Consider the following 144,179-nt stretch of genomic DNA (forward strand, 5'->3'; position numbering starts at 1 on the left):
AAGAAATCCCCACTGATCTATATATATATATATATATATATATATATATATATATATATATGTGTGTGTGTGTGTGTGTGTGTGTGTGTGATTATGATTTTTAGAGGAAAAGACAGCATTCTTTGTGTGATTTTGATTCTAAATGATTTTGATTGATTTCATTCTAAATGCATTTCAACAGACTGAATCACACAGTGAAAGAACACTCTAAATGCGCGCGTACATCATTAAAACAACAATTATGATATTATCGCAGACAATATATATCGCACACTCCGCACCAGTCTTTTTGGCTAATTTGTGCAAAACCTCTTGCTAAAATGTCAAAGCATCATTTTAACCACCAATGCAATGACGCAATTATTTAGCTCACCTCTATATGCTTACGTGGGGTTGATGTCTTGTCGAGATTTTATAAACTGCTAGTTTGGTCTCCCTAGGCAAGCACAGCATACACAGCATAATAGAGCATACATATGGCCAGGGGTTCACTTCATTTCCTTGAGTTCAACTTCAGAATATGACGGGGTTTCGTTTTCAGCGGTGTCTGCACCACTAACGCCTGTTTTGTCCGTCTGCATCTGTCTTGTGATTTTAGCGCCAGTTTGCCCTCCTGCCCATTATTTACTGACTTTTTTTTTTACTCAGTAATTAATGTGTTTTAAAATGTAGCGAAGTACAATACTTCAAACAAAATATACTTAAGTAAAAGTAAAATTACAGATTAAAAAAAATACTTAAAAAAGTAGAAGTACACAAAAAAGCTACTCAATTACAGTAACGCGAGTAAATGTAATTCGTTACTTTCCACCTCTGGATTTGAAAAATAATAATAATTGGTTGTAATAAAGTTGAACTTGTGGTCTTCATGGTCAAAAATTACCACCAAAAGAATCTAATGGGAAATAGAAAAAAATTTAAGTTAAGTATATATATAAATGGAGTGGTTGTTGGTGCCAGACGGACTGGTCTGAATATTTCAGAAACTGCTGATCTACTGGGATTTTCACACACGACCTTCTCTAGGGTTTACAGAGAATGGTCAGAAAAAGAGAAAATATCCAGTGAGTGGCAGTTGTGTGGATGAAAATGCCTTGTTGATGTCAGAGGTCAGAGGAGAATGGACAGACTGGTTAGAGATGATAGAAAGGCAACAGTAACTCAAATAACCCTCAAATAAGAGTACCATCTCTGATCACACAACACATCAAAATCTGAAACAGACGAGCTACAGCAGCTGAAGGCCACAGCGGGATATTAATTTTTGCATGAATACGGATTGGTCATATAAAATTATCTCAAAATGCAAAAAAAAAAAGGGCCTCAGAGCATTGCAATCCCAATAAGTCATGCTATTCTAAAATTCTAAACCATCTTTCTTCTTAAGAAGTTCTAAATTAGTCTTCCTATATCGTGTCTGAGTGTTTCAATGAGACATGAATCACAGCTGAGAACATTAAGTGTCATGAGGTAGAAAAGAGTAACCTCTGAGCAATAAAACATTCCTGTGGTTGTGCTGAGATGTTGTTAGAGAAGTGTTGTAGTTTTCTGTAGCCTTTAGCGGAGTGCCGTGTTCCACTGGGAAGAATTGTTTCATCGATAACATGCCCATTACTGTGGTAAGGTCAGTAATCAGCTTTCTGATATGAGCCCTGTGTTCTGGGCCAGGGTCAGACAGATGCTGACATACTGTTCACGACGGAGTTATGAAATATTAAATACGTGTCAGCTACACATCATTCATACGTTAATGTCCTTCTGTACAGAGCAGCGCTCTATTATACCATCCATCAATCCAGCGACGCTAGCGAATGTACAGATATCTGTGCGTATACCTCATACTGTCAAACACGGCCGAGATCCAACAACAGCTACAACACATGATAGATCATTTCCAGTTAATATAATCATAACATATTTACTCCTGTTACATTGTTTGTGTTTTAAAATATGATGAAAAACCCTGTTTCTTATGTATTTTACTCTTCTAGTGTGATGTGGCAAATTGCTAAGTGATGCCAAATTAGAAGTAAAATGCATTTTATTAAACTGATCAAAACGCTGATTGGATGAGTTTGAATTTGTGGTAAAAATGCTGATTAACACATTCAATATCAGTGCACCAATTTGCATTGCAAACATTATCATTGCAAACAGCTTACATATGGCAAACGCTTTTATCCAAAGATACTTATAATGCAAGAACATTCATTCATTCATTAATTCATTCATTCATTTTCTGGAAATTTACCATGCAACCTGATTATGCACTATATTGCTTATATTACTGGATTAACTGATCTATTTTAATACAATGTCAATATGTGCATAATCTTTGTACTTTTCTCATGTTGCTGTTGCTGACATTTTATAAAACCAATAAGCCTTAGGAGGTCACGCATCACATTGATTTGACCACTTTCTGTAAAAACAACCAGTGGTAAAATCACAGTAATGCATGACCTCAGTTGGCTTTTTTTCCGTCATTAGGGGATTCTCAAATAATGAATAGCAAGTGTTGTTTATTGCATGCACTGTATGCACTGCATTAGCACCTGATTCACTTAAGAAATTATGCAAATCTGGTAATTCTCGAACACTTGAAAATAAAAACCCTGTGTCAAATGCAATTTGCATTGTGCATTTCCCTATCCAGACCTGAATCAGTTCTTTAAAATGTAGCGTGTGCACCATTTGATTATCATTTGCAGCCACGATCAGTAGAAAATGTTCAAAATTCTGTTTACTGCATTTTTACCAAGTTAAACTACATTCAACCCAGGTTTAGTGCTGAAATATAGCAGAACTTCCTTCCAAGTGTTTATTCCAGATGGTTTTTCTGCTGTGCAACCACAGACGTTTGATAAAAAGTTCTAGGACAAAAAAAAAAGAAAAGACTATGAAGTAACAGAACTGAAAAAAGGGAGAGGAGAGAAAAGCAAGCAAAGTCTTGCTTCTACACTATGACTAATTTACAAGTTTTCTTCCTGGGATAAAAAAGAACAAGGGTGAAAGGAGAAGAGATGAGATGAGAGGGGCGTTTGATATGTGTCTCTCAGGACTGCAGCGATGACAATTACACCAGGTTGAGGCTCGTGTCTGCGGTCAGTTCCAGTGCTCATGCTAACAAGCCCTGTTCCTCTGCTGGCTGCGCTGAGGAAGACTCCACACACAAACAAAAAGGAAGAAACACAGCTGAGGCCCTAAAACAAGACCGGTGGAGTTTGCTAAAGAAAATGCATCAATGATAGCCAATGATCAAGGTGAAATATTCCTTCTCTCTCTCATTCCCTGTGCTTTTGTTCGGTAGTAATGACCTGTTTTGATTCATCTTTCGTTTTGCTCCACACCTTTTCTCTTTGGCCTTCAGTCATAAAGTCGCCACGGCCCAGTCGCCCCATTTTCTTCACATTATCCCCCCCCCCCTTCTTTTCTTTCCCACCATCCCCCTTTTTCTGCCAGATCCGTCTTCCAGAAGCTTCATCCCACAATGGGCATCTAAACTCATTAAGTAAATTCTCAGAGAGTCATTAACGAGGCTTTTCTCTGGGCCTGAGATCTCATCCTTAATTAGGTGAGTGTTTTTGACAGGACACAAAAACAAAAGGCGAGCAGCGTTTTTGAAAAGGAGCAGGTCCCGCCAAGGGCCTCACGTTCTCTACCGCTAATGAATGGCTTCTTTAAAAGAAAGAGTGAACGGGGAGGGGAGGAGAGACTCAGAGAGAAGCTGTGCTCCAGACAATGGTCACGCTGCTCTGCTCTCCCTCACCAGGTGACTATATGTGCCCTCATTAGAAGACAATGGCTACTCGGTCAGGCCGGGGTAAACAGAGTGGGCAGAGGGGATGTACCTGTGGGTAATCAGGGTCTGTTAAGATGATTCTCTAGGCTTGTGTCTCTGATTAGCTTGTAGAGTAGAGGGTTTTGGTTTGGTGTTGAATTGACAATTAAGTTTTAGAGGTCTAATTGGTAGAAAGTCTTTGGTTACTTAAATTGTTAATACTTCATTGGTAATGGGTTAGGTTCAGGGCCATAACCACCATAGACAGTGAAGGGGAAAAGTGCCCCCAATAATTAGGAATGGCCAAATGATCGCCAGCAATGACTGAAAGTCTTGCACTGATCTGCTGCACTTCCTTATGCAGCGCTCTCTTTGATGTTAGGATGGTTCAAAAGTTACAGTTTTAGCCTGGTCTGCTTTTGTGCTCTTACAGTGCTTGTCAATTTAAAAATTACCGAGCTTGCCAGTCAAATGAAAGGAGGTGGGGTTTACTGGTCACATAAGCATAAAAGGAATTCCAGCACAAATTGTTGAAAGATAGCAAGGTAAGATGGAAGAAGAAAAACATGTAATATGTTAAATTACTGACAGTAATATCCAGGGATACAAAATGATTATTATTTTATTTTATTTTTTTCAAATATGGTCAAATAAAATAATCACTTATGCAATTCAAGTAATTCCTGAATTAAAAATGCATTTAGATTTTTTGACATTAGGCATAGAACTAAATGACTTTTATGTATTTATTTTTTTTTTTTTAATATAACTTGCAATCTAGAATCAGTATATATATATATATATATGTATATATATATATATATATATATATATATATGTATATATATATATATATATATATATATATAATCAGGTTGGAGTAACCTATCAGGGGGTCGGTTGGAAGTCTTACCAGTGGCACAAACCAAACAAGCCAAAACAAAACTGCGGATGTCAGGAGCCATTAAGGGCCACCAGTATCTTTGCTTAACCAAAAAACTGGTGCGATTTACTCCTGGATGACACGCTATACTGGAGCAATGACCCCACTGAATGACTTCAGACCGATACTCCTCAGGCATGAATAACCGGTTCAGTGGGCAATCGGGCGGAGGCGTTACCCCTTCTAAGGCCTTCATGACCTTCGATTCGACCTCCCATCTGAGAGTGGAGACCACTAATGTCTCGGGTAAAATACACTCGGGAGTGGACGGGTGTTCAGAATGGTCAAAAATACGAGATAAAGAATCGGGTTTGATGTTCTTGGAACCCGGGCGGTACGAAAGAGAAAAGTCAAAATGTCCGAAAAAAAGTGCCCACCGAGCCTGCCTAGAGTTGAGTCTTTTAGCGGTTCTAATATATTCTAGGTTCTTGTGATCGGTCCAAATGATAAAAGGTACCCCTGACCCTTCTAACCAGTGTCGCCATTCCTCCAGTGCTAACTTGACTGCAAACAACTGTTACCAATGTCATAATTACGTTCGGCAGGTGATAAAAGATGAGAAAAAAACGAGCAAGGGTGAACCTTATCATTCGTGGCAGAACGTTGGGAAAGAACTGCTCCTACCCCCACCTCTGATGCGTCGACCTCCACCACGAACTGACGTGATGGATCAGGGGCAACGAGGATGGGAGCCGAAACGAAGCGGCTCTTAAGTTTGGCAAATACAGCTTCCGACGTCGTTCGACGTCCAACGTCGTTCTGGGGGAGGTCAAGGCAGTCAGAGGAGCGACTAGTTGGCTGAAGTTACGAATAAAAGGTCGATAAAAATTGGCGAATCCCAGAAACCTCTGTAGGGCCTTACGGGAATCTGGACTTGGCCAATCTATCACAGTCTTAACCTTGTCAGGATCCATACGCACTCCCTCAGACGAGACGATGTACCCTAAAAAGGGGACGGACTGTGCATGAAAAACGCATTTCTCCGCCTTGACAAAAAGCCCATTCTCTAGCAACCTCTGAAGCACTCGTCTGACGTGCTGAACTTGTTCCTGGAGAGAGGAGGAAAAGATCAAAATGTCATCCAGGTAAACATATATGAATTGATCAACCATATCTCTCAGCAAGTCATTGACGAGTGCTTGGAAGACCGTGGGCGAGTTGGATAGCCCGAAGGGCATAACCAAGTATTCAAAGTGCCCCCTGGGGGTATTAAATGCGGTCTTCCATTCATCTCCCTTCCTTATACGAACCAAATGATAAGCGTTATGTAATTCCAATTTTGTGAAGATGGATGCTCCCTGTAATCGTTCGAAAGCTAAAGACATCAATGGCAAAGGATAAGTATTCTTTACCGTGATGTTGTTCAACCCTCGATAATCAATGCACGGTCGCAGAGACCCATCCTTCTTCCCCACAAAAAAGAACCCCGCACCGCTGGAGATGAGGAAGGTCTAATGAATTTGGATGCTAGAGAATCAGAAATATATTTCTCCATAGCCTCCCTCTCTGGAACAGAATGTGAATATAACTTGCACTTAGGCGGAGACTCACCTGGTACTAAGTCTATGGCACAGTCATAGGGACGATGTGGAGGAAGAGAAGCAGCCCGAGACTTACTGAACACTTCTCTCAGGTCCTGGTACTCATTGGGCATGTTAGATAAATTCACTGCCTCCTCCTGAAAAACAGACACAGATACAGACGAACACGCAGACACTAGACATGACTCATGACACGTATTACTACACATGGATACAGAATTGTGCCCCCAATCGATTCTAGGATTGTGCTGAGTGAACCAAGGATGACCAAGTACGATAGGAGCCGATAGTACGATAGGGGTGAGTTCATGAGGACGAATGTTATAGTCTCGGTGTGGATGCCAGACGTGATGAGAGTAATGGGTTCTGTGGCGTGTGAAATGCTGGGAAGCTGTTGTCCATTAAGAGCATTGACAGATATCTTGTACGTGAGGGGGGTGGTAGGAATGTGAAGATGGTGAGCCAGTTCTAAATCCAATTGCGATTCCATTTGAGTTTTGGCAGTTTACATGTGCAGGGCAGAGAGAGTCAAAAAGCAAATGTGGTAATTAATATTGCTATTTAAATATGAAAGGCTCATAGCTTGGAAGATATGGGAAACACAATTGCAAACGGACTTTGCATTTCCATTTTAAATTTGGCAGACACTGTGCATTCGCTTAAACGAAAATGCAAACGGTAATGCGCGATTTGCATTTGCGTTTGGATTATGTCACATTTTATGCGTCCACAAATTGAAAACGCAATTGCAAATACAATTTGCAATTCCTTTTGAATAATATCCGGAATATCATTCCATAGTGATGGGTTGTAGCGTGGTATAAGGTTAGGTGCGCAGGAGCTAAACCATTTAGGGCCTTATAGGTTAGTAATGATAATTTGTAACTGATACGGAACTTTATAGGTAGCCAATGCACAGACTGTAAAATTGGGGTAATGTGATCATATTTTCTTGACCCGGTAAGGACTCTAGCTGCTGCATTTTGGACTACCTGTAGCTTGTTTATTGAAGATGCAGGACAACCACCTAGAAGTGCATTACAATAATCCAGTCTAGAGGTCATGAATGCATGAACTAGCTTTTCTGCATCAGAAACAGGTAACATATTTCGTAGCTGGCAAAGTTTCTAAGATGAAAGAATGCTGTTTTTGTAACTTGGGAAATGTGGTTTTAAAAAGACAAGTTGCTGTCTAATAAGCACCCAGATTTTTGACTGTAGAGGAAGCAACAGTACATCAGTCTAGTTGCAAACTGTAGTCTACTAGATTCTGTGTACTGTTTTTTCGTCCAATAAGTAATATCTCTGTCTTATCTGAATTTAATAGGAGAAAACTATTGGTCAACCAATCTTTTACATTTTTAACACACTCTGTTAGCTTAGATAATTAAGAAGTTTCATCTGGTCTTGTTGATATATATATATAGCTGAGTATCATCAGCACAACAGTGGAAACTAATCCCATATTTTCTAATAATATTACCAAGGGGCAACATGTGTATTGAAAATAGAAGAGGACCTGGGAAAGATCCTTGTGGCACTCCATTTTTTACTGGTGATAAATGAGATGACTCACCATTTAAATAAACAAAATGGTAGCGATCGGACAGGTAGGATCTAAACCATCTTAGAGCCTTCCCTTGAATACCTGTATAATTTTGTAATCGATCTATGAGTATGTCATGATCTATGGTGTTGAACGCTGCACTAAGATCAAGCAAAACTAACAATGAGATGCAGCCTTGATCTGACGCAAGAAGCAAGTCATTTGTAATTTTAACAAGTGCAGTTTCTGTGCTATGGTGGGGCCTAAAACCTGACTGAAATTCTTCATACAGATCATTTTCTTTGCAGGTGTTTGATTACTTAAAGGGTTTCAATTTCTTTGGTACTGTATATGGGTTTAGTTTGGTGTTGGACCTCTTACAGTGTTTTAGTTAGGAGTTTAGGGGCAGGGAGTATTTTAGACATCCCACCCTGCAAAAACTCATTTTAGGGAGGTGGCGTTACCTGGTATTATACTTTGTCCGAGTGTTTGACTACTTAAAGGGTTTCAGTTTAATTTAGTGAAAGTGACATTTGCCAAGTATGGTAGCCCATACTCGGAGTTGGTGCTCTGCATTTAGCCCCATCCAAGTGCACACACACAGCAGTGAGAAGTGAACACACCGTGAACACACACCCAAAGCAGTGGACAGCTATAGATCCTGCGCCCGGGGAGCAACTTGGGGTTCAGTGCCTTGCTCAAGGGCACTTCAGCCATGAGTATTGAAGGTGTAAGAGAGCACTGTTCATTCACTCCCCCCCCCACCTACCTACAACTCCTGCCAGCACTGAGACTCAAACCGGCGACCTTCTGGTAACTAGTCCAGCTCTCTAACCATTAGGCCACAGCTGCACAGCATTTATATTATATTATTTAGTTTGGTTTTAGACCATTTATGGGGTTTGTGCTGGATGTTTTGGTGGTTTTATTTGAAATATTGTGTGTAGAGGGGTTTGGTGTTTTATTGACAGATTAATTTTTGGGGTAGGTTATGTGTAGTATAAGGGTTTGATAGGGTGATTAGTTGATTAAGGGCTTTGGTTTGGAGTCTGACTGGTAGAGAGGTTTGGCAGATGGGTTTAACTTTGTGCTTTATTGGTTTAGCTGACTGTTGGACCACTTAAAATAGGTTAACTGGGTGTTTAGGGCTTTATTTGGGAGTTGTGTGTGCAGATGGGTTTGGTTTTTGATTGACAGATAAATTTAGATATGTCGTGTAGAGGGGTTTGATCAGCAGATTGGTTTTGTTGTGTGTTTGACTATTTAAAGTGTTTCAGTTTCAAAGGTGTAAGGGTCTGGTTGGATGGCTAACTGATAGAGGGTTTTGGTTTGGTCTTTGACTGGTAGAGATTTTTGGCATTTTAATTAAGTATATCCAATCTGATTTCATGAGAATTTGTGCATTTTCATGGAACTGTATTGGTGTTTCATTGGTACAAAACATGGGTTTGGATATGTGTTTGGAGCACTTATGGGATGGTAGTTGGGTGTATTGTGTGTAGAGGTTTGGTTGATTGACTGGTAATTGTCTTTGGTTGGGATGGAAAGCATGGCATCTCTCTCTTTCTCACCCACATGAACGTCTACAAGGCTCAAACAGATGGCAGGTGTATTGTGTGCTTCAGCTCTCTGTTCTTCTCTCTGTCTGTCTGTTTCTCAGGTGTACGGGGGTTTGTTAGGAGGGCTGATGTGACATTCAGTTATTTCTAACTGCTTCAGTGTGTGTGTGTGTTCCTCTTTGTACCTCAGAGAATTAGTACTTGGTAATTACCAACAGGTGAATTGTTTGAGCTGTGCTGCGTTTCATTCTGTCATCAGGAACAAACCTGTTCCACACACACAGGCCTCCCATAAGCCTCATTATGACTCTGACTTACAGTGTTTGCTTAATTTAGGTAATTAAAGTTGCTGATGCTGAATCTGGCTTTGACTTTATGCATTTTATTTGCTTGCAGACCTCCTCTCTTGTGGAAACATTACAGTACATTGGCAAATGGGAACGTTTAGAATTGTGTGTGAGTTGGTTTTGCTGTTACTGTGGGGGATAATTTTCTGTCCTCAAAAGGAGAAGTAAATCCTGATGAACACAGCTTGTGGGGAAACAAATATATAAAAGTGTCAAAATGTATAATTTTATGTCAAAGGCTACCATTAGTTGTTGTTGTTGTTTTTTTTTGTGGGGGGGGGGCAGGCGGAAGGTGAAGAATAGAATATGTAAGACAAACAAAATAATTTTAGTTAGGTAATAGTGAGTCACACTGACAGGCTGGTGATTCAAAAGTTCTCTTCCAACATGTAGTTGATCTGCTTATGTAGAAGCATTTTAATGCATTATATGAGTGACAGGAAGTCTGTTACAAAAGATAGGAAGCACAGTTATGCAGTCTTCTAAGACTTTCATACAGCATTGCAAATGTCCTTTATGGAGAGAGTAATCCCAGAATGAATTGCAATAAGCACTGTAAGCAGATGGCAGATAATTTCTTTTTTTATATAATATTAATACTTTCAATCTGCAAGGATGCATTAAATTAATTGAAAGTGTCAGACATTTATAATCTTACAAAATATTTCTATTTCAAAAAAAAAAAAAATTATTCATCAAATAATCCTAAAATATATATATATATATATATATTTTAACATATTAAACATCTTACAGTTTCCACAAAGATATGAAGCAGCACAACTGTTTTCAACATTGCTAATAATCAGAAATGCTTCTTGAGCAGCAAATCAGCATATTTCTGAAGGATCATGTGATACTGAAGACTGGAGTAATGAAATCACATAAATCAATTACAGTTTAACAGATATTCACATAGAGAACAGCTATTTAAAATTTTAATACTATTTCACAATTTTACTGCTTTTGCTGTATCTCTTGATGAAATAAATGCAGCTTTTGCGAGTAGAAGGAACTTTCGTTTCCTGTCATTCTGTGTCTCTTCAGTAAAGAGGCTCAAGCTCAAGCAGAGTAGTTATAAGAGTCTTATAAGACGTAAATGAGCAGTGTAGCTGAGTTTGCCAGAGACTGAAGCGTCTCTCCTGGAGATTGTTGAAGTCACACTGTGCGCCGAGGCCTGTTAGTGCTGCCAGCTCCAGTGACAGATCCATCACAACTCCTGGAATTAAACCGGAATTACAGAATGCTTGGAGAACCTGACAACAGCAGAAAATACTCCTCGGTCCTGCGTGTGTGTTTGCAGACTTTGCTTTAGTAATACCCCTCAGAGTGAGATTTAGGTGAGCTGTCAGCGAGCAGAGAGAGAAAGAGGCGAGTCTCATCCCCAGACGCTCCACAGGAGACTGTGCCTCGGCTGTATTTTATCCCAGGCATTAGACGGCACGGCTGCCAGTGAAAACCACGAATAAATAACATATTATTTGCCATGAGAATAGAACACATTTCACTTCATTCTTGCATTTGAGTAACAATGTACAGCCTATCCCCTGGTTACGCTGTGAATATCACCATCAGCAGCTGCTAACAATGCATGAATTATGACAGCATTGAAAGCAATCAAGCATGTTACCTTAAGTGCCGAATTGCTTTTTATTGTAAAACTGCAGAATGGGTGAGTTAAATGACTGGTTAAGTTGGTGAACTCTGGGCTTGGTGTTCTGGGTGTTTGTTATGATAGTAAATGAGTGCTATTTTGTGGTCTGTAAAAGCTGTCACAGCTCTTTTTCTCCATGTTGTTTGGTTTGTTATAGGTCTGTGGTCCCACTTCTGATTTATCTGAAAGATACACAATTGGACACAAAACACGACTTTCTGACTTTCTGTCTCTACGTGAATTGGGTTAACCATATCTAACTTAATATAAGTCACTTTTTTAATATATATATATATATATATATATATATATATATATTACCTGAAATGTTCTGTGACTTTTATTCCGAAGTGTCTTATATAAGCAGTTAACATTCCACAATATTGTTTCCCAAAAGCATCTAAAGTAGAAAGTTCCATCATTACCAACATAGTTCAATGATTTGATGTTTCGTGAAACATAGTTCAAATGAACAGTTGCAAACAACAAGACAAACTTACGTGGTTGGAACCACCACTCTCAGAGTTTATTGTTAGTTTGACACATGGACTCGAACAGATCACGCTCTTGGGCACAATAAGCTAGCTAACATGAAGTATATCCTACATCTTTCATTCCAGTCCAGTTAAATATATGTACAGTACGTTTCAATCCATATCTTTTAGCATGTCAACAATCAGCACCATTTTTGAAAATGTATAAAATGTATAAATGCATCGGGAAGCTGCAAAGAATCAAACATCTAGTAAAGCAAAATGACATAATAATACATTTGCAGAATTTCTGAAATTTCAAATTAGTGAATTAGCAGAAGTTATTACTCCACCACTTCATGTGACGTCAGTAACAATGGCCCTTTAATGTTGAACCAATGTGGTTCAAATGGCGAAGATGTGACACGTGTTCAGGGACTAGTTAGTTTCCATGATACACCGATGCAACTTCTCTCAGCAATGCAATTTTAACCAGGTGTGATTTGTTTTCTGGAAAATATAGTACTATCATCCTCAGCACATTCACTCATGGTCTGATGTATATTGCATGCAAAGCATGAAAGCTTGTGAAAATCAGATGCTCCAGTGACCTCAAATCTCAACTTGAGGTTTTTATTAATTCACTGGGAAACAAAATTGTGTTTAAATGATAGCTGCTTGATATTAGATATTATATATGATATTAAATACATATGTTTTGTTTTTCCTTTCGGAAATAATGCATTTTAAACATACAGAAATTTGCATGAATATCCAAAATTTATTTCATGTTTTCTGCACTGTTTGCGACACAAGTTTGCAACAGTCTAATCATCAGTTTCAGATGTACCCGACTCTAAAGGACCAGAGGGTTTCTTCTTGTCTAAGAATAATACATTTACTTTTACTTTTACATTTATGCATTTAGCAAATGCTTTTATCCAAAGCGACTTACAAAAGAGGACCCAAAAAAAAAGGAAAGCCAAAGGTTTTTATAATTCAGTTTAGTTCCAACCAGGTGTGGAACTAAATGCCAAAAGTTTGATTTTGTGAAACTCGGACCAAACATTTCCGCCCAGTACCTTCAGCATATTCATTTTGGAAAGATTTCGACATGTTACACTTGATGGCAAGTGCTGTCAGTAATGGATCTGTGTGTTTGGTCTGATCTGTGAATGAGAGCAGAGGGAGTATCGTGTTGTGTTATATCACAGTATCCGAGCAGAGTCTTGAATAACACTGTAAGACATGCTCAGCTGACACTGACTCATAAAGCTGAGAGCACACGAATCAGGAGAGAAATACAACATCTACAGGATGTTTAAATAGAACATAATAATATTTCATAATATAAGCCTCTTGTGTGCATTAGCACCTGCACTGGAGTCCAAGAAATCACCTCGTTACCATAGTAATGCCAGTATTAGAATAACGTGGCAATAAAACGAAAGAGGCACACGCGTGTGTGCGTGTGTGTGTGTGTGTGTGTGTGTGTGTGTGTGTGCGTGTGTGTGTGTGTGTGTGTGTGTGTGTGTGTGTGTTTGTTTGCGTGCTGATATTGCACATTTACACACATCCTCACACAACATAAACATTTAGCTGTGTTGGCAAGCATCATTTTCTGTTTTTGTAAAGTATGAACAAACACTAAAAATCTTTTGAATGGATAGAACACATAACCTATGACTTATATAGAACATATAGACTACTCGTATCATGATAACCAATGTTTAAACCAATATTGCTACCACAGTAAAACTGGTCAAGTCACCTTTATTTATATAGCACTTATATATATAGCACACAAAACAGATTGCAACTGAAAACACAAAGCAACTGAACAACATTAATTAGGAAAACAGTGTGTCAATAATGCAAAATGACAGTTAAATGCAGTTCATCATTGAATTCAGTGATGTCCTTGGTAACTTAGTGTTTGCCACAACTGTCATGGAAAAGCAAAGTAAAAGAAAATTACAGAGTCTATGCGATTGTATATTAATTTATTGTGATGTACTTTAGTAATTATAGTATTTTGGCAGAAACTATATGGTACAGTTTTGCATGGGCCATGTGTGTTTGATATGAAATGTTGATTTAAATGCCTTAAACTACACATAAAACAAGTGAACTAAAATTGCCAATGGGATAAGTCTTAATTCAAAGACTTTTTATCTTATTTTATTTTTCTTGTTTAAAGCGTAAAATCAAACACCATAGTTTCAGTTATTTTTACTACAGTAAAACTGGTGTGATTTGTCATGTGAACTGTCATGGAAAAGTTATTGATACAAGTTTTGCATTAGTACATACCATTAAACATGGCCAGTCTTGTCACAAATATTGCAAACAATAGTGCTTTGATTGTTGAATAATAGTGTCTTGATGTGCATGCTGACATTGGTTTGCAGTGACAAAGTTGCCTAATTTATTTTCATTTATTCAGTTAATTTATTTTGAACAACTGATGACTATTTTCAGCAAAGAGTGCTACTGGTATTTGGTGATGTGATGTGGGTGTCAGGATATGAACAGGAGACAAAGGTAGGTGAATTCAGTACAGTGTATTTATTTAATATATTCAAGTGCTCTGTGAATACTTTATGTCTTCAAGTGCTCAGTGAATACTTCGTGTCTTCAAGTGCAGGTAGTACGAAAAACACAGGGGACTGGATCGTAGACAGGTGAGCACGTTTGATTCAGGAGTGTCAAAGCCACAGTCACAGATTGCTCATGTATGTTCTCTTCCTTCACAGAGGGCGAAGACAATACCAGCTCGGGATTTACATAGGAGACTACAGAGACCGTTGAATCACAAGTAATGATAAGGTGATCCGTGGTCCTGAGGGCAGCAGAGCAAAAGGGTAAGTATATGTTACGTCTGGTCGGCAGTGAAGTGTCAGGAGCTCAGGAGACAAGTGCAGGGGTCTGTTCCTGTTGGAGGCTTGATGGAGAACTGAAGTTGTGTTGAGTTTTGTATAGTGCTCTGATTGGATCATTGATGCGGGGCAGGTGTGGCTGGTTAGTACTCAGGGGAACGTGAGCGTTGTGGATTGGTTGAAATCGGGCTTGCCAGATCCCTGACACTACCCCCCCCCCCTCCAGGGTCCGTGCCAGCTATGTACCTAGCTCTCCGACGTCGTGGGGGCCTGCCTCAGGGTCTTTGCGGATGTTGGGCATGGAACTCTGTGAGCAGATTAGGATCGAGGATATCTTGATGAGGTACCCAACATCTTTCTTCTGGTCCATAATCCTCCCAGTCTCCTAAATATTCTAGTCGCCCACCACTACATCGGGAGTCTAGAATCTCTCTTACTGTGTAGATGGGTTCAGCGTCAATGGGTGGTAACGGGGGGTTCTCGTCAGGGACCGGGTCTGCAGAGGGAACAGAAACAGGTAAGTGATGGGGTTTTAACAAGGAAACGTGAAATGTGGGGTGTATCCGGTATTGAGCGGGTAATCGGAGGCGGTAAGTAACTGGGTTTATTTGACGCTCCACTGGAAAAGGTCCTATATACTTAGGGCTTAGTTTTTTGCAGGGTTGTCATAATCGGATGTCCCGAGTTGAGAGCCAAACCAGTTGTCCAGGTTGGTATGTGGGATTTTGCCTTCAGTGAGTATCGGCAAAGCGTTGGTGACGATTTACGGCCTGCTGGAGGTGGTGGTTTGCCTGGTTCCATACCCTCTCACTGTTCTGGAACCAGGTGTTAACTGCAAGGACCTCAGATGGCTCACCGGACCAGGGGAACAGAGGAGGTTGATAGCCTAAAACTCACTGGAAAGGGGTCAGGTTGGTGGATGACTGTCGGCGTTAATTTTGTGCATATTCTGGCCAGATAAAGTAAAGGTTCCAGAGGTTTTGGTTTTGATGGCAAAAGGTTAGAAGGAAATGACAGACATCTTGAATTTTGCGTTCTGTCTGCCCATTGATCTGGGGGTGATAGCCGGAAGTGAGACTTACAATGACATTTAGGTGTGCAAAGAACGACCGCTATACCCTTGAGATAAACTGGGGTACTCGATCCGACACGATGTCCTCCGGAATTCCAAATTTCCGAAACACATGCTCGAATAGGAGCTCTGCGGTCTCGAAAGCTGTGGGTAAATCTCTCAAAGGAATTAATTTGCAGGCTTTAGAAAATCTGTCTATAGCTACTAGGATACAAGTTTTACCATCAGAAACGGGAAGGTCCGTGACGAAATCTACCCCGATGTGGGACCAAGGGCGATGTGGAACCGGCAAGGGGATTAATTTCCCAGTGGGTAGTTGTCACGGGATTTTGTCATGGCACAAAGGGCACAGCCCCGGATGAATTCCTGGACGTCCTCTTGGTGTTTGCCACAACTGTCATGGAAAAGCAAAGTAAAAGAAAATTACAGAGTCTATGCGATTGTATATTAATTTATTGTGATGTACTTTAGTAATTATAGTATTTTGGCAGAAACTATATGGTACAGTTTTGCATGGGTCATGTGTGTTTGATATGAAATGTTGATTTAAATGCCTTAAACTACACATAAAACAAGTGAACTAAAATTGCCAATGGGATAAGTCTTAATTCAAAGACTTTTTATCTTATTTTATTTTTCTTGTTTAAAGCGTAAAATCAAACACCATAGTTTCAGTTATTTTTACTACAGTAAAACTGGTGTGATTTGTCATGTGAACTGTCATGGAAAAGTTATTGATACAAGTTTTGCATTAGTACATACCATTAAACATGGCCAGTCTTGTCACAAATATTGCAAACAATAGTGCATTGATTGTTGAATAATAGTGTCTTGATGTGCATGCTGATATTGGTTTGCAGTGACAAAGTTGCCTAATTTATTTTCATTTATTCAGTTAATTTATTTTCAACAACTGATGACTATTTTCAGCAAAGAGTGCTACTGGTATTTGGTGATGTGATGTGGGTGTCAGGATATGCACATGGGACAAAGGTAGGTGAATTCAGTACATTGTATTTATTAAATATATTTAAGTGCTCTGTGAATACTTTGTGTCTTCAAGTGCTCAGTGAATACTTCGTGTCTTCAAGTGCAGGTAGTACGACAAACACAGGGGACTGGATCGTAGACAGGTGAGCACGTTTGATTCAGGAGTGTCAAAGCCACAGTCACAGATTGCTCATATATGTTCTCTTCCTTCACAGAGAGCGAAGACAATACCAGCTCGGGATTTATACAGGAGACTACAGAGACCGTTGAATCACTGGTAATGATAAGGTGATCCGTGGTCCTGAGGGCAGCAGAGCAAAAGGGTAAGTATATGTTACGTCTGGTCGGCAGTGAAGTGTCAGGAGCTCAGGAGACAATTGCAGGGGTCTGTTCCTGTTGGAGGCTTGATGGAGAACTGAAGTTGTGGTGAGTTTTTTATAGTGCTCTGAGTGGATCATTGATGCGGGGCAGGTGTGGCTGGTTAGTACCCAGGGGAACGTGAGCGTTGTGGATTGGTTGAAATCGGGCTTGCCAGATCCCTGACACTAACCCACCCCCCAGGGTCTGCGCCAGCTATGTACCTAGCTCTCCGACGTCGTGGGGGCCTGCCTCAGGGTCGCGGAGTGGGTCTTTCCGGATGTTGGGCATTACATTACATTTACATTTAATCATTTAGCAGACGCTTTTATCCAAAGCGACTTACAAATGAGAACAATAGAAGCAGTCAGGTCAACAAGAGAACAACAACAGTATACAAGTGCCATGACAAGTCTCAGTTAGTCTAGTATAGAACGCAAAGGTAGGTTTTTTTTTTTTTTTTTTTTTTTTTTAAATTAAAAGACAAGAAAAGGAAAAGTGCTAGTGTTAGTTGGTTAAGTGCAGGCGAAAAAGATGAGTCTTTAGCTGTTTCTTGAAAATGAGAAAAGACTCAGCTGTACGAATTGAGATAGGGAGGTCATTCCACCAGCTGGGCACAGTCAAGGAAAAGGTCCATGAAAGTGATTTTGAACTTCTTTGGGATGGTACCACAAGGCGTCGATCACTTGCAGATCGCAAACTTCTGGAGGGCACATAAGATTTAACCATTAAGTTTAGGTAAGTTGGTGCCGTGCCAGTGGTCGTCTTGTAGGCTAGCATCAGTACCTTGAATTTGATGCGAGCAGCTACTGGGAGCCAGTGTAACCTGATGAGGAGAGGAGTAACGTGAGCTTTTTTTGGCTCATTGAAGACAACCCTCGCTGCTGCATTCTGGATCAATTGCAGAGGCTTGACAATACGTGCAGGAAGGCCCGCCAGGAGAGCATTACAATAGTCCAGTCTGGAGAGAACAAGAGCTTGGACAAGAAGTTGGGTTGCTTGCTCTGACAGGAAGGGTCTAATCTTCCTAATGTTGTATAAGGCAAACCTGCAGGACCGGGTAGTTGTAGCAATGTGGTCTGTGAAGCTTAACTGATGATCCATCACAACTCCTAGGTTTCTAGCTGTCCTCGAAGGAGTAATGGTTGATGAGCCCAGCTGTATAGAGAAGTTGTGATGAAGCAATGGGTTAGCTGGAATCACCAGGAGTTCTGTCTTCGTTAGGTTTAGCTGAAGGTGATGGTCATTCATCCAGCTAGAGATGTCACTCAGACAGGATGAAATGCGAGCAGCTACCGTCGGGTCATCTGGTTGGAATGAGAGGTAGAGTTGGGTGTCATCAGCGTAGCAGTGATAAGAAAAGCCATGCTTCTGAATGACAGATCCTAATGATGTCATGTAGATTGAGAAGAGAAGTGGTCCAAGTACTGAGCCTTGAGGAACCCCAGTAGCAAGGTGGTGTGACTTTGAATCATCACCCCTCCAAGACACACTGAAGTATCTGTCAGAGAGGTAGGACTTAACCCACAGGAGTGCTGTTCCAGAGATGCCCATCTTTCTGAGGGTGGACAGGAGAATCTGGTGATTAACAGTGTCAAAAGCAGCAGAAAGGTCCAGTAAGATGAGTACCGAGGATTTTGAAGCTGCTCTTGCTAGTCGCAGGGCTTCAGTAACCGAGAGCAGAGCAGTCTCAGTTGAGTGGCCACTTTTGAAGCCAGATTGGTTGCTGTCCAGGAGGTTGTTCTGTAGAAGGAACATAGAAAACTGGTTGAACACAGCTCGCTCAAGTGTCTTTGCAATGAATGGAAGAAGGGATACCGGTCTGTAGTTTTCAAGAAGAGCTGGATTTAGAGATGGTTTCTTGAGCAGTGGGCTTACCCGAGCCTGCTTGAATGCTGAGGGAAATGTTCCAGAGTGAAGAGAGGAGTTGATAACGTGAGTAAGCGAAGGTATGACTGAAGAAGAGATTGCTTGAAGGAGGTGAGTGGGGATCGGATCAAGTGGACAAGTAGTAGGATGATTGGACAGGAGAAGTTTAGAGACGTCCATCTCTGAGAATGGGGAGAAGGAGGAGAAAGAGTGTGCGTCGGTCATTGTGAAGTTGTCCTCAGTCTGCGGTGTGGAGAATTGTTCGCTGATGGATCTTGTCTTATTTGTGAAGAAAACTGCAAAGTCGTCCGCTGTAAGAGTCGATGGAGGAGGTGGTGGTGGCGGATTAAGAAGAGAAGACAAAAAGTCTTGAAGAGTGTCCGAGCATCACAACAGCTGTTAATTTTGTTGTGGTAGTAGGATGTTTTAGCCGTGAAGACATTTGCAGAGAAGGAAGAGAGGAGAGACTGATACACACTGAGGTCTGTAGAGTTTCTTGATTTCTGCCATTTCCTCTCTGCAGCCCTGAGTTTAGAGCGATGTTCACGGAGAACCTCAGACAGCCAGGGGGCAGATGGGGCAGTGCGTGCTGGTCTAGACAACAGTGGGCAAAAGTTGTCCAAGCATGATGTTAAAGTGGAGCAAAGAGTGTCCGTAGCGCTGTTCGTGTCCAGAGCAGAGAACTGAGAGAGTGCAGGAAGCGAGGATGAAACCACAGAAGATAGGCAAGATGGAGAGAGTGAGCGTAGGTTCCGTCGAAAGGTGACCTGCGTTGGAGTGAGAGGCACTTCAGGAGTAAGTGCTAGGTTAGCAGTAATGAGGAAATGGTCTGAGGTGTGCAGTGGAGCAACTGAAGAATTGTCCACAGAGCAACAGCGCGTGTAGATGAGGTCCAGTTGGTTGCCTGATTTGTGAGTCGCTGTAGTAGACACTAGCTTGAGATCAAATGAGGAGAGCAGAGTTTTGAAGTCAGCAGCCTGGGGTTTATCTAGGTGGATGTTGCAGTCACCAAGCAGTACCAGAGGAGTACCATCTTCAGGAAAGTTTGATAGCAGCACATCCAACTCCTCCAAGAAGTTTCCCAATTGACCTGGGGGACGATAAATGACCACAAAGTGGATTTTAACAGGGTGGGTTACAGTAATGGCATGTGATTCAAATGAACCAGTACCTGTAGGTGATGGCTGAAGATCAAATTTCCATTCTTTTGATATAAGGAGACCTGTCCCTCCACCCCTCCCAGTGGTACGAGGAGTGTGGGAACAAGTGAAATTAGTGGAGAGGGCTGCATGGGTGGCAGTATCTTCAGGTTTGATCCAAGTCTCTGTCAGTGCCATGAGGTTGAGACCGTAATGAGTAGCAAGAGAAGAAATTAAGTCTGCTTTGTTAACTGCAGACTGGCAATTCCAGAGACCAACTGGAATAGAGAGTGTAGTAGTAGAGGTCAGAGGGACAGGCCGTAGGTTTGTCAGACAGGCCTTCCTGCGACGTCCATAGTGCGCTCTCCGAGTGTTAGTAGTGATAGTAGAGATCTGAAAGCACATAGTGACTACAAGTGTAAGATATTTGAGAACAAGGTATGTAAAAAGTAAAGAAAGGAGAAAAGCAATACTCAAGTGCCCTGTCAGTGTCCTTGCTCGGTGGAGTCGCGCAGGTAGAGTCGATTGTCTTTACACTCGTCCGTCTTCACACGAGGAGGGATCACACGAGGGCTGCCGCGACCGCTGCCGCGGTGAAACTTAGCGCTTTTGTATTAGCCTGATTACCTGTGATTGAAGTCTGCTGGCCACGCCTCATTATTTAGCAGATCGAAACCAGGCAGTCCCGCGATAGGCAAACGCAAAACCAAGCGCCACTTTCAGCACGTATTAACCAGGGTAAGACACACAATTTAAACCAAAAACTTTCCTAGCAATGACGATCACACACTAGTCTGATGAGAAAACAAGGCAAAACACTCACAAGCTGCTGTCCTTCTCTGTAGCTCGACTGTTTCTTCTGACAAGTGCTTTCTAAACAGCTAATTAAGTACTTTCACTGGCTTTGGCCACGCCTCACTATTTAGCAGATCGAAACCAGGCAGTCCCGCGATAGGCAAACGCAAAACCAAGCGCCACTTTCAGCACGTATTAACCAGGGTAAGACACACAATTTAAACCAAAAACTTTCCTAGCAATGACGATCACACACTAGTCTGATGAGAAAAAATGGGCATGGAACTCTGTGAGCAGATTGGGATCGAGGATATCTTGATGAGGTACCCAACATCTTTCTTCTGGTCCATAATCCTCCCAGTCTCCTAAATATTCTAGTCGCCCACCACTACATCGGGAGTCTAGAATCTCTCTTACTGTGTAGATGGGTTCAGCGTCAATGGGTGGTAACTGGGGGTTCTTGTCAGGGACCGGGTCTGCAGAGGGAACAGAAACAGGTAAGTGATGGGGTTTTAACAGGGAAACGTGAAAGGTGGGGTGTATCCGGTATTGAGCGGGTAATCGGAGGCGGTAAGTAACTGGGTTTAATTGTTGCTCCACTGGAAAAGGTCCTATATACTTAGGGCTTAGTTTTTTGCAGGGTTGTCATAATCGGATGTCCCGAGTTGAGAGCCAAACCAGTTGTCCAGGTTGGTATGTGGGATTTTGCCTTCGGTGAGTATCGGCAAAGCGTTGGTGACGATTTACGGCCTGCTGGAGGTGGTGGTTTGCCTGGTTCCATACCCTCTCACTGTTCTGGAACCAGGTGTTAACTGCAAGGACCTCAGATGGCTCACCAGACCAGGGGAACAGAGGAGGTTGATAGCCTAAAACTCACTGGAAAGGGGTCAGGTTGGTGGATGACTGTCGGAGTTAATTTTGTGCATATTCTGGCCAGATAAAGTAAAGGTTCCAGAGGTTTTGGTTTTGATGGCAAAAGGTTAGAAGGAAATGACTGACATCTTGAATTTGGCGTTCTGTCTGCCCATTGATCTGGGGGTGATAGCCGGAAGTGAGACTTACAATGACATTTAGGGGTGCGAAGAACGACCGCTATACCCTTGAGATAAACTGGGGTCCTCGATCCGACACGATGTCCTCCGGAATTCCAAAGTTCCGAAACACATGCTCGAATAGGAGCTCTGCGGTCTCGAAAGCTGTGGGCAAATCTCTCAAAGGAATTAATTTGCAGGCTTTAGAAAATCTGTCTATGGCTACTAGGATACAAGTTTTACCATCAGAAACGGGAAGGTCCGTGACGAAATCTGCCCCGATGTGGGACCAAGGGCGATGTGGAACCGGCAAGGGGATTAATTTCCCAGTGGGTAGTTGTCACGGGACTTTTGTCATGGCACAGAGGGCACAGCCCCGGATGAACTCCTGGACGTCCTCTTGCATTCCTGGCCACCAGTATTTGCGCTGTAATGAAGCAAGAGTTTTATTTACCCCAGGATGACCAGTTCCTATGGAGGAGTATGCATGGAAGATGAGGGGTCTACGATGGTCTTCTTATACGTACACCTTCTAAGGTGGGCATGCCGGTGGGATGGGCTGGTGTTGTGCTTTTTCGTGGATCATTTCATCTAGGTCCCACTAGATGGGATTAACAAATAACCTGTTGGGTAAGATGGGTTCTGGTTCCTCAGGGATCTCCTCAAAGGCGTGGAGATGGGACAGAGTATCAACTCTTGTGTTCTTGGATCCTGGACGGTAAGCTATCTGGAAATGGAATCGGGTAAAAAATAAGGCCCACCTGGCCTGGCGAGGATTGAGTCTTTTGGCCTCCTTCAGATATTGGAGATTCTTGTGATCAGTTAGCACAAGAAATGGTTGTCTGGCCCCCTGCAGCCAGTGTCTCCACTCTTCAAGTGCAAGCTTTACTGTTATATAGTTTATCTTTGCTGGAGAAATGGGGAGTTGGCCGTGAAGTGATCGCTTGGATTTTCTGGTCATCCATCTTCACCCCTTTGTCGTTGATGTTATATCATAGGAATTCAATGGATGGTTGGTGAAAGATACATTTTCCGCCTTTACAAATAAAGAAAACTCTCTGAGACGTTGAAGCACTTTGGAGACGTGACACTGGTGATCCTTTCCATTGGGAGAGTAAATGAGGATGTCATCTATGTAAACGGGAGCAAAACGGTTCAGATACTCACAAAGGACTTCATCCATGAAGCTTTGGAAGACTGAGAGGGCATTTACTAAACCGTACAGCATCACCAAGTATTCGTAGTGCCCAGCGGGGGTGATGAACGCCGTTTCCCACTCATCTCCTTCCTAAATTCTGACCAGGTTGTATGCACTCCATAAATCTAGTTTAGTGAAGATACGGGCATCCCGGAGCTGTTCAAGAAAGGATAGGATTAGAGGGAGAGGATAACTGAACTTTACCGTTATCTTATTTAGAGCTCTGTAGTCAATACACGGTCGTAACCCTCCATCTTTCTTCTGGATGAAGAAGAAACTTGCAGCTGCTGGGGAAGTGGACGGTCGGATGTACCCTTGTTTCAAGGCTTCTTCTACGTATTCCTTCATGGCGTTTTTTGTTCAGGGATGGACAAGGAGTAAATTCAACACTTAGGAATGGTCTCTCCAGGGACCAGGTCGATAGCACAATCCCAGGGGCGATGTGGCGGCAGTTTGGAGGCTGCTAGGGGGTTGAAGACATCTGCAAAAGAGGCATAACAAGATGGGACATTGACAGAGGGGAACAAGAGCATTGTGGATTGGTTGAAACCGAGCTTGCCATATCCCTGAAAGTGGGTGTGTCCATCAAATGCACTATATAGTAGAAAAGAGTGATTTTTTGAGAAAAGTTGAACTTCATGTAAATTAAGTAATGGTGTGATTCACCTTCTGTGAGATTCTGGAGCTGCAAATGTTCCAGAATCAGAGCATTTTAAAGAATCTTTGAATTTAAGGGGAAACTGATTCCTTGTCAAGTTTTTACTAGTTTTTATTTTTACTAGCAATACAGCTAATTTGTGATGATACTGTTATCCATTATCCAGCAGTAGAAACTCCTGCCATGACTAACAGTACAAATAGTGGAGGTCTCCAGCTATAAGAGCAGTGTTACTTTGCTGTGATCTGTAGAGCTCTTACAAGAGCCTGAACTACAGAGATGTTATTATGAACTGGATCTTATTAGAGCAGATTCCACAAGCTGATCCAATCATCCACCTCAGCTTCCAAAGACCCGGAGGGAGAGCGGACGTACGTGTGTGTGTGGTAGCAGCTTGTTCCTCCTTGTAACAATAGCAGAGGTGACTGGGCCTACAAGAGCACTGACAGCTTTACGACCCTTGTGCCAAAGCAAGGAAAATAATTCTGGGAAAAGAGTTCTGGACTCAGTCCCAGACAAGCAGGTAGCGGAGTGTGTGTGTGTGTGTGGTCAGGTAGTGTTTCACACAGGCTTGTTTGAATTTACAGGAAGACACTGAAAAGCTGCTATCCAACCTCAGTTTGTTGTTTAGTATGATACCTGTGGGCATTTCATTTGGAAATTGGACAAAACTTTGAGAGCAAAATGCAAGCAATGATAGCAAAGGTCTTTAAAGTAAACATAAGTACATTCAACCAAACCATTGAATATCTTTCAAAGATTTCATGTCATAAACCTCACAAACTCAATAATATAGTTACTTCTTCATTGGAAGCACTCCTAGGTTTTTCTGGCTTCCATTGTGCAGTGAATTTCATTTTGTCCACACTTGAAACATAACAGTGGCTTTGAGTAAATTGTAAGGCTAAACTAGTCTTGTTTGATGCAAATTGCACCCAAATCAGGAAGCTGACTACAGCTGCCATGCGAGGCTTCCAGGAGTCAAGGTTTACTGGTTTTTATGAATATTCTGGGAAATAAACTTGTGTTTAAACAGTATGTTTATTAATATGAGTGCTTTGATGAAGACCTAGCCACAGAATTTGTGAGGGTCCCAAGATTTAATCTTTTGAAAAAAATATTTATAATTCATTTTCTCATTTGGACAGACACTTTTTTGTGTGCATAAATTACTGTTATCAAAAAAAGGGGAAAAATATATACTTCTTGTAATATTAGATGCATCTATTTCAGATTTGAAATTGGACAAACTTGCAAAGTTTGGGTTTAATACAAAATGTCAAACTATTCTGCAAAAAAAAAAAATATATATATATATACATATATATATATATATATATATATATATATATATATATATATATATATATATATTTTTTTTTTTTACTCAGTAGTGATGTCTTGCTTTCCAGTCTATATAAATGTTTCATTTACAAGAATAAATGCTTAATAAATTTTTTTTTTAGATTAAAGCAAAATTCACTTTCTTTCTTTTTTTTTTGAAAACTGTCAAAGACGTTTTATTATTTTCATTTCACTTCTCAAGTAAATATATCAAGAACTGTCAAGAACAGTAAAATCACTTTCTCACTGAAAGCACTCCTAGCAGTAGTCTGCACTGTAAAATTATTGTGATTTTAACAGTAAAAGATTGTAAAATTCTACAGTAAAAACCTGTTAATTGGTTATCAGTAAGTTTCCATACTATATACGGTGAATAACTGTGATTACATATAATGTAATTTTTACAGTAAAAAAAGTTTTTGGAAGTGAAAAAGAAAAAGCATTTGTAAAATTTACTGTGAAAAAAACGTAAATTGACACTCCCAGAATTCCCTGCATGACACTTCATATTTAATGTTTTTTGTTGTTGTTGAAATAACATGTTACTTATTAGTTTTATTTATTTTTTCTTATCAGTTGTGTACATTAGGGTTTCATCTTACATCTAAAGTTGTTAAATTAATGTTTATTGCATTATTTCAGTATCATGCATGTTACCATGATGGTGTTTAGTGTTTCTGCAAATAACACTGTGCACCTATACCTAAAAGTTAAGTCTGTAAAACCTAAAATGTTGCTACCATATTTTCAATGGTGAACTTCTGGCAACCACAGCTGCCGGTATTTTACCGTAAATGTCACAGTTTTTTTTTTTTTTTTTTTTTTTTTTACAGTGTGGTAAGTTATAAGCACACTGTTTCAGAAGTTGTGTAACAGTCATTCAATGCATTTCAAACAGATGATTTTTACAGCTTGTGTTATTTTACAGGCTTTATTCAGGCATGCTCCACAGGTGAGCCACATGAGGCTGAGACTACACAAAAACTGCTTTATTAATGACAGCAGATCGGTTTGGCCCTTCACCCTTGTCTGGAGGAGGAATACTAATAATGAAGACAGCTGTGCATTGTTCCCAAAGAGCATTACAGGGATGAAAAAAGCCCTGTTAACATGAAGGTTTAACATGCCTTTAAAATGCATTGCCAGTGATGACCTTTGATGGGATTTTGTTACTGTTTTGTTATGTTACTGTAGTTCTAGACTAAATATGAGCATGCATTTAACTCATCTCACTTGCATGAAAACACATTCACTATTTCTCATAATTAATAAAAAAAAAGCAAACTCAGAATGTTGCGGACCTGCAACAATTAGATGTTAAATTACACAAATATCCTTCAAACATATCATCCCATTTTATTAACCAGTGTCTGCTGAACTGCGACAATCCAATTCTAATGACTTTAGATAATACATTACGTTCCATACTTTTTTTAGGGAGTAATGCAATATTGTAATGCATTACTTCTAAAAGTTACTTTCCCAGCACTGATCTGCATGAGCTCTGCCTACTGTGACTTTTAATGTTTTTTCACCACTCAACCTTTACTAACCGGGTAATATTTAAGAGCAGATCTCCTCGAACGCACATGAAACGATGCATTGAATAATATAGGAGATGCTAACAGTGTTAATCTTAGAGAACAGAGAGAATAACTGCGTCTCCTCGAGCTGGCTCTTATGTAATCGTATTTGGGTAAAAACTGAGAGAGTGTGTCAGATTGATGCTTTCTCCTGGAAATTGATTCTTTTCTGAGGTGAAGCTGAACGTTCTTACCTCAAACGTCTGATTCAGAGTGGGGATAAAGAGATCAAACCAGTGTTACAGAACAATACAGACATCAGGAGTAATTGCCAGAGCGAGGATAGCGATCTAACCTGTCTCTCTCCGCTCCACACAGGTGACAGCTGATAGACTCGTAATCTGCATTTCAAAGACGCTCGGAGCGCAGGAACACGAGAGCCGCTTAACTCTGGCACACTTTCACAGCGCTCCACACTGATGCGCCGCAGATATTTATAAAACCCCTCCTCTGACATTATGCAATCGCTTAAAAGACACATTTCTAGGTGGAGAAGAAGGTGAGCGTTTTATTCTGACTGAACTTGCCACACACACAGATTTGCTGTGATCCTTCTGTGTGTGACGAGGGTTTATTCTGGATGAACACGGATCCGTCTGCACCTGTAGTGCTGGAAAGAGCTAGTTTAAACCTGATATGAATCTTAGTGGATGTTCACATTGTAGAAAACTTGACCAATCTCCAGTTATATGTCCAGAAACACTTAAAGGTCAGAAGGTCACCTCAGAAGATTTGAGCTTCTCAGCTTCCTGTAGTGGACGTATATTGTTTTCTGGATAACTAGATGTGTTTTAAAATTGTTATGCTGGCATTCAAAAAAATGTGGTTGTTAAATAACTAAAGTCATTACATCAGACTTATGTGCCTCTAGAAGCTTGTGTTCTGCAAGTGAATAGTGCATTATTGTTAATTCCAAAGAGGCACATAATCACTTTCACAGACGTTTGCATTAAATGTTCCCTCCTGGTGGAATGACCTGCCCAACTCAATCAGAGCAACTGAGTCCTTAGCCATCTACAAGAATCGGCTAAAAACAATCTTTATTTGACCCTCTAACTCTAGCAGTCTCTATTCTAATTCTATACTTTTAGACTTGCACTCTATTCATTTACTAACTGCTTGTTTTCTTAAAAAAACACTAGCTTCTCTATTCTTTTCTTTGAGATAACTGAGACTTGTTATAGCACATGCTTGTTATTACTCTTTTGTTGATTTTGATGGCTTCCATTGTCCTCAAGTCAATCTGGATAAACTGTATTTATGACCAAATAAATGGTGCCTTGTGAGCAGAAAAGACTTCTGAAAAAATAAAAGAATACAAATTGTTGATGTTCATCTGTTTGCATATCAGAAAAGTTTAATTTTGAAGTTAGAAAAGTCATCTAGAAAGTTGTTTCCGCGGTTTAGAGTCAATAATGCTCTTCATGGACTGTTGAGGAAGATTTGAGTTCTGAAAGTTACAGTCTATTTACATTGTCCAAAGAACTCTGATCTCAAAAGATTTGATTCCTCCCCATTTGACTCCTTTGAATCAGCTCAGCTTGCAGAGTTGTTTAACCGCTGGAGGGCAGGTGATGCATGCGTTCAGGGGTGATTCTGCTCCAGGGATTTCTCTTCACTGGTGACTGTAAATGTTCTGGACTGATGTTTCTAATTAGAGACGAGTCCAAACAGGGTTCTCTGCCCTCAAGCCTGAAATAAGCACAGGCCTTTCTGAACACCGCCGTCTGCTCCTGCCGAGGTTTCAGCAGGCAGTAATTCAGAGGTGATGTGAGAAATTATAGTTTATGAGGCAGGAGGTCACAGCAGCCAAACACACGGCTAACTGGGACCACCGACAAACACACACTTTTCTACTCTTCTATCACACACTCTTAAGGGCTCCGCTGGGGAGATGTTTAGAGTGAGTGGCTCCCGTCCAGAAAACCATCCCGCTGTGAACAAATCCAGGCGTTTTTTAGTGGTATAGTTCACACAGTAATTCTTTATGGAAGGATGTGCAGATGAATGCTGATTTTTTTTATTTTTTACAATCAATAAATGGACAAATCAGTTCAGAAATGCTTCGGTGTTGCTGTTAAGCTCTATGAGATGTTAAGTTTCAGTGAATGGTCTGTATGGACTTAGAAAGGGTTTTACATTGTAAAAGTTGCAATTAAGTTTATTATGATTTGATCACTTTAATGTTAATGCAGGTGATTGTCCATATGCTGTAAACCACAACACATTTATAAACACCATTAAATTAAACCATAATTCTGTTCAGAGTTATAACCTGAAAATACACCCTGAAAATAATAATAAAAAATGCAATTAACACATTTAATTAAACATGATAGACTGAAATTGTATTTTCTAGTAAAACATACTCCAATAATCATTGTATTATTTACAACTTAGATTTGTATTATTATTATTATTACTAAATTATTATTAATACTTATTGCATACATACATATACATTAACTACTGTAGTGTCAATGCATAATTTTTCATTTTCATTAAGTTTAGTTTAATTCAATTGATGTTCTAAAATAACGAAAACAAAAACTGAAATAAAAAATATTATATTATAAGGAAAGCTGAGATGGATGTGTGTTTAAATGCCTTTGGAGACAATGAATGGAAAAATAATTTACAAAAGTAAAAAAAAAAAAAAAAAAAAAATGCTGTTATGGCCTGTACGTTTCGATAAATGGTTGTATGTGTGCATCTGTAACAGTGTAGATACAAAAGACAGCAGAGAGGCAAGTGTGTGTGTGTGTTATAGAAAGTCCAAGTTTGAGTCTGAAGAGTGTGTTCCCCTCATCCTCAGTGGTCTGAGTTGTGTTTTGGGAGTGAAGTTCATTTCTTTGCTGGAGTTTGAAGGTACTGAGTTTATCTGTGACCTACAGCTGGCGTCCTCGACGGCCAAACACTAACTCGCACAAAGCTGAGCGCTCCGATCCCCTCGTGGAGATGAAGAAGCACTGGGCCGCCTGCAGCGCTGGTGACAAATGTCCTTCTTCCCCCACAGGCCTGTCAGAGGCTCGCCGGACAGACACAATCTCATTAAACATACAGACTACTTAACCTTCACTAAATCACTAAATCAGGGATTGACTTGCAGTGTCACTTTAATACTGCCATCTGTAATTTCCGCAGGAAACAGAGTTAAATCACCTTTTTTGATATTATTGTCTATTTATAATATTAAAAATACTATAATTGTTTACTTATCAGTAAGCTTGTTTTTACTTCAGTATATATACTAAATATTGTAGAAACGTTATATTCTGTAAAGTTACTCGTAAAAAGCACTAGAAAAATAAACTTGAATTAAGTTTATTACAGTATAATACACTTTACTATGGTATGGTTAAAAAAAAACACTATAGTATTTAGTATAAATTAATATAGTAGTTTGTGTGTGTGTGGGTGTGTGTGTGTGTGTGTGTGTGTGTGTGTGTGTGTGTGTGCTTATTACCAATAACACAACATCGGTGAGTTCACACAGTGTGAATACACTCTGACACACATCAAATCAAACACACGAGTTAAAGACACCATGTGACATCGGTTTAATGGCCAATCACAGTCTCTGCTGGATCGGGGTTTTATGTCCGTTAAATGTGATCTTTCCACAGTCGCGGCTCTAATGCGCGTTACTTAAGGTGTGTTTCTCACGAGCGCACGGATCTTTAATAATGTCGACTTTAGTTGAATCTGACAGCCGAGAGCGAGAGTACTGTTCGTTAAACCGCGCTGCTCTAATCGTAAGGGTAGGCTAATCGTAAGGGTCAGAGGTCGTGGTGAAACAGTATAAGGGTCGGTTCTGATGAATCACTTACAGGTTTGTTTTAACCAGTGAACTGAGACTCTGATCTCTTTAGCATGGAGAGCTGGAGTCAGTGTGTGTGTGTGTGTGTTTGGAGGAGCATGAGGAGATAATGAGATGTCCTCCTCTCGCATCACCTGAAATATAAACCAGCTCTCTGTGACAGATATAAAGACCGTCTCAGTGTGTGTGTGTGTGTGTGTGTGTGTTACAGGATGTAAACCATTAAACCTCCTGCCTTGCTTGGCAAAATATTGCATGACAGAAAGGAACATGTTCACAGGTTTGAACAATCTCTCACACACACTGAGTTCAACAGGTGCTGAAGTTCACATTTCAACATTACATAAATTTCCCCTGCTCTCTTCACACTCAACATTCGGATTCTCTCTGTATTCAGTAGTTGTAAACATACAAAAGTTACTGTAAATGAGGAACTGCTGATGACTAACTGACTAGTCAACCAACAACTGACTAGATTATTCAGATGTTAGTTTGCATTGTTATTTTTATTTTACATGATCATGCTGACAGAGTGTTGAGCATAAGACACAGTTTTTGTTCGGGAAATTCGTTTCCTGAACATCATCCCAGAAAATGCAGAATGTTTCCTGTGATAGGAACCTAACAAACCTATAATGGTTAGTTGGAATTAAAGCCAGAAGCATCCAGACAGTTGTTTTGAATGTCCCACCATAAATGTTGTATTTTTTAAATCAAAATGTTTTTTTGTTTGTTTTGTGGTTGTTGGTGTTTTTTTTTCATATTTCATATAGTAAAATTGATTATTGAAAAAGTAACAAATTCTATTGCAGGACTTCTGATTCTGTTCATAGGTTGTTTAATAGTTGTTGACCTTTCCAATCGGTACCATTTAGTTTTTTTAAATGGGGAGTCATCTCAATTATCACCAGTGAAGTATGGAGTGCCACAAGGATCCGTCCTAGGTCCTTCTATTTTCAATATACATGTTGTCCCTTGGTAATATTATTAGAAAATACGGAATTAGCTTCCACTGTTATGCTGATGATACTCAACCATATATCTCAACGAGACCAGATGAAACTTCTAAATTATCTAAGCTAACAGTGTGTTAAAAATGTTAAAAATCAGATGACAAACAATTTTCTCCTATTACATAAGGCTTATATTAGTTATATTAGACAGTCTACTAGATTCTGTGCACTGTTTTATTTATTTTTTTAGTCCAAGTTTACAGTTTGCTACTAGACAGATGTACTGTTACTTCCTCTACAGTCAAAAATATAGGTGTTATATTAGAAAGCAACTTTTCTTTTGAAAATAATATTTCTTATGTTACAAAAACAGCATTCTTCCATCTTAGAAACATTGCCAAGATACGAAACATGTTACCTGTTTCTGATGCAGAAAAGCTAGTTCATGCTTTCATGACCTCTAGACTGGACTATTGTAAGGCACTTCTAGGTGGTTGTCCTGCTTCGTCAATAAACAAGCTACAGGTAGTCCAAAATGCAGCAGCTAGAGTCCTTACGAGATCAAGAAAATATGATCATATTACCCCTATTTTACAGTCTCTGCACTGGCTACCTATTAAGTTCCGTATCAGTTACAAATTATCATTACTTACCTATAAGGCCCTAAATGGTTTAGCTCCTGCGTACCTAACTAGCCTTCTACCACGTTACAACCCATCACGCACCCTAAGGTCACAAAACGCTGGACTTTTGGTAGTTCCTAGGATAGCAAAGTCTCATCTCTTAATTTATCTCATAATCTTGGACTGCAGTTATATATGATAAAATACATATTATTATTATTTAGCTTGGGTTGAACACACAATTTTTGATTGGTTGGAAGAGCAGCTACGCTAATTATATCTCTAATTTTTTTTTTCCAATTTTATGATGGCATATTAAAACAAAACAGCCTAATTATTCAGTGTGTCCTTAAATCTGATTAGTCACTTTTCATACAGCCCACAAACTAGTCGGTTTTTTCAAATGAATAGTTGCAAATTCCCACTGTAAAAAAAAAAAAGAAGTCCTTTGTTTAAAAGTTTGATTTGATCTTCCTCTCAGATATACAGTAGCAGGAAATCAGCCAATCACGTCTCAGCTCTGTAGAGTAATGAATAAATCATCACTCCGAGCCTGGAGGGGGCGAGTCATGTGAGGTTCAGCTCTAACCAATGGAAACTGTGACACGGTTTTAGGGATTCGGGCTGATCATCCTGCATCTGTTCCCACTCACTCCTGTCTGTCTGTCTGTCTGTTTCTCTCTGACTGTATCTGTCCCTCATACACTGCCAAATCTCACACAACCCTCTGTCTGTCTGTCTCTCACATCTGACGGTGTTTATCTGCTTATATGGCCACATTTCATAAACTTGTATTGTTTTTGTATAAAGTTAATTTTGTACATTACAGCCTAACTAAATCAAACACCTTAAGAACACTTGTCAAAATTACATAAATATAAAAAAAATCATGCTGTTTTGTACATCCAGAAACTAATAAAAAAGAAATAAATTAAAAAAATTGTTTTGAAAAATTTCATTTATTTTACTGTACATGCTAAACAAAAACAGCAAGGATCTTTCAAATGTGGTTTAGATGGATCAAATCCAAACACACTGTGGCATTCTGGCCAATTACAGAGAGAGACAGAGAGAGACAGAGAGAGAGAGAGAGAGAGAGAGAGAGAGAGAGAGAGGTTAAACTAGCTCAAGGGTTTAGTTGAACTCCGCTGAGCAGTAAACACACACACACACATGCTGCTCTGTATGACAGCCAGTAACTGATGGTTCCTTTTTCTGTGTGTTTCCTCTTTAATAGTCATGTGTGAATACACACAGATATTCCCACAATGCAGGTGTGAAATGAAAGAGTATTAACTTCTGTCGATCTCCAAAGACATGTCAGCAAACGCTAGAGGATAAACTGATCAAATAAAAGACACATCCCAATTATTAGAACTAAGACATTATTACGGTTTGGTTGCCTGATGCCTTAAGGTAACTGATTATTTTATGTTTTAGTTTGTTAAAAAAAATAATAATAATAATACTAATAATTGAAGAAAATGGGCTTTAAAAATCCATTTCAAAGCACCAGTGTTATTTTAATATTATTTATATACCGTTGTAGTTTTTATTATTATTATTTCAGTAGTTTTTGTAAATTTATTATGTGCTTTTGTCATAATGATGATGATTCAATTATATTTCAGTTTTATTTTTATTTTAATCCAGTTAATGATTTTAGTATTTCAATTTCAAATATTTCATAATTATAATTGCATTATTATTAAACATTATTAAACATATATATATATATAAATAAACTGTTTAGCTGCAGCTCAAGAATGCTAATGTGCTGAATGTGCTTTCATAGAGACAGGTGTGATTTTCTCAGGTAACAGCAACATGCAATGATGAAAAAAAAAAAGTTTGCTGGAGTATGTAACAGTCCTCCAAAGAGGAAACGTGTCTCTCTCTCTCTCTCTCTCTCTCTCTCCCTCTCGCTCTCTCTCTCTCCCTCTCTCTCTGGTTGAGTGTGGACAATAGTCTCAGCAGTGGCCTCTGATTGCCTCTTTTCACATGTTAATGAGCATCTCTGCGTTCCTCCTCTGACTCAAATCTGCACACATTATACAGCAAACACAGAAAAGGAAAATCCTACGGCTTTTTGCTCCTTTTTTTATTCAACAAACTGACATGTAAATGCGAGTGTAAGTGTTGTCCTCCGCTGCTCTGATCGGCAGCTAATTGTAGCCGTCAATTGTATAAGATGCTCTTTTACTTCAACACAAGCCCAGATCAAACACAATCAACTCTCCCGCCTGGTTAAGAGATGGGGGGGGGGGGTGTTCGCATCACACGCTTGAATATAAATATTTGTTGATTTGCTCATCATTGACAGAGATCTGAACACTATCTGTCTGAATGTGACCGGAGAGAAAGACAGACAGACACCTCACAAATATTCACAGTTCATCACTTTATTGCATTTACAGTACTTAATAGATTATTAAGGACACAAATATTTACTCGGATTCAAATTTATTCAGTATTTATGCAAATATAGGACGAGACATCCAATTGGGTTCATGCTGTTATATTGTGTATTTTTGAATGACTGATGAGTAATTGACCAATCAGCATCCAGGAGTGGGAGGATCTGTTTTATAATGCACTTTTATATTGTTTACTCATCACATATCATGACATTTGACATTGCATTTGATAGTGAATCATTCGTCTTATCTAATGTAAAGCCATATGCTCTTCCTCACAGCGGATTTTAGAATAGAAACAGAAAAATGTGAAGAATCACTCACACACGCACACGCACACACACACACACACACACATACACACACACACACATACACACACACACACATACACACACACACACATACACACACACACACACACACACACACACATACACACACACACACATACACACACACACACATACACACACACACACACACATACACACACACACACACACACACACACGTCTCTGATCCGGCGTACACTTCCTCAAGAGGGCCGAAACCTGCAGGAGAAACTCTCGTTTTATTGCATAGGATAAATTAAATTTCACACCCCCTCGAAGTTTATAGAGTACATAGAGGCAGTTTTTTACAAGATTCTTATGCAAATTTGCGTCGAGATTAGAGATACAACAATTATTCCAGTTTGTGATAAATTATTCATTTAACAACCGTCAATTATTAATTCCACAGAAACAATAAGCTGTGTTTCTGTAGGCAGAGTTTCCTATTTTAACGGACCTTTAGCTTTCTCTCTCTGTCTCTCTGTCTCTCTCTCTCTCTTTTTCTCTCGCTCTGTGAACTCTGTTAATGTCAGAATTAATCATGAATGTTTTCCGTTTCCTTCTCTGTCTCAAAAAGGCAGAGCATCAAAATAGTTAAAAATATGTCGTCGCACTGCTACTTCAACCTCACTGGAGACCTGACCTCTTTACCGAGAGATGCTCAGAATCATCTCTCTTCACCGAGCGTCTCTCGTTCGATGTGTGCAAATGAAGAGAGTCTGCTAATAATCAGATCACTAGTGTTCAGAGTCCTTCCTCTGCACAGAACAAGTGCTACGTGTGAAAATCAATAGCTATTTGATGCATACGGCATCTGTATCTGCGCAGTCAGTAGCCCAGCGTGCTGTTATATACAGTAGACTGAAGCCGTATGAGGCTGCGGCTACAGCACAACAGCTCAGTTCATATGTTTGAGAGACTTTGAGATCACTCTCTCTGCTAACTCTGCACTATAACTGTCCATCAATCTGCCGTGCTTCTCCTTTTCTTTTCTTTTGTCTGTGCATGTGAGATACGCTCGGCCTGTACAGCTGTCACTCACATTAAAATGCATCTGTGAATGAAACAGGTTTGTTGGGTAAATGCATAATTAATAAGTACAGATGAGAATCACCACCGCATGTAATGCATGTGCATGCTGTATTTGCACAGAGGTGGATCTTTGAAGAGTCGGACAGGCTTTTTGGCTGGCGATGTACACGCACACATGAAGATGTGATAATTATGATAATGAAATACACGGCTGTATCTCTGGTACTGTTGTGTGTGGCGCAGTGTGCTTTATAATGACTACCAAAATTAACTAGCAACACAGGGCAGGGACCCCAGCAGTTCATACAGGAAAATGACATGTATACTGATGAAGAAAAAAAAAATATGTAGAAATTCCTTTCACTTAGAATTTGCTAGTAAATTTCACAGATTATTTCAAAGAAATAGCAAATAATGCATTGGGTTACATGTGAAATATTCAAGTAGAAAGACTCAAATACTATTTTTTATTATTATTATTAATTTATTTTATTATTATTTTAATTTTTTTCCAGTGCACTGTATTTTTTTCCAAAATAAAACAAAAAAATAAATGAACAAATTTTTAAATCCAAACTGTTGCAGTTCATTTTAATTATTTGTATGAATTATTTTTAAATGCATAATGTCATATTCAGTTTTCTCGTATCCTTATCGTTACTCATTTTACAGGGATTTGCTTGAATGATACATTTACAATTATAAGTACATTATAATCACAAGTTATAATGCACCACTGGCAATGATCATTCAGAGAAAACCCCCAAAATCCTTTAGATGCACAATGTTTCCGAGCTGAACGTGTGACAGGGCAGAACTGAAGGAGAGGGTGTAACAGGAGCGAGCGCAGAGAGGGGGCGTCTGTCTCCTCCATTAAATGAACACATTCATGAACCCAGAGGGTCACTGTCTGTCTCACACAATACTTAACAACATGTCAAATACTGCATATAAACAGATGCAAAAGACAACATACATGTGGAAATGATAGATAGATAGATAGATCCTACAGGGATACAGCAGAGTCACGGACAAACCAAGAGCACACCCTCACAATTTAATAAAATACGACATATGACAATATAATAACAATAATAATCATCATTATAATAATTTTTTTTATTATTAAATCATTTGTATTTTTATTTTATTTTTAAATGCACAAATACATACCTGACTGATTGTAGATCGCAGGAGTCTGATGCTGAACAAAAGCATCAATCAGTGCAGATGGCAGTAGATTGATGTCTTCATTATCCTCACAAATACTGAAAGAACAGAAAAGCTCTTCACATAAAGCGCCGTCGTCCTCTGAAGACTTCAGCACTAACGCGTAAAACACAGTAGAAGACAAATAACAATAACAGTGAAAGAATGCGGACAGAGAGAGAGAGAGAGAGAGAGAGAGAGAGAGGAAGCTCGTTCACGCCCTTAAATGCGTCGGAATCCCTCAGAAATCTCATCGAAAAATCATTTAATTCTTTCATTTTGGACTGAGAATTATGAAAAAAGATCATGACATGCACTAAAACCCCATTGCGCTGCATTGCCTGCCTTAAGTGTATTTTTGTTTTTTTAAGTCTGAAATCAGCGTTCTCACCTGTGCACCTGCAGACTCACCTGTCACAGGAGCGCGCGCGCGCTCCCCGCGTCTCCTCCGACAGAACACTCCAGCGCTTCTCCTCCTCAGATTCGTCTTTATGATTGCACCCTCCTTTATTTCTCTTACAGTCGTGTTTGTCGCCGGCGCTGAAGACAGGGAGGGTAACCGTTCCTGAACTTTCTTCAAACGTTATTCATGTCTTCGCTATAAAGGTGCCTGATGCTCTCTCTCTCTGCATGTGTGTGTGTGTGTGTGTGCGCGCGCTCATAACACACACACACGTTTGGCTCTATTATCCCTCCCTGTGCTGATAGGTGGCGTGTGTTTCTCTCTCTCTCTCTCGAAAAGAAAGGAGGAAAACAGTGTCATTCGAGGCGTGTGAGCGCGTCAGTCCGAGCGCAGGTTTGAGTCCTGGAGTGTGTGAGAGGATCAGTCAGGAATAACGCGCCTCTGTTTCTCAGGCTTTATTCTGGACCCAGACACTATAACACACACAACACACACTCCTGCAGCCGAGACCACAAGGTAAGACACACTCTTTTACCGAGCGGCATCTTTAAAATAGTCCTAATGCGAAATAAAGCCGCTTTCTCGCTGCTGGAATCAGGATGCTCTTAGTTAAAGTCAAACACAAAGGTGTATGGTTTTTTTCCTCTCACCTTTACGTTCACCTGTGCAGGTGCGCTGAGCGACAGGACCAACTTATTCGAAACCGACGTTTTATTTTAGAAAAGAAACCAACGCTTGGCGTTGCTTCCAATAACCATTTTTTAAATGCAAACATTTTTTTTACATAATGTTGCAATGCGTGAGGTCAGTGATAGAGACAATCATGCCACATCGCTACAAATTCAGCTATAAATACATCGATTTTATTGAGCTTTTTTTTTTTTACAAATACAATTTTAACAGCAGTCACTATATATATATATATATATATATATATATATATATATATATATATATATATATATATATATATATATATATAAGTTTGCTCAGAAAATAAAAATGCAAAGTAAAGGTATTTATTCATTTTTGATCATGAATGATTATATCTTTATGCGTTTTATTTCATTATCAAACACTATGTATTTATTTATTCAAGCATGCAGATAAATATTACATAGATCAAATATTTTCAAAGTGTTCAAATACTGCGTCTTCGCTAATACTTGCAGAGCTCAAACACTCAGAAAGTCAAAGGAAAAAAGCAATATATCTCTGATGCACGTGTGGTTTATTCCAGATAATACGCTAATGCTCATTATACTTAATGCGTTAAACAATGTGTTCTCATTTTATTATTTCACGATTATGTCTTAAAACAAACTACAGAAAAATTCGGTGATCTATATATAGCTAGTTGGAAGCTCCCCAAAAAATGCATTAGACAAATAAAAAGCAACCAGCTATTAAAGTGTCTTTATAGGCACGAAACATGTCAAATGTAAATCCAGCCTCTGTCCTTTGAGACTAGCTGTTATTTCGCTTTTCGGGACACACATGCACTGTGAAACTGCTTATGTAGATGTCTAAAAGTCATAATGCATGCGTCTCCCATGCAGTCTCCCCTGATCAGATGCATGGACAGCGGATGATCTGAGAGGCTCTCAGCAGTCTCGTTCACTCATGCCGGTGTGTTTCTGTGTTTTTCTGTTGTGTGCTCGGGCTGATGGGATGCCAGAGGGAGCGGTTCACCCTGCTGCTGTGTTTGCTCGGGTCTGAGTCCATGCAAACTGCCATCTGATCCACGTTTATCAATGCGGGAGCTGATCATGGCGGATGGCCCCCGGTGTAAGAGGCGAAAACAAGCCAACCCGCGGAGGAAAAACGGTAAGAGCGGCTTGGGAAAGTGTCCTGGCGCGGTGCGTAAACGGACGCGTGACGCGGGACGCAGAGAGAGGAGACCGGACAGATCAGAGTCCAGATGGGAGCACGTTTAGAAGAGCACAAGTAGAAATCGGACTGAACAGGCGTGATGTAAATAAAGGCCATGTAGCGGAGCTTTTCCTTTCTGTATTTTCGCGCAAGTTTGGAAATGAAAGTTGTGCGTAATTCTCAAGAGCGTCAAACGCGCTGTGAACACGTTAGTTTCCCGTGGATTCTTTACACTTGCGTTTCGTTTGTTTAAGAAGCTGCTGGCCGCTCAGAGACACCGACTGGACAGTCCCAGTGCACTAGTGTATATAGTAGCTATTTCAATAGCTATTTCATTCATTCTCAGATGCATGAATAAGAGGTGCTCGTGCTTGTTGTGTTTTTGTGTGGAGCTCCGCTAGTCGCAATGTCACACAAGTGTCTGGGAAACACAGTTTTGCATTAATGCAGCACGCATGCTGATTGCGAAGAACAGAAGATTTGATTTTATAAACTTGTGCTGCTTTGAAGGATGTTTTAGAACAGTGTTTTGCATTTTAAAGGGAGCTGTTCTGGCGTTTTACACGCACATAAACACTATAGTGTTTTATATAAACTAAACACACCAGCCGATGGGTCAGGTTTCATCTGAAATTGTGCGAGTGCTGGGTTTGTTGGTTCGGATGCCGCGCTGCACGTTTGAGTTTTTAATTCTTCTGCTTCACGAGGATTAAACGCTGCGAGCAGATCAGTTCCATCTTCCTCTTTCCTTTATGAAATGTTTCATATTGATCCGCTAAAAAATCAATACGAGTACGAGAGTCTTTTCACCCTCACGAGTGTCTTCTAGCACTAAAGTTTTAAAAGGCGTAATTCTGTCCTCCCACTTTTTGAATATATACTTTTGGGTTTGACTATTAATGCATTTCATAAAATCTAATGAAATGCTGTCTTACAGTCCATGCATGTGCGTGTTTAATACAACGTGTGAATGATTTGCATAAAAATAACGGTACTGAAATATTCATATGCAATGTCAGTTTTGTGTGTATTATTTGTGGAGCTCGAGAACGCGTTTATGTGTGCATGAAAATGCTAAATTAATTGTTTGGGTAGAAATAAAAATGCACCAGTGAAGAAAAAAAAAGCATCTTGATATGAAGTGACAGTCGTTTTAAAATGAGGACACAGATGAAATATTCAGTGCTTCTGGAAGACTGTAGATTTGAGCTCAGAGAAATATGAAGGGTGAAATGTGTTATGTTCTCACACACCTGATGGATTCAGTGTGTCCAGGTGAACTCAGGTGTGCTAAGACATTTAGCATAGGTACATGCTTCAAAATAAATATATATATATATATATATATATATATATATATATATATATATATATATATATATATATATATATATATATATATATATTAGATAACCATACTTTTTTTTTTTTTTTTTTTTTTTTACATGCACCCATATATTTTTTTGCATATTATATGAAGATAATCAAAAGCAGCCAGTGTGGTGTTTTATCTCTCTAATTCGTGTTCAGTTTTGCACGGTTTGAAAGTGCTGTATTTTCTGTAGGAAAGGAAACTTTTAGTTGAGTCAGATTAATTGCAAACATCTTGCTTCGGCTCTCCGATGAGCTCAAACCCAAAGCGTGGAGGGACTCTGATGTGTGAAGAGAAGAGTTTGTCTGTGGAATCGCAGAAGAGAACGCTGCTGTCTTTCTCCTTGTGTTAAACGCTTCTGCAGTCTGTGAGTGTTCAGTGCAGTCAATCAGAGTGGCTTGTGAGCGTTTATTTTTCATGCACTATTTTTACAAAATATCTGTAGTGTGCGAGGAGCAAATCTGATGTCAGGGGTCACGCGGAAAGTCTTTTCTGTTTGTCATGCATGCATGCACAGGAAGTCTTTCACAAATTCAGTGCTCTGAAATTTCAGGAAGAGCCCTTTTCCTCCCGAGCAGTTGACGGCCGTGGGGTGCCCCAAGATGCAGATTTTCACAGGTTTCCTGCAGCACAAAGACGTGCTCCTCGTGGTGCATTCAGCCAGATTGATTACATCATTTCAGGTTTGGAAACGCTCCTGCGTGGCGAGGAGAAGCCTCTGTGTTTGATTATGGCAGCTGAGCCGTCGTTGCTGAATTAGGAGGGGGACGATTCTTTCGCTCAGGCTCTTTCATCCCCAACAATGGCAGATTCCGCCCCGTCTAAACTGTTTCTGCGCCCCCATTATGCCGCACGGCCCCTCCTCTGCCTCCTGTGTTTGGGAGGAGCGGGGCCGCTCACAGCTGATTGTCAGCTCTAATACGTGTCATTTACATGTGCTTCAGGTAAACCGAGCGTGAGCGTGGACCTTCACTTCCCCTGTGAGTTTCTCAGAGTTTAGGCTGCACCGCGACAAGCTCAGAGAGTTTTAGAGGAAGAGGAGGATGGCGTTGATCTCCTGAGACATTTCTGAGCTCGTTTTTGCGCTCTCGTGTGTGTGATTTGTACTTGATTATATTATCTATGCTCTTTATATGTTGTGTAAGAGGGACTCTGTGTTGTGGGTCAGTAGCCTAATTGAAGACCTTTGAGGGTAAAAACCACCAGTTTTTGCTTTTAATCATTTTCAGGACAGAGTTGGTTGTGGTGCATTAGTCTGTCTCTGTCATTTCAGTATTTTGTATTTTTTTGCAAGATTATTTTAGCACTGACTTGAAACGTCTTCAGTGCACGGATGCGTGGAAGTATCTCTCGGGTTGCGTACAACACATCAAGGAATAATTGTTACATTTACAGGTGACGTTTTTAAAGGAGATGGCAATATTTAATCAGTTCGGAATGAACAACCTTTAATATCGAAATAATATCCTTTAATCATTTTATAAAGAAATCCTTAATTAAGAATAATCTTAAATATGCATTTATAGCCAGTTTTCTTGTCTCAGCCATTTTTTTTCCTTGAATATGCAACCCTAAAATATACCCACTGATGCGCCTGCAGCTCTCCACATAACTGAAGCGCCTGTCAATCACAAACATGCTCCACCCCTTGTGTTTGTTTATGGAATATTTTATCTAATTTGATAATGTCGTCTTCCACCAATACGATCTCTCTGCTCCGCTGAACACATTATAAATCATTTAAACAGAAATCCACATATTTCTCCATGCACAAGAAACTGTGGATATTACATGGATTCTAAATGCATGGGTTTTATTCATGTCAGAGTAATTAATTCATGCGGCTACATTAAGATTTGTCGTTGAATGTCATTTTTAAGGTCCTTTCAGTTCCTTGAGGTGACGAATTCATGATTTCACTTTGCCCTGCTCCCAGTTGTATTTTATGGTCGTGTTTCTTCTGCGATCGCGTCTCTGAAGATATTTTGGCCTGTCGGAGGGAGGGGGAGTCAGACCCAGAGCTCTGTGGAAATGCCTTAGGTGTGACTTCACTTTCACTCACATCAGCGCTGACCCGACTGCCTTTCATATCACATCCACCGCGTCTCCACCGGTAAACATCCCCCGAGGGCCGAACAAAGAACACGGCCCTTTCTCCTTAATCACAACCCAGCCCCCTCTCTCTCTCTCTCTCTCTCTCTGCCAGCATGCAGCATTTGCATTCAGCTTCAGAAAGGCGCGCATAAAAAGGGGGAAGAGCGACAGAAGAGAGAAAAAAAACAGAATAAAGGCAGAAGAGGGTGGGTGTCGAGAGCAAAATAACTGAGGTGTTTGTGAATGTTTGTTGGGCCTCCCCTGGTTACGGCCCTTATATAGACCCCCCCCCCCCCCCCCCCCCCCACACACACACACAGATAGTGTTACGCAGCGGCATGTTCGCTCTATTCATGGCTGCACACTTTCACACTTAAGAGAAAATCATCTGTTTGAGGCCCGGCTGCTTTAAGACACAAGAATAGTTTGGAACAGGTGTGTGTGTGTGTGTGTGTGTATGTTGAGATAATTAAATTTTTGGCATGATCTTTAGTTTAGCAAGCCTGCAGAAATCAGACTGTAAGTGCATTTGTCAAGGTATTTTTTGTTTGTTTCTACAGCTGGATCTCACACGTGCAGTCCATAGAGCTTGGGATATTTCTTTAATAGATAGCTGATAATAAATAAATAACAAAATAACAAAAAAGTGTGTTTAAGCAAAATAATAATAATATTTTTTTTGTTTAGTTTATATAAAATGATATTACATATAAATATCAGTATTTTTGTTTATTTTTATAGTTGGTTATTTTTTTATGTTGCTGGGCAGCTGTTTTTTCTAAACATTTTTTTTTTTTAAATATTCAGACATGAAGAGGATGCACATGCACATCTTGTGCACACACTGAAGGGTGTTTATCTGGATTGGAGCAGATTATTAAGTAAATGGGGATAAATCCAGCCGGCTGATAATCTCTCGGCTCAAGTTCTGAAGGAGAAAAGAGTTTGTGGGATTCCCGTCACATGATGCCTTCAGAAGCGTATCAATAATCTGCTCCAATCCAGATAAACACCCTTCAGTGTGTGCACAAGATGTGCATGTGCATCCTCTTCATGTCTGAATATTTAAAAAAAAAAAATGTTTAGAAAAAACAGCTTTGGACTCCGTGAGAGAGAGTTAGCTCACTAAAGAAGTTTGCTAAACCTTTACCGTCTGCTGTCAGAGCATCGTGTTCGCAACGCCAGTGTCACTGGTTCGATTCTGCACATAGTGATAAAAAGAATGACTTACATGCAGGACAACGTTGTTGTAATTGTTGTTGAAAACACTTGAGATATTAATGAATATTAATCTCATCTTTTATTTTTCTTTTCTGTGCTGGTGAACATATGTAAGACTTTTCAGGTGTGTATGAATTTTATCTCCTATCAGTACAGTAAAAATATACAGCTATAAAATGCAGCTCAGATCATTTGATATTTGGAGAATCTGATGAGAAATGTTTGAGTTTATATCAAGAGCAATGCCTTGGAAAATCTTAACACAGTTTGAGACGTAGCTGAGTGCTTTCTTCTGTTTAGATAACAATATTTCATCTCTTTGTTGTCTAAAAGGATATTAAATAGATCTCACTGGTAATTGTTCTTTCATTGAAGTCCGATGTAGATGCTTAAACTGTGCTCATTTTGGAGGAAGTGATGTTGACTGGTCAGTCTACCCCTCACATTTAGCTTCTATAGCACACAGTTTCTCTGAGAGCTCAGGTTTTGTTGCTGGATGAAGTTTCTTTCGTCTGTGCTGATCGTGAAGTGTTTGTTTAATGTCCAGTGTGTGTGGGAGTGACATGACTTCATAGTTCACGTGCTTATTTTTTTTTAGTTTTGCTGGATTAATGTGAGGATGATTGCATACCGCTCCACAAAGTTTGGAGAAAGCATGCATCCAAGCTGAAGCTGTAGATCTGAAACGCTCAAGTATTGCATCTGCATTTTCACAGTTTCTAATAAACCTACAAGCTAACAGACAAGTGATCGATGTTTTATTTGGGCACCAAAGCCAGTTTTAACTTTCAGTTTGGAGCCTGGACAACACATCATATGAAGCTCTCTGTCCGTCCATCGGTCCGGTCGGCCGTGGGATTGCGTGTGCTTCTCGTTTCCACGTATCAGACTCGAAGCTCCTGGAGAATTATCACGGCTCATTTCAGATCTCAGACACACGATTCATTTCCCATTGTCTCTGTTTGTGCATCATAATAATGTGTGTAAGATTTTGCATGAAAAAGAAAAAAACAACATCTCAGGTGTCAACATGTTCATTTGCAAGAAAAGGGCTGGTGTGACTGGCACTCGTGTGCTGCTCAGGCGTGAAACACGCGTGTCGTCATCTGGACACGCTGCCGTGTCGTGCAGGCTTGAGCTGTATAAATTAGCGTTCTGGAGAAGAAAGAACGAGATAAAGAAACATATAACATTTGCATCATTTATTCTCCAAAGATGATTTCAAAAGTCTGATATTTGTGATATTTAAAAATTAATCCCACAAATTGTCCTCAGAGGTTTTAAATATGTATATGCATATATTTAGCATGTTACATTTCTATAAAAATAATAATTAAATAACGAATTAATTCATGTGTTACATGATAGATAGATAGATAGATAGATAGATAGATAGATAGATAGATAGATAGATAGATAGATAGATTTCCCCCATTTATATCCACAAATATAATATATATTCCTTACATAAACTCTCTCCTTCAAGAATTGACTGTATAAAGACATCACACACACACACACACACACACACACACACACACACACACACACACATACACACACACACACACACACACACACACACACACACACACACACACACACAAACACACACACACACAGAGGCTGTTCTCTCTTTGATGATTGTCGGTTTTCTTCTGGCAAGGTCAGGCAATCAATAAGAGATGTGAAGATATCTGATCATGACATCAGGAACCCAACACACACACACACACACACACACACACACACACACACACACACACACACACCTCCATATTTCAGTTCATTTATTTTCATAGCAGAGTTGAAGATTATTAAACCATCATATCAGCCCTCATCTGTTTATGAGTCTTCAGAAAAGGAGAAGTCCGTGTGTTTGAGATGTTTGATGTGTGAGATTTTGACGTCGGTTCTGTATTTAGTGTTTTAATCATCTCACCATCAGCACGGCTCAGGAAATTGTTGAAATTGCCGTGCTGGCTTGTTGCTTTAACCTTAGGTAAAAGTGTGCCAAGGAGACACACACACACACACACACACACTGGTTTTCCTCGTCCAGAAGGCTGGCGTGTGTGTTGTGGTTAATGGACTCTGACTGCAGATAAAGCCTCACGTCAAACACACACACACACACACACACACGTCAAACAAACACCTCCTCAGGTAGAGCTGGGCTAATCATACAGACAGCGTGTCCTCAGCCTTTCCACAGGACGAGCCCCTGCCCCTGCGTGCGTGCGTGTGTGTGCATCACAGAAGTTAACTGGCACTGTTAATGCTTTACAACTCACACCTGGTGTAATGAACTCAGACGAGCGGCTGTGTGTTTCACTCCAGTCCCAGAAGAACATTCATTTCATCGCTTTAGATTCAGCTTTAGTTTCTCAGGAGATCGTCCTCTAGTCAAGAGAGTGTAGAGCTATAAAATGAACACAGGTTGCAGGTCATTTGGTATTTGATGAGAAATATTTGAGTTTAGATCTCTTGCTTTTGTGGAAATGTGAGAACGCTGTGAAGCTTCTCTCTTTCTGACAGGAGGACTGACCGTCAGATGATTGGCTTGATCTCTAGAAACAGTTGAGCCTTAGTTGTGCCTTTTCTTTCCTGTGTGAATGAAACGCTCGCTGACACTGAGATTTGATGGTTTATGTAAGTTATTGGTGTTTCTGAGTGTCTTTAGCTCTGCTTGGAGCAGTCACACTTCACAAACGTTATCAGTGCTCATGATTAGTGAAGGGACGGCCGGTGAAAGCGTTTCTCTCAGTAATTAAAGTAATGAAATATTCATTTCTGCCTTTTCTGAGAGGAGTGGGCAGTTCTATTACAATAGCAGACAGTCTCGTTTGCAATTAGCACACACACACATACACACAGTCTTTTTAACCCTGTGTGTGTGTGTGTGTGTTCCCTGTCCGACGCAGAGGTTACCTTTTCCCGACGGTGCCAAATCGACTTGACGTAAGTGTTCATCAGTCACAGGACTCGGCCCTGGAGGTATTTGCATCAAATCAACTCAGTCAAGCTACGAGAAGCTGACAGCAGAGAGACAGACAGCCAGAGTGTGTGTGTGTGTGGTGGGTGTTTGGGGTCAGCGTGTGTGTTCAGAGGTGTGAGAGCTGCACACACGTCAGGTCGCTGGGTGTAAACTGAAGAACACGCACACTTCGTTCTGTGTCTCTATAAAGAGGTTTACTTTCATTTCACACAGGGTCGTGAGAGAGTGTATGACTGCGGTTTGATTCATGTATCGTGTGTGTTTCAGGGGCTACTGAGTTTAGAATTTGGAGCCAAAATTACATTTTCATCAAGGACGCATTCAATCTTGCAAAAGATTTCTATTTCAAATAAATGCTGTTCTTTTCAACTTTCTATTACCCTGTGAAACCTGAAAAATATAATGCATCACAGTTTCCACAGAAATATTGAGCAGCACAACTGTGTTCAACATTGATAATAATCAGAAATGTTTCTTGAGCAGTAAATCATCATATTTTCATGATTTCTGAAGATCATGTGACACTGAAGACTGGAGGAATGATGCTGAAAATAATTTATATGTACAGTACAATCATCTTAATTTAAATAATATAGCTATGAAGATGAAACAGTGGGAAATGTTTAGTGGTAAATTATTATTTATGGAATCTTTAGGTTGAAATTTTGCAGCTCTGTACAATCAATATTATAACAAAACAGTTTATTGGATTTAGATATTGGCTCCAATGGTGAACAATAGTTTTTAGTGTATGTGTGTGTGTGTGTGTGTGACTATTTACTGTCAGTCTTGACAAAACATATTTCTCTACACACACACACACACACACACACAGAGCGTGGAACTGTAATAGCGCTTACCTTTGTGAAAGGCATTACAGCGGAGAGCTTCTGTTAGGTCGCTTTGGCCAAATGATAGATGAAAAGGTTTGTGTTTGACATGGAAATATTGCACAATTATTTTCTGGAATATTGTTCAGTGCAGCTTTAGAGAGCACAGATAAGTCCTGAAGTGTTGAAAGTTTTAGTGAATATCTGCTCCAGTTCTGTCTCTGCCACACTACAAAGCCCAAATACTCGGCAAGTTCATCGTGAAAATGCTTCAAATCCTCCAAGAGGAGTAGAGAGGAGAGAGAGAAACGCCTTTGTGTGTGGCTTTATTACACTTTTATTAATCCTTCACATGTGCACAGACTGAGAGGAGTGTGTTTCGTCTCAGGTGCAGCTCACCTGAACATTAACCACTTCAAGAGTCACGTTACTCCGGCTTTGACGAGTCTAAAGCTCAGATGCAGAGCGTGTGTCCGTGTTGATCACAGTCACATTAATAAAAGCTGCCCTCTCCAACAGAGAGACCCATTAAATCCTGAAGAACACAGTCAGTGGTGTTTTCAGACAGCAGATCCACTGCGGCACACACAGAGTTAACCCAATTAAACAATTTGCAAACAGATAAAGTCAGTCAGTCAGTCTAAGGCTTGTTTTTTATTTGTGCAGTGCAAAACAATTACTAAATTACAGTACATAAAAACTGTGCTCTGACGGTATTTATGCAATCAACATAACCAAGAAACAAAACAATTTAATGTGGAAAAATCATCATTCATCTGCAATATAATTGCCGCTTTTCCTCGTGTACACGGCGGTTAATTAAAATTGTGATTAAATCCATCTCTGCCGACTAAGATGTCTTTCCCCAAACAGGTGGTACGGAATTTAAAAGTAAAGAGAAAAGCATAATTAGCATTGGAAATTGAGAAATTGCCTGCAAGAATCGGTGTTAATTTCATTCTCTGATGAGGTGATTTATAACGGCGGCTCAGCCGAGACTCATCCGCGCCTTTCCCAGCATGCACTTGTGAATGTGTTTGCTAAATATTTGAAGTGTTTTAAGGCAGAGAGCTGCACAGTTACCGCGGCTGATGCTTCAAACCCACAGCTCGTCTCTTCTGACACACGTTTTCAGCCAATCAAGAGAGTGTTTATCTGCTGTCTTCAGCGAGGAGACTGTAATAAAGCCACCGCGCTTTCTAAGACGAGGAGATCCAGCGTGTGTGTCTGGGAACAGGACGACACACACAGATAGACTTTCATCTGAACTCTCTCGGCTCTAATTCCTCAAGATCTCGTCAGATGGAAATGCTGATTTCAGAGAGATTCATATCTCTGCTCCGAGAGCTTCGTCCAGTTCTTACTTGAGCTACTGAGTCTGATCTTGTCGAGCAGAAAGCATTTGGAAACGTAAAATGCTGAAATGTCATTGTAATAGATATCAAATGTCAATATACTGTACATACTTGCGTAGTTAATCAACTGACGTATTCATGCATTTCTTTACAATAAATAGCCTAGTTACTTTAACAAACTAAAAATAAAACTATTTTTTAAACTATTTTCACTCAGAAATCTCTTGTAAACTGCACAAATAATTATGAAGAAATGGCAAGTAATGCATTGAATTAAATGTGAAATTTAAAAGTAAAAAGACTGAAGTAGTATTTTCTTTTAAAACCTACTCAAAATATGTATTAGCAACTTGTTTGTTTGTTTTTTACATTGTGCACGTATAAAATGATGTGAAAATAAATTTTTATTTAGAAATTGCTAGTGATTTTCACTATATATATATATATATACAGAGTACATTGAAATAAAATTCACTCAAAATCAATAGTAAATTTGACAATTAATTGTATCATTGAATTAAATGTGATTTTTTTTAAAGTATGAAGACTGAAATAGTATTTTCTTGTAAAACAAACTTTAGCAATCTTTATTTGATTTTTACTTATTTTATTCTCGTTTTTTTTGTATCGAGTACAGTGACTCTAGTGACTGAATACTTTTTGGAGTCACTGTAAATCATTTTATATACTGTCTGTATGTTTAGGAATGGTTGTATACTCATAAGTACACTTATTTAGTGAGTCAAATTTGTGTTTTTTTATTGGTAATACAAAATGTCAGAGTAGAAAGAAAACAACAGTTACACACGTTAGCATTTTCATTCTTTAATTTCTCGCCCAGATAGTTTCCACACACACACACACACACACACACACGCGCGCGCGCTCGGTTTACGCCGTGCAGTGTGACACATTGTTGCAGTTCTTCTTTGGGTGTCAGGGTGTGTGTGTAGTGCTGTGTGTTTGCTGTGTTCTGAGATTCAAGGTGCTTCTTCTGTTCAGCATGTCAAACGTAGCCCACACACACCTCCTTATCTCCAAAGACCCCAAACACAGCAGACACACACACACACACTTCCCAGGATTTCCCTTTATTATGATTTCATCCTATTCCTCTCGGAGTCACTCGACTGCTTGGGTTGTGTGTGATCTGACAGGTATTCCAGAGCGTAGTGACCCTTTACGAGCCCAACATACTGCAGCTGTCACACACACACACACACACACACACACACACACACACACACACACTGCACGTTCTGCATCGGTTTTGTTTAACTGGATGTTGGTGTGAATGTCTTTCTCTTTAGTGTTGAGTTGATTTGTTGTAGCATATAATAGGAGCCCTGAAGATGAATAGTTTTAATTCTGTGATTATTTAAACACTATTTGCAGATCACTGTCTATCACTGAGATTGCAGAATGGTTTTTAATTTTTTTATTGCTAAGTTATCCAGATCCAGACCATGAATTGGTTTCATCTGTGAATCACTTCTTATTAATTGATATAATTACGAACATTTCTCCGTGTGAAATAATTGACTTGTCTTTACAGTGCCGAGGCTTTGCATGACAAGCTGAGGTGAATATATTTACACAATCAATCGCGAGAAAGCTATTTAACTCAATGTGTGGATTCCCATGCATAGAAAATAAGACACTGATTGTCGAGACAGTAGTAAAGTGTTTCATATGCACAGAATGTGAATCTGTGTTCTGCTTAAATCTAACGCTGCATTGATTAAAATAATAATAATAATACAAATAAATAAAATGCACAGATTCTAAAGCAGTAATCCTCAATATATATATATATATATATATATATATATATATATTTTTTTTTTTTTTTTTTTACAAGGCACTGTTTAATATTTGTTGTTAATATTATTGCTGCAAATTAAAACATTTTGATAGTAATTTCCTAAAACACACATTGCTTCTTTAATTTCATAGAACATCAGATCTGCATGGTTCTGATTTCATTTTGTGAAATATAATATTAAGCAATTGGTGACATACTGACAGACACTACTGTCTAAACATATTTTTGTTCATGCATATATTTATTTAATCAGAATGTTAATAATCAGAATGTTTCTTGATCAGTAAATCTGCATATTAGAATGATTTCTGAAGATCATGTGACACTGAAATCAATTACATTTTAACAGATATTCAAATAGAAAACAGGTATTTTAAATTGTAATATTCCATAATAGTAGTTTTTTTTTGTTTTTTGTTTTTTAGCAGCCTTGGTAAGCAGAAAGAGACTCCAAAAAACTTTTTGCCGATTTTTGATTTGATTGAGCTTTTTCATGTTTCTTTAAGGGTATCTTGGTACACTTTTTTAAATGTAATTTTAATCAGAAATATCCCAAATGTTTAGTGCAACAGCGTGCGTTGAATTTTCTGAATTGTATGAATTCTGCAGGCCCAGATTCTGTGTGGGTCTGTATATCACAAACATACACCATAGAGCCCAAACAAAGAGTAGACATGCTATAAAACAACTATAGCCTAGTGTTGAGTTCATTCTCTGGCCATTTTTCAAACGCAGTAAATGTAGGTGAGCATAATTCATCCTAATCCTGCATGAGCTCCTGCTCAGTGTGTGACAGACAGACAGCAGCCCAGAACACACACACACACACACACACACACACACCTTGAAGTGTGTGTCTGTGGTGGAGAGAGACAGAGAGAGAGAGAGATTTCACAGGTAACTGGATTACGTGGGCACATAATTGATCCATTTGGGGGGAAAATGACGGAGCTCTAAGCTTTGGAAATGGAGTTTATGAAACAGCCATTCGTAAATTCAAAGGAATCAATATGTCAATTTTATTACATCTTCAGGGCAGATGAGTTTTAACAGAGCCCTGTCTTATTTTCCATGTGTGTGTTTCACACTACAGGTCCTGGGTGGCTGTTTCTCTTGACATGGGTGTTTTATTGCACACGTGAGCGGCTCGTTCTGTCCAGTGTGACCGTCTGCAGAAGAGCGGCCAGAAAAAGATGTTTGATGCATCGGCCGTGAGAACGGTCTCTATATGCCGGAGCCTTTTAGTGCGTCGAGAAAAGACAATAAAGCATTCCTCGCTCGTCAAGCCATCCATTCATAATGCAGGAAAGTGGAGTAAGAGCATTTCTGCATTTTCATCAGTAAAATATTCACATTTCATTTACACCGTCGCGCAGCCCAACTCCGTTGTATTACTCAGCCAAGCTTCTGCTCTAATTTAAATGAATTATGCAAGCGAAAACTGATGCAAACAGACAGAAATGCAACGTTCGCTGCGGTGTTGCTTTTGTGCTGTCGAATTAAAACAGAGCACGAGAAAGCAGGATCCTAAAACCTGAAGAAGAAGAGCAGGTGGTAAAGAGGGAGGCATGCAATTACTCGGCCTGGTTTGCTGGCATTTGTCGAGCACTATTCTACTAGTTCATTTTCCAGCAAGTAAACAAGCAGAAGTTGGTGATGCTTGCATTTTTAATTCTGCGTTCTCTTGCTCGCTCACTGACTGACATCTGCTATCAATGTTTGGCAGATGTGTGCGAGGAACGCCCGATTATCCACCCCTCGCCCGCAGAACGGATGACTGCTCGGCCAGATCACGTTTATACGCACATGTATATGTATGCGTCTGCTGAATTAATTACATATGTTAGCATCATCTTCTCATTCTCAGATGAACGTGTCGCTCTTTCACAGCGGTCACTCCACTGTGATAACGAGAGCAGATACTCCAGGCCTGAAACATCACGACACACAAAGAGTCGGATCTGGATCGTATCGCCGAAGATCAGATCTGCCGGCGTTTGGTGTTTCACGTCGGATTGTTTGCTGTCTGTTCTCAGATAGACATCAGTCGCTGCTTTCCCTCTCTTTCAGACGGCACAAAGACCTTATCGTGGATTATTCTCTGGAAACGAACACATCACACGCTGAGAGACGAGACTCTTCCAGACTCTTGGAAGTTTGACAAGAGTCCGAGGCCCGTAGAAAGCGAGCATCCCACTTGAAATCGCTGTAATGTCTCAGTTGTCGAGTTGCTTTCTTGACAAAAACAAAAAGGCTCCTGGAATGACAGATGATCCTGTGATGATACAAGTTAGAAATAACAACATGAACTGAGCTTTGACACTAAAAACAATTGTTGTATATTGCACAGAGATTCAAAATACTCTATTAAAACAGTGCTCAGATTTGCTCAATTTTTGCAGATTTCACAATCCAAGTCTCCATATGAAAATCAATATCTCAATATGAAATCTTTCATATAAAAAGATCTAAGCTGCACAGAGGGAAAAAAAACATATATATATATATATTATATTATAATTTATTGTTATATTAAATATAGCATTGAATCAGAATTTGCGAATACACAGCAAGTAAAGGACTGAATTATACAGTACAAATTGAAGTAGAAAGACTAAAATAGTATTTTGTTGTACTCTTTGTTAATTTTTGTTTGATTTACAATTACATTTTTTTTCAGTGTATCCATGTTCATTTTAAAACTCTGTTAAATCTCTGTTACTGTCTGACAACTATTGACTCAATTGTCTCTATTTTTGTCTCCTAAAATCCTTGATGCTTATATGAAGCATCACGTACACCATCAAAGGGAAACTCTGAGTGATAGCATGCACCTCTGGGGGCGGATGGTAAAGTGTGTGTGTGTAGACGCTGTTGGTCTAGTGTGTGTAGGCTGGTCTGTGTTCTACTGTACTCTTGTGAGTCGTCAGTAACACGTTGTACAGATGAAACACTTTTTTTTTCTCACATGGAGCAGAATGAAGTGTGTTCCCCTCCCTCCGTCTGTTGACTGGTTTCAGTAGCTGCATCTCTCACAGATTGGCGTGTCTCCTCTCTGCGTCACTATGAGCCGATCCATGACTGACTTCACACTGATAGTACAGGCCTGTCATTATAGTACCACTGTATTACGATGCCCAGGGCTGGATTTTGCAGTATATTTCTGTTCTAGTCCGATTAAGCCAACAAAAAGAAGAAAAAATGCATTTTAAGGAACTGAATTCAAAAGAAAGTTTATTGTGTTTAAGTGGCAATTCTGATTTCTTTTCTTTTTTTTAGCTTTTATTATTTTTTTTTACATTTAACATAAAAGCTTCCAGCAAATGCATGAATGTAAATGCATGACAGTGTTCACACACACACACACACACACACAGGTTGTGTTTTTATTCATGTGTGTCTGTATTCGTCCGTGTCGAATACCTCACACTTAATTACTATTTATTGAAAGTCCCGCTCATCCTCTTTTATCGCTCCTCTAAATAATTTCCACAAATAAGAGGGATTCGGGAAAGAAAAATTATTGTGTTTAAGTGGCAATTCTGATTTATTTTATTTTTTTACATTGAATAATAATTATTATTATAATTAATATAATTGAATTTACTCTTAATTTAATTTAATTTGCTTTTCTTAAAGTTCAAATAAATGAAAAATAGAAATAATGGCCTGGCAATTAGCAGGATTTTATTTTATTTTATTTTGTTAAAATGTTTTGTTATGATTTTAGTTTTAATTTTAATTATCAGTAATAAACCTGGTGAAAAATAAAATCATCATCACATCATATGCGGGGTGCACTGCGTAGACTAAGCCAGTTGAGATTATAGTGTGTGTGTGTGTGTGTGTGTTGTAATTGTGTCTCAGGGTGGAGATGCTGTAGACCTCAGATGTGGGTTAAATGCAGATTGAATGAGAATCAGACAGTGATAATTATGGTGTAGTGTCCAGGGGTCAGTCGAGACGCTCTCCTCCTGCTGTCTGTCTCTCTGTCTGACCCACTACACACCTAAACACTGCTTTAGCCTTCATTTGCATTTCTGTCATCTGCTCATGCGTGTCATTCAGGAGATTGTTCTCTATTTTCACCTGCAGGATCATAAAACATGAACAAATCCCACAGATGCATCTAGCTTTGAGACTTTCTCTCTGTGGCTCAGAGTTGTATTGTCCGTCAGTGTTAAATGTCATCTGGCTGTGAGATCTCTCTGTGAGTTTTTACAACAGATATAGACACCAGATTAATCAATACCCTCTCTCTCTCTCTCTCTCTCTCTCTCTTTCTCTCTCTGGCTGCTGATTGGCTGTGGATCCGTTCTCTTCAAATCAACAGCAGGTAAACTGATTTTAATATTCATCCGCTTCCTTTATATGCACACAAACACAATGCAGGTGTTGCAGAGCTTTTTTCATTTTATTTTATTTTTAGTTAAAGTCTTTGTCATTTTATTCTTTAGTCTATAGGTTTTAAGTTTTGTTTGTTTGTTTGCTTGTTTATTTTGTTTTAGTACTCCAAATTAAACTGAACTAAAATGAGAAATGTTGCCATAGCTGAAATAAGTTTTATTTTATTTGTATATTTTTAATGTTCTGAATATTTTTATATCCATCCGCTTCCTTTATATATATATATATATATATATATATATATATGCACATAAACACAGTGCAGGTGCTGCGGAGCTCGTGAGTTTGTCCTGTAACTTTGAATGCATGTGGATAAAAGCTTCCAGCAAATGCATGAATGTAAATGCATGACAGTGTTCACACACACACACACACACACAGGTTGTGTTTTTATTCATGTGTGTCTGTATTCGTCCGTGTCGATTACCTCACACTTAATTACTATTTATTGGAAGTCCCGATGAAAGACTCCTCTTTTATCGCTCCTCTCAATAATTTCCGCACATAAGAGGGATTCGGGATCCTGCGTCTCAGCTTCCACCCATCAAAGTTTAATCGAAGCCGCATTTTAGTTTTTGAATAAAGAACACTTAAAAAATTTAGATGCAAATTATTCTGCATTATTCATGCTCTCCTCGTCCTTGTAGATTTAAACATTTGCGAGGCCACCTTGATTTGAGTCATTACCTCGACTCGGCTGTTCCGTCATGAATAAGGTATTTCCTACAAGTACAGCACAGCCTGATGAGCTTTTAAAGTGCCTTTACACTCCTTCTGCGCAGCGCGCATGAGCGAACCGAGCGAAATCCGTCTCAGGTGGTGAATCCTGACAGGAGAGAGAGACTCTTTTCTCGGCGAAGTCTCGGATTGCTCTCCTCTTTTCGGGAACGCATGCAACTTTACCTGAAAGCCAGAAGAGATCCTCAGAAATAAGCCAGCTTTGTGTGAGCAAACTGCTCAATTTGTGCTCCCTTTGTAGTGACGAGGGGTGAAGAGCCCTCGAGAGGCACATCTGAACGCCTGGGAGAGAGACAGACAGTTCTTTTTAATTACTCGACACAGATTGTCGCTGCGCTCGCGATCCCAGATTATTGACTGTTACCTGTACGGACTGACACGTGGGATCAATTGTAATTTGCTTTAGCGTCTCTTCAGATGTGGCTCGAGGATTCTTGAACACATACACACACACACAAACACAGAAGATGAAGCGGTGATGATATGATTTGAAACATCCTGGCTCTTAGCATCACTTAAATCTACCTCGCAAGAACAAACCGGAGTCTTTAAATTATTCCTTTTCATCTGCACGCAAACAGCCATAACATGATGAAATCTGCGGATCCCAGAAGCTTTTGCTATTAAAGTCTAAAGCGCAAATCTGCTGTAATGAAACCGTTGTTTGTTTGTTTGCCGAGAGAGAAAACCTGAGAGAAAGAGAGAGAAAGAGAGCGTTCCTGTGGCCCCTGCAAGAAAAATAAAGTAGTTGACACAGTGTCTCGATCATCTTTACTACCCGCTGGAAGAATTAATATTTAAACATTCTAATAATGCGGCTTGCCTTGCATGCACTTTTAAGCAAAGCAACAATATTTTTCACCTGGGGTAACACAATGATTTTTCATCCTGCTGAGTGCAATTTCCCTTTCTAATGCGTCTGTGGAGCTCCCACCATTGGGCAGGCCGACTTTACTCTTTATTATTTCCCACTGAAAGACAAAAAAATATTCATAGAGGTAAATATATTGAAATGAATTTTCGTGTCCATGAGCAAAGAAGAGCTCAGACTGCCGTCTCCAAAGCGGTGTAATGATTGAAAAAAAATAAAAGACCTTCTGCATTATGGGAGAAAGGGTGTGGAAAAATCTAAATATACATGCGCTGAAATCGTCTGCTATTTGCATATCCATAAAGCCGAATATCTAGCACTTTCCTTTTCTTTATTTATTTTCCCCACAATCTCTCCAGACAACAGGGTGTCAAAAAAAAAATAAGATTTTGTTTAAAAAAATGCGCATCACCTGGTGCACGGTTTTCTCTTCCTCTCTTTTGCCTTAAAACCGAGCTCTTTGAAAAGCCACTAAACAGGTGATGCACCTGCAACACGATCACACATCCCAACAAACAAACCGAAAAGAAACGACGTATAAATATGAGTGTAGATATTCCCGGTGGAGTCCAGCAGAGCGGATGCGTGCGGAGATCTGCTGTGTGTCACAGAAAATGGATTCCTGAAGCCTGAAGCCTTTGTAATTGATCACGAAAATTAATTGTTGAGTTGTGTGGGCAAATTGAACGACATAAATAAGAGTTATGATCTCCTCTTCGGTTTATGTGTAGCTGTATAGTTGAAATAGAAAGATGCTGTGTGTATCTCTGACCTGCACTAGTGCTGGAAGACAGTGAATATGTACAACATACTTGTGGTTTGATAAGCTGGTGATATACATTAAAGGTGCCATGTGTCATGTCTGGCAAAAAAAAACAAAACACGAACACTGTTGAAAGATACAGTAGGCTACAAATGACCAAAATGTATTCCTCATACATAATATCGATCAATCAGTGTTTTTTTATCAACGTTAAGAGGTCAATAGGGCTGATAGGACTCTCTGTATGTTTACAGCATTAGCTTCTTAACATCAGCTTGGTAGAGACGGGCTTTGGTAGATAACAGGATCGGATCTGTGGGTAAGTTATAGCTAGCTAATTATCAAACACATCTACGGTTAGCCATCGCTAACATTAGCACGTTTATCGAACAGCCTTCGATACATTTCTATGTTATAACTTCCCGAAAAACATACACAAACATATAAAACAAACTACTAGCGAAATACTAACAGCATCTAACTTACCAATCCAAAAGAAATGTTGCAAGTTCGGAGTCGAACCTCATTTCTTTCAGGTCCATCAGTTGTCTCCAGCGATTGAAAGCAGTGCCGATGTTTACTCTGGTTCGGCTCTTTTTCTTATCGGATTTGATTTGTGTTTCCGAGCGCGGTTGTTTCCCTGTAGCGGGTGGTGGTCTTTTGCCAAGGGCTTAAGTTATCCTTCCGCTCTCTTCCCTGAACTGAAATGAAGTAGTGGGCTGTACTTTCCACACGATTGACATCAGGTTCAAGTACGCCCACAAGCCGTGCGAGTTATTCGTGTATTGCAGGTTGGCTGGTGGTTATGTTGCCCGCATACCGCCTCCCATGGCCGAAACTGGTATTACGACACCTGTCGGGCCGTGGCTAGAAATGCTAATGCTAATTAAGGTTGATATCTCTGCAGCACTATAACTTGACATTTTTTTAATGACATCATCGCCCTTATTTCTTCTCATTCTTTTGATGAGTGTAGGTCATTTTTTGGATATTTTTACCTCACTTTTTACACATGGCACCTTTAAGCAACACTGTGAGAAAGAGAGCGGGAATACAGATTAAAAGTGAATGCATGAATTAATTAATTTTGTATTTAAACTTCAGCTGAAAAAAATGCATTAGATTTGTTTGAATTCATTTTAAATCAGTTTAAGTGAACTGATTCAAAAACACGATTCAGTGATTAATTTGCGTCATGCATAACTGTACATACTTTACATGCGGCATTTTCATGTATTCTTTTTGATATATGTGCATAAATAATGATTTTTGTTTTTATGTATCATATTGGTGCATGCAATGATTAAATATAATGAAGTAGGTTCACTTATGTATCAAGATTTACACTAGTCAACATCTGGATCAAAACCTTTCATCAAAGTCGTTCTAAAACCAAATTGCATTCTTGTCTTAGGACAACTTTGATGAACTTTTTTGATCCACTTCAAATGTTGACTAGTGTAAATAAAATATCTCCAAAAGTATTAAATGTCAAGTCCTTCTCTGCGATGTGAACGTTTCAGTGCAAATGCAGGTGGAAATGTACCCCGTCAGCCTCTCATGTCAAACCTCCGGTGAGCTTTACTAAAGCACACACATATAAGCTTTTATGCACTTATTGCTCTCTAGAGCTCTTCAAAGAGATGCATTTTTTCCTGCGACGTCTCACCTGATTGAAATCTAGCAGCTGCTGCGCTTCGTCTCTCATCTGTCGAGGTGGGAAAGAAACAGACGATTAGTTTCCACTTCACTCTGTTTAATACTAAAGGGGCTCTGACAGGGCAAGGGCAACAGCCTCGGGTTCATCTCTACCCCACGGCAAAATAGAGCAGCGCTGCTGGCTACACACACACACACACACACACACACACACACAGGTGAAACCAGAGATGGGATGTAACACTAGAAGACAGATTAAAGCAACAGATCACTGAAAAACAAACCTCCTCATGTTGTATGAGACATTAGACTCATCTGTGGAAGATGAAAAGAGATGTTTAGCAGAATGTTCGTGCTGCTATTTTACATATACAAATGATACAATGAAAACCTGTTAATTGATTAGTGGTTAAAGTTCTCAAAAAACGACACCTATAAATACAATTATAATGATTATAACTGTATTAGTTTCCCCAACAGCGTAGGATCATTCTGTTGTTTTGAAATGTGTGCTTTTGGCTTAAATACTTGAGCTCTTTAAAGCAGGACAGTTTCTGATTGCTTGGTTTTTATTGTTCATCACTTCATCAAAAAAAATCTACCTGAAAGTGATTCAAATGAAATTGTAAAAATGTCTTTTTTTTACTCTAAAAAAAATTGCAAAAAAAATAAATAATAATAATAAATCCCAGAAAGGTTCTGTTTAACATTCTGCTAAACATTTCCTTTTGTCTTATGGGTTTGCAACATGGTCTCATTTTTGGATGAGCTGGCCCTTTAAGGCTTCGGTGTACTCACAGTCTGTCATCTCTGGAGAAGCTCTGTGTCTCACTCTCTGTTATAGTAATATGGAGAGGCTCTGGAACACCTTTTTAAAACTTAATTGATTCTTTTAAAGCAGCGGCCCGCGGTGACACACTGCATTATGATCAGGAGAGTAGCAGTCGGATGGAGCGGCCTGTCCCTGTGTGTCGCAGGGAATTACTCTGGACTGCTGGGAATGTGGGTTAGATGGATGGGGATTTGCTGTGGGTTGGTCCAGATGACATTCAAACAATTAGATAAACTCGTATCTAATTTAAGTCCGACTGACAACAGCGCTGCACTGGAATGCATCACACATGTGTGCGGAATGTTTGTCTACCTTTCTTACATTGTGTGTGTGTGTGTGTGTGTGTGTGTGTGTGTTCATGTCCATCTGGTGTAAATCAGTCAGACTCATCATTGCACACATACATCATTAATTGAAACTCAAAGCTTGAGTTAGACACCTCAGGAAGGCACTTAAATCTTTTTGTGTAACTGTGTTTTGTTGTGATAATTACAAAAATAAATAAATAAATAAATAAATTTCATAATTTGAAAGTACAATTATCTAAATCTTTAAATTTCAAGAATGTTGTTTTTGCTTAAAACAAGAAAATCACTTTTTTTTCACAGAACACTATTTTCTTTATTTGTAATTTTTCTTTTTAAATAAATATGGCAGAGCAGCTAAGGTCAGAAACATTTGAGTTCACATTGAGATATCTCTGAATTTCGATGGCAGACTGAGCACAGATTTGCAAGAAACATCTTTTTTGTTTGTTGTGTTGTTTTGTTTTTTTCACTCCAGTAAATGTTCCCCATGCATCAGGAGATGTCAGTCTAATGTCAAGTGAGTGAGAGGCTGTATTTTTTTAGATAGTTGAGCTCAGATTGAAGGACTCAAGAAGAGGTATACGTGTGCTAATAAAGACACGCTCTCTGAAGCATGCACTCTTTCTGAGCGTGAGTTTGAGACCGCAGCGGACGGCGGGTTACAAGACGCTCTGAATGAGTGACAGAGAGCCGCACGCTTCAGAAAACACAGAAATAAAACCAGAGAAGAGGATGAGTCGAGACTGCAAACGCAAAGCCGTCTCTGTCTCTACGTACAGTGACCTTGATAATTGTGATGGTCATTAAAATAAGTGCTCATTATTCTTCAAGGTGCGTCTCAGCATTACACTGATCAATGTGTGTCACACACACACACACACGCTAATGAAACCTGTTATTGTGATTGCATCCTGCACCGTCTTACCCACCAATCAATATTAACAGCTCGTAAAAAACTGTGCTGAAGAGATTAGCCGCAGAAATGAGCAGAGATACTTAAACAAAGTGCATTGCGCACAGGGAGAGTTTAAACCTCACGTGATGGAAAGATGCAGTGTGTGTGTGATTGAGTCTGACTCGCTCCAGAACAGAGAAACTCACAGATGAGTGTGAGAATATCACATTAATAAGAGCAAAACAGCTGTTTTCTGTGTGAATCTGTGTTAAAGTGTCATTTATTTCTGTGATGCTCCGCTGTATTTTCAGCATCATTCCTCCAGTCTTCAGTGTCACATGATCTTCAGAAATCAGAATAATATGATGATTTACTGCTCAAGAAACATTTCTGATTATTATCAATGTTGAACACAGTTGTGCTGCTCGATATTTCTGTGGAAACTGTGAGAAATTATATTTTTAAAGATTCACAGATGAATGGAAAGTTCAAAAGAACAGCTTTTATTTTAAATAATTATATTTTTGAAACATTATGAATGTCTTTCATTTTTGATCTTCTTGATGTATAAAAATATAAACCTTGCTGACCCCAAACTTTTTAGACGGCAGGGTTTATGTTAGTGTTAATACAATTTCAGTAAGTAAACAGAATTAATGTAGAAATTACTTTAACATTAATTTTGGAGTTAATGCAGACTTTATAGACTGGCTTTTATGAACGTATTTATCTCTCATCAGTAACAAAACCTCAAGTGTTGTTTGGATCATTTTACAGATGAGAATGTAAGTAAATACACTTGTTGACACACAAATATGTGACTTATCATGAGCAAACGTTTCAGTAGTGATTTCAGGATCCTGTAACACAATTTCAGCAGTCTGTATGGTACAGTTTATCGCAGTTGAAGCGAAGTTTCCTTGCAGAAATCAGCGCAGAGCGTCTCTGTTCTAAAACAAGGCCTGTAATTGTGCCAGTGACCTGATCTGTGTCTGCGCGCCGGAGAATCTGTAATTATCGCTTGTTAACCAGGACAGAGCACCTGCTACACTGAGAAAGGTTTGAAGAAACAGCGCTGGCAACCTCTAGAGCTGCCAATCAAGAGAGAGAGAGAGAGAGAGAGAGAGAGAGAGAGAGAGAGAGAGAGAGAGAGAGAGAGAGAGAGAGAGAGAGAGAGAGAGAGAGCACGTCTGAGCAGTTAAATGCGCGCTGTGTTTGCTCTGCTACAGTAGAGAGTAGTAGGCTCACATTGTTGGGTTGTAATGGCGCTCCTGCATTTCTGAGATTTGCTCATTATGCGGCGTATTAAAGGCGTGAGTCAGTAATCAACCCGCGCTTCAAGCCAAAGAGCGCCGCCGCTTCACGTCTCCCAGCAACAATGCGCGCTCCCACGAACCGCAGCGACCGGAGAGAGGGTTTAGTGAATACAGGACGGTCGTGTTTTATTAAGCGGGTCTGACACCGTTCACACGCAGCGCCGGAGAGCGCGTGCACCTGCCTGATAATCGCGAGCGTTCAGATGTGTGTCGACACAATGAGAAACACACCGGTATTCATCTTTCTGAAAGAAGAAGGAGACAGAATAGAGAGGTGTAAAATCACTGAACGGAAACAAGATACTACCGAGAACATGACACATCACTCACATTTTATCTTTGTTCTTTTCTTCTTTTTTTCTGGCCTGCTTGCTGAAGTTGAAGTCTCTTCTGCTCACCAAGGCTGTGTGTATTTGTTTAAAAATAAACAGTACAAACAGTAAAACTGTGAAATAATCAGTGCTATCAAACGATTAACCTCGATTAATCGCATCCAAAATAAAAGTTTTTGTTTACAATAACATTTGTTTTTTTATGTTATGTTAATACATTTATATATGGAATATCAATTATATTAATATAAATATATACATGGAAATATTTTCAATATATATATATATATATATACTGTGCTTGTGTATTTATACATTATGCATAATAAATATACACAGTACATGCAATTTTAAATATCTGTTTTCTATGTGAATATAATTTTTTTTTTAAATTTGTAATTTATTCCTATAATCAAAACTGTATTTCCAGCATCATTCCTCCAGTCTTCAGTGTCACTTAATCCTTCAGAAATAATTCTAATATGCTGATTTGCTGATCAGAAAAAAAACATTTATTATTATCATCAATGTTGAAAACACTGTGCTAACTGAAAGAACTGAATGGAAACAAGATAGAACCGATAACACAGCTCAGATTTTCTCTCTCCACTCGTCTTTGTTCTGTTTTCTCTGGCCTGCTTGCTGAAGTTGAACTGAAGCGTGTCAGACGTGGAGCCGAGAGATGGAGGTTTTAGAGGTTTTGGAGGAGATCGGAGGGCCGTGGGTTCACCTGTCAGAGCGCAGTGTGTTTGATGGCTTTACTGGAGGATGATGGGAGCGTTTAACACGCTACACACTCGTAACTGACAGATAGCGAAGCGTGATCCGTGACACAGCCGTGTTTGTTTCTTTAAATGACTGAGCACACTTAACATGGCCTGGACATGATCACCAGCAGGGTCATTACAGTTCACTAAAACTAAAATCAAAAAGCCTAAACCACAAGGCTTTAACCTTAACCCAACCCATGATAAAAAAAATAAAATAAAAAAAAATAAAAATTAATACAGAATATCTTAAGTGTATTTTATTTCAGCAACTTGCCAATGCAGCATTTCTATTTTTTTATTTAGTTTAACTCAATATACTAAAATAACTTAAACTGAAACACAATTTAATAACTATATGGAAACATATTTTATATATATATATATATATATATATTTTTTTTTTTTTTTTTTTAACAAAAAAAACTAATACAAATGACAAAAACAATGTAATTACTAAAACTTTCAAATAAAAATGCACACAAGTACAACAGGAAATCTTAAAGTAATTTTATTTCAGCTACATGTTAAAAACCGTTCTCATTTTCATTTACTTTGATGCTGATATACTAAAATAACTAATCTAAAACAACAAAGGTAACAACATTAGTTAACATGAGCTAGGAATGAACTGGGTTATGTGGTTATGTCACTACTGTAGTTACTGCATTAGCTCATATTACGGTTTGTGATTTTCTTTAGTATTAATTACAAATGCGATTCGAAGAAGTCCAAGTGAATGCTCCGAGATCAGGACTCGATCCGATCCCCTCGGGAACGCCGCCGCTGTTTAACCGTGTGACATGTTGTCATATTGGAGAGCGGCAAAAGAAAGAAAGAAATCAATTGGCAATTAAATGCTGCTCCTTGTGACGATGACAAAAGACATTTGGTGAGGAGAGAGAGAGAGAGAGAGAGAGAGGGAGGAGAAGGTAATGAAACTCTAATGACTATTCATAAGCGATTTGCAGGCCTCTGATCCAGCTGAGTGGAAGTTGTGCCCTCTGGTCTTAGAGTCTGTCAGCTCGGCTCTCCTCAACCCTTCCCTGACATCACCGAATTACCCAGCAGGCCCTGGGGCACGACTCGGGATGCCACTCTCTCACACATCTGCCGCTCTAAAGGTGCCACCTAAGGACAAAACAGCCAGAATCACCAAAGTGTAAATACCTGAAATTGACAAGAGCTGATACCTTTTCCCTCGCGCTCCACATCGCCTGCTTCTCTCGTCTTTTCATTCTGAGAGCGTCTTTTTTTTTCTTCTTTTCTTCCAGCCATTGTAACGCTGGGCTTTCTGCTTGCATGTGTGTGTGTGTGTGTGCGTTGAATTTTTGACCCAATACGTTACTTACTTTACTTACTCTGAGTTGAAATGTGCCAGGCTGTTAAAATAGACAAAGTTACACAAATTAGCTAGCTACAAACTTTTTATTGTGTCTTCACAAAGTTTCTGTGTGTACAGTAGACGTGTTTCAAACCCTAGCGAGTGCCCTTAATAGTCTTATTTTGAGTGTATAGCTAGCAAATTCATGTGCCACACATATAGTCCATAAAGCATGAATAAATAAATGTGTTGTTACTGAAAATAAAATGTGAACTGAAAATAACTGATATATATATAAAAATATATTATTATATATTAAATTATATTTACATTCTATTTTAAGTAACAATGGTTTAATGACATTTCTAATTTCCACGTAGTTTGATTAGAGGTACTGAAATATCTAAAACTGCAATTAAAATGTATAAAAACTATATAGAGATATATAAAAACTGACACAAAAATGAAAAAAAAGACAACAACAAAACGACTTAAACTTGGATATAAATTATTGCTTTGCTGAATATATTAGCAGTAGTAGTAGTATACAGGAGATTTCTTGTTAATTACAGCATAATAAAAGTAGTCACTTAAGTAGTGCACTATAAATACTGTATCTTTAAACAACTCTGCTGGCTCTGCCACCATTTATTTTTTTCTTCTTTTTTCATTGAGCTGGTAGCAATGTATTTTGGGTTTGTGTACTCCACGGACTCAGATTTTGGCCAAAAAGAGCATGCAAGGCAGCAGGCGGTGTAATACGCTCACTAGTGTTTGTACGAGAGCTGTAGACTGATCTCATATTCATACAGTATGAATTAATCTAGATAAAAGCTACATCAAAACTAGAGCGGTCTCATTATAGTTCCCGTTTCCACCCCTGCGTATCGACTGCGGTGTGGGATATTCTGGACTCGTGTGGTCAGAACCGGACCTGGACAGATGTGCCGTGACACTTTTTCAATCGTACCAGTATAAGTGACTATATGTCATGTAAAAGCTGGAGTTAGCTGGAGCGGTTGCTGTTTTTCTTTTTTCTTTCTGGCAGCTGGGGCCGGTTTGTTCTGACCTCCAGAATCAGGGGAAGCTCTGAAGAATAAAACCGTTTCGGCCCAGTTTTCCTTTTCTCCCCAGAGTCCGAATTCATTTCGGCTTTCTGTTTGTCTGCTGGACCGTAAATCTCTTCAAGATCCTGTTTTAAAAAAAAAAGCTCCTCGGTTCCTTCTTTTATTTTGGAATAATCGGCTCTTTAAGGAGCTGTCAGTCTGGTCAGTCAAGAGCAGAGATCTGAAACATCAGGACCATATGACGCCCACTGGGCCGCTGACCTCTGACCCATTTCATAGAGGAAAAAAAGGTGTGGATGTGCTCTAACTCAAGAGCTTTACAGCCACCATCACTGCAGTGTGTGTGTGTGTGTGTGTGTGTGTGAGTGTTGTTTATCAGAGCTCCAATATCATCAGCACTGAACTGCCAAAATCCAGACAACAAACATGAAAGATCAGCAACGTGTGTAATACAGTTTCATAATATAATACTAGTTTTATAATATAAAATAGCATATTATAATACTATCTATGTATTGATCAATTGTATTTATTACATGTAAAGATGGCTTTATATGCACATTTGTTGAGCATATCCTATTAAAACAGAATGTTACGAAATTACACACACACACACACACACACACACACACACACACACATATATATATATATATATATATATATATATATATGACAAAATACTGAACGATATTAATCCCCCCATTTGAATTCATAAAATCTTTTATATTTATTTAATTTGAATATTTTTTTTCAAAGATGTTTAGTAATTATTTAGATTTGTATGTATATTGTTTGTGGTGATGTTTGATAATAATAATAAATGATGTAAGGCATAGTTGTTGCAGTAGTGGTGGGACTAGTGCTGATAATTCGTCATTAGTGCTAATGAAATATTTGCGGCTGTAGCTGATGAAGGTAATGATGGGACAATGGCATCTATCAGCCACAAGTTTAATTAGAGAACTGAAGCATTACGCTCAAATATTAATGATGCCGACTGTATTTATGAGCCCTGCACTCATATCTGCCACACAGTTTGACCAAATCTCTCTCTCGATGTATCCCACAAGCCCTCGGGGCCAAAAACAGACCCTCACCCCACATCTCACACACACACTCAAAGATTTTGTGTGTGTGTGTTTCTTGTCTGTCCTTGTAAGAGAATCTAAAGTCTGTCCGGTGTTCATTAGTCCTATGTTTAATTCACAAACTCATTTTCTGGCAGAGAAGTTGTGTTATATCGTGCATATAGTCACTCTGCTGTGTGTCGTATCTAAAAACACTCTTTATCGGTGACTATATCCACAATATCATGTCACTGTGAGCGTCTAGTTGCCTGAAAGCAGTACTGAATAGGATACAGCACTCCTGGGCCAAATAAACACAAACAAACTGTACTCTATAAACCATAAAACAGACATTTATATACATGCATCTCATAATAATGAGTTCTTATAACCTTATTTCATGAAGAGCCGTTTCTGAAGGCAACAGGCCTCATGTAAACACGTGTGTTTGTGTGTGTGTGTGTGTGTGTGTGTGGGCTGGTCCTCTGCAGAATCCCAAAAGGTTTTGCTCTCTTGTTCTGATCATGGCGTAGGCAGAAGCCTTAGAAACGTGATCTATGCTCACACACACACACACACACACACACAGCGAGAGGGCCGATGCAGGTGGGGGTTTACTGATGTATTGATTTTTATGATGGTCTCTCAGCATATCAGTCTTTGTTTAGCCAACGTGGCCTGTAAATATCCAGCACTAACCTTCACGATGAAAGTTAACACACATTCGACTTAATCTTCTATGTCTCTTCCTCCCCCTCACTCTGTTCATCTCTGCTCGACTTCTTTTCACTGGTGTTTCAACCCTGCTAGTATTTTCTCTACGAGTATTTTGCAGTTGGTCTATGATTTCAGAATGAGCGCGTTTAGATGTTCCTGCCAAATACAGTGCAACAGCACGCATAGATCCGTTCGCTGACTGTTCGACCTTCTTGAGCTCAGAATGCCCAGTGAATCCTACAGGAATTCATGATTGGAGAGGTCATACAAGGTCAAGTGCAACACCTGTTACATTCCTTCTGTGTTTGCATGCTTTGCGTTTGGCAGATATACAGTACATTCAAGATATACGTTTGTATTGGAATAAACTTTTTTTTTTCAGTTATGCAGTAGGAGAACTATTTAGAAGAACCACCTTTCAGTGAACAGCGCTTAATACACTAATTTATTGACTTATAAATAAAGCTTCTTTGGCAGGTGGTTTCACGAAGAAGGTCTAACATCCATGGAATCACTAAAGGTTTTATTATAGTGCAAACAGGTTCTTTAGATTATTAAAATGCTTTTCACACTAAACACATATTGTTGTTTTTAGAACTGTTAGCTGAAAGGTTCTTTGAGGAGCCAAAAATGGCATTGCTGCATTTTTAAAGCCTTAAAGCCTTTATCAGTGTAGAACCATTTTTTTCCATGGATGTTAAAAGTTCTTAAAAATAAAGGTCCTTTATTGGCACATGTGGTTTCCACTGCATAAAAGGTTCTTTATAGTGGGGAAATGTTCTTTAGATTATTCAAATCTTCTAAAAAATGGAACTGTTTCACTGAAAGCTCCTTTAGGGAATCTGGTGTCCATGTGAAAAGAAAAAAAAACCTCTAAATTTGTAATCTTTATTTTTGAAAGTGTCTTTCAATGCAAATGATGAATATTTATTTTTTAACAGTGTATGCATGTTCCCAGGAAATCGAACCCACAACCTTGACATTACGAGCATCAAAACTGTGGGACATCATTGTCTTCACTTCCTTTTGCATTTCAGTGCACTTTGATAAAAGCAGGTTTATGTTTTGTTCTCCTGCGATCTGAGGGCCGGCGGTCCCTCGTGGTTTGGTTCAGAGCGCTGACAGGAAGCCTGAGGGGCTGTTGACTCACAAATCCCTGCCGAACGGAGCTCGGAGGAAAATAATCTGACCTTCTAATGTTACAACACCTCCAATTTCCTCACTTCTGTCTGCCGCACATCTCTTGTTCTCTTAAACGGGCCACATGGGTTCATTCAGCTAATCAGATCTGTTCCTCAATGAGTCTGATCACATCTCTGGGCCAGTCTTAGTGACATGTGATTGTGTGGATGCTCATGTTTCAGATGGTAGTGACCCAATTTGCATGGTTCTACAGTATGGATAATATCACTCAAAAAGCATGCATGGATGCACAAAAAATATATACATATTGCTTCTTCTGCAGTTTGCAGAATTATTTTATCAGTTCCTTTAGTTTTTGTTGTTGTTGTTGACTACTTATTTGCAGGGTAATTATAGTTAAAGTAAAATTCGAACAAAAATTTATTCATAACATTTTTGTTATTTGAAATAAAATAAGCTGAAATAAAATTCCTTAAAACTTTTCATTTCAGTTAGTGTTATCATTTATCTTTTTTTTTAATTTTAACTTTATGTGCTAAAATAACTAAAACTAAAATAAAATTCAAAGCCAAAAAAGACAATTTATTTAATATTAAAATAAAATAAATATGAATTAAAACTATAATAGTATATCAGTGATATTAAAATTACTGCTTAATTGATCAGACTACAATGTTTAATAATGCATTTTTAGACGATGGACTTTATGCATTATCATTTATGCATTTATTCTTAGTGGCCACTTCAACTTCTGATAAGTGTATGGACATTGTGAGAAAAAATAAAGCTCTAAATTAAATCCTGAGTAAGTGAAGTAACACGACATGCAGTATACATGGGTTATGGACATTTAGCAAGCTAGTATTGTATTCTGAACGCAGTCATTGTGAGTGTTAATGAACCGGACAGTGCTGTCTAACAGTCTGAGAATTTCCTTCATGAGGAAAAGTAACATTTCTCTGTTCATCTTGTCTAGAAGTTTGAATTATTCAGATATTCAGGAAGTCTTGCTCCTGTTCTCTATCTTTCACCCTCTTTAGTGAGTGTGTGTGTGTGTGTGTAGCTGTACAAACTAAAATTGCTTCATCATGCTAAAGTGAGGTGAGCGTAAATTATTTAGTTAAACCTGAGGAAATCACTCCTCTCTCTGGGAATTTGTGTCAGTGTAGGCTGCTTAAATTTCAGACAGATGGACACTTTCTCTCCCGCTTCAGGAGCGTGTGTGTTTTCAGTGCAAAATAATGAAATAAGGACAAAAACCGACAGTGAAGATCCAATGTGAGGAAGCGCTGTCAGAATTCACTGTAGTGAGTCTGTAAAACACTTTAAAGTTGAGGGTATTTATTTGCATATGATTCGACACAGATAAACTGCACAGAGCTTGTAAGCGTGCAAACACACGCCGCGGTGGTTGTGAAGTGTCGTGTTCAGATGCTCGTTCATGACGGCTGAATGCATGATTCCACTTGATTTTCCCAGGAACAAAACAGCATGATAAGACGCTCGTACCTCGAACCTCTCTGCCCTTACTCACACTGAATCTGTCGTTCTCTTATCTCTCACCTACAGCTCAATGCCTAATACAATATACCCTGCAGACCCACCTCCCTCTCTCTCTCTCTCTTTGTTTTTAATTTTTACTCAGGTTAACCACTAATACTGTAACTCACACTCTTAACACGTCTAGTTTCTCATGTAAATGATTGCATTTATTTGTTTTTAAAAGCACTTTTGTTCAGATAGTGCTAGTTCAGAGTAGTCCAAATATTTGTATATGTGTGTTTCAGATATATATATATATATATAAATATATATATATATATATATATATATATATATATATATATATATATATATATATATATATATTGGTATAGTTGCAGTGACCCAATATGGATAGTACTACAGTGCCATAAAATTAAATTTTAATACCACTGAGCCTTTTTTGTTGATAATATAAGTCCAGAAATCATGCATGGGTGCATTCTTAAAAATCCCTAACAAAGTAAGCTTTAAGAAGCCAGACAGTATGTTTACTTTTATTGGGTGGCAGTAAATCTAATCTCATACAATAATTATGATGTATTGTTCAACACTATTCCGAATAGTTTGTTTGTATAATCATCTCCAAGCTTTTCAGTAATCAGTTCCTCTTACGGATCTCTTTTCACAAGACAGTGAGGACGCATTTAACGCATTCATCAGCCTCATGAATCCTAATTTTATTTATTTATTTATTTTTAATGTACATTTATAATGCTATAATTTGTATTATATCACCTTTGCATCCAAGGTCAGTTTTTTCAACCACCATTCAATCAATTCATCTGAGATAAATTCAAGTCTCTGCCTACATCCCCATCTCTCTTTATTGCATATTTTGTTTTGGAAATTATAAATTAATATTATTTCACTTTTGACTTTCAATTGTAAGTGTGAATATTTACTATACATTTTATATACTGCATTCGGAAGTCATATTTATAATAATACATATTGAAATAGTTTTTTTTGCTCAACCCACCCATTCTATTCAGACCAAAGTCACTTGAATACATTTTCAACTTCTTAAAACTCATACACAGGAGGACTTGAAGGCAGCATAAGCCTTGTAAACTAGTTAACATGTCACATGAAATAACAGAGTGGAACCCGTGTTTTCTGTGTTGGCGTTGGTGAGAGTTTAGGTCACATTTTCATGTGTGTTTTCAGAAGGAATGAAGCGCCGGGTGCTTGGCCCAGTGGAGGGAAACAGTTTCTCAGGGCGAGAGATGATTAACTGTTATCTCAGCACGGATTTGACATGCGCAGCTCCGCTGACTCAGGTAGAGTCTGCGAAAGCTGCACAGGAAATGAAATTTCTCTCCCGTCCCATGACAGAGTATAATCCTCTCGACACAACCAGATTAGCACTGCCGCTAATTGGTGACAGCTTCCTCTTTGTCAACCTGTTTACTGTGTGTGCAGGTGTGTGCGTACATGTCTGATTTATTTTCAAGCCATTAGAGAATAAAGCCACGTTTGTGTAGTGCTAAAAGAAGCTGCTTTCTTATTTACTCTAATATCCAGGTTTTCACTGCAAAAAAAAAAAAAAAATAATAATAATAAAATAAATAAAAATTAAAACCCAAAACCATATATTGTGTTTTGGGACATATTCCATTAGGATTTATTAGTTTTAACAAGCCACCAATAGAATGAGACCAATTACCAGTAGAGACCCACAGGCATCATTACAGTTTCCATTAAAACCAATACAATTCCCATTATAACCAGTAAAACCATTAGAAATTCTGTGATGCTTTCTATAGGTTTTTTTTTTTTTCAACAGGGTTGTAAAGACGTGTAAATAGTTGTTGTTGATTCTATTGACTCTGGTAGAACAGAGGTTTTCCAGATCCCCAAACATCCCTGATCAGGAGCAGACAGTGTGTGTTTTACTTGGCGGGGAGGAGCTGTTTTCTTTTTTTCACATGAGACGCAAGGGAAACTCTTGCTTTTGTGCGTCTAATGGTCCATTGGCACCTTGAGTTCTGTAAGAAGCCAATTTGTAGCGGTGACAGAGCTAGCACGTGTGCGGTTAGTGCAAGGCTACCTAACCGCCTCGGTTCAAGCTGTAAAAGGCTGATTAGTTTCTTTCTGCCGTGCCGCAGCTGAGTTCCTGTCACCCACACGGCTTTCATCCTCTCACACCTTACACATACACCAGTACAGATAAGAGCCGCGGTAACAAACAGTTTCACACACACATAAACCAAAAAAGAAAGAAACCAGTCACAAATAAAAGCTTTCAGTATCAGCGGCCTTTCTGTGTGTCCTCTCACCTCACGGCTTTATCCTGCTTTTCTCCAGGTCCCCAGGTGGATGTCCGTCTCCGTCCTTTAGCCGAATGATGGAGCTCTGGGTTATTATGGGTGTCAGTAGATGCTCTTTAATAAAGATAAGCTGGTGGGAGGCCTGTGATACTGAAAGAACACTGTCCTTCTGAAAATAACAAAACAGCCAGTGGAGTCTGACAAATGGTGTACACTTTCTGTTTCAGGGTACATGTTCTCTTTATTTAATCAAATTGATAGATTTGTCTTTGGCCTGAGAAAGTATTTAATGTGGCAGTTACTCTTGAATAATAACAACCACATTCCAGTCATGAAAAAAAAAACCTTACCTAGTACTGATATATATTTCTGCTGCAGGTTTAGCAGTGGAGTAACTTAACTCCTGAATTACCGTGTTGGAAACACCATTATGTGTTTCCTCTGCTCTAATTAACTGTTTTGCATTTGTTAATGGTGATAGCGGGAGTGTATAGTTTGGATGAAAAAGTCTCATATGTACTGCTGAAAGAGAAGAGGTTTAATTATCAGCTCTGTGCTTAAAAGTCTCCGGCACATGGAAGTTGAGGAAAGCAGGAGAAGATGAAAGGCTTTTGTTAAAAATCTGAATAGTCCAGGTTTCCTGTGACCCAGTGAAGCCCCCGGCACAGACCAAATCATTCCCGTCTTCCTCTCTGATTCTCTCTATCTTTCTTTGAGACAGAAAAGTAAACCCTACCATCATTTGATTCTATGCCGAGATGGTGACAGGAAGCAGGAGGGGAAAACAAAAGACCTCCAGGGAGAGGGATGGAGTGAGAATTATCAGGTTGGTGATGGAAAGTGCCAGTTTGCCCGACTGCCTTTTTTCCCCATTTCAGCTAGAAGTCCAAATACAGTTTTTCTTAGCTCCGGCACAATCTGCACCCAATCCACCCCCCCCCCCTCTCCGTGATGACACAGTCTCGCGTCCTTCAGCGGGCAGAGGGGTGGGGTAATTAAAGCTTTCATTATTGTGTTGCTTATCCCTCTGGAAGGAGAAACGCGAAAATCCCCAAATAAAGAAAAGCGTGTATAAGATGATTATGGTGTGGTCTAAGCGCAGAAATATTGAGAGAAAAAATGGTTCCTTGCACTTTCTTAAAGCAGGAGGAGTGTGTTTATGGAGTTTGTTGGAGGATTAGATCCCTGTTGGCTTAGTTTGGAGAAAGCAAAAACTTAACAGTTTGGATTTTAGCTTGACTTCCATCTCAAAACTCTGTGGGGTGAATTTACTAAATATTTTGCAGCCCTTTTGATCATTTTTCAGTATGGCACAATCAACTTGAAAATGTATATTTTTCAATGCAAGTCACTTTAGATAATAATAATAATAATAATAATAATAATAATAATAATAATAATAATAATAATAATAATAATAATAAAAACACACTTAGAATGTGACCCTGGAGCACAAAAGCAGTAATAGCACATGTATATTTGTAGCAATAGCCAACAATACATTGTATGGGTCAAAATCATAGATTTTTTTGATTTATGCCAGAAATCATTAGGATATTGAGTAAAGATCATGTTCCCTGAAGATATTTTGTAAATGTCCTGCAATAAATTGTCATTATTATTATTATTATTATGATTATGATTATTCTTATTATCATTATTATTATTATTTACTTTTATTATTTTGCTCCCTCAGATTCCATATTGTCAAACAGTTTTTTCTCGGATTAATATTGTCCTATTTTAATAAACCATACATCAACTGAAACCTTATTTATTCAGCATGTCTCAATCTCAATAATAAATAAAAATAAAATAAAAAACCTTTTGACTAGTTTTGTGGTCCAAGGTCACAAATGCATAAATAGTCACTATCTAAGAACTGTCTTCAGCACAAACCATTCTATATGAATACGGATTTTGTATTAAAAAGTAAACAACATCGTCAATAGACACGTATCAATGTTAGTAAACCCCCACCCCCCATGTGCATTTTCAGGGTTAACAGACCAGAGTGGAAATTATTTCTGTTAGCACATTTCTGCAGGTTTATACAGACCGAATAATGAAGGCAGTGCTTAACAAAGACTTCCGGTCTGAATAAAGATCTGAAAGCAGCTGCAGGGAATTCAGTTCAGACAGGAAGTGCATCGAACGGCCAAGGAGAGGGAAACCTCTGACCCAGACACCCGTCAACTGTCTGGGAGAACACACGGATGGCTCGCAGGCGTAGACACAGCCCCGGTGTGTGCGCTTCTGTTTGTGTAGAAGCACTGAGAAAGTGGGAGTCCATAATCACAATAACGTGTTTAACACATAAACTAGCAAGAGACGAATTATAGCTGTCCGTGGCAACTGCGAAGAGGCGACAATTCAACTGTTCACCTTTTTCTCTCCACATCTGTCCTCATAATGACCTGTCTATTCTTCTGCTGTCTTGCCTTACCTCCATTTCTTCATTGCATTTCCCAATTAGGCTTGTACTCATTGTTAGTTTATTAGCAATGGCAGGGGCTCCACAAATGTGTTTGCTGATATTCACTTGTTAATGACCAAAATCAAACCCTATTGAACGGATACGCAGCTGTGAGAGGCCGCTAATAATAGCCTCTCTGAGACAAAAGATGAAGGAAATGGCATTACTGGGTGTAACAATAGAACGCCATTGGTACTCTTATGGCATGGCCTTTCATTTAGAAATTGTTTCCTTTTTAAATTCTTTGAGATGCCTGCATAAATCCCTGCACTCATCGGAAGCATTTCTGCAGGTCAAGAGCGTACATGTGGGAGAGCATCTGTGCACGCTCCCTCTGAAAGGTATTTCCACCTGAGGAAAGCCTTCCCCCCCACTTCTCCCTCTGCATTAGCGTGGTTTTAACGAAGTAGGTACTGTTCATTAGGGCAGAGGTAAGGGGGGAGTAAAAGTGAGAAGAACAAACAAGTCGAGGCATTTGTTCACAGTGTAATCTACACATCAATTATCCTGCTGAGCTAATTAGCACCTAGCTGTACCCCAGGTACCTGCACTCTCGCAAGAAACGGCTTTCATGCCTGTGATCAAAAGAGAACTGCTCAGAGGGAAACGCTCAGAGAACTGAGCCAGAGAGGTGGACAGGACATCAAAACTTCCACTTTTACCAACTGAACTGTGCTGCACAACTCTCTGTGGCCCCTCTGTACATCTAAAGAGAACAGGGAATGCTCAGTTATGTAAGGAACACACGTGCATTGTGATGCATCACTGGCAGAAAAACTGGAGCTTCGATGTTACCTTTACACTTAAAAAAACAAGAGTACTGTGGCAGAACTTTACACTTATGCATTAGACAGACTTGTTTTCCTTTCGTGATAGATCTTTTATTGCATATTGTGATGTGCATCTGAGTGTAGCAAATTACTGAAAATGAACAAATGTAGGACAGTGACTTGGTTGCATCAGTTGTGCATTGATATGTGAGAATAAGGGATGTGCATCTTATAGCTGAGGCGGATACGATACGCATCTCGATGCATAGCCAACGATACAATACATTAAATTTACATATAAAGCAGTTACCGATGCGATGTGATACAATTTACCCCTATTATGATGCAGTGTGATCCGATTTCGATTTGATTTAACACTATGCAAATCGATGCAATGGGGAAAAATATAATGTTATGCAATTCAATAAGGTACAGATAGTTCACTTTTATTTATTTGGTTCATTGTAATTATCTGGTAAACGATGCAGCTCTACCTCTTCCATGTTAATCTATTTTCTATTTGACTCTCAGGACATGCCTCGGTCTCAGTAGTATTATGATACGTCATATTCAAATAGAAGCAGTAGTGATGATCGACACAGTTTAGAGAGGAGAAATAAATCTTCATATACAATACTGGTAACAAAATTATTGGTCACTTTCTGAATAAAATATATATATATATATTTAGTGCATCTACTAATAATTAGGTAGAAATATTATTATTTTTTTTTTTTTATCAATGCAAATATGTTAGAAACGATGCATCGCGATACAATGCCAACTTATTTCAGATGCACACTTTTTTAAACTGATGTATCGCATCATTAACTTTTATGCCTATGCACCGATGTGAATCGGTGAATCTTACCATGCTTAGTGAGCATTATATGAGCCTTTCATTTAGTGGAGGCAGATGAGCATGAGCTTGCAGAAAAATGATTGGAGAAGTCCTGCATACATCACCAGAGAGAAGAACAAAGTTATTACACTTTAATTACAGGGTCTTTTTGAAACATATGCATAGATGAAATGTTTGCAATAACATGCATTTTGAAAATAGGTGAAATTTAATTTCATGACGACTTTTTTTTTTATAAATGGTGCTGTAATATAGCCGGTCAGCATGCATGTTGGGTTTTGTAAACTGATGTTGTATGCCAGGAAGTGTTGCTCTGGAAATTTTACTGTTTTTGTTACCATAGCATGACTTTATATAGTATATTTAAAACAAAGTCACTCGCCTCTTTTGAGTTCAGTATTTACTTGATTTGATTGCAATTTCTATATTAAATATTTGCAATATTTTTTTTTCAGATATAATCTATTATGCAGGGTAGGTCATTGTCTCAACGTTCAGCATATGAATATAAGCGTCTTTGTTATGCTAACGGCCTCCTTTCTGCAGTAAAGGTGCAGTGTGCTGTTGTGTTTAAGCGGCCCAGCTGAAGATTAGGCTTAAGAGAGGCGCATTTAGCATAAGAAAGCTTGGCAGGGGGTCCGCCAGCGTGCCGCGGGGCTGTCTGTCTCAGATCGTTATTTGGGTTGAGCTGCACGTGAGTCTTGTGTGACAGAGCGCGGGGCGATCGCAGCATCCATCTCTAATTAAACACATCGGTGTGTTTCTTAGGATGGCAGTGAAAAGGCAGGTGAGAGAACTCGAATGTCTTTCCGTGTGTTTATGCCTTGCATTAGTAATGCTTAGGGACGTTTACCAAGTCGAACTCGTTTCCAGAGCTAATCGATGATGGAATATTGTGTTGGTAAATGTGTGTAAAACGACCGGTTGAGTTAAACAGCTTGCTGCTGGTGATCATCAGCGAGCAAGGGTTAATTGGGCTGTGTAACTGTGTCAGGTGTGTGTGGGGCATCGGTGGCCCCGTTGGGCTCTTGGGGGCCCCTGTTGTCACCAGTGCCTCATTTGCTGATTGGAGAACGGAGGTAACAGGATGAAAAGGGGCTGTTTCCTGCAGCTTGTTTGATACCTGGTGGGGAGCTTTTCAGGTGACAAAGACCCCGAGTGGTAGGGGGGAACAGATGTGTTCTACCCTCTCATTAGCATATGAATGAGCAGCTCAGATTGGGCTGGCCGGGGGGTTTTACCTCTCACCTGGATAGTCCTGCTCTGATCTTTATACCATCTGAGGACCTCTGCCCCCCCCGCTCTCTCTCTTCATCTGACCCCCAGCTGGGTGCTGGCAGAGTTTTATGACAGTAATCGACCTGAGCACAGATGCGTTTCCCAAAACCTTCCCTCACACGGATTTCACTCTCTCATTGTGTTCGAAACGCATCAGGAAAATTCGGCCCCACAATGAATTTGACCCCCCCCTCCCCGTGACCCCCCTAGCCGAGGCCTGGAAGACGTCCAAGAGGCTGTTTTCACCCCCGCCCTGTGCGCTTTATTATTTTATTAATTTTCCATTCATGCGGACAGAAAGGCCTCCGTATTTTACAGCATCAGGTTGATAAATGGCGTTTCCTTTTCTTCACTTCTGACAGACCCAGAGAAAACAAAAAAGCCTCTGTTGTTCTTTCTTTGCTCGTGAGATATGTTTCAATATACATTTTGTTACCCAAATATACCCAAATGAATGAGGATTGCAGCTCATGGGAGAATTTGTCATGAGATCTCTGACTTTGGATTGCAGACTCTGAGCACAGTTTGAGACTATTGACATTACTGGGACTTTTCTCAGGAGATTGCTCTCCATTTGTTCTCATTGTCATCTAGGAGAAACTCTTGAGATCTCATTTGTGACTTTTTTCCTGTAAGGAACAATGTTTAGGAATGACTTGGTGTGTGTTCGTTTTTTTTACGTGTAAACACAACAGTTTTATTTCAATGTGTTTGATTTGTAGAAAGTCATGCTGATCTTCAGGTGGGACTCTGTCGGACAGAGATAAAGTTTTTCTTTCTAAAGTTTGGACTGCGAGCCAGGAATGCAGTACAACCTTGAGTGGTTCAAAACGCTGCTCTCAGCTTGAACTTATCTCAGTGTCCGGCTGAACAGTTTGACACTGCAGAATGAGAAGGAAAACATATATGTACGGAACACAGGACAGAGTACTGCTCTATTGTTTCTGCTGTCTGTAAAGAGACTCACTCTATTTTCTTTGCCTAACAGACGTTTCTTCTCTTATTTTGAATGATTCATCAGCGCAAATTATTCCAAAGAAAAGAAAACACACCTTACCTTTGTCTGCCATATGCTCATTCTTTATTTATATCAAAGCAAATCACAGTCAAATGATCCCGTTACAGAGTATAATTACATCTCAGATTGTGTTTAGCCATTATTAGTCCAAACACACCGTAATCTGCTCTGACAGAGCTATATGTTATTGAAGCGCTCCTATTAATCTTGCACGAGGCGAAATACATTTGGAAAAGCAGATTGGTGAAGTACTCTATATAGATGTATTGATGTTTTAATCAGCTGTGGCAAAATTAATTTAGCCATGATTGCTTACATTTGAATTTGCATGTACTTAGTGCATGCTATTTATTTGTATAGATTCCTGCTTTATTAAAATAGGCCTTACAGTCCTTTATCTGCAAAACATGCCATGTTTCTGTTGTGAATATCTCTGTGTGTACTTGTAAGAGCTGCGACATTGTGAATGCGATCGGTTCTCCAGTGTGTCATGAATCTGTGATTCTTAGTCAGGGTCATAGATTATAATTTTCACAACACAACTGAAATGAAGGTGCACATATAGAAGGCTCAGTGAAAGAGTGTGAGCGATGCAGAGCAGATCAAATGCCTCACCCTTATTAAATAGTTTGTCTGGTGGATAACACTGCTCTGTGACAGCCGCACCCATACAACCCCACAACACAACATACTGCACCCATCAGCGCATTCCACTACCTGCCTATGTGTGTGGAAGAGAGAAAGAGACAGACAGAGAGACAGAGAGAGAGAGAGAGAGAGAGAGCAGGGGGCAGGGAAGGAGGCGTCCACCGCTTGAGTGTCTTTGTGTCTGTCTGTTGTAGAAGAGTGTTTGGGGAGGGCAGAGAGGCGTTTACCCCTGGAAGAGACCTTGAGTATTCCACTGAGAGAAGATCAACTGCATTAACACACCTTATTACACGGCTCTCTGGGATGCTCAGTTGTGATTGGTCAAAGGCGGCATTCTGCGGTCAAATATTTGAACTGTATTTTGATTCCGCCAAATTGTATCAAGCAATTTCCTTCATAACTAGTTTGAACAGTTTATGTTAATGAATCAGTTCATAAATGATCACAAATTCATTTTCATCACTCTAATTTTGAAAAATGTTGTCAAATGTTGATTTTTTTAATCGCTATGCTTTTGATGCAGTTTTCTAAACTAGAATGTTTCTAGTTTTATTAGTTGTATTCAATGTGTTTTTCTGTTAAAACGTTATCCCAGATAACAAAACTATGTTCTTACAACATTTTGTTGACATTCATGTTATGAAAACATCATCTCTGAATATTCTCTCAAAAATCTAAAGTTGTGTGTGTGTGTGTGTGTGTGTAATTGCTATATCAACATTAAGAGACCATTTCATATCATTTTGGAAACATTATGGGAATGTTACATTTGCTTGTAACAAGTAGTAACATCAACAAATGTATGAGAAATAAAGCATTCCATGAATTCGGTATACGTAATGTTTAATGTGCTAATGTGCTAATGTTTTGAGAACATTATTTAGGACAAAAAAACTCTATTGCTCTATTAATGTTACTGGAAGAATGTTTGTTCATAACATTGGCAGACACATTTCTGAAAACGTTCCTTTTTAGCTGTTGTCCCTGCTGTGATTTTAAAGTATATGATTAAATAAATAGATATGTATCATTTAAATAGCATCATGTTAATTACCCCTGTATAGTTAATAATCTACTTTTCAAAGGACATTTGACTGCAGTTTAAGATGACTAGCCCCAGAAACCGCAGGTTCGTGTAGCTCTACGGATAATTCTTACCGCATCAGACGTCTGGAAGTGTGTTTTTCAGGTAAACACCAGTGAAAGGCTCCTGTGTCTGTGTGTGTACTTGAATGAATGTTTTAACAGCGCTCAGAGATCAGCTGCAGTCAAATACACACTAAAGCGATCACAGCTGAGGACTTTTTGGAGTTGCATCAATATTTGATGAGCAACCTGGTTGAAAAGAGTCGAGGAGCATTTCCACGTTCCCTCATCCTGTTCATTCACCGCGGCGGCACGTAAACGGCCCCATCTGAACATATTTAGGTGGGAAGACAGCAACAACCCCGAGAGCAGGTGTCGTTCTGTTCCTCTTTTATATTTATACACGTTTATGGAAAATATAAAGCGGCGAGAGAAAAGTGAAGCGTGCTGAACGTTCGCCTCATTCACCACTGAAACGACCGCCGCATAAAAGGCCCTTTCAGATGAGGGAAAATAAGAAATTGTATGTCTTTGTGTGAGAGAAGTGGCGGTGTGCCGGGACTGGGGCAGAAAGTGTTTTATCCCGCTAAAGGTTTTGTGTGTATTTGGTTAGTTACGGCAATTACGGTCACTAACTGACAGCCAAACGCATGCGGGAGAGAGAACGGGCTGCCTCTGTGCACAACACTCACTGTCGAACATCTGCTGAGAGATTTGCATATTAATTAACCCATATTAACTCTAATTATTCTGGGAAATTATCAAATAAATTAAATTTTCTAATTTTAACCTTTCCTTTGCTTGACGGATGTGAGAGCCGGAGATACCCCTGTTACCCCGCGCTCACCTGCACAGATGCCCCCCTTCTGATGTCACTCCTCTCAATTCCCCTTTCACGCCTTGACATGAAGGATTTGGTTTTTTTTTTTTTTTTTTTGGCCAGAATTTCAGATTTGGCCTTGCCCAGACACTATTTCGATCCATTGCCCCCACCACAAACATGATAAACAGATACTTTTAGAAATGCATTTGTATGCATCAACATTTGTAAATATATTTTTGATTTAATGCAGTTATTTTTGTTTTTTATTATTATTTGTACGCTTTTAATGTATATTTGTAGAGTTCATTAGCAAAAGCAGATAACTCATGTTCATGATCATGTTTTCAATCGTCACAATTTTAAGTTCATTAATTATTTTATTTAGAAAATTATTCATAATTCAAGTTATTTATATGCTGCTTTTCACAATGCACATTGTTTACAGAAAATGCATTTAATACATTTACAAACAATTATATACAAATATTTTATGACTTATTCTGAATATTTTTTTTTACTTTATTTTGAAAATGTTTTTTATTTAAATTTATTTATATAACAATTTTCGCATAATTTTTATAGTTACATTTTGCAAATAAATAAGTAATCAAGCAGTTGAGATTTGCTATATAGTGTATATATATATATATATATATATATATATATATATATATATATCAATCACCCTATGCAAGTATTCTGTATGATAATACACGTTTCCAACTATAAAAACTATATAAATTTTGCAGCTAAATAAAAAAATTGTGCAATGAAAAAAAAAGAAAAAGTAATTTATATCATTAAGTGTGAATTAAATTGTTTTGGTACAATTCACCACAAAAGTGTTCGATATATATATATATATATATATATATATATATATATATATATATTTAAAAAACGTGTTATTTTTCAGCTGCAGTGATGCGTCTTCGGTCAGTTTGGCCGAATCTCTCTCATGTTGGCTCTGGGTTTTCTGTATTGTTGCCCTGTGCACACAGATTTTCTTGCACCATTTACTCAGGGTGGGCGAGAGATCTTTTGTGTGCATGTGTTTTTTTGGTTGGCTCATGGATCGAGATGGGGCGACCCGGAGCAGCACAGATGGTGGAAGCGAGCGGGCCGGGCCGGATTCGGGACGAGCAGCTAAACCTCCAGGCTTTCCAGCCTGTTGCTCCAGCCCCGCAAAATAAATGGGACTTTAATTCAATTAGAGTCCGGCTACTGTGGCCGCCTCATGGCAGAAATGATCGAACATATCCACCCCCTTCCTGAAACACACCCACTCGGGCCGTCCTGGATCCGCACACAGACACAGGAGTTGTTTTACACATCGCTGAGTTTCTCCATTCACTGGCCTCTCAAAGCTGCTTCACTCTTTCACTCGTCTTTTGTTCGCTCTCGGCTGCTGCCCTTCTGTCCCTTTCTCTTCACCACACCACCCCCTTTCGTCTTTTACTCCCTTTCCCTTTCTTTCACTCTTTCTTTTTTTTTCTTGCACGGCTTCCCCCAAAACCCCATATCAGCCTGGAAGAGTTTCATGAAAAAACAGATTATGAACGTAAAAGCGAACAACTTGCAAGCTTGCAAAATAAATAAACATTGTTGTTACAAATCATGCTTCTCGTAAAAAAAAGATCTCTGTAATCTCACGTGTCTCCTAACTAATCTACTTGACTAATGTTAACAAATTGAACCTTGTTGTAAAAGTGTTACCAAAAAAATAAAATAAAATTCACATATAGATTCTCGTTGGATTTTGCAATCTCTAAAACCTGAAGTGAAAATCTGAGTGTTTAAATGTATTGTTGGAGCTCAAAGCCTCTCGCCGGAGGTGTTCAGGTGATCTGCAGAGGGCCGGTTATCTTCAGCACGGTTCACGTCTCCTCCCATTAGCTCTGACGACTCGAGCGCAGTGTGTAGGTTTACCTGCAGGGAGTCTGTCACCTCCACACACACACACACACACGGCCACAGGCTCGTCTCTGGGCTCATCTAGCAGACTGCTGTGAGTCCCTCAGGTTGAGCTTGTGTTGCAGCCAGAGAGAAACCAACCCTGAAGCACTCTGGGAATTTCAGAGACACTAAACTCCTCATACTCGTGTGGATTATTGGACTCGATGGGGAAAAGAGAGCAGGATACTTTGTTTCATTTGTCTGCCTGTATTTCTGGCTTCATTCTGAGGCCCTTCTGAAGTTGACATGAGAAGCCATTGGCTTTTAAACAGATTCTCCTGCTGATGATGAACTGGAGAAGACTGGAGCTCTTTCTTTAGGGACTAAAGGACAGTATTTGTGGTTTGATGAGCACAGATTTCATAACACATTTCCTTTTGAAACAGGAAGTTGAGGTGAGGGATATAAAAATGCTTGCCATTTTTTATTTACATAACTGATAGTTTAGTGCATGCCAGATGTTATTGTGTGGATAGCTGTGTTATTTCAGTATATATACACTATATTAGTTTTTGTTAATATTTTGAATTAGATTGAACATGTATATGTTCAGTTTTCACTTCAATTTTAAAGTTTTAGTATATTTGTAAGCTTTTTTCATCCGTCTTAGTTTATTTCCATTTCAATTAACACTTTGTTTTATTTAATTATTTATTTATTTATTTATTTGACAGATTTTAGTGTTAGCTAACTATAAAACCCCTGAATTCATTTTACGGGGAGTTTCTCTGAGCAAAAATGTGGGTGATGTGGCTATTTTGCCAGAAGACAAAGACTCTTTTAAATGTGCTCTTTTTTTTAAAGTTAAGAGTGCAGATGGTTTGTCACACTTTTAAGTCTTTGAGTAAGTTCCTCTGGTTTGTAGTCATCTAAGTGTGTGTTTGCGTTGAGAAAGCAGCGATCGAATACCGTCTTGCATGGCCCTGCGATTATCAGCCGTAGAAATGACAGGCCTGTCTGCGAGCGGCGCGTAGGTTAAGCCCAACATTAACGGTGACTTGGGCAATTAGGAATGTCATTTTAATTATCTGTGGCATCGGAGTGAGAGATGTTCAAAAGAGAGATGAAATCAAAAGCAGAGGAGCAGGTAGCATCGGTGCGAGAATGGCAGCTGTAATCGCCTTTGTTCCCTTTGACACTCGCAGAAGACGCCGACGAATAGAGAGTGTCATCAGAGGAGAACTTAGCCGGCAAGTAAACATTATCGTTTCTTTGTGTCTGCGCTCTGGAAACACAAAAGACTGATTAGAGATGAGGTGAGGAATCACTGTAATGGCTGCTGTGACATTAGCAGGTTGGAATTATTGTGTTGAAGAGCACAATACCGGCGTGTGATAGGCTGTCTGTCAGCCAAACAATGCTCTCGCTCCAGAGTTTTTACTCCATCTGAAGTTCCACCCAACCCATCATTATGTATCGGCCTTTTCATATCTTCCAGCAGCGAGTACAAAGTTGATGGATTTTGTTTTTAACTTCTCAAGATGTCATTTCTACTTTGTAGAAGCGCCGTCTCTCTCATTCTGTCTCTCTCTTTCTCTCCTTCTGTCTGTCGGTACCTGTTCATGAGCACACAGTTATTCATTTTGAGAACATCTTTTAACATCCACATGTCTTTGTGCCATCACAATCTGATGATAGTCAGAAGGTATTTAAATGTCCACTACCATTCAGAAACGTGCTGTTGGTAAAGATCTTTTTGAAAGAAGTCTCTTCTGTCTGCCTTTACTTGATGAAAAAAAGTTTAAATGTTATTTAAATTTCAAATAGCTGTTTTTTATGTGAATATATTTTAAAAATTAATTCATGTATGTGATCAAAGCTGAATTTAAATAATTAATTTAATGCGTTCTAATAATCAGATTTTCTGATCAAAAAAAAAAAATCTGATTATTATCGGATTATTATGTTGAAAACAGCTGCCTGTTATTTTAATGGAAACCGTGATACATTTTATTTTTCAGGATACACAGACGAATAGAAACATTTCATAACATCAAATGTACTGTAATATACTGTTACTTTTGATCATTTTAAAGTGTCCTTGATGAATAAGGATTTCTGGTTTGTGAGCATGCAGTTAAAGCAGTCAATGCGAAATCCAAACTTTCACTCCAGAACCACCTTTTCTGCGATCAGACTCGTGGAAGTGTTGCAGCCATTCCAGAAATATTGCGTCCGGTCACTGGGCGTATGAAGGGTGTTTTGAATGTAAATGTGTTGAAGGTATATCTGGACCACACATCAAGTCTGAACGTCTCACTTATTCTTTTGGCTTTTCTATTCTTATTTCCTCCCTCCCTCTTTCTCTGTCTCTTCTCTTGGGTTCTTTCTCTCACAGAGAGCATTACTCAGTCTGAACTTGCCTAAACCCTTGTGGTCACACCTCTTGAAAAGGTTTTGTTTCCCCTGTCAATTGGTATTCAGCCCAGGTCACATACGCACACACATGCACCGTTTTCATTTTAATTTGCACCTGTTGTGCAGTTGTTCGGGAGGCAAGTGCAGACCAGTGGCTTAGCCAAAGATCATGTTAGGAACAGATATGCCTAGTGTAATCTTTTTTGTCTACAGGGGTAATGTTAAGATAGACTGTGCTTTGTGAGTGTGTTTGTGTGCTGGCATACTCTCGCTCACCAAACTAAACAATGCACAGATAAAAAAAAAATATATGGCAGCAGGCATTCCTTTATTAACTCATCCCAGAGGAGTTTAATACTCATTCACAGTTAATGTTTCACATAAATGCACAAGCTAAGTGATAACTTAATAATCTGTAGTATTGATCATCTGTTTGTATATGTGTTTTTTTACAGTGTTGGAATATGAGAACGTTGTAGAAACCGGATCAGAGACGGAAGAAGAGGACAGACTTCTGGTGTCAGAAGAAGATGGCTTGCTCAATGGGGCGGGAAGTCCAGTCAGCCTCGTCAATCAAGAGTCTGTGGCTCCGCCCTCTCCGACCCAGGGTCACACACTGCTGAGGAAGACTGTGGATGATGAAGATGATATGAAGGACAGTGGAATAGAGAATGTCTGGCATGAAAACGACTTGCTGAGCGCGTCGGTCGATGGTACCGGTGAGTTATACACACTTCCTTTATGAAAGCACACCCTTTTCCATCAAAGACAACTCCCTGTTTTATCTTTGATGTTCTCTTACATGTTCTTATAGACACACCCTCTCTACTCATAGACACACCCATATTCCTTTAGACACACCGTCTCTCTTCTAAAGCCCCTTTCACACTGTAATGTATCCCGGTCATTGTTCCCGGGTCGCTAGATTTTGCACTTTCACACTGCCAGTGATTACCCGGGATATGTGCGTGCGTTCACATACAACCCGTAAAGGTCCCGTAAAGACACGTGGCATCAGGGCATGACGTGTAATGTACGAATCGAAAACGCTAGGCACGTTAACTTTCACTTAAACTAGCGAACGATCTCAGCTTCCATACGGGAAGTGAGGATCTAACTGATCTCTGCTTCTTTACAGTTTGCACATATTTTTTTCGTCGCAAACATTGATCTGCCTTCAGAACAGCCGGTAAAAGAGTCGCACGATAACATGCGTCATCACTACGACACACCTTTACGGCATTAGTTCTGGCTTTTGTTCACACATCGCTCGTTCTGGGACTGAACCCGGCAATGTTACTAAATCCCCGACCCAGGATCAATCCCCAAATCAATCCCGGGACATGTTTGCGTTCACACAGAAGGGCGACCCTGCATTGTTCCGGCAATTTTCCGGGTCCGACGTGCAGTGTGAAAGGGGCTTTAGACACACTCTCTCTTCTCTTAAAAAAATCCCATCTTTTCTCGGACACACCCTCTCTCCTCTTAGACACACCCTTTCAACTCTTAGACATGCCTATCTTATCATAGATACACCCGCTGTCCTCTTAGACCCACCCATCTTCTCGTAGTTACCCCTCTATTAACTTAGACAGACACCTCATCTCATAGTCATTCACACCCTCTCTCCCCTTAGACATACTCTCTCTTCTGTTCGATATGCCCATCTTATCTTAGACACATTGTCTGTCATCCTAGACCCAGCCTTCATCTTGTAGCCACGCCCATTATATCTCAGACACAGCCTTTCATCCTTAGACACGCCCCTCTCCTCTGTATGTTGTCCCTGATATTTTGTTTAAGCCTGCTCTCACTTCCAGTGCAACTACAGCAGAACGCTTCTCTTTAATTATCACATAAGACCCGTTTCTGCCTGTAATCGTCGTAGGTGCATTTGGCCCGTTTGCAGAGCATCATTGGTAATTGCAGTAATAGCGGTGCGTCGCGTGTCCTTGTAAACGCGGCTCCCGGTTTCCTCCTACAAGCATCATTGGTGCGGGAGGCGCAGTCAGAGACGCAGAGAGATAAATACTCTTAATGAGGGAGAGAGGTAATCATTAAGGGAGGCCAGGCTGCTGCTCAAGTCATTAAGAATCTTAAATGAAATTTTTATTTTTATGATAGCCATTTACATGTGTAATAAGAGTCAATGATTCTTAGAAGCGTATGACAGAAACATAGGAGTGTGAGAGCCCATGGAAGACAGACCATCTAAATGAGCACTTCTTCGCTATTCATTTCTGCTAATGAACTAGCTGTGCACAGAGCCGAGAGAAAGAGGGGGCGTTCAGTAGTCTAAAAATTTAATATGCCCCCAAAAAAGCCGGAGTAGTGGAATTAGGAATACTATGAAGTCTGATTTTCCTTCAGGAGAGCTGCCTGCTTCATTATTTACAGCGGTACGGAGAATCCAAGCGTTTTTGGCCGTCTTTAGTCTAGTATTTCTCACACTTCTTTGAACTACAGACCCCTTTCATGACCCCAACTGTTTGAGATGCCATAGAATATCACAGAAATGGGAATCGTGGCCACCCACTTTCATAAGCCCACATCCACTGTTAAATATGAGAGTAAATTAACATTGAATGTCGTCTTACGAAGTGGGTATATGTTACTTTTATTTTATTTTATTTCTTTATTTTGTTAAAGTTAGTATTTTTAATTCAACAAATGTTTATGATTTTGGTTTAGTTATTTTAGTACTGCGTTGGGAAGTACCTGAAATAAAATAAGTTAATTCGGGTGCAAATAACAAATACATTTATTTTTTATATATTTTATTTTGGTTAACAATTATTATATTTTAGATAACGTTTTATTTATTTTTATGTATTTATAGTTAACAATGATAACCCTGCCCCACTAAACCAACTACAGTCCTGTGTTTGCAATTAAGGTTCTTGTATATATTTGAATATTAAGTTAACAAGTTTTTAAAGTAATATTTGATAGCCAGTGATATATTTGTTGTTATTATTTTCAACATGATGCCACAAATGCTGTTGATAGAGCTTAACTCATATTGAACCCGGAACATTCCTTTAATTTGATAAACCCTTTTGGAGCCAGAATGTCTGTGAATCTGTTGCAATTCCATGTTGTGTGTGTGTGTGTGTGTCTCTGCACTGCTGAGGTGACGTTGATTAGTTCTGGAGGAAGACGCCAGAGTTTCTCTCTCTTTTGTGCACTCTTTTCAAACTTGAGGGCTCTCTCCTTCTGCGTCTCTGTGTTTTTGTTTGGTGCCGGAGTGTCTACACTGGTACCTCAGCACATAGTTCTGTCCTGAGATAAGCCCAGCACGCTCTCCCTCGCTCTTTTCTTCTCTGTTTGCTCCGGTCAGTCAGATTGCTGCGTTGGTGTCGTCCTTGACTTGCTCTCATCTCCCATAATGCCCTTCACTAATGTGTGACATTGTTATCACTGAGGGAGATTTTAAGTAAATCACCTGCATTCCTCCCCGTCCTTGACTTTCGTTTTTTTCCCATCTTTTATTGTATTTTGGATCCTTCCAAGGACCTCAGAGAGTCAGGAGGTTCAGACGGGAGCCATGTGTTTTCGCAGAGCATGCTACAGAAGTGAATGTTTTGAGGGTAAACCGAATGGATGGATTGAAATCATCAGGAGGAATAGATTCAACACGGGTCTCCTTCAGACGCCTGTTTACTCACCCACCACCTCCAAACTGATTTATCAGCCTGAGACGAGAGCACAACTCCCTCGGCTCTCCAAACTGAGGAGGACTAGCTCACCTCCTACTGGAATATTTGCCCCTGTCCCCTCCAAACACTGATAGTAAAACTTGGAGAAACAAGAAGGAGAAAAACTGTGGATTCCAGGAAAAGCTCTGTGCAGCAGAATACAAAAAAAAAAAAAAAAATGTCTGGAAAGCTCGAAAAGCTCAAGAATTTTATATATATATATATATATATATATATTTATATATTACATTGTTACATATTAATATATTATTATTATTATTATTATTATTATTATTAATGATAATAATAATCTATAAAATAAATAATAAATAAAAAGGAACATTTAAATATTTATTTGAAATATATACCTTTTAAAAATATATTGTAATATAGTTCTACAGCATTTTTATTTTTTTATTGTTGGAATAAATTACAATATATAAATTATAAACATAAATTCTAAGGTGTTGACATTTAACACATTATATTTTATGTTTTTACATATATGTATAGTTTTATTAATAAATGGTGCATTTATATTGACATTACAGTCTATATATATATATATATATATTGTCATTCACTTTGTTGACAGTGATCACCAGAGAAAAGGTGATACAATCAATTGTATTATTAATATATGTTCTCAGGTGCCTTGCAGTAGCAGGTGAAGACCCTAATAACTGACCTGAGAATGATGATGTTGATGCAGTGATGTGTTTCTGTGTTTGTGTTTCTCATGATGTCAGTGGTTTGATTAGAGACTCAGTGTTTGGTTTGTGTGCCAGAGACACGGAGCACTGGAGATCAGAAGACTCATCCTCTCTCTCTCTCTCTCTCTCTCTCTCTCTCTCTGTTTGTCTCTCTCTCTTGCGCTCTGTTTGCTTGTTCAGGTGGATGGAACATTCTTGAGCTGATCTCTGAGTTTGCTCTCGCTTGTTTCCCAGCGCGCTCTGCTCTGTGTGTGTCTGTGTGTTCGTGTGATTGTGGGTCATTCAGAGTCCTACATGAGATGCAGAACAAGATGTTTTCTGTCCAGATGCAGTGTGTCAGAAAGCTAATAGACTCTCCTCCTGTCTGTCTCTCGTTCACAGATGAGCTGAAGGGAGACTATGACACTATGGGGCCTGATGCCGCTTTAGAGCCGGTTGGGAACAGTACAGGTGAGTCATGTGACCATGTTGATTTGCTGTACTGATGTAGAGTGCATTAGTCTAATTCAGCAGCCCTGGAAGTGTTTTTCCCATTAATTTTTCCTAAAGGGATTTAAAAAAAAGTCTTTAAGCCATGAAGTGTTATAAGGTTTTATTTGAAAGTCAAAGAAAGAAAGAAAGTAAGAGAATGAACTATAGTCCCACGAATGGAATTAAAAATGGTTTAAAAATCTAAAACTATTAATTTAAAATTGATTGAATCCATAGAAACAATTTATTTGAAGTTGATTGCAAAATATGTATGGGAATGGTGCACTTTTCTCGCTGCAGCTATCAGATTGGTGGAATTTTTCTACCGCCTCATGGGTAATGTAGTCTTTATAGTGCTATTAAACAAGGGTACTTAAAAAAAAAAAAAAAAATATTATGACCAGATGGGTTCAATGCAAGCATATATTGTTGATTAACAACCTCAGAGCTCACAACAGGTCTGTCTTTAAGTGATTTTTTCTTTAAAAAATCATTTTTCATGAGCCAATTTATGGCCTAGTTATGTAATTGTGCAGTAAATAGGTAAAAAACTTCAAAATTTCCACAAAAACACAGCATAAATGTATAGTCGAGAAGTAAATAAAAAAAATGATATATAGTTTTCCATATAAAAAATGTATATTTCCTTATGCAATCGCTTTTTAAAAGTTTGGGGTCAAAATGACCCCAAAGACCTTAAGTGTTGTCCTTTTTTTGTAATGATTAAAGGTTAAAGGTTTATCAGTTTTTGTTAAAAAAAACATTTCCCTATGGAGAAAATGAATGGAGATTGTTGTGCTCTATCATCATGTCTATGATGCAGAATTTCATGCAAACTTAAAAAGGATTCCACTGTGGAGATTTACGCAGCAGAAGCACATCAACATTGTTCATATGCATCCACAAACATCCGAGTGATTCCTGCTCTCTGTTTGACATCATCATCACACACACAAGGGTTTGTTTTATGAGAAACACCGTTATGCTGTGTTTGAGCTGTCATCCCTGATGTAGTTCAGGAGGAAGGATGTGTAGTTTTAATAAAGCTTTCTAATGTTAGACACGCACTCCAGAGATAAACAGCTCCGCTGCGCGGCCCACAATCCTCCTCTGCAGGGAGGGATGTTCTCGGCTCGAGCATCAGGAGTGGAAGGAAAACATTAGGACATCGACTTTAGAGTGCTTTCTTCTGTGAGCACCAACTTCCCCAAATCGCATTTCAGGCCAAAATCAAATTTGAGCGCAAACTCGATTTGTTAGATCATGTAAGCCGCAAAACCCACAGCAGCGAGGAGCTAAACGTGTTCATTTGTCGGGCCGCGGCGTGCACGCGTGTTCACGTGAATGATAGCGAGGCAGGTCTAGTAATGAGAGAGGAGGGAAATCATTTGCTCTGTTAAATAATGTTAAAGGGCTGCTGGCTCTCTGACATTTTCAAGACATTTTTGAAAGCGACACAGCCCAGCGGATAGACCTTTTCACAAATGAGACGATCAAATGTTTACTGTCAGGCAAACCTCAGTGCAGAGTTTATACCTTACACAAGCTCGTCCTAATTAAAAGGTAGCTGATAAAACTCAAGCCGAACATGCGTTGTCTTTCTGCTGTAATTTATAACTTGGGTGAGAGCTATTTATTCTCTGTTAGATAATTCTGTTACATAATAACGTAAAACACCTTCGGTTTCTTGTATCTGCTCTTGTAGAGAAATGATGTGGAGAAACAATTATGACGCTGTCTTTGTGTTTAGTTTCTACATAGACTAATTTTCCATATGAGCAAATTTTATTGCTCAGAGGATGTTTTTTTCACAGCTCAATACTCACTTCTCAATGATGTTTCTTGTTGTTCTCAGATGCTTCTCATAAAATTTGCAAATGAGTGACTAGTTGTCATTCATTAAGAGTACAGAGCTATAAAATGAATGTGGAGCAGCTCAATTATTTGATGAGATTCACACTGAGATCTGCAGCTTTTGATCGTTGACTTTGATATCTTGGCAAATCTGAGCACATTGTTCTGAACCTTTAGAAGAGACACAAGAGATTTACTTTATAGTCTTTTTTTTTCCTCAGGAGAAACATCTGAGTAGCAGGAAACTCTTTATTCAATCTCACTACTGTCTTTAAGAAACAGTTGGGATTTTAAAGACATCTGATTTGTGATATTTATTTCTGTGGGCATTTTCATGATGACTTTCAATTGGCAAGAAACACATAGCTTCAGTCCTCTTGACAAAATTTCCCCTTATTTTTAATGTAATTATCAGAATCCACAAAGTTAGGAGGTCGATTAGAGATCTAGGATTTGATGTTGGGATTACAGCATACGTTTCCGCTCCTTGTCTGACTGCCTCAAATACATTGTAAAGTAGAAAAAAGGGTTTATCGTTAAAAGCTTTTCCACAATTCCAACGGTTCTCCTGTTAGATTAACTCATATTTCTTATTTTAGTGGCCGTTAGGTGGCTAGATAAGGCAGTAATTTAGACATATCCCTCCCAGAACGTTTCTCGAATGTTCCAACATTCTTTTTTTCACAGCTGCTGCCGCATGTTTCCATCACCTTCCAGTGCACCATATTTTTCACATGCAAGCAAGAATCCAGGTTTATTTAAACTCTCTCTCTCTCTTGCTCTGTGATTCTAGTGAAGAGCGTTCACTGTGCTACCGAGTTTGAGGATTTCTTTGGAAAGCGTAAACTGGTGGACAGTGAAAGTCATGTGGTCAGCATTGCTGAATACCTCCAGAGAGGAGACACAGCCATCATCTACCCCGAGGCACCGGAGGAACTGTCCCGTTCCCGCCTCGCCACGCCTGAAGCCAACGGACACGAGGAGAACGGTGAGAATGCAGGGCAGCTGTTGCTGCCGTCTGATTGGCTGCATGCCGGAATGTTTACCTTTAGAGCGACATGCAGCTGTCCGAGTGGTGAAATCATAAACCCTAAATTTCCCGTCCCGAGGGGGGCAGCCGGGGCACATTACGCCACATACCTCTCTTATGAGGAAGTGTGAAAAATTAGATGTGCGAGCCACCAGAAGTGATTACAACAGAGAGAACTCAACTGGTCCACAAACGCTGTCAGCATTCGCTATGTGTTCAGGTTTAAACCATTGTGAACAACTGCTTTTATACAGTAAGGGGTTATAGCATTTTGATTCTGACACAATCCAAAAAAGCCAAGGCCAATTCTGTGGCTCCCGGACCCGGATTTAATTTTGAATACCAAGTGGCGACCCATATACAAATACCGTAATATTACCGTAAGCTGCGTAGAACTGACACAAAAGACAATTAAAAAAAGTAAGTTGATGCCTTAATGTTTAATGCAAAGTACGTTATAATGTATTATATCTTTAAATAATGGTAATGAAAATAATTGCACATATCTTATACTTTTTATATAAAAGAATACATTGTTTTGACGCATTATACTTTCTAAAGGTGTAAAAAATAGGTAAGAATTATAATTCATTCTGTGTATATATATATATATACGTATATATATATGGCTTCAAGTAAAGTGTTAACAGATGTTTTTATATTAATATTAAATATGTGTCTTTAATATCTACAGAGCAGAGCTAGTGGCTTAAACAAAGCTATAGCTACAATTATAATATAAATAAGATGGACACAATTTAGTACATTTATTTTAAGCTTAATATCATCATCTATTTATTTCGAATTTGTGCATTATTTATATTATCCATTCCCAAATTGCCCAGTGGCTATTTAAATTGACCAGCTTTTTTTAAGTTATTGGCCGATTCCATCTTCTTGAAATGGCTAAACATCATCCTTATTATGAGCCTGGCTAACATATCTGTCTGTCACTAGTATGTTCCCACTTTAGGAGTGGAAAATAGTTTAAAACGTGAATGTGTTATATGTCTTCTGTCACATAAAGCCCATGAGCAAAACTCAGCGAGTTGTGTGAATTCGAAAAGACCTACTGTGTGTGTTAATGCATTGGCGTAAGTGCACGTATGGGTGGCATTGCCAACTTTGACAGTGGCACACAGTGGAGCAGATTGTACAGATACCTCCTCGTACCACCCTGGGCACAGCGCCCATTCATTGCCATTGATTTGCTGACCTTTTGGCCCACTGCCCCTCTCTCTCTGCTGCAGACCTGCCACCTGGAACTCCAGATGCTTTCGCCCAACTGTTGACCTGCCCCTACTGCGACCGGGGTTACAAACGCTTGACTTCCCTAAAGGAACACATCAAGTACCGGCATGAGAAAAACGAGGAGAACTTCGCCTGCCCTCTGTGCAGCTACACGTTTGGTTACCGCACTCAGCTGGAGAGACATATGGCCACACACAAGCCAGGACGAGATCAGGTGAGCCGCACTTCCTCTCTTGCTCTCTCTATCTGCCTCGCTCTAGCTCTGTATCTAATGTGCTCTATTCCCTCAGAGAAAAGATATCATTTTGATTGGCAATCATTATTAATTTTTCATGGCATTTTGAAGATGCAGATCTCTTAATGGTTATAGCCTTAATTGAGGTCTAAATGGTTTTTTGATGGCCTGCTCTGATATGATTCTGCAGTCTTATATTCACGATCGAATGACTATGTTAATTTCCAATTTCGAAATTGTATCCGCTCTTTAGGTTTTCTTTTTTATGTTCTTTAAAAATCAGTTTGTCTGTGGTGACAGAGTAACACATCATTTCCATGTGTGTAAATGATAAACGTGAGCCGAGCACAGCGTTTTTTTTCTCTTAACAATCTGTCGCAGCATTATTTACACACATTATATGGGTTGTTGTTGCTGTCGTGTCTAATATAAGGCACATTCCCCTGTATAAACAAGCAGATACACTGGGTCTCTACTGGCAAATAAAACAGGTAAAAGCAAAATGTCAACGTGATCTCTCTAGAGACTGCACAACTTAAAACTTATCTTTATGACTCAAAGCACAGTGTGACATCAGAATTTCTCCTGTAATCATCCGATATGAGGTACAGCAGCTCGTTTATCTCTCAAATATGACGTTCTGACTAGAACAGACTGATTTGATACTCGACGAGTTGGCAACTTCTTCACCTGATGCCACGGGCTGCTCAAAACATGAACAGATGGCCCATTCTGCACCCGTGACCTCTCTAATCCACAAATTTCTTCCTATTTGTTGGTCTTTGTTTGTGTGTTTCATCTTGAAAGACTTTCCTGTTGAAAATTTGAAGTGAAATTTGAAATCAGTCCGTAATGTGCAGTAGAGTGCTCTACGTGTGTACATGACTCCGGTTCACTGATATTTCATAAACCCAATAACTTGCAAATACCCAATCAAATTCCCCGCCCACATCATGCTTGACACACTTAGTGCAAGTGGAAGTGGATCACTCTGGGTGGAAAAATCTGTCTCCTCTCGCTGCTGCCAGTCACAATTAAGCCAACGGAGTGACTGCATCACATCGAGGGTGATGGTGGGACTAAAACCTGCCTCTATCCTCAGAGGGAAGGTGGGGGGCGTAAAGCAGCTGTTGCTGTTTGTTTATGCGACTCAGCAACATATGAGCGAGTGGTGGGGTCCCTCCCCACTGTGGGCCGCCCGGCTCCCCGCTTGATGTTTGAAGGTTGCCGCTGTTTGAACAATCCTCCCTGTGTCCTGCGCTTTATGCCATCTGTCTCCAGTGGAATGCGGGCCTCTCTCTCTCGCCACCAGTTGTCGAAGCCGATCATGGGCGGCACTCACAAGCCTTTTGTGTTCCTCTGCCCGTTCAACATACTCACCTCCCACTCTGAATTAATTGTGCTCGCCTGGTGCGCTCTCTGCTTCTCTGCACTGTCGCCCATATTGTTGTTGTTGTTATTGTTATTATATTTTGATTTTCGAGGCTCTGCTTTGAATTGCAAATGCGAGGGGCGCAGCGCTCATGTTCTAACTTTGAACAGCAAATGAAGTGCCTGCCTACGAGCCGCATTCACTCATTATTAAAGAGATGTTTGAAGCCTTTAAACATTCTACAATTTTTTTTCCAATTATGAAATTGCAACATTTATTCGAGCCCACCTTTTTGCATAATTAACTCTTTGCACAGGTATCTGAAGGATGTGTTGGTTAAATATGCGTGATTCATTTGGAACGATTATGCTAAATTAGATGAAGTGGATCATTTCTGCTTCCCTAAAGAGGAAAAAAAAAGTATTAAAAATAAGAATCTTTTTTTTTTTTTCTGCCAATGCAGCGTTTCTGGCTCTAGAGTCAGGAAATGAAAAGGTATGAGATGCTCTGTTATCGCTGCTCAAATGCACCCAACCAAAGCAAGATGCTGCTTTACAACGGGAGCCATTTGGCCCGTCATGAAATTATTCACTGAAATCTTGCCTGTTGTGTGTTTGTGCAAGAGAAACTCATGTGAATATTTTCTCATCCACAGCACCAGATACTCAATCAAGGTTCTGGCAACCGCAAGTTCAAATGCACTGAATGTGGCAAGGCCTTCAAATACAAACACCATCTAAAGGAGCACCTGCGGATACACAGTGGTACGTCCTATTCTGTCTTTCATAACTCGTTGCCTTAGAAAAGAATGTTCTTGATTCAGCATTAAAATGAATGGATTTTTTCTTTGTTATCTCTTCATTAAAGAAGTTTTATTAGATGAAAAAAGGGTACAAACTCATTACATTGGAAGAAATTGTCAATATCATTGTCAATAAGAACATATCTTTCTTCTTGATGTGATCAAAATCTTTGTCTGTCTTCTCTGTAGGTGAGAAGCCATACGAATGTCCAAACTGTAAGAAAAGATTCTCGCACTCCGGGTCCTACAGTTCACACATAAGCAGTAAGAAATGCATCGGACTGATCGCTATCAATGGCCGGGTGAGGAACAACTTGAAGACGGGTTCATCTCCGACCTCTGCATCATCCTCCCCTACGAACACCGCCATTTCACAGCTACGACACAAACTGGAGAATGGCAAACCCCTTGGTCTGCAAGACCAGTCCAACCACCTCAACATCAAATCTGAACCACTTGACTTCAACGACTATAAGCTGATGATGGCCTCTCATGGCTACAGTACAGGCAGCCCCTTCCTGAATGGTGGTGTGAGGGGAGGAAGCCCACTGGCCATTCATAACTCCCACAGTCCCCTTCAACACCTGGGCATGGGGATGGAGGGGCAAATGCTTGGATATCCATCACTGGGAAACAACCTGAGTGAGGTACAGAGGGTCCTGCAGATTGTGGACAACACAGTTTGTCGACAAAAGATGGACTGCAAGCCAGAGGAGATCTCCAAGTTGAAGGCATACATGAAGGAGTTGGGTTCCCACATAGAGGAACAGAAGCAAGCACTCACCTCTCCCGGTGGACCCCAAAACACTCTTCCACTCATTAATCACAATGGTGCCACCAAAAGCATCATAGACTATACGCTTGAGAAGGTCAACGAAGCCAAAGCCTGCCTTCAGAGCTTGACTACGGACTCTAAGAGACAAATTAGCAATATCAAAAAAGAGAAGGCAAATCATATGCTAGATATAGGTATAGAGGACAAAATGCACGAGAATAATAATCTAATGTTTACACCCTTCTCCTGCCAGTATTGCAAAGAGACCTTCCCTGGCCCCATTCCCCTGCACCAGCATGAGCGCTACCTTTGCAAGATGAATGAGGAAATCAAGGCTGTGCTTCAGCCCACTCAGAATGCCTCGACCAACAAAACCGGCTTGTTTGCTGAGAAACACGGCCTCTTGCACCCCTCCATCATCCCTGAGAAGGGTGTCAATGGCCCTATCAGTCCCTACAAGGACCACATGTCAGTGCTGAAAGCTTATTTCGCCATGAACATGGAGCCCAACTCGGAAGAACTACTGAAAATATCCATAGCGGTCGGCCTTCCACAGGAGTTTGTGAAAGAGTGGTTTGAACAAAGGAAAGTCTTTCAGTACACAAACTCCAGGACTCCTCCTTTAGACAGGCACCATGTGGAGTCTGGTCACCCAGTCTCCATTCACACGCCCTCTAAAGACTCGTTAGGCATCCGGTCTCCAATACCCCTGGTCAAAGGTACTGACCACATCACATCCCCCTCCATCCCCGAGCTTCATAACAATATTAATAACTTTGACACCCCACTCAGGCTCTCTAAAACCCCTCACTTCTCCAACCACAAGCCGCTGGGGGATAAGCTGGACCACTCCAGAAGCAACACGCCGTCTCCTCTAAACTTGTCATCTGCCTCCTCCAAAAACTCCCACACTAGCTCTTACACACCCAACAGCTTCACCTCCGAGGACCTGCAGGCTGAACCTCTTGACCTCTCGTTGCCAAAGCTCATGAAGGAGCCAAAGCACATCTTGACTGTGAAAAGCCGACCCAAGCTAAACAGCACCCCCACTGACCATAACCACATCTTTACGCCCCGGGAGAATGCAGACGAGCCGCTCAACTTGGCTTATCTGTCCAAGAAGGAGTTTGGCAACCCCAATGCAAACAGCAATCTGGACAAAAGCTTAAGCCCAATGTTTGGTCTGAACCCCTTCGCTTCCAAACCCCTGTACACCTCCTTGCCACCACAAAATGCATTTCCACCCCCTACGTTTATGCCCCAGGTGCAAGCCAGCCTCCCGGGGCTGAGACCCTACCCGAGCCTCGACCAGATAAGCTTCTTGCCACACATGGCCTACACTTATGCAGCAGGGGCGGCCAGCTTCGCCGAGATGCAGCAGAGGAGAAAATACCAGCGGAAGCCAGGGTTCCAGGTAAATAACGGACTCGCTGTTTCATAAACCCTCAGGCCTGTGTTTCTTTTTTCTATCCCTCTGGTGAGTGGCGCTTGGCTTCATTCAGACACTAATTAAAAGCCACTCAGAGTGGGAGAGGGGAGCTCACCTCACGCCCAGCGGCTGATGAGGAGATGAAAGAGAACTGCGGTTCTTGTGGTAGACGTCAATGCCTCTAGTGCTATAAGCTTTTTTTATTTTTTTTTTAGTGGTGACGGTTATGTTGCCAGTGGCTCGTCCAAGATACCGAGAGCAGGAAAACGTCAAAGTGTCAGGTGTTCGGCATTCTAGCGTTGATACGCCTGTGGCTCCGCTGCTCTTTTTCCCATCTCAGGTGTGAGAAACATCAGAGACAAAGAGAGTCAATGAACCTTAGACATATCTCTTTTTTTCTACCCCTTTTTCATTTTGCTCCTTTTTCCCCTACATTTCTACAGCGAGAAACACTGAAATGAGCTTGAGCATAAAGATTAATAATGCACACTCCCCATGTTCATTACAGCTCAGCGCTGAGGGCTGTTTAACATCGGGGAAACCATTCTGATAAAAAAGTATTAATAATGTTTCCTATTCTAAGTTATTAAATTAGATTTTAAAAATACAGCTAAGGGCATTTAGCTCAAATTGATTGTGGAACGATAGCACAGAGCTAAAAGAGAGTGCACAGAAGTATTGTCAGTCCAGAGCCGGCTGTCCTTAATGAGGGCTTTGTCGCTGCAGTTTTGGCCATTTTGTGCCCCTCTTGATTTAATCATTACCATTTGAAATTAGAGGACTGTGGCAATATTCCCTACTAAGACTCTCTCCTTATTGTTATTAGCTTCTAATGTAATAATATTTTCCCCCATTAATTTAAGTTTAAGCCTATCGGGGTAATCTCTGCTCAGATAAATACTGCGCTAACACCCTTTCATGTATGAAATTAAACCAAATTTGAATGCAAATATATGGAATAAGGTGTGATTAAGAAGAGAGAAAGGCCTCATTTGCAATATCCTGCCGTTACATGCTTTTTTTTCAGGTCCCAAACATTTTAATGTTTAATTCGTATAAGATTGCTACTCCAGTTTTAGCTGAGAAATGTGTATCTTATTCATATTAACATGCTTCATTTTAATCTCTTCATGTTTTAAAAAAGTAATTTTATATATATATATATATATATATATATATATAAAATCATGAAATACATAAATAAATTAAACAAGACGGTTCTCTGTTGATCCATTCTGTCATTTAAAATGTATTGTCTATTTTATCTGGGTGTATAATAGAATTTCAGAAAAAGAAACAAATACAGTTTAATATTAGTTTTCATTACAAATAATCATTTAAATATTAATAAATTATATCATTAGATTATGTAGTTTATATTTATGTTAATATATTAGATTTTATCATAATTGTAAGTAATTGTTTCTGACAACAGCAGTTTTTTATTTTAAATTTTTGTTTTATTCTAATGCTTATTGATTTGTGATTTCTTATTTGTATTACTGTTGCACAGAGACACTTTGTGTGATGACAATAGAAATAATAATAAGCTCAAGGAGCTAACGATCGCCGTCTCTTTCCAGAGCGAGCTTCTCGACGGGCCGGCAGATTATCTGAGCAGTCTAGATGATATGGCCGATCCCGAGGCCTGTCTGTCCAGGAAGAAGATTAAGAAAACAGAAAGTGGTATGTACGCGTGTGACCTTTGCGACAAAACATTCCAGAAGAGCAGTTCCCTCCTCAGACACAAATATGAACACACAGGTATATATACTGTTCTAGACACCATCATCTAATAACTGTCTGTCTAACTCCAGAATATTCACGCTGCTTCTTGATTTCTTTCTTTCGCTCTGTCTTTTTCCACTACCTTAATCATGTTTTTTTTTTCTTTTTTAGTAAAAACTAACATGTGTCTCTCCTGTTGACAGTCAGTGAGAGGATTTGTAAATGTAATTAATGTGGCAAAAAACATAACACAGACATTGCTCTAAATTAAGAAAATAATTAAGCAAAATTAAGCAGTTAGAAAAAAAAACAAACAAACGAAGCTGGACTGAATAATCTCTGGAATTATCTGGGAGTATGAACCTTAGTGCTTTAAACTGTTAGTAGAGGCTACATTCACACCACACATTTATTTAATTAGACTTCATTTTATGACTGTATGAACAGGAAAATTTACATTTATATGTGAAAATAAATGGGCAACATTTTTGCTAAATGACTTCAATATGGTAAATTTTAGGTTATAAATGTTTTTTTTTTATGTCTTACTTAACAGTTGTCACAACTGGATGCTTGGAATTAATACAATAGTCTATTCACTGTGTTAATTATTACACTGAGAAATGCAGCAATATACTTGCATTTGCATTAGATCTAAGAATGAAGACAAGTTCTTCTCATTTTATTTTGAAATAAAATAAGATAAAAATTTGATTTGATTTGAGTTGTCATGCAGTAAAAAACACAAGATGATTAAAAAAAAAGGCATAGACCAGAAAAATAAAAATTAATTCCACACATATAATGTTTTGTTTTTAAAAATAATTGTTTACCATATGGATGGGAGAACAAAAAAAGTAGCTGGAGCAGCTCTAAATCTCTTCAGAAATACAAACGGAGCGTCTGTCAACTCTAGACAGTTTCATTGATGATAATGGAAGTGATTTAGTTTTGATGTATTTTGATGTGCAACTCATGCCGGCTGTAGACATGGAGCTTAAGGTCACATTCTATTCCAGAGACCAGCCAGTGTGAATGAAAGAGAAAAATAAACGTGAATTAGAGGAGGAGAGTAACTGCACACACACACACACACAAACACACACAGTTTCTTTCTCTTGATTGCATCACCGTTTACAGTCAGTCTGGAAGGACATGGGAATTAATCCACTGACGTGAATACAACTATTTCATTTCCCTCTCTCTCTTGTCTTTGTGCTGTCTCTCTCTCTGTCTCTCTCTCTCTCTCTGTCTCTCTCTCTCTCTGTCTCTCTCTGTCTCTCTCTGTCTCTCTCTCTCTCTGTCTCTCTCTGTCTCTCTCTGTCTCTGTCTCTCTCTCTCTCTGTCTCTCTCTCTGTCTCTCTCTCTCTCTGTCTCTCTCTCTCTGTCTCTCTCTCTCTCTCTCTGTCTCTCTCTCTCTGTGTCTCTCTCTCTCTGTCTCTCTCTCTCTCTGTCTCTCTCTCTCTCTCTGTCTCTCTCTCTCTGTCTCTCTCTCTCTCTCTGTCTCTCTCTGTCTCTCTCTGTCTCTCTCTCTCTCTGTCTCTCTCTCTGTCTCTCTCTCTCTGTCTCTCTGTCTCTCTCTCTCTCTCTCTCTCTCTCTCTGTCTCTCTCTCTCTCTCTCTGTCTCTCTCTCTCTCGTTCCTGTGCTGTTTGCGCTAAGCTCTTGGCCAGTTATATGTGTCACAGAGTAAATTTTAAGTTCTGACTAGGATTGATATTATAGTTCATCAGTGTAAATGTATTTGTTTTTCAATCAGAGAAATATTTTTTTAACCTGAGGATGTATTTTCAATATTTAATGCAAGCAATACATTTCTGAAAAATAAAATTGTTAAAATGATTAATGCAAGTTTTCCGTAAAAAATAAAATAAAGAAGCATATACATTCACTTTAATTTATATACACAATAACACATTTTTTAGTAATACAGCACAGCAGTTACATCATGTCTATCTGATAAATTATTTAATATATGAAAAATGCTACGGGGTGTTTTGAATCAGTTCATTTAAAATAAGTGAAATTCAAATAAATAATGTATATATCATATATTCAAAGAACATTAAATGTCAAATATGACGTGCATTAAAACAAACACAGTATACACACTTGCCTTCAAAATTATCACATATAATCACAACATGCACATTAATTTTTAGATGTTAATGTAATGTATAGAAATTAAAGTTTTTATTAAGGGCAATGTTTACCCCCAACAATTGATTTGCAGGGGCAAAAAAATAAATGAATAAATAAAAAATACAGAGTATGGTGCATGTCAGCTGTGAATCATTTCATTTAAAAAAACACTATTACACTATCTGACTTACAAAAGCAGTATTTGAATAATTATGGATGTTAATTTTACAATCAGAAAATAGAAGTGATGCACAAATATTAAATCAGGTAAACATTACGCTAGAACACATTTTGCATAACTGTCCGGTGATCTGCTAAATTATACAGCTGGGAACTGTTTTCCATCAGTGCTTTCGTGAAAAAAATCACTTCATATAATGTGCAGATTGATCATTGGTCACCTCTAAGAGAGCATGGATACAGATATCTGACAGCTACAGGTCACTCGACTGGCTTAGACTGTAGTATGATGAAATATAGCAAGTATTACATAAAACCCCAGCAATTAAATACTTGGAGCATTTCTGTCACTTTTGTCTCATGCACCTGACCACAGCATCTCCACTCGCTCTTTCCCTCTTTCATTCATGCCAACCCTCTCTTTCAGCTCTTGTCTTTTCTCGTGACGTTAGATCATGACACGTCATCTCACGCATAAGGACAGGAAAAGAGTTACGCAGCAGGAATCCGCCAGTGCATTTCACTCTATTTGTCCCAGCGCTCTGTGTTTGTTTGGTTTGCGCTGGTTTATTTATGTTGCAGTGTTGTACCGCTTGGGCCCTGCGCTGCCTCACCGCTTCACGCTTCACTTCTGTGAGGGAATGTTACAGAGTAAATACACAAACGAGACGGCGGCGCGTCAAGCAGAACTGCAACCAGAGAAGGCAAACATTCATAACACTGGGTTATTTTGGCTTGTTTTCATTGGAACCCTTTTATTTAGTGTTTATTTTGATCTGCTGTGTGTTTGTGAGAAGTGCATATCCGCTCGCTCACCGCGTGCATCCTGTCGTTGTGTGTTTCCGCAGGTAAACGCCCGCACCAGTGTCAGATCTGCAAGAAAGCGTTTAAACACAAGCATCATCTGATTGAACACAGCCGACTGCACTCCGGAGAGAAGCCGTATCAGTGTGACAAATGTGGCAAGCGCTTCTCGCACTCGGGCTCGTACTCGCAGCACATGAACCACAGATACTCGTACTGCAAGAGAGAGGCGGAGGAGCGCGAGGCGGCCGAGCGAGAAGCCCGAGAGAAGGGTCACCTGGAGCCCACGGAGCTGCTGTTGAACCGGGCGTACCTGCAGGGCATCGCTCCGCCCGGATACCCCGAGCGTACACCAGAGCCTATCCTGAGGGACGGCCTGAACGGGAGCATTCGGGAGCGACTCAAGGAGGTGGAAGGAGACTTCGGGAAGATGGGCCGGCGAGACGAAGAGTTCGAGGAGGAGGAGGAGGAGAGCGAAAACAAAAGCATGGACACCGACGGAGACACCATGAGGGACGAGGAGGAAAACGGCGAGCACTCGATGGACGACAGCTCCTTGGACGGCAAAACCGAATCCAAATCGGATCACGAGGACGGCGTGGAGGACGCGGTGTAGCCGCGCAGCTGCATTATGCAAACACAAGAACAAAAAAGGAAACTAAAATAAATGAAGTTTTAAAAATTGTACAGTATTAAGGCCTAAAGTATGTGTGGTGCTACCATCCTAAAATCACGTGTTCCATAGTATTTATAGCACAAACTAGTAACTTGTACAAAAATTGCACTCTGCTTCTATAATCACTATGAGAATAATGAAATTATTTGCTGATGTATATTTATACAGTGTTAAAGAGGGGTGCAGGGGATCAGTATTTAATGTGTTTTTTCTGCCCTCGCCACACACTCTTTTAGGCCGAATTCATGTGAAGGACCGTAACAGTATTTCGTTTGCGTTGACGATTTCGAGTCTTAAAGAGACTGTTTGGAGAGAGAACGACCGTTCGACCGGGACAGACGGATGGACTAAGCCTTTGGACGGTTGTTGCCTTATATGCAAACCTGTTAATCAGCGCGTTTCTAAAGTGCCAACCCTGTTCAGTAGAAGAGGATAGAGCTGTCTCTCTCCGATCAGCACGTTCTCTCTGTTAGCACAACAGCTCTTTAGTTTACAACGACGTTTGTGCAATTTTGTTCTCAGTATTACACCAAACCGTTTTGCAATGACAGAATTGCATCCTTTTATTTGTAGGTTTAAATAACATCTTATTTATGTGGCCCATTTTGTATCTCCTGATTTTATTTATTTCATACTGTACAGTACAGTATTATAGTTCTTCAATAAATAGATCTATTTTAGTAAAATGGAACCTGGAGTTGATGAGAGCATTTATTGTGTTTTGAGACATTAATTGTGAAATGCAAATTTTCGATTTCGTTTCAGTTCTTTTTTTTTTTGGTTGTTCTTTTATTTAATTTTTTCCCAGTTACTGGAAACTCCAAAATTTGGGAACATTTTATATACAATATTGTGAGAACACTGTATTTTCAACTGAGAAAAAAGAAAAAGAAAAAGAAAAAAACAGAGAAAAGAGATCCACTTTCATGGAACAGGGACAGTTGAAATTCAATGTATGATAATATCATGACTGAGAACACATAGATCTTTCCTGAAATGTCTTTGTAAGAGTACTTTTTAATTTGTAATTTCTCTTGGAAATGACCATGCTCAAATAAAAGTAGCCAAATTAAAGAACTCTTCCAGAAGGCGTGTGAATGTGAGTGTGTGTGTGGAGTGAATTATCATGCGTCGTCCATATAGTCATGTGTTTTTGTTTTAGAGGACACTCGCCGCTTCAGTTCTGGCTTTGACTCTATGAGAGCGGTGGAAATCTCACCTTTCAAAGGTGATTCTCAGCCTCCGTCATTAGATATTCCTGCCACTTCACAGCCGATGAAGGCCAAACAGGTTTTCAAATGAACTCTTCAAATAAAGAGCAGAGAACCTGTCGAACAAAGCCAGAGCGAGACAGACAGACAGACAGAGAGACAGCTTAAAGTGTCATGAGTTTCTACAGCGTATGCATATGAAAGCACAGATCAAACGCTCTCTCTCTCACACACACACACACACACACACACACACACACACACTCACTGGAGATGTCCAGCCATCCGCGTCTAATCACCTCACCTGATCAATTGAAAAAAACAAAAAAACAACAGCTTTCATCTTTTCAGTTTGCAGTTTCAAATGTTAATTAAGAGGACAATTATAACAGAACTTAATCAGTTCATTTAAAATGTAATAATAACAATAATAACACTTAAGTATATATATATATATATATATACAGTACAGACCAAAAGTTTGGAAACATTACTATTTTTAATGTTTTTGAAAGAAGTTTCTTCTGCTCATCAAGCCTGCATTTATTTGATCAAAAATACAGAAAAAACTGTAAAATTGTGAAATATTATTACAATTTAAAATAATTGTTTTTAAATTTATTATACTTTAAATGATCATTTATTTCTGTGATGCAAAGCTGAATTTTTAGGATCATTATCACATGATCCTTTAGAAATCATTCTAATATGATGATTCATTATCAAAGTTGGAAACAGTTCTGCTGATTAATATTTTTTCAGAACATCTGATACTTTTTTAGGATACTTTGATGAATAAAAGTAAAAAAAAAAAAGAAGCTATGTTTTTAAAATATAAATGTTTTTTAATAACAATATACACTACTGGTCAGTAATTTGGGGTCAGTAATTTTTTTTCTTTTTTTTTTAATAAAATCAATAATTTTATTCAGCAAGGATGTGTTAAATTGATAAAAACTGTTAGTAAAGAAAATATATTATTAGGATATATATTATTAGATTTTTTTTTTATATATATAAATGCAGTTCTTTTTAACCTTTTATTGATCAAATATATTAGACAGCAGAACTGTTTCCAACACTCATAATAAATCAGAATATTAGAATGATTTCTAGATGATCATGTGATAGACTGATGTTACATGTGACACTGAAGGCTGGAGGAATGATGCTGAAAATTCAGCTTTGCATCACAGGAATAAATTATTTTTTTTAATATTCAAATAGAAAACTATTATTTTAAGTTGTAATAATATTTCACAATATTACAGTTTTTTTCTGTATTTTTGATCAAATAAATGCAGGCTTGATGAGCAGAAGAATCTTCTTTCAAAAACATTAAAAATAGTAATGTTTCCAAACTTTTGGTCTGTACTGTATATATATCTCATCTGTAAGTCGCTTTGGATAAAAGCGTCTGCTAAATGAATAAATGTAAATATATATATATATATATATATATATATATATATATATATATATATATATATATATATATATATATATATAAATAAATACAATGGCATACATATAGACAAATAAAACTATTTTTATAAAACTATTCCTGTATGAACACAAATCATGTATATATTTAATGAAAAGCTACTGAAAATTGGTAGCTCAATTATTTCTCATTGAAGCTGCAATTAAACAATAATAATAATAAAACTATTGTAAAATTACAACATAATTTCAAAGAAGGGTGACATTTATAATAAAAAAATAAATAAACTGCATAGTTTTACAAAAATACAAAAATAAAAATAAAACCTGGAGTTTTACTTTGATATGCCTAAAAAACAAACAATCAAAGAGGATACAATAAATAAACAAAATAAAAAAGACTCAAGTTGTGAACAATTTTGGCAGCTAGTCCTGGTCTTCCCCTTACAGTATATTTGTACTAACATACATAATTAGGATTAAAAAGTATTGTGCCTCAGGTTATATTTCAGTGTGATATATTTGGCAGCCAGAGTGCAATTTCAATACATTTTTCATTTGTTCATTATAATAAAAAAAGGCATAATTCCAGTAGACAGTGATATCAGCCAGTTCCTGTATTTATGTAGAACAGCTTTCAGTGTTGACACTCTTTATTAAATGATGTGTGTTTATGTTGTTTTCAGCTGTTGTTGTTATTTTTCATGTGTTTAATGTCTCTTAGAATATCAATTTGCTTTTTTTTTTTTTTGTATTAAGATGATTAGTCAGGATTCAAACCCAGTGCTGCCCACGGGGCTATCGGCTCTGACAACCCTTACCTAGAATTGAATATGACTGTACATGTCATTGTGTTATTTATTAATGACAACATGAGTTCAACATTGTCTGATGTGAAGGAGAAACAACATTCATGCATACCAGGGTTAATAAATATTACAAATGAAAGGCCTTAATAATTCTGTGAATCACTTAAACGACTCTGAACAGTCACACGGCTGCTATACTGTTATTACAGTATTTGTGTGTGTGTGTGTGTGTGTGTGTGTGTGTTGGTATGTTTGGAGTTTCTTCTGTCTAATGATTCACTGCTGCTCTTTCACCAACTGTACAGAGCACTGAGAGACAGACTCTCTCCCTCTCTCTCTCTCTCTCTCTCTCTCTCTCTCTCTCTCTCTCTCTCTGTGTGTGTGTCTCTCTCTCTCTCTCTCTCATGAGCTCATATTGCTGTTGGCTCGGTCCTTTTCTCAAACATCTTTCTCCTGCACAGTTTAAATCTTCCAATGCAAAAACAAACATCACTCTTACAGATAATATAACAGCACACACACACACACACACACACACACACTTAACACATGTTTTTACACAGCGCAGCCTTTTAGACAATATATTTTCATTTTATCAGTATCAGTCTATATGAATTATATAACAAACAAAAAAAAAAAAAGATAATATGAATTATGTTTCTTTAAATAAGTATCAAGTTTCCAAATAAATGTATTGAAGAAAAAATGTATTCAGTATATTATTTGTAAAAAATATAATGCATGTATGATTTTTTTTTATAACGCTGAATATGTTAATGAATTAGTAAAATAATTTATGAACAAAAATTATTTGCAAAAACATTTATTAATAAATACTATAAAGATAAAAGGCAATACACTGAAACCATATTGAAGTTATTGGAACTGTATTAAATTAAACAAATTCAAATTAATAAGTAAAAAATTTTCTACATGTTACAGAAGTTCTAAAATCTTTAATTTAGAGAAGGTATTTTATATTGTGTATATATATATATATATATATATATATATATATATATATATATATAAATCATATTAATTTACACTGAAAATAAATTTAACGTACATACACTGTTCATCAAAAGTTTGAACATGCCTGAATACATACATTGTCTATATATTGTATACATCATCTAAAAACATTTTACATTTTCTGCTGCAATATTTAATATTAAAAGTTTTCATGTGTGTTACATTTCAGTGACTACATCATTCCCATATTTCCACGTATTTTCTATTTTCATGTCTTTAATGTTATTTGGACATATACATTTATTAAACATTTTATATATATATTATTTTTAAATTTTATTATACTAGTTTATATAAATAAATATAGAATTATGTATATTAGTACATATAATTATAGAAAATTATGTAATAACTTTATTTTACATTATATTCAACAAAGTTCATAGTCAAAATATTATAGAAATATTTCTGACACATTATTTAACAGTCAAAATTTCTGATTCATCCTCAAGTCTTCCTGGACTCAGACTTTTGACCTAACTCAATTATTCATGTCTTCCATATGCTGCCTGTACAGTCCTTTGTGTGTGTGTGTGTGTGTGTGTGTGTGTGTGTGTGTGTGTGTGTGTGTGTGGGGCCTGGCACTCATGAAGAGAAATGGTTCAATGTCGTACAGTCAGAGAGACAGACATACAGATGAGGAGCGAGAGGTCAACAGCTGCTCTGTCCAGAGAGAAACACACAGAGAACCTAATCATAAACCCCAAAACTACCACAAAATCATAATTACACAAACTGTAAATATAGAAACAATGTATAAACTAGAAAGAGAAAGAAACAGAGAGAGGGAGAATGCAAAATGTGTGTGTTGTTTTGTATACAAAACAATGTGTGTTGCCATTGTTGAACTCTGGACTGCCAGAAGTGTTGTGCTGACCTATACTTACAATAATTGCATTATTGAATAAAAGAAGATAATATTTGAGATGCTAATTTTAGGCCAATTAATGATTCTTTTTATATTAAATAATTTAGCACTTATATTTTTATTTATTATTATTATTATTATTATTATTACATTTTATAATGTATTAAGATGTTTCCATAAACTTTGACCCCACCAGTAGTTACCTTTTAACCTTTATTTTTCAATGAACACACTAACATGCACATGCATACATTCGCATCTGCCTTGAAAACACACACACACACACACACACATACCTACAGTAACAGCCTATTTGGGCTATTCGTCTAAAAGAGGAGAAAGGTAATTATAGGTTTTGCCAGCCCGTTTTATGGAGCCTTTGATATGCAGAAACGCATATTTGAGCGGCAGGCAGCAGGCTGTGTGTGTGTGTTTGTGTGTGTGTGTGTGTGTGTGTGTGTGTGCAGCTGAGTGCTGATTAGATGCCTGATCAGGGCTCTGACTGCAGGGTCTCATCTGGGGACCAGGAACATCCTTCATTACGTGTTTCCAGGGGAGTGGAATTGTGCTCGCGTGGCGGTCTGTTGCATGGGTTATAATCATATCTGTTTAGATTAGCGGTCAGTTATCCTGACATAGATCCCCCTTCATAACGTGTTCACATATACTGACAAACAGTCAAAGCAGCGAATCTCACTTGGGCCCAGGACAGAACCCTGATGGACACCGTACCACTGTGTGGTAATGCAGCTGATACAGTCATGTGACTCCACAGCTGTCTGTCATAGTAAATAAGCTACAGTTTAACAGTCAGTAATTTAGACTTAATATCCTCATACGTACTCTTTAACTTGTTCAGCATTTATAGGCCCACTGCTGCCAATTTACTCGACGGGTTGGCATAAACACGTGTGTGTTACGAGCTGGCTGTTTATGATAGACTCGTCACCGTTGCCCCTCGCAGTCAGATAATTGCATGTTCCGGACTCAAATTGCAAAGCTGAATGTGATCAGACCTGTTTCAGGGACATGGAAACCTATGCCTTTTTTCAGCTTTCCTTCTATATGTAATTTTTTTAAGGCAAGCATTCACACACACAGCCGTTGGGGATTAGGCCTAATGACAGAAGTTAATTATATTAAGTGTAATTTTTAAAAACAGTTCATGAACTGCAAATTATAGTTAAGAGCCCCTTTAATGCTCTTTGTGTTAATTACATGTCTTAATATCGCATAAAAAATAAAGGATCCAAGGAAAAAAAAAGGAGGGGGAGAGAAAAACAATTTGTGAGTACATTAATTTCATTCATCACTCTGTTTAAAATGGTCGAATTGAGTGTTTATATAGTTTTTAGCCAGAGACTTTACTGAGCTTTCACAGTGCAACTAAATACTAATACAATTATGCAGTTTTAATAATGAAAAAAATAAAATAAAATTACAGTAATTTTACACAATGCAAAATATTCAGTTCATGATTATATTTTGCATTGCCACAAACACAGAAACCTGCATATTTAATATATTTTTGGGGCTTTTTTCTGAAATCTTCATAGGACAGTTTGAGATAAAGCAGTTGGAGAGGGATCTTAATGCATGTTCACGATTTTGTAAATGATTTGATAGTGTATATTATTTTTGCTCAACATCTGAAGTGACTTTCCTTTTCAGCTGACATCATCATTTTGTAGCCACCCATCATGTAGAGACTCTTTTCGGAACAATCACAATAGAACATTGTTTTACTTCTAGAACATTGCAGTAAAAAAGTGAACGTTCATGCAGATGCAGATGCAACACCTTCCTCTTTCTATAATGTGCACGTCTCATCTGCTCAACGTAGAACATAAACAAATGATATTCAGTCAGCATTCGCACTTTGACTCATACACAAGCAAACCTCCATGTCTCTGTCATTCGTGTGGAACAGAAACTGACACTACAAGTCTAGTCGAGTTCATTAGCTTTCTTATAATTATCCTCCAGGCTCTTTGGAGAGATTTCCTTTTTTTACCGATCGGTTATGAAGTTCGGCTCTTGAGAGGCAAAGAGACTCTTGACTCGCACAATTGAAATAAAAGAGGGAGAAAAAGGTCCTGGCCATTTTGTTGCTTTGAAACCTTAATCTAGAAAAATTCTACTTTCCTTTATCCTTTAATACCAGATCAAAGAGCCGAGAGTGAACCCAATTCAAACCCGTCCATTATAGAGGAAACAGCAGAAAGGCTTTGAGAAAGTGTGAAACGTCCTCACACAAAAGAAAAGGTTTGGAGGCTCAATTACTCACTTATTCACCGGCCTAATTTTATGCATGCTTCATTTGCATGTCATTTTTGAGGGCGAGGTAGACATTTTGCCCTGGTAATTACCCCACAAATACATTAACGACCCCAAGAGCCACGAATCAGTCTACATGCGGGCATCACCGGTCGTGTCATGGGGGGAAGCGGTCAGGATGCCATGATCTTTTTGAAGTTGTTTTTTCTTGGAATTGCAGCAATCAGTTGAAAGATTTGTGATATGTTAAAAAGACTCAGATGGATTCTGCGTTCGCCTCCTGGTGAGCTCAACTTCAAATGCCTCGCTTTCAGACCTAACTCACCGTCTCCTGTACGGCATGTAGTCTTTGAAGACCTGTGAAATGTGATGTTTCAGATCTGGACTAAGTCCAGGACTGTTGTTTTTTCTCTGCCTTCGCATTTCAGACAGTTTTCTTGTGGACATGTTTGTTTGCGCTTGTGTGGCGTCGACTTGTTTAATTATTTCATTTTAGTGCAAACGCAGATTTGGCGAGAAGCCACGTATCGATTATGAAAGAAGGCAGAGTGATTAAAACAGCCAAATTGGTGTGTGAAAAACTGAAAAAAAATAAATAAATTAACAGGAGAAAAGAGAGGAGGAAAAAAAACAGCAACTTTTCCTCAGGAGTCAGAGACCACCCTCGGCTCGCTCACTTGTAATCATCTCAGAATTTGCTCAGAAACACTTGCGAACTTGTGTGGGAGTTGTTTTTACTTCATTAAAAGCAGAGTCTAGAGCCCACGAGAACTCTCACGCTGCAGAAATGAACCCTTACCATGAGAAAAACAACCGGGAAAAATACAACCACGTCCTGGAGTTCTTTTACAAGTTGACAAAATCTGAATCCGGGGAGGAATCACTGATGAGGGAGGCTGCTGATTGGTTATTTGTGCTTAGAGGAGAGACAATTGAATTCAATTGGTGGTTTAGAGCATTGTGTCTCACCTTTAAAGTCATTTCAAAACTAGCAGAGAGAATCATAGGAAATGTGGGTGAGAGGCCCCTTGCCATTCAGAACAATGCTGCTCATATTTTTTAGACATTAATCCTCATCAAATATGTATATATTGAAATATAATATAAACTATTTTGAATTCGAATTTGACCATTTGATCAGGCTAACATTTTTTTTTATCTACCCTAAATGGATTAACAGTGCAAAGTAACAGTTTTAGTTCCAATAAGAAAACTGAATGGGCTCACTGATTTAAACATGCAACTTGAGATCATGTGACACATGTAGTGAGGTCATGTGACTGTCAACATGCTGCTCTCTAAATCAAGTTGGCCTGCTGTTTCACTTACAATTTTTTTCTGAAGTAGTATACATTACACAGTGTATACATTAGCTTTAATGGATTATTAGCAAAGAAAAACAAGAAAACCGAAAATATGAAGATGTCAATCTGCAACAGAGATCCACAGAATGAGAAAAACTGAAAATTCAATTCATTTCAAGTTTATTTGTATATCGCTTTTTACGATACAAATCATTACAATGCAACTTTACAGAAAATTACATTTCTACAATATTTAGTAGTAGCTTATAAGTGGTGACTGTCAGTTTGTGCACATATGACAGGATTAGAAAAAAATTAACATTATTAACAGCAATTATTATATGATGCAATCACACTTGTACCAATATTTCTTTCTGTTTGTTGATTCAGGGTTAGCATCATCTGGGGTCCTCAGAGGGTCAGCATCATCTCTTCTCAGGTGTTCTGGATCCAGACTGGAGCTTGTGTAAATCCTAGATGTAAATCCCGTGGCAAAACATAGAAACAAATACAGACATCATTAGCATAGCTGCTGTTCCAACAAACTACAATTAATTAGTTTAACCCAAGCTAAAGAATAAGAATGTGCATTTGATCAGATGCTACTGCAGTCACAATTTAAGAGATACATTATTCGTATGCTTGGCGAAAGAGATGTTTTTAATCTAGATTTAAACAGAGAGAGTGTGTCTGAACCCCGAACATTATCAGGAAGGCTATTCCAGAGTTTGGGAGCCAAATGTGAAAAAGCTCTACCTCCTTTAGTAGACTTTGCTATCCTAGGAACTACAAAAAGTCCAGCGTTTTGTGACCTTAGGGTGCGTGATGGGTTGTAGCGTGGTAGAAGGCTAGTTAGGTAAGCAGGAGCTAAACCATTTAGGGACTTATAGGTAAGTAATGATCATTTGTAACTGATATGGAACTTAATAGGTAGCCAGTGCAGAGACTGTAAAATTGGGGTAATATGATCATTTTCTTGATCTCGTAAGGACTCTAGCTGCTGCATTTTGGACGACCTGTAGCTTGTTTATTGATGAAGCAGGACAACCACCTAGAAGTGCATTACAATAGTCCAGTCTAGAGGTCATGAATGCATGAACTAGCTTTTCTGCATCAGAAACAGATAACATGTTTCGTAGCTTGGCAATGTTTCTAAGATGGAAGAATACTGTTTTTGTAACAAAAGGAATATTATTTCCAAAAGACAAATTGCTGTCTAATATAACACCCAGATTTTTGGCTGTAGAGGAAGTAACAGTACATCCGTCTAGTTGCAGATTGTAATCTACACGATTCTGTGTAGTGTTTTTTGGTCCAATAATTAATATCTCTGTCTTATCCAATCTTTTACATTTTTAAAACACACTGTTAGCTTAGATAATTTAGAAGTTTCATCTGGTCTCGATGAGATATATAGCTGAGTATCATCAGCATTACAGTGGAAACTAATCCCATATTTTCTAATAATATTACCAAGGGGCAACATGTATATTGAAAATAGAAGGGGACCTGGGACGGATCTTTGTGGCACTCCATATTTTACTGATGATAAATGAGATGACACCCCATTTAAGTAAACAAAATGGTAGCGATCGGACAGGTAGGATCTAAACCATCTTAGAGCCTGCCCTTGAATACCTGTATAGTTTTGTAATCGATCTATGAGTATGTCAAGATCTATGGTGTCGAACGCAGCACTAAGATCAAGTAAGACTAGAAATGAGATGCAGCCTTGATCTGACGCAAGAAGCAGGTCATTTGTAATTTTAACAAGTGCAGTTTCTGTGCTATGGTGTGGCCTGAAACCTGAAATTCTTCATACAGATCATTTTTTTGGTGGATGAAACTGAAGTGTTAGACGCTGTAGAATCTACACTCGCTATGGTATTTCTAATGTTATCTATTTTATCAGTGAAGAAATTCATAAAGTCATTACTATTAAACGTTGATGGAATATTTGAATCAGGTGTCGTCTAGTTATTTGTTAATTTAGCCACTGTGCTAAATAAAAACCTTGGATTGTTTTGGTTATTTTCAATGAGTTTGTGTATATGAACACACAAATACAGGTATTTCTCTAAAACTCATGCAAATGTCATAGTCTGGTGCTTATAAACTAAATTCTGTTTCCAATATTCTATATAAGCAAAATGGATTTGTATGAATGGAAGGTGTGTTTTTTTCTGCATTTGATAAATACTGGTTCTTATAAATGGATTTGATGATTGTAAATGAGAGTGACTGAACTGGTATAAGTTCATGAAAAAAAAAATATATATACATATATATGCTTTTAAAAGAACTTGACATACATTTTTTTTCATATTTGATTGTTTTTCATATTTACTTTGATAAATGAAAAAAAAAGCCCTTTAAATGCAGCAATTACACTGATCAGTATTACCTGTTAACTGCATAGACAGAATAGTAAAATGAAATGAGCAGAATTGATTAAGTGATTTACCAGTTTATCATAAAAAACCTGCAACCCATTTTTTGGGAAACAACTAACCAGTAACGATCCAGTAACTAGCAAAATTCACAGACAAAACTCCATCTTGAGCAGTTTTTCCTTTATTTTTAGCACTTGTAAAGGACACACAAAATCTTTCTAGTGTCGTGTGAAACTTTCTGTACCTGATTAAATAGGTCAGGTCAAATGTGATCGGACTGGACATTTGATGAAAACGATGATGATTTGTTGTTGACCTCAACATTGGTCAGTCTTTCTCCTTCAGATGGTCATGGGTGACTCAAATGTTTGTGCCCAGAGGGACAACCAGTCAAAGTCACAGTGTTTGTACGGGTGGCAGGTCACTTGTGGCCTGAGGGAAGATCTAAGCTTGAATCCATATGGGTCTTTATGAGGTTTATCTGCTCATGTGCTGTTAGAGCAAACCTGACATGACCAGACATGATGTTTTGCTGCACCTGACCAATGGGCATGTCTGATCCGTGTTACATGTCTCATGATTACAGTGCATGACCCGTCTGACATCCGTAAGACCCTCGTAAACCCACAAACTGCCAGCGTAAGATCATCCTGTCTTGTCGAAGTAAAGGCCGACCCATGACACGTGCCAGCTGAGGATGATGAGGGAATTTAATGTCCTGTTACATGAATATGGATACAGAAAGTGTTTAGAGCAGATTAAAAATTCCTTTTATTTTTATTTTTTCTTTGATCCATCTTAATCTGGTTGGAATATTACTTCTTACCATTCTTCTGTTGTATTCCATCTGTGACTATATGCATTTTAATCTACTGTGAAATCTGATAAGAACAAAAGTTAAGATATCACAAGCCATCTTCTCGATCAGAGGTCACCAAATGCTTTCAGAAGATGAATCCTATAAAATAAATTACTTCTGATCACTTCATCATGTCAGTGAAAAACAGTACCAGGTGGGCGAACATCCAGAAGACTGTTTATATCATACCTAACAAAATGTTAAGTAATATATGATATTAAGTACACTACTTCCTATTTGCACTTCTGTAATGCATTTTTTTTAATAAAATAAAATAAAAATTTAAAATCATATATTGTTAGTATTTATTTATCATGGTAATAATTGTTTTACTCCAATTTTAATTTATGCATACTTAAATAAAGCATCATGGCCAATGATCTCGAAGTTTAAGGTGCAAAAACACTTTATTTTCCACATACTCCGCTATGCCCTGCCTTTCTGAAATGCATAGTTTTTTTTATAAAGCTCACAGGTCTGAAAAGCAAGGTGTGCTCTTATTGGCCAGCTATTCAGTGCTTTGTGATTGGCCAAATACCTCAAGCAATAAAACTAGCCATTTGCAAGCCTTGTGCTGCATAAACATAAAACCATGTCTGCATTTGTGATTAGAAAAATGACAAACAACAAGCTCTACTATACGGTCTACACTGCTCAAAACTCGCATTTGAATCATCTGTGGCAAATCCTTAACATGTAAACTTACTTATTGTGAGTCAGAACAGCCAGCACTGTAGTCTTCTCTCCCATGATCAGGAAACAGTTCTCCATAAAATGAATATTTGTGTTAAACTCTTCTGGAAACTCTTCGTCTTTTGGAAGGCCAAACAACGTTTTTTCACTTTCACAGTGAAACAGCGTCTCAACGACATGGCGCCAGCGGCAACAGCGATATTAAAAGGTTATGCCCTCCTTTATTTCCTTGAACATTTGGACGGTGTTATGCAAATCTTCCCACATTGTGACATAGACATGCGGGGGCGTGTTAGAACGAGCCGTTTTAGGGGTGTGTGGTTGACTCTTAACTTTAAGTCTCTTTGGGTTTGACACTTTAGTCTTTGAAACGTTACAGATCTTCTTCATGCACCAAGAGTTTGTAACACTCCAAAGAGAAAGGAAAACTTGAAATCACATAATATGACCTCTTTAATGTTGTCACTATAATAGAGTGAACTAGATTTTGATTTGGGGCTATTTAGGTTTTAGTCTTTGATTCTCTGTGAGATATTTTATTCTGATGTTTGCCTTGATTTATGCCGAGTGTGTTTGAGAATATCACTATGAAACAGTCTTTGTAGTGTAAAGAATAATTTAGACGATTAAATAGATTGCAATTACTATGCAAATAGATTCAGGAAGAAAGACCAATCAGAATTCAGTATGCAAATGTCATTATTACTGTTACATCTTCAATGCTGGAATATGATATGTGTAAATTAATAGGAGATTTTAATCTCACATATAATCTCATATTTCTGAAAAAGTGAGTAAAAAGTAAATGCATTTCAGTAATGATTTTGTAAAGAGAAATGTGCCTAATTGTCATAAAGCCAGAATGTAAAAAAAAAAAAAACCTTTTAATGAGAATCACTCTGGAATTAATTTCTCATAATGAGTTCAGTTGATAAAACCACTGAAACTTTGACTGTTTGCTTCATTAGTTGTGGGTGATCGAGTTCTATGGTGAAGTATCAGAGTAAGTCAGTCTAATAGTCCTGAGAATAACAGACTTTGAAAATATGCTTTTAATTTGTATATTCTCTCTTGACTCTGATGGGAACACACTGAGGACTTCAGAATCCCAGTCAGAGTACAGAGCGTTCAAACCGCGGTGCCCGAATCCACTTAAAGAGCCACTCATGCCTTTAATATGTAAATGAAAGGTATGCAAAGATCTGATGCTTTTATAAAAGAAATCTGCCCCGAGGCTCACAGCCGCCCCACTGCTGCGGAAATGCAGTTACACGCCGAAATAAACAGTTGTTAAAAAGGATCACATGAGTTTGTATCTGGGAAGATGAAAAGCTAATTGACATGAATAATTTATCGTGATGTGATATTTTATATAATTCAAACAGGAGAGAAAGTGAAAGCAAATATGTCAAATATTAGCAGGACCTCTGAATATTCATAAGAAATGATCTGGGTGTTGAGCTACCGCTCTTTAATCTGCTGTCTGAAGGTCAATGAACTACATCCACTGGCTGACACACGGAGAACTTTCAAGAGCTATTAGAGATCCATAAATGATTCAAGCACAGAGCCGTAACACACCGCTGCATAAAATTGTCTCATTTACCTTCATAAAGGTCTGAGTGCTTCTATTATACCTACACACACACATTGATGGAGGTGAGGATAGACTGATTTAGCCGTCTACATCTTTAAAGACCAGAGAGATCAAATCACATCAGTGAGTAGCAGAGAAAATGATTAGTTTTATCAAATGTAATTTGACAAGATGATAAAATAATCTCTATTCAGGTCTCATCCTGTTGTTGTCAGATCTGCTTTATATCTGAGATGTGAAGTGAACTCTGCTGTTTCATAATTAATGGCGTGAAGAGTTTCTGGGCTCTTGAGTGTTTCTGGAGCTCAATGGGTAGATTATGGCACTGGCAATACCAAGGTCATGGGTTTGATTCCTAGAGAATGGATGAACTGCTATAATGTATAGTTTGAATGCAATGTAGCTGTGGATAAAAGCGTCTGCTAAATGCATAAACGTAAATGTACAGTTTGCATTGCCATTATTTGGTTATTGTTTACTTTTTATTCAAAAAGAAAATGTCTGATAGGGCGTGTTCCTGGATCAATATCCTTCAAAAACAAAATAATTTTAATCCAACCATTACCTACCATAATATTTGATTGGATGACAGAAATGTTGCTCCAGGATCATCAAGACTGGTCATTCTACAAATTGTGTTAATAAACACTACAGATTTGGTCTCTGTGGTGTAGCAAGCAGACTTCATTGGCATCACTGGCATCGCATCTGGGGTTTAAACCTACAACTTTTAGGTTTCTAGTCAACCACTCATTTCCACTGTTGTATCATTTGTGCTCATGGGAATCACTTCTGGGAATTGAAATTACAACCTTTAGTTTACCAGTCAACCACTTTACTCCTCTCCTTTGTTGAAGCTGAAGTTTGCAGTTGCATAATAAACATCATGTAGATTTTGGAATTTTATTTTATTTTTCTTTATTTCTTTATTTATTTTTTCTTTGAGTTTGGAATAGTGTTCATGGGAATCACTTCTGAGACTTTGATTTGCAAGCAAACCCTGTAATTGTGGATTGAGTCACCATGCACATGTCTGGACTTTAGAACATTAGGCTGATGTCAGGAGGAAATGACATGTCCAAATTGTCCATTAGGAGTGTCCATCTCAGATGAAGGAGTCCATTCTTCTTCAGGAGCGATGGCTTGGACAAAGGCGACTCTTATAGTGCTGAACTTTTGACAGCTCTGTTTCGGTTCTCCAGATGCTTTGGTGGCTGCATTGCAGTGGGTGAATTCCTCGCATTTCTGCGTGTTTTCTGCATTGATGTTCCTCTGTAAGTGTGTCTTTGTTCAAGCCCTCCCATGGTGTGCCCTCCTCAACCCCAGACCCTTGCCCTGCGATGCTTCTAAAACTATTCTCCTCCGTCCCCCTCGTGAATTAAGCATCTTTGCACTTTTGATGGATGAGGGCCTCCTCTTCACCCACGATGTGTTATGGAATGCAGGGATGGGTAGTGTAATTTTGCATCACATCTCTTTGGTAGATGCTCAGGGAATGTGTCATTCTGGACTGGCTACTTATGTAGGCGACCGCCATGTTGAACTATGATGGAGTCCTGTTTAAAATCAGGATAATTTGCAAACGTAGAGCGTGTTTGGTAACGTGGGCATTTGGGGAATCCTTGCAATTCACCATGACGTGATTTGTGAAGTCTCATGCCACCAGAAACTGACCAACTGCAGCCCGTGAAGACAAAGAGAATCTCCTTGGACTTGGAAATGGATTCTTATTTATACATCTGGAGTCTCTGGACTGGAACACCATTAGAGAATGAAGAACATTAAGACTCTGATAATTAATTCTTCCTTCTTTTTTTCAGAAAAGACATTTTAATTCTGAGTGACTATCAAATTATCCAAGTGTAAGATATTTTGGGAAAGAAAGCTGTCATGTTTTTGAGCCGAGTTTCATTGGTGCGGCCCACTCAATTTCCAGCTCCTTGGGTTTTTTTTTTTTTTTAACGGGGACTCCTCTCTGCATTATTCGAGGACTATTTTGCTCACAAAATGAAATTCTGTCAGCAATTACTATCCCTTAAGTTATTTATTGTTATTTTTAGAGATCTTTATGCAGCTCTTTTGAATGCAACAGTTCTTTCTTCAGCTACAAAAATAACAAAAAATGCATCATTACAGTATCTCAATGCAACTCTTTTAAAAGGGAATTGAGAGGAATATTATGAGTGAAAACTAATCAAATATGGGTGTTTATCAGCAATTATAAGACTTCATGAGTCTTTCATAACCCCTTTAACATATGGACTCATTTTATTGTGCTTTTCTGCAGCCTGACTGTATGATTTTTGTATGTAAAAGAGCTTCATTAAGATTCTTCGCAAATTCTCCTTTTGTGTTTCTCAGAAAAATAACATCTCTATTTTCAAAGAGAGCAAGAAAACACAAAACCAGATTTCTGTTGTTGTTGTATGTTGCAAAATGTCCTGGTTCAACGCGTTTGGCCACTTTGCAAGTTTTGCAATTGTTTATTATGGGTTTTCTTTTCCGTTTATCCGAGCCATTTATAAAATGTTTTTGTGGCTCAGTTTTAATTTTCTCGTGTCTGGCTGCATAGCATTTCATTAACGTGCAGTAATATTTACATATGAACATGTGTCTGGTGACGAGGTTCTCAGCTAAACAGAAGTGATCATGTGTGACAGGAAGGAGCCTCAGTCATTCACCAGGTCCTTATCCCATCAAATGCTTTTCACATCAAGACAATATTGGAGCTGAGCGATGCGAGCTCACCGAGGTCTGTGAGCTAATGCAGGGTGAAGCCATGCCATATCCCCCCGGAGCTCTTTGTGTCCTGTGCCCACCATGGCACTGTATGGGTCCCGTATGGGCTTTTAGAGATGCATGCCCCATCCTCGGAGAAAGGGAGGTGCCGTACGTTCATCTGTGTGTAGACACGGATAATTCAGGGCTGATCTCTCGGCGCTGCGGTAATGAGGGTGATTTAAAGAATGTTCGCACATCCCCGAGCGCTGATAAATGTTATTATTCATGCACAGGTGCTGCTGCGAGCTGCCTCTGAATTATAATTAAGATAATCTGTCTCTTTCTTCCCACTCGCCTTTCACACGGATCACTTTGTTCTGCACTTTCTCTGCTCTCAATAGCAGGCGCTGCGGCGGCCCGTCTCTGCCCGTTCTATTGTCTCATGCCTTTTCCAGCACAAAACCTCACCAAACAACTGGGACTAAACGTAGATTTTCCCTCGAGCTCTTCCTCTGCAGAATACGTGCCAAGCTAAATTCAACTCAAATGAAGAAAGTGAGCAGTCCTGTGGGACTAAGACTGTGATATTGTGTGTACACAGCGCTGGGATACGCTCAGATCATTTGTCCTGTGCGTGCATCTGTATTTTACTGTACATTAGCCAGAAACAGAGCCTCTGTGTAGCTCATACAGTAGAGCGTGGCATTAGCAATGCTAGCAGGTCATGGGTTCGATTCCCAGGGAATGCATGCACTCATATGTGTACCTTGAATGCGATGCAAGTTGCTTTGGATAAAAGTCTCTGCCAAATGCATAAAGAGTATGCAAGGCTTAAGAGATCTTAGTTAGAGTTCATGCAAACATCAGAATTTGTAGAGTTGTGTGTTTCCCAAAAGCATCGTTAGCTCCTATAACTATGGTCACATGTTCCACTGAATTTCATTGAACTCTTGTTGCTAACAACCAAACTTGAGACCATAGTTGCTTTTGGGAAGCATATCCCAGATCGTTTGGTCCCTGCAAGATTTTGAGATTTGATCTTAGCATATCAGAGCATATGCAATCTTTTTTCTGAAACCCATGTAAAATTTTGGGGATCAATTTCTTGGGAAACACATCTGAAAAGGAGCTGCCATTTGGTTTCAATTTGCTTTCTAGAAGGATCAACAGCAATATTAATAAGACCTCATTTGTGATTTTGCTTTCCGGTGGGTTCAAACCTGCAAAAGAACCAAAGGCAGAATGGCATCCTTGCTGTGTACAACACACAAAAAGAGCAAAAGCTAATTGCATGTGTCTGTCTAGAGCCATTTTGTCCAATGCTTGATTGCATTTAGCTTTAACTAATACCAGTGTGTGTGTGTGTTTTAAGTTCTAAAGGTTAGAGTATGTGAAGGGTTTGTGTGTAATTACCTTAAGTAAAAAGGTTCTTCCCAGAGGCCCAGCGAATGGAAGTGTCTACTGTCAAATACCCTCATTAGAAAGCAGCTCCATATCATTAATCTAAGTGAAAACTCTCCTGCAGACCTCAGCTGAACAGGTTTGTAAACAATTAAGTTAAAACTTAATAGACCTGTCAAAGTTGAACAGGGTCACGGCATCTCAGGAAAGCCCCTCTAAGTAGGTTTCTTCATGTGAAATAAAGACCGTTTTCACACCAGACTTCTTGATGAAGTCCATTTGAGTCATTTTGGTTTGCTAGTTCTTTTCTCAGTTATTAATTTATGGATTTTTATAAAATAATTTGGAAATATCAAGGCTTTTTCAATCTGGCTATGGTGGAAATCACTCAAAACATCAACGTAAGCAGGACACTCTGGCTTATAAAGAACTTCTGTGTTTGACCATCCAAATCATTGTTTTGGTCAGGTCTCATGCATGCTTGTGTTTGCCGTGTGAGCAATGGCGATGTGGTTGTGTTTAAGTGCGACTACAGCTGTGTCGTCTCAACATGACTCCTGTTTACAGGAGCCGCTCTACAGCAGACGGACGCAGTTAATCCTCTCTGCTTTTGTGTGCAAATGAGTTGTTTTGTTTATCTTTGGTTAAGTTTGATTTGCTGTGTCTGTGTGCTGATGTTGAGTTGAGTAACCGTGTGTTCTCTGCTCTCAAGAGGGGAACATGAGCACCAGGAAAAGCTTTTCACAATGTCGCCAGCTGGTTTTCATGTTCCCAAACCTACAGCAGATCGGATAAACTGACAGTGCTACTGTGAGCTAGACACTTAGGAACATCAGCAGACAATCCAAGCTGGAGTTTGCATGAAGAATTTTCAAAGTTAAGCCAAAATGTTATGTGAATGTGAACGCGTACAGCAATCCAAGTAGGGTTGCAAAGGGGTGGATAATTTCCAGTAAATATCCAGAAACTTTCCAATTATCTCGGAACTTTCCAAAAAATCTTGTAAAGTTTCCAAAAATGTCTGGATATTTCCGAAATTTACTGGAAATGTTCCATCTTTTTGCAACCCTAAATGCAAGCTTGATTTTGTACATCACTGCATTCTAAAATGTGTCCGAATGTAATTCATAGGATGTTTTGTTTCCAACTGAGTTGTTCCACCAACAATACAATCCTATTTGTTAAATAGTTGTATATTATTTACCAACCATTTCATAATTAACCAGAGTTTTGTGGCTTTCTGCAGTATTTTGCTTTCAATGTGAACCGAAAAGTCGCTGGAAAAAGATGTGTTAGTTAAATAGTACAAGATGTAAGAGTAAAGAAACAAACTGTGTAAGGAAATAAAAACGTTTTGTTTGAGAAATCACAAATATTTCATATGTTCCTTGTTGAAAGAGTCGTCTCAGTGTGCCTATTCTTGTAGTGCTCATGATAACTGTAACTTTCCTGAATAAAACCCAGATTTCCCTTCTGAAAGCCGGTAAATGACATATATTTAAAGCATACCTCCTGGCTACCGTATGCCCTGAAATGACTTTAATAAGGATGAAAGAGCTACTAGTAAAGCTCTGCTTTTAAATTAGAAATGACCCAACTGCAGTACTGACTTCAAGGAGGTTAGAATTAAACACCACACATCCATCTTTTCTGATGTCTGCAGTTAAAATCCTGATTATAGCAGTTTCAGAAACATCGACTCCCATTAAAACTCTACACAGGTTCTGTGTATAAGATCTTCAGGTCTGCAGTGTCTTGATTCAATCAGTGCTCTAGAACAATCATCAAATTCAGAATGGAATATTGCTGTTCTTTTCTAGATATCTCACCCGATATATGAAGCATATATGTAGTACAGTATGTTATAATATAAGTGTTGGTAATACATCTCAGTTTTGTTACATGACTTCACTACATTGCAAGCATTTTTGCATTTTCACAATAACACGTTTTTCAGTGTAGTCAAAGAATGTGGCTAAACAATTGCACAATTGCATACATTTTGAAGATAAATTGTCACATTGGAAATGGAAGGGCAAGTGCCTTGCATTGTGGTTTTTGAAACATTTTTGGCCAGGTGTTTGTTTGGGACTTTAGTAACCAGTGTTGGTTTCAGCAGCCATATTTTCTTCACTGTTGTGTCGTGCATCAGGTTAAACACATGCAAAGTGATGATGATTATCTCAGTGTGGCGTGGTGAATACGTCTGTGTGTGATTTTGGTGTTAAGTGTGTTAAAACAATCTGAAAGTGTGTGGTTGAGCCGAGTGTTTCCAGGTGTGTGTGTGTGTTTGCATGTGTGTGTAATGCACTCAGAAACCCACTGCACCTACTGTACTGTCAACCTGACCACAAACCTAAAAAACGTGCAGAGGCACCTTCTTCAAACCAACCTTTTATGTTGGTTTGACAAGACTTGCTTGAAAGTAAAAAAAAAAAAAAAAAAAAAAAGCTTTGAAGTTTTTAATTTGACTTGTGTAATCATTATGCTATTAATATATTAACATTATCTAGAGTATGCAGTGTTAGGATGGGTGAATGGATAGATGGATGCTACATTTATTAATTTTGGTTCTGATTTCAACCTAATTATTTTTGTAATGTACCTAATCGTTTGATTAACATAGATAGATAGATAGATAGATAGATAGATAGATAGATAGATAGATAGATAGATAGATAGATAGATAGATAGATTGGGTTTCCATCCTGAGCGCAGGAGTTTCTAAACACAGAACGGCTCTAATCAGGATCGTTTTCAAAGGCTCCAGAGAGAGGAATGTCTTTGTTTCTGAGTGAAATGTGGGGTTCTCCGAGCGTCTCTGCATACAGCATGTCTCTGAGACTATTCTTGGCAGCGCTGGGTTGAAGCAGGGGGGTTCATCTGGTTTAACTCAGGCATCTGCACTGATTTGGGAGGCTCTTTTGTTCTGGAGTTTTGATTGAGACTTAGAGAGTGCAGTAAATGCAGATACTCCTGGATGGGACGATGTGTGCTGACGTGATTGGATCGCCGTTGCAGACTCGTGGACTGAACCACATGAAAGCTCTGGAGATGAGGGGGATCTGGGGGCCACTAAAGAGATGCTCCTGCTTCTGAAGCTCAGTCTTCATGTCGCCGGCCGCAGGATGCCTTTTATTAATGGCACTCATTGTCACATTCAGACTCAGTTTTATTCTCTGGTGTGTGTCTGTTTTCAGCTACATCAGTTTTTGATGAGAAAAACCATAAACTTTTTTTTATTGAGAAACCATTTAAATGCTAAGTACAGACACTTATTACTTTACTAGCGAGGAGAAGTTGGGTCGCTTTGTGAAGTTATCACCACGAGCCGCATATTTGTGGACCTTAACCTTGTATAGAGTTAAATTGGGTTAAAGCGCCATCAGATCTATTTTCAGAGGTTATTCATCAGCGCGGAGGAACTGTCTGGTTTCTCCTTAAATGTCTGGATAATCACAGCTCCATTTGAAATGTCTCATGGTTGAATTGTTGAAGGTATTAGTCTTTATTAAAGCTAACTGGATCTGTGACCAATGTACTTAATTGTTTAGAAATGAAACATGCATGAAAACAGCTGTAAAATACAGTGGTTCTTGTATTTCAGTGACATTTTGGGTTCTGTCAGAGTGTCACATACATAGTGAGCTGGAGAGGGCACTTATCATAAACTTTAATTCATCATGCAGCTTTCTGCAATCTGTTTTATTATTATAATAGTTAGCAGTACATTTTAAATTACAATTCAGATTTTGGCAGCTCAATTAGAGATTACCCATTATTGAAAGGAGAAGAATCATCTTTTATGTGATTTTTTGTAAGTCTGACTGTAAAACAGGTTTGACATACTTTAAAATGATAATCAAAGCTTTTACTCAAACAACATTAATGCACATAAAAACAGGAAAAAATATTGTATGTCAATGTATATAATTATTTGATTTATGTTTGTTTTCTTTGCTTGTTAAAATAAATACGGTGTACAGTTCTTTGAAGTGTTGTTATCTAGGCTTAGGTTATTTTAAATGCTATTCTTGTGTTTGAATGTAGCCTTTGATGTTGATATGGTTTGAAATGGTATATATATATATATATATATATATATATATATATATATATATAAATGGCGTGCATGATTTCACCAAGTACAACATGTTCCCGGAACAACATTCCAATCAACCAATCAGAATTGAGAAAAAAACTTTTCAGAAATATTTGTTTTAGGCTTACAATCAGGGTTAGGTGCTTCTACACTCTTGTTAATCAGCTATCATTTTCTACTGATTTTAGGAAAAAATAATGGGTAGGGTTAGGTTTAGTGGTATGGATTGGGTTATTGACAATAATATGGATCCAGAAACATGTCTTACATATATTGTTTAAATAGATTGGTATATTAACATTATGTAAGTGAAGTATACAAGATCAAAAAATATTCAGGCTCAAGTATTTTGTGCCATTATACTTGAGATGTATATATATATATATATATATATATATATATATATACATCTCAAGTATAGTGGCATATATTGTATTCTATACAGATGCAGTGATGATTTGATGGATGATTTGGTAACGTTTTGCCAAAGCAAGCCATACCTTTTGCTTTATAAGAGTCTACAATGCTCACTAGGATTTGAAGCTAAGCCTGTTTGTTTGAACACGAAACAAGCTCGAACCTCTTCTGCTCTCTTCTTTGGAAATCATCCTGTTTTTACTGTAATTATTTTTTTTTTAAAAGCGTGTTTTTGTGCGACTTCCAGCCGTCGAGTCCCGATTGACTAATCTCTCGCCCAGTAAAGCCACTGTCACATATTCAGCCTTCTGTAATATTGAAATAACAAACAGCAAACGCACGGCACAAAGACGCTCTAATGAAAATGCTATGATTGACTCTGTTGTGGGACTTTATCATTAGTTGGGGCTTGATTTGGAGGCATAATCTTCTTTTGCTGGTGGCAGTCTCTGTGCAAGCGGGTGAACGTGCTAATAAAGTAGCAAGCGCTAATGCTCAGCTAATGCACTTGTAATGGTCGTGTTTGAAAACTGGAAGCTTTATCATTGTGTCGCACAAGAGCCAACAAATCTAAAACCTTTAACAAGAAATAATTAGGGTCTATTTAAACTATGCGACGCTGACCATATTCTTAAGACGCGGCTAAGCTTGTAAACCACTGCGGATACAATTAAAGGCTTTAAGCCTGCTAAACTTATCCAGGAATTGTATTACCTGAAAACTGATTATCGTTGGCAGGATTGTGCTGGTTTGTCGCCCACAAAGCCAAAAAGTTTCTATCAAGCGCCTCCATTAGTGACATTAACAAATGCTGATGCGTTATATAATGTTTAACAGATCGTTAGTCGATGTACATCCAAATAGATAGAAATGTCAAGAAACTTTGATTCATATATTGCACATGTATTCATATCTGCATGGACTAGTGATCTGTTAAGCATTAGGCTGCATTATATTTGTTAATGGCTTATTAATGAAAGTTATTATGAAGTGTTACGCAAGTTCTTTGCATAATGGCACATGTTTAAAAAATCTAATTATAGAACAGATCGTTACTCTGAAGCCGCTGTGAAATTCTGATAAACACAAACATGCTATATTGATGCACCAAACAGCTTAGTATATTAAATGATGAACACATTGTTAATTACATAGAGATGTTATGTATTGGACATTGGTGTGTTTTATCATATTAGTTTTATTAAAGCAATAAGCTACGTGAAGGCCGTGCATTACACTGATTTTACCAGAGTGAATTATTGCTGTATTTCTGCATGGCATGTTTTGTTTGGTTTCAGTGCGTCTCTGTTATGGGTGACTTTAAAACCCGTCCCGTGCAGACAGAGATTGAGCTAAAATTAGTTCAGTCTGCATATTGTAACGTGTTCTGCCGCACTCTTTAATTTCTTCAGAGTTTAACATTAAAAATCAGGTCAACCTTTAAGATTTATGAGCAGAAGAAATTAATGGTATGCTATTTTTACGCTGCAGATCGACTGTTAATTTGATATGACCTCAGTCAAAGGCGCCGAAACAACAAACTCTCTTACTTCCAAAGACAAATGCAGGGTCCCCAGCGCCGGCGCGCAAATGAGCCGATCTGAGGGCCTGGCTCTTATCTGCACGTTCACAACACACACACACACGCACACACACACACACACACACACACACACACACACACACACACACACACACACACACACACACACACACAGAGGTCTTTATGAAAACAACACTACTACTTTCTGTTACAAGCCACACAGGGCTGATTAAAGGAGCATTTGAACTAAATGTTATGGCATTATTCACTCCCCTTATATTGCTCCAAACCTATATGCGGCTGTTTTTACATGGAAACACATTCCTGTAGCTCAAAAAAAAACCTTGTTTATGGCACTAGTCATGCCAAGGTCATGGGTTCGATTCCCACGGATTACACAAGTGATTATATGTAGACCTTCAGTACAATGTTATGTGTATGTTAATGTGTAGAAGTATTTTTTAATGCATTAATTAATCCTTGTAATGCATCTTATGCATTGAATGATCTTATGAAAAACTATAACCACTGTTATAATACTTTTCAGTTACACTTTCTTTGAAAGTGTAATTATACATTTAAGTATTGTGTGATATTAATTAGATATATGTACAGTACTTATTGTATGATTAGGTTTTGGTTATTTGGGTTATTTGCATGTGATTATGCATAATATATTGTTATAATAATAGTAAGTACATGTAACATGAAGAAAGCGTATTATAGCAACTTTTTTATATATTTATATATTAAGACAAACTACTACATTAGTAGCCTAATGACCTCCCAATGACCTCCCAATCTCAATTCGTACAGCTGAGTCTTTACTCATTTGCAAGAAACAGCTAAAGACTCATCTTTTTCGCCTGCACTTAACCAACTAACACTAGCACTTTTCCTTTTCTTGTCTTTTAATTTTATTAAAATTAAAAAAGAAAAAAAAAAAAAAAAAAAAAACTACCTATGTGTTCTATACTAGACTAATTGAGACTTGTCATGGCACTTGTATACTGTAGTTTTTCTCTTGTTGACCTGACTGCTTCTATTGTTCTCATTTGTAAGTCGCTTTGGATAAAAGCGTCTGCTAAATGATTAAATGTATATGTAATGTTTTTTTTTTTTTTTTTTTTAGTTCATAGTCATTCTAACAAATGAAACTCATTGTAAAGTGTTACCTTGATATTACATGAAGGCTTTACGTTTTACTATGTTGTTCATTTTTAATGACCTATTACCAAACACACAAGCCGAAAAGTCTGTGAGTCAGTGCTGTGTCCTTCACTGCTGTCTCCTAACAAGAGACTTTTTTTCTCCTTTATTGCTCAGTTTCTGCTCTTTCTTGGTCCGTCTGTATTCAAAAGGGCTGCACACTTTTGAGTGGACTCCTTCGACAGATCAAACGTCTCCATCTGAAGCCTGGCAGTGGATGCTGAGCTCCCCGAGGAAGTCTCTCAGTCTTGCTCTGCTCCTCTCCATTCTGACTGAACAGGTTGACCTTTGCCCTTTTGCTCTCGACCCGCCGCTGTTCATCTGAAGAGGTTTCTAGCTCAGTCTGCTGTCACGGCTGTAATTACCTCATATTTATGAGCACTGAGCAGCACTATTTAGCCATATCTCTCGCTCTTAATCACCAAACATTTGTCCAGCGTATTCTTCTGCATGTCATTGTTATTCACACCCCCCATTTATTTATCTTAGATGTTTTTTTTATTTTATTTTTTTTATTTATGTGTAATTTTTCCATTGTTTTTATATGAATAAAATACATTTACATAAATAACAAATTATATTTTAATTAAAGATAATAGTTTATTCTATAAACCCTATTGTCAATATTTTTTCCATTAGTTTGCTAGGAAAATGGTTATATTGTTATCATTATGTATGAATTTTGCTACTTTTTTAAAAATTATTAAATACTCTGAATCACGTAATAATTAAGAATCTCTTAAGATTGTCTTTTTTATATCAAAAAATTACTGTAACAAGTCATACAAATATTTATTTTTGCCTAAATGTGCATAAATAAAAATATGCAACCATTACTATAAAAAAAAAAAAAAAAAAAAAAAAAAAAATATATATATATATATATATATATATATATATAAAATTTTTATATGCAAACAATATATTTATAATTGTTGTGATACTAATAATTATAAACTTATGATGATAACGTTTATAAGTTTCTTGGGGTGACAGTGACGTGACAGGTCTGTGACATTCAGTCAAATCAAGCTCTCTCTCTTCATCAGAGCAGAATATTCACAGTAAATAAATGCTGAACATTAAATGCACAGAGGTAATCACCGCAGCTCTGTTCTCCTGTTTGCTGAAGATTCGTTACTGGAGGCCACCTAATTATTCACAATAATGCTTAATTAATATGCACAAAAGACGTGTGCTCCACACACACACACACACACAAAAAAATGTTGTTGATTATTTTTAATTTTCCAAATGATCTTCATCAGTGCGCTGTTAATTATTTGACCGTTTTAGGAACCGGCAGGCCTTTCCCTGCTCTGCGGCAAAAAGAAAAGGACAGAATTGATTATTAATGCACAACAATAAACCAACAAATCAAGCACGTAACCTTATCTGTGCCACAGTTATTGTCATAAAATTGTTTATCTGAAAACATTTGGATGCCAGATTTCTTTAAACAAATGAAGCGGCTGATTCTACAGCGACACGCGCTCATTAGTATTTGAATAATAATTCTGATTGGGTGAATCTGAGCCCTAAATAACTCTGGGATGGTGGCTTCTTTTTTTTTCCCAGAATCCCCTGCTGTGTAAATACACAGCGTTTAATCAGACGGCTGTGGGCTTAAAGCTCACCTCGCTCTGAATCTTCATTTCTTAAGTCTTTAAGTGTGATCCTGAAAGCTGGAGCTGACCAGCACAGATGAAGACGACTTGAGAAGATTTTCCTCCACCTTCCTGTTCACTCTTATAACACTGATCCTATTGAGTTCCCAGAATCCTCGGTCCTGAGCGCAGCAGAAACAGAGCCACAGAGGAGAGCAAACACATCAGTACTGACCTCTCTAGAAACATTTGAGAGAAAGTCAGTGTTTCCTCTACATGCATTCAGCTGAACACTCAATCTCTCCATCATCATACATCCCATAACATATTAAATACAATATAGAACTCAAAATTATTAAACCCACAGCATTTAAATGTAAATATCAGGATACTATTGGTCTGATTTAAATGTTTCAAACTAGTTTTTTTGGCAATAAGTTCATTGAGTCATTGTACCGTTCATATATATTTTGCATTAATATTCTAACAATGTTTTCTATAACATGGAATATTATTCTATGATGTTTAATTTTCAAAAATATTTAATGCACTAAAACATAATTTGATATGAATGATATATATATATATTATTAATTTGTAAATTTCATAATGACATCAATTATGATATACAGCTCTGGAAACAAAATAAGTGATCAGTAACTCTGGAGAGCATTGTTTAGAAAAATGTTGAGCCATTATTTATTTATTTATTTATTTATTTATTTTTGACAATTGGTTTATATTCAGACGATTCACACGATATCATTCTTTTTTTTACTACTTTAAAACAGTTAAGAAATAAATATTTGGTAGAATAACCCTGATTTTTAGTCACAACAAATGGAAACTTTTAATATTTTTTTTTCAATTGTCATTTTCTTTAAAAAAAAGCTCTAAATGACAATACTTTTTTGGAAATTGAGAACAAATGTTATCAGACTTTTATAGAATAAAACAAATATTAATATTTTACTCAAACCCATAGTAAATCGAGTATTATTAATATTATTATTATTATTATTATTATGCAAACACCATTGATTCATTTGTGTTTTCTTCATTAATATTCTTCATATTCCAGAGACTTATCTGCTATAATATACACACAAACATGCATTTAACATACTGAACATATTAAAAGCAGCAGTGACATATTTTCATATATTTTTCATTGACGTGAATACCTGAGTTATTCGTCATAACAAGAGTTTGAAATAACAAGAAACTGACATCAGTTATTAATTATTTGTGTTGTTGTTTTAAGTGCTTGAGTGAATGGCCTTTTCAGATCTGCATCTCCATCCCCGAAAACCTCCTCTCATACTAGACTAGAGACGTGCATTTCTTCATTTTCACTCATCAGCTGCTTGACCCATAATGAAGCCTGCGCTCTCTTTAAAGCAGTTGCCAGATGAATGTCTTCGGCTGTTGCATTGCTTTTTCAGAATCACACGACACAAGTGTTGCATTTTACAACATCACATCGAGCTACAAATAGTAAATAATTGTACAAATCACTCCCTCTGCCTGCTTTATAGAAGCACACACACACACACACACACACACACACACACACACATGAACATTTCCAGAGTGTTGCTGATTCAAACAGGTGCTTTTGGATGGAAACTTCGAGATGAATTTGAAAGTCATCAAATTAGAAAAACACTGCAGATATGATGTTCTATCAAGCACAAAATGGATTTAGCAGTTATTCAGTAGCAATATTCAGGAGTGGGATTTTCACATTTTCCATTTCCTTTCTCTCCTTCTCGTCTCGAGAAGAAAAACAGTTACAGAGAGAGAGAGAGAGAGATGCAAGCTTCTCGCCCAGAGTCCTTTGCAGCTCATTTTCAGATGCTAATTTGCTTTAACCAAAGCAAACTCAGGGACTGTAAGTAAGTGATTATTTGCATGGCTGACACTCGTGCAGCGGCCTGTGGCTCTCTGACAACGCTCTGTCCAGTCTTTCAGCGAGCCGAGGTGAAAATGTGAGGTGATTTTCAATGCTGCTCTCTTTGAAGTCGGTTTGTGTTTAGACACAAGCGTGAAACACACAGAAAACCTCTGCACAGGCAATATTTAACCCTTATTTGCATCATTCCATGATACGCAGCCAGGGAGCGTGCATGGTCGAACAAATTTTGATCAAATCCTCATACTTAAGAAGATAAATGTAAATTCATGCATCCTTTGCTGGGAATTTGTGGACAAATGCAGGCCTTTTTCAGGAAATGGTGCCGCTTGTGTCATGAAAATTTTACATTTAAGTCTGTAATCTAAATACGTACACTGAAAAAAACCAATAAATAAATAAATAAATAAAGTGTTGGATTTAGTTAGACATTTAGAAATTTCTTGTAAATTTCACAGATTTAAAAAAAATTAAATAGCTAGCAACAAACTGAATTAAACATGAAATAGTGTTTCATGAAATGTACTCCAATAATCTTCATTTGCTTTTTTAAGAAATAATTTATTTAATTTAAATGAATAACTGAGAAAATTCTGGTGGCATCACTTACTTTGTTGGTTCATTTGTATTTATTTATTTTTGACAGAAATCAAATGTAAAAATGTTTCAGGGCTAAAGCTGCAGTATCCTAAATTACATATATATATATATATATATATGGAAATTGAGAATTTTTAGACTATTAAAAATGTGATTTACAATCTGTGTGTGTGTGTGTGTGTGTGTGTCATTCTTAACCGAATAAGTAATGACGAACAATGTGATCAATGAAGGTTTACAGTGAATTAAAGCAGCTTGGCTTCAGCTCTGCTGCTCGACACAAAGAGTTTCTCCAGTCGGGCCGAACAATACGCCACTCTCCCTCGTCTCTGTGACACGGCCATTTATCAATCAGCGGCGGCCACATTGACAAGTGCTAATTTAATAGAGACTGACCTGGCTGACAGCAAACCCCACGGACGCACAATACAGAGCCATTCATCAGCTCCAGCTCGGTGCAAGTTAGCAGGTGCTGCTTTAGGAAGTTGCTCTTTTGTGTCTGAAGGGAAGCTGATTATGATCAACGGAAAGGTCATGAACTGATATACAGGGGCCAAAATTATCACTCGCCATCGCTGAGGAATAGGGGTAACAATAAGCATTTATGTATGTTTACAGTGATAAGCATTTGAGTCCACACCAAACACAGAACATGATCAATTATAACTGAACAAGAGATATTTGAATTAAATATGCAGCTGTGTGGAAGTTTGGACCAATGAGATTTCAGAGTGATCAGCTTTACTATAGAGAGAAAAGAAAATAGTAATAATAATTGATTTATGTTTATGTCATTTGTCGTCTCATATACAAGGCTATGAGTGATACAAAACCTAGTGTGCTTCCTATGTAGGTGGTATTTTAAGGGATCATAGCATATCATGCATCTTTTGTGGAAAGGGCAACAAGAAAATAAATAATGAAAAACACAGAAATGTTGATTATAAATGTTCAATACAGGATCAATAAAAACAGTTCAGTTTAATTAAAAATTGACTGTTCCCTGACATTTAATCATGCGCTGTATTTTTATGTTTGTTTATTCTGTGCTAAAACTTTGTGGGTGAGTACATTTGCATGATACGCAAAGTGTTGAGGTTTCCTTTAGTTCAGCTCAGCTTATTCCATGAAAATATTGTGCAGCACAACTGTGTTCAACACTGATAATAATCAGAAATGTTTCTTGAGCAGTAAATCATCATATTTTTCTGATTTCTGAAGATCATGTGACACTGAAGACTGGAGGAATGATGCTGAAAATACAGCGGAGCATCACAGAAATAAATAAGACTTTAGCATATACTTACATAAAAAAAAAACGTATTTTAAATTATATTCTGCTGTTTGTACTGTATTTTTAATTAAATAAATGCAGCCTTGGTAAGCAGAAGAGATTACCTTTAAAAACATTAAAAAATCTTAATTAAAAACTTTTGACAGGTGTATTCCTTTGTCACAGGCATGTGTCATATACTATATAATCAAGCTGTATTGTATTGTATTTAGTGTAGTGCAGTGATACATCAGCACATCTGATGCAGACGTCACAGACCATGTCCTCACATCCGTCTGTAAAGACTGATAGATTCAAAGGGACGTGACCCGCACACATCGGATTGTCAGGACAGACTTACAGAAGCTTTGATCATGGACAGCTACAGACTGAAGAAGTCAAAGGATTGTTCCTTTTGCTAGAGGCGATTTGGTACAGAGAGAGCGATGCATACGGAAACCCTCACGAGTGAAAAGAAGAGATGCTTTCACTGAAGGCCTGGAGAACAGAGGCTGATTCCCCGCAAATCAGCTCTCCACGGAGACACGGAGAGAGAGAGAGAGAGAGAGAGAGACGCCGCTGATAGGATAGAAGCAGACCGACGGGAAGAAAGCGTGCGCCACATCAAGCACCGCTGACACTTTGAACCAATCAGAGCTCAGGATGCGGTCAATTCCCACAGTACGGCCGGCATGAAGGTACACAAAGGTGCTGTCACGCATTTGATGCTATTAAAGGAAGGAATAATTTAAGCCACAGAGATGGAGGGAGAGAAAGAGAAACACAATACCTATTCTTAAACGGAGAGCTTTCAGATCCACTTGAAGCTTCTTTGCTTTGTTTGTATTGTTGTTAGAAGGGGAGGTGTTAAAGGAATAGATAACTTTGTCAATATGAAGCAGAATTCTCAAAGTGTTTTGCTCAGAAGGGAGGAGCTGAAAAACGAGACGGATGGATGATTGCTTCTTTATTTAGATTGCTGTTGAATAGTGAATGGTGCATGCATTAATCCTCATGTTGTGTTCTGGCCATTTTGACCTGTAGAGGATTTTATTTTTCCTGAAAATACTAGTTAATGTTATTGCACTGGACTAAAACTTACAGCTCGCTGAACCTCCACAAAACAGTGTGGTATTTCCAGTCAAAAAAATTAATAAATAAAGGTTTTTTCACTCAAAATCTGATGTGCATGAGCTCAGATCAATGAGTCCAAAAAGAAATGCAAAGCCGGTGCTTATTTAAAGAAAATGAGCTGAATCCAGTATTGCATGATCCTACAGCATAATAAGAGGTTCACAAACTGCTCATATTTGACCAGGAGCTCCAAAGCACAAGGGTCAAGCAGATTAATATGACTGCAAGCTCTGTGTATGGCTGCTGTACGCCGCTGGTTCCCACAGAAAGTCATTTTGTTTGTAAATGAGATTCATGTAATGAGATTTGAAAGCTGTGATGGAGGGGAACATTTTCAGTCAACAGCTACTTGAGTTTCTCGCAAAGAAGCCTTGAAATATAACGTAGAAGTTTGGACCACTTTTATGGTTCTTTTTCATCCTTTCTGGAGCTCTACAGTGAAAATGACTACCAAAAGACTAGTGCGAACATCCTTAAAATTCCCCCTTTCTACTTATGAATGATCATTTTGGGAAATGCCTTAAATGACAAACCTTGTTGGTCAAATGTTGGTCTAATTTCAGTTCAGCATCCATCCTATATTCTTCAGAACAACCAAATGCATTAATAATACACCCAACTCTCTGTTATTACTTGCTAAAAATGCTTTAACATTGCAGATTATTTCAGAAAACGGCACAAACTTTTTTTTCCTCTCTGAGCTTCTTTGTGAATATGTTTGTATGTAAACTGTGGTGGTGCTGATATTTTCATTAACGTGAGGATTTTGAGCAGGGAGAAGAGTATACGAGTGATATGATGCTCGCAGTCGCAAACATATTTGTCCCTTGACATGCTACACTTACATTTAGAAGAAAACTCTTTTATGATGAAAACAACAACAAATAAAATATAAACATGTTGCAATACTTGAAGGGAATGGCTGTTTTATTAGAAAAAAAAGAAGAGCAAATGAAGTCTAAATTCTAATCACAAAAGAAAGGAAGAAATGTGATGGTGTGAATCTGGGGGTTTGATGTGTGAGTAATGAGGAGAAGCTGAAGGTTATTGTGAGTGTTTATAGACTCGTGGCTGCAGTGATATTACGGCTGTAAACAGCATGTCATACACAGCCTCAGTGTTCACTCGCCAAAACTATGTACACAGTCAAAAATTTAACATGCTATGCATATTTTATCATGCTGTGCTTTACCTCTGGAGAAACATATGAACACGATCAGAGATTATCGTAGTTTTTTTACTAAGGAAAACTGCAGATGAACACAAGAATCATTAAAGGATGCAAACCTATCAACATTGATGTACACTGAACAAAATTATAAACGCAACACTTTTGTTTTTGCCCCCATTTAACATGAGCTGAACCTAAAGATCTAAGACTTTTTCTATGTACACAAAAGGCCTATTTCTCTCAAATATTGTTCACAAATCTGTCTAAATCTGTGTTAGTGAGCACTTCTCCTCTGCCGATATAATCCATCCACCTCACAGGTGTGGTGTATCAAGATGCTGATTAGACAGCACGATTATTGCACAGGTGTGCCTTAGGCTGGCCACAATAAAAGACCAGTCTAAAATGTGCAGTTTTACTGTATTGGCGAATGAGAGAGGTAGGGTTCAGGTTCACCTTAAATTAATTTGGTTCTGGACTGATGTTATCATAGCCTAAACTTTAGAGGATTTGTTTTGGAGAGAAACTAATAATTGTTTTTAGAATGTTTGTAAACATTTTGCTTTAGACTACAGGCATTTTAGCCTTCATTATTTCAGAAAGTAATAGGGCTAATAAAATGCGACGTGAGCCGCAACTTAAGTTTATTTTATTTATTTTTTTTGTGTGTTTTTTTTTCGCTCTCAAAACGCAATCATATACAAGTGTTTTTTTTTGTTTTTTTTGTTTTTTAACAATGCAGCAAACATTTTTACATTTCTTAAAAATACTTTGATGTCTTTAAAGTGTTGATAGATTATTTTTTTTTAGTTGCCTACATTTGTCCAAAATCTAGAAAAGATGATGCTGTATTGGCTGTAACTAAGCGCAGCGGGTTATTGGCTAACGTTAGATCTCTATTTTTTTCCTTTCTTTTGAGTAAAGAAAACCCTGTACTTTACTATCATTATTAGTCAAATTATAGGCAAAGAATATTGTTTTAAAAAAATAACGTTATTAACCGGTATTTCTTCCACCCGAACTGGTTTCGGAACGGTAATAATATCAGAGGAATGCAATATATTGATTCTGCTCGGAGTGAACCGATTGATTTTTTTCCGTTGTTTTCAAGCCCTGATCTGTTCATTCAAAATGTCATCAATAAAATGGTCATACGATGCCATACACGCTGTCTGACATCTGCCCTGTACAGTGAAAACCAGGATTCATCCGTGAAGAGAACACCTCTACTAGGTGCCAAACGTGAGCATTTGCCCACTCAAGTCTGTTATGACGACGAACTGCAGTCAGGTCGAGACCCCGATGAGGATGATGACCATGTAGATGAGCTTCCCTGAAACAGTTTCTGACAGTTTGTGCAGAAGTTCTTTGGTTCTGCAAACCGATTGTTGAAGCAGCTGTCCGTGTGGCTGGTCTCAGGCCATCTTGGAGGTGAAGATGCTGGATGTGGAGGTCCTGGGCTGGTGTGGTTACACGTGGTCTGCGGTTATGAGTCCGGTTGGATGTACTGCCAAATTCTCTGAAACTCCTTTAGAGAAGGCTTATGGTAGAGAAATGAACATTCAGTTCACAGGCAACAGCTCTGGTGGGCATTCCTGCAGTCGCAAGCTCCCTCAAAACATGCAACATCTGTGGCATTGTGTTTTGTGAAAAACTGCACATTTTAGACTGGTCTTTTATTGTGGCCAGCCTAAGGCACACCTGTGCAATAATCGTGCTGTCTAATCAGCATCTTGATACACCACACCTGTGAGGTGGATGGATTATATCGGCAGAGGAGAAGTGCTCACTAACACAGATTTAGACAGATTTGTGAACAAAATTTGAGAGAAACACCCTTTTGTGTACATAGAAAAAGTCTTATATCTTTGAGTTCAGCTCCTGAAAAATCGGGGCAAAAACAAAAGTGTTGCGTTTACAATTTAGTTAGTGTAGATGACCACAGGAAATGATTTCAAATCATCTTTCAGTTTGTAATAAATAAATAAATAAATAATAATATAAAAAAGCCTTTCAGTGGTCTACTGTAATATATATATATATATATATATATGTATATAATAGATAAAATATAGATTATAATATAGTTCAAAGAAATAGTATTTTACAAGAAAATACTGTTCCACTTTTTCTACTTCCAAGATTTCATGCTTAATTTAATATCACTTGTTACTTATTATTTGTGAAGTTTGTTGGTGATTTCTGAGTGAAAATAGTTTCATCACCAGTTGTTTTACAATGTATGATCTGATGCATTCTGGAGAAATACAAGCAGAAATGAAGCTTGTTGAAGTCTTTTGTTAAAGAATAAGAATTATTGGACGCAAATAGTTACTATCTATTTTTTGTATTGTTTTTCTAGGTGGATTGTGTTCTGGTTATGTGTTATCGTAAGTGGAGTTTGTTCCATGTAAACAGTACTTTCCTGGTTTCCTTGCACATATCATGCAAAAGTCACCGGATGTTTATTCATGATCTCATTACAGAAGTTTATTTTGCAGGACTTAGTTCTTATGTTAATTCTTAAAATGTTTTGGTCATGTAGTTTTTCACACACTTATAACTACACATGCATTGGCTGGACCAACCTGAACTATGCATAAAAGCAAGAGCATAAGAAACAACATTCTTGGGACAGTCCATATCAGATTTTGTTGCTGATTTTCAATGTGTTACTTAAACATGACTTTTTAAGTTTTGAAGATTTTAGATAAGAGTTGGTCTTGCGTGGTCAAAATGTGCTTTCCTTAAACGGACACTGGGGCCCAGATATTGTTGTATTATGTACCTAAATAGTAGTATTTTATGCAGTTCATTCTAGGATTGTTTATTGTATGCTTTAGTAAAATATACTTGATCATGGACCTTAAGCTGAAAGCTCTATGAATCTTTATTTATTTATTTATTTATTTTTTTTTAAAGGGACTGTAAGTAGGAATTACTCCCATCTAGTGGTGAAATTGTATTTTGCATTCAAACTAATTTTGCTCTCCAGCGCCTCGCTTTTTCAAATGCGCGTTGCATCTACGGTAGGCGATATGTACCAAAAAGCTTTGACAGGATGTCTTCTAATAGCACTTCGTTTTGGCGACGATGTTTTCTTCTCCTGTGGCGCGGCATATGTATGGTCCATAATAAGAACGCAATCCAGACTTTTAAACTTGCCGGTGCAGTTTCAAGCGCCTCTCACTGCTCTGCACCTGCGTTTCTGGCTCTGACCGAAAACGCGTTGTGGAAATGCGTTGGCTTAGTACTTTTTGTCCCTCTCTGCTATTATAGTTTTGCAAGATGGCGGAACTACATGGAAGCCTCCGTCGACCTACCCGTCCCATGTATATAAAGATAATAAATTCTTCATTTACGAGGATTAGTTTAAACATTGGCATAGGTATTTGTACACCATTGAGGGCATATTTATGAATAAAATATTGATTTTAGATAATAAAATACCTAAAAAGTTACTTATTGTCCCTTTAAGTAAAGATATTTTTTAATGGACATGAACGCTGAATATAGCAGTAGCTATGTGCTAATGGGGCCATGTTAAACCTAAATTCTAAAACTTCTCATGATGTTGACCTCTGACATTGGGGTCACAGAGTAAAGATCTGTTAAAGTCTGAACACCATTGCTTCAGTGCGTCTGCATAGCAAGCTCAATCGGCTAAAAATCAATGAGCGTTTTGATTGGTTGCCGCTCAGGGATCTCAGATGTCAGATTATTACCAATAAAGAGAATTAGATCAAATGATTTTTGACTTTGAAATTTATCTTTAATCCAATCAGAGATAAAGTCATCAGTGAAATTGCTGTTGATTAATAAATGGGATATTTGGTGGCATTCATCCTAAGTGCCTCGCTCGGCTGCAAACGATCAGTTTTATGACTCAGTCAAACCTACTGATTTAATTTTCAAATGACTATTGAGTGAAAGTCTCGCTGGAGCGAGTCGACAGCACCATCAGTAATACCTTTCTGCACGTGTCTCGTCTCGTACAGCGCTTACGCTTCCCCACACATCCATCCATCTTTTGATATGTTTGAAAAGCTCCATCCTCTCGGCACTGGGTGTGCGTGTGTGTGAGAGAGAGTGTGTGTGTGTGTGTGTGTGTGTGTGTGCTCTTGTTTTTGTGTCATATCAGGACACAACTCTGTATAATGACATGGGTATGATACAGGTATTACAAGGAAAGGGTGACTTATGAGGACATAACCCATGTCCCCATTTTTAGAAACGCTTATAAATCATACAGAATGAGTTTTTTTTGAGAAAGAAAAAATGTACAAAGTTTCCTGTGTAGGTGTAGGGTTGGTGTAGGGACATAGAATATACAGTTTGTACAGAATAAAAACCATTACACCTATGGGACGAACCCACTTTTCACAAAAACAAACATGTGTGTGTGTGTGTGTGTGTCTTGTACAACAGTTTAGCTCAGATTTACAGGTTTCCTCTGAATGCCAGTGTGTTTGTGACCAGATGAGGATTTTATTAAGGTTACTTTTTCATAACTCGGGAGCCTCAGCTGAGTCCTCAATCATTTTTCATTGAACTTTGTCTCCTAAAATTCTTCATGAGAAAGAAGAAAGAAGTCTCAGAAGAGTCACTAGTCATCATCCAGTAACGTATAAAGCTATAAAACGGATGTGGAGAGAAGCTCAGATCATTTGGTGAGAAATGTTTGATGAGTTCATATTTGACATTTGATTACAGACATTGCTATGTTGGCAAATCTGAAAACAAGTTTGCAGCATTCTTGAGACCTTTTATGACACACATGATTTTTTCCATTGCTGTCTTGGAGAAGGTACAGAGATATTCTTTGAGAAAATCAGTGCAACTTTATTTAGATTTTTGGTTCTCTCTACTATTGTCTTAAATGTTGTCTTAAGTAATGCTACTTTGTTTTGGGAATCAACATTTTTTCATTCACTAAATGGAAAATGTCTCATTCAGCCAATAAATCCATTGTCAGCTAAAGATTTATTGTTCAGTTAATTTTTTTTTTGTTGTTAGAAACACA

At 38.5% G+C, this 144,179-nt stretch overlaps 1 protein-coding gene and 1 long non-coding RNA gene across 7 annotated transcripts; one reads left to right on the forward strand and one right to left on the reverse strand.

Moving 5' to 3' along the window:
- Window positions 1–34,537: 34,537 nt before the first annotated feature.
- On the reverse strand, window positions 34,538–35,746 carry LOC132090963 (uncharacterized). Its single transcript, XR_009422110.1, has 2 exons — window positions 35,026–35,746; window positions 34,538–34,890 (listed from the first exon to the last, which is right to left on the reverse strand). It is a non-coding gene; the product is annotated as an uncharacterized LOC132090963 (long non-coding RNA).
- Window positions 35,747–37,631: 1,885 nt separating this feature from the next.
- On the forward strand, window positions 37,632–106,353 carry zeb2b (zinc finger E-box binding homeobox 2b). Of its 6 annotated transcripts, XM_059497745.1 has the most exons (11): window positions 37,644–37,753; window positions 37,890–38,066; window positions 39,229–39,377; window positions 86,869–87,135; window positions 91,209–91,277; window positions 93,946–94,140; window positions 95,433–95,647; window positions 97,696–97,804; window positions 98,032–100,031; window positions 101,630–101,810; window positions 104,943–106,353. In XM_059497745.1, exons 3-11 carry the CDS (start codon window positions 39,305–39,307, stop codon window positions 105,512–105,514), a joined length of 3,681 nt encoding a protein of 1,226 aa, XP_059353728.1. In that variant the 5' UTR covers window positions 37,644–37,753; window positions 37,890–38,066; window positions 39,229–39,304; the 3' UTR covers window positions 105,515–106,353. The 6 variants fall into 6 exon arrangements, with proteins under 6 accessions (XP_059353727.1, XP_059353731.1, XP_059353730.1 ...); XM_059497744.1 differs by having other exon boundaries at window positions 37,632–38,066; XM_059497748.1 differs by having other exon boundaries at window positions 37,632–38,066; window positions 101,630–101,732.
- The last annotated feature ends 37,826 nt before the right edge of the window (window positions 106,354–144,179 follow it).

This window comes from Carassius carassius, chromosome 17 (genome assembly GCF_963082965.1).
Source record: "Carassius carassius chromosome 17, fCarCar2.1, whole genome shotgun sequence".
NCBI classification, from domain to species: Eukaryota; Metazoa; Chordata; class Actinopteri; order Cypriniformes; family Cyprinidae; genus Carassius; species Carassius carassius.

Coding starts and splice junctions, on each gene's coding strand:
- zeb2b (XM_059497744.1), top strand. CDS start 39,305: ATGCGGGAGCTGATCATGGCGGATGGCCCCCGGTGTAAGAGGCGAAAA. Junction 97,805..98,031: donor GCACCTGCGGATACACAGTG/GTACGTCCTATT, acceptor TCTTCTCTGTAG/GTGAGAAGCCATACGAATGT. Junction 101,811..104,942: donor ACACAAATATGAACACACAG/GTATATATACTG, acceptor GTGTTTCCGCAG/GTAAACGCCCGCACCAGTGT.